This window comes from Panicum virgatum, chromosome 2K, assembly GCF_016808335.1.
Source record: "Panicum virgatum strain AP13 chromosome 2K, P.virgatum_v5, whole genome shotgun sequence".
Taxonomy (NCBI): Eukaryota; Viridiplantae; Streptophyta; class Magnoliopsida; order Poales; family Poaceae; genus Panicum; species Panicum virgatum.
In genome coordinates, this window is record NC_053137.1 from 4,241,744 (window position 1) to 4,378,507 (window position 136,764).

At 45.5% G+C, this 136,764-nt stretch overlaps 12 protein-coding genes, 2 long non-coding RNA genes and 1 pseudogene across 18 annotated transcripts in view; 8 read left to right on the forward strand and 7 right to left on the reverse strand.

Annotated features, from left to right (window-relative positions):
• The window catches only part of LOC120661941, a 4,546-nt gene extending 2,836 nt beyond the window's left edge, over positions 1-1,710 (forward strand). The window contains exon 2 of one of the 2 annotated variants that reach the window (XM_039940977.1): positions 1,292-1,710. In XM_039940977.1, coding sequence (XP_039796911.1) covers positions 1,292-1,388 — 97 coding nt within the window. In that variant the 3' untranslated portion in view covers positions 1,389-1,710. Of the gene's footprint in view, positions 1-1,285 lie in introns of both variants that reach the window. The other variant, XM_039940969.1, reaches the window with a different exon arrangement.
• A 798-nt stretch (positions 1,711-2,508) lies between these two features.
• LOC120661959 (probable glutathione S-transferase) lies at positions 2,509-3,756 on the forward strand. The gene has a single exon (XM_039940996.1). It carries the CDS (start codon positions 2,763-2,765, stop codon positions 3,456-3,458), a length of 696 nt encoding a protein of 231 aa, XP_039796930.1. The 5' UTR covers positions 2,509-2,762; the 3' UTR covers positions 3,459-3,756.
• Positions 3,757-32,222: 28,466 nt separating this feature from the next.
• On the forward strand, positions 32,223-36,168 carry LOC120694966 (annotated as a pseudogene).
• Positions 36,169-36,192: 24 nt separating this feature from the next.
• LOC120661969 (anthocyanidin 3-O-glucosyltransferase 2-like) lies at positions 36,193-38,042 on the reverse strand. Its single transcript, XM_039941005.1, has one exon. It carries the CDS (start codon positions 37,749-37,751, stop codon positions 36,291-36,293), a length of 1,461 nt encoding a protein of 486 aa, XP_039796939.1. The 5' UTR covers positions 37,752-38,042; the 3' UTR covers positions 36,193-36,290.
• A 938-nt stretch (positions 38,043-38,980) lies between these two features.
• LOC120695855 lies at positions 38,981-40,627 on the reverse strand. The gene is made up of 2 exons (XR_005683923.1): positions 39,465-40,627; positions 38,981-39,361 (listed from the first exon to the last, which is right to left on the reverse strand). It is a non-coding gene; the product is annotated as an uncharacterized LOC120695855 (long non-coding RNA).
• A 5,985-nt stretch (positions 40,628-46,612) lies between these two features.
• Positions 46,613-49,808, forward strand: LOC120661991 (peroxisomal membrane protein 13-like). 2 transcript variants are annotated; one of them, XM_039941042.1, is made up of 5 exons: positions 46,613-46,743; positions 47,711-47,950; positions 48,045-48,340; positions 48,936-49,028; positions 49,119-49,693. In XM_039941042.1, exons 1-5 carry the CDS (start codon positions 46,737-46,739, stop codon positions 49,305-49,307), a joined length of 825 nt encoding a protein of 274 aa, XP_039796976.1. In that variant the 5' UTR covers positions 46,613-46,736; the 3' UTR covers positions 49,308-49,693. The 2 variants fall into 2 exon arrangements, with proteins under 2 accessions (XP_039796976.1, XP_039796969.1); XM_039941035.1 differs by lacking the exon at positions 46,613-46,743 and having other exon boundaries at positions 47,683-47,950; positions 49,119-49,808.
• Positions 49,809-50,428: 620 nt separating this feature from the next.
• On the forward strand, positions 50,429-53,875 carry LOC120661978 (peroxisomal (S)-2-hydroxy-acid oxidase GLO5). Of its 2 annotated transcripts, none has more exons than XM_039941015.1 (10): positions 50,429-50,841; positions 50,938-51,114; positions 51,689-51,813; positions 52,104-52,150; positions 52,271-52,348; positions 52,441-52,565; positions 52,729-52,795; positions 52,888-53,020; positions 53,099-53,304; positions 53,397-53,875. In XM_039941015.1, the coding sequence occupies exons 2-10, from the start codon at positions 50,975-50,977 to the stop codon at positions 53,583-53,585; spliced, it is 1,110 nt and encodes a 369-aa protein (XP_039796949.1). In that variant the 5' UTR covers positions 50,429-50,841; positions 50,938-50,974; the 3' UTR covers positions 53,586-53,875. The 2 variants fall into 2 exon arrangements, with proteins under 2 accessions (XP_039796949.1, XP_039796957.1); XM_039941023.1 differs by having other exon boundaries at positions 50,912-51,114; positions 53,397-53,873.
• On the reverse strand, positions 53,698-57,703 carry LOC120662004 (protein TIFY 5-like). The gene is made up of 2 exons (XM_039941054.1): positions 57,048-57,703; positions 53,698-54,345 (listed from the first exon to the last, which is right to left on the reverse strand). The coding sequence occupies exons 1-2, from the start codon at positions 57,327-57,329 to the stop codon at positions 53,977-53,979; spliced, it is 651 nt and encodes a 216-aa protein (XP_039796988.1). The 5' UTR covers positions 57,330-57,703; the 3' UTR covers positions 53,698-53,976.
• A 6,884-nt stretch (positions 57,704-64,587) lies between these two features.
• On the reverse strand, positions 64,588-68,338 carry LOC120662021. Of its 2 annotated transcripts, XM_039941086.1 has the most exons (6): positions 67,697-68,338; positions 67,356-67,473; positions 67,181-67,273; positions 66,667-66,870; positions 65,821-65,900; positions 64,930-65,072 (listed from the first exon to the last, which is right to left on the reverse strand). In XM_039941086.1, coding segments are annotated over exons 1-6 (792 nt in total). In that variant the 5' UTR covers positions 67,993-68,338; the 3' UTR covers positions 64,930-65,071. The 2 variants fall into 2 exon arrangements, with proteins under 2 accessions (XP_039797011.1, XP_039797020.1); XM_039941077.1 differs by lacking the exon at positions 65,821-65,900 and having other exon boundaries at positions 64,588-65,072; positions 67,697-68,252.
• A 542-nt stretch (positions 68,339-68,880) lies between these two features.
• On the reverse strand, positions 68,881-70,990 carry LOC120662013 (F-box/kelch-repeat protein At1g30090-like). Its single transcript, XM_039941067.1, has 2 exons — positions 70,650-70,990; positions 68,881-70,521 (listed from the first exon to the last, which is right to left on the reverse strand). Exon 2 carries the CDS (start codon positions 70,400-70,402, stop codon positions 69,176-69,178), a length of 1,227 nt encoding a protein of 408 aa, XP_039797001.1. The 5' UTR covers positions 70,403-70,521; positions 70,650-70,990; the 3' UTR covers positions 68,881-69,175.
• Positions 70,991-77,315: 6,325 nt separating this feature from the next.
• Positions 77,316-78,189, forward strand: LOC120695856 (zinc finger protein 4-like). The gene has a single exon (XM_039979075.1). The coding sequence runs from the start codon at positions 77,470-77,472 to the stop codon at positions 78,031-78,033; it is 564 nt and encodes a 187-aa protein (XP_039835009.1). The 5' UTR covers positions 77,316-77,469; the 3' UTR covers positions 78,034-78,189.
• Positions 78,190-81,909: 3,720 nt separating this feature from the next.
• Positions 81,910-84,290, reverse strand: LOC120694967. Its single transcript, XM_039978303.1, has 4 exons — positions 84,274-84,290; positions 83,262-83,624; positions 82,486-82,527; positions 81,910-82,389 (listed from the first exon to the last, which is right to left on the reverse strand). The coding sequence occupies exons 1-4, from the start codon at positions 84,288-84,290 to the stop codon at positions 82,377-82,379; spliced, it is 435 nt and encodes a 144-aa protein (XP_039834237.1). The 3' UTR covers positions 81,910-82,376.
• A 195-nt stretch (positions 84,291-84,485) lies between these two features.
• LOC120694968 (zinc finger protein 4-like) lies at positions 84,486-85,091 on the forward strand. The gene has a single exon (XM_039978304.1). The coding sequence runs from the start codon at positions 84,486-84,488 to the stop codon at positions 85,089-85,091; it is 606 nt and encodes a 201-aa protein (XP_039834238.1).
• Positions 85,092-90,412: 5,321 nt separating this feature from the next.
• On the forward strand, positions 90,413-91,750 carry LOC120695857 (zinc finger protein GIS3-like). Its single transcript, XM_039979076.1, has one exon. The coding sequence runs from the start codon at positions 90,683-90,685 to the stop codon at positions 91,157-91,159; it is 477 nt and encodes a 158-aa protein (XP_039835010.1). The 5' UTR covers positions 90,413-90,682; the 3' UTR covers positions 91,160-91,750.
• Positions 91,751-96,998: 5,248 nt separating this feature from the next.
• Positions 96,999-99,293, reverse strand: LOC120662035. Its single transcript, XR_005670169.1, has 3 exons — positions 97,904-99,293; positions 97,673-97,755; positions 96,999-97,388 (listed from the first exon to the last, which is right to left on the reverse strand). It is a non-coding gene; the product is annotated as an uncharacterized LOC120662035 (long non-coding RNA).
• Between the last annotated feature and the right edge of the window lie 37,471 nt (positions 99,294-136,764).

Here is a 136,764-nt window from a genome sequence, read left to right on the forward strand (position 1 = left end):
TGCCCATTGCTTCAGTGCCTTAGCAGTTCTTGACAGCTTGATGTGCAAGTCTGAGGAAAGGATTATGCACTGTAACTGGTTGTTCCCATGCATGTTTTACCACATCATGATATCCTTGGATCTTTGACCAGAATATCTCAAACCGAAATCCTCCTTATTTATGAACTGCTGTTGCCCCAACCAGAAGTAGAGGGCTGTGGTCAGAGACAAGTGAAGACAGTGCTTGCAAGTCCGAGGCTGGTAGCATTAAGTCCCAATGTACTGAACAAAAGGCACGATTGATTCTTGTTTGAGTTGTATCATTGGTCCACGTGTACTTCCTGCCTCTCAAGTTTATCTCTTTTAGTTCTAGGTATTTCAGTGTGCTTCTAAATTCCCCCATAAGCCTCCTATTTAAGTTGTTGTTACTCTTGTCTTCATCTGTTACAATTAAATTGAAGTCTCCAATTACCAACCATTTATCTCCCACTACTGATTTGAGTTCTCTCAGTTCCCTTAGAAACTCGATCTTTTCCCCTGTCTCCCTGTGGGCCGTACACTACGGTTAGCCACCAAGATTCTGTACATTGAGTGGATGTTACACACACCGAGACTATGTGATCTCTCACTTCTGACCGACATATGTTGTAGTAATCCTCATCCACTGCTATCAGTGCACCCCCCCTGGTTCCCTGAGCTGGTAGGTATGCAAACTGTTTGCTGAATCTTACTGCTAGTATCTCAGTAATATCAGTCTCATTGATTACTGACAACTTTGTTTCTTGCAAAGCCTCTATTGTGCATCTTGTCTCCTGCACCAAATCCTTGACTACCTTAGCATCTGTACCATTTCTCATTCCCCCCCTTAGCATCTGTAAAATGGCAGTCATTGTCTTCTGTTACGTCATGGTTTTATTTACTTCATGAATTCAAGCTTCAACTAAGAACAGAGCTAGAAAATCTTTTTCCAGGTGAAACTTGAAAGACATAATGTGACCAAAAAATTAGAGTCAAAAGCACATAGACTTGGTAAAGAATACAGCAATTGGTACCCTGAGTGAAGTGTTTTGTTTCTCATTTGATCCTTTTTGGTACATGGTTATTGGAGTTTCATCTCATAGTCTCGGCTTAGAAGTTGTTGGCTAAGTCACCGACTACACATTGCAGAGTCTGGATCTTTTTTTGAGCGAAAACAATAGGAGAACCCCTATGATGCATATTATACTGAACACATTGCAGTGCCTAGCATTTCACCTTTCAATGTTTCTTTTAATTTTTTCATTGGTGGTTTATCCATTTCTGGCAGGGACAGCATGATTGAGGCCAAGAGGTCCGCGGTGGAGATGTCGTGCGAGATCGTTCTCGGCATGGGTTTTCTCACTCTCGTCGCCATGCTTCTCCTACACTGATGTGGCGGGAGTCTGATTGTGTGAGATCATTGTTGGATATTTAGATTGCTACTTTTACAACTGAGATTGTTTCCAGGGCTTTTATGACTCCATCTATAAAGCTAACCTTGTTGGATTTGGTAATATTTTTTTAATCAAATGAAGACTCTGATATAAGAGCAAGAGCTTGCAGTGCCCTTGGCAACATGTTTTGCCACAGCTCCTACTTGGTTACTTCTATTGTTCACCTGTGAGGAAACACCATTTATTTCTTTGCAATTGTCGTGAACAAATAAAATATCATAGCTTTGTTATTGTTTTGGCAAAGCAGCAAATATGGTAATTCAGCCCGTGTTTGACAGATGCTCAGACCCTGACAAGTGATTTTGGAAGCTTGCATGTTTTGCTGTAAGTTTGCAAAACGCCTTCAAATTGAGAAATGTTTGAACTTGTATCCTTCAAGTCTCAAGAGGAGTAGAGAGTCCTTCCTATGCTGTCGATGCAGGAAGGTTTGAGCGTCTCGATCGATTGTTTGCTGTTTAAGGTTGGCAGTGCTAACCATGCAAGCTACTTGTTGCTCCTGAGAGGAGCGTAAAACTGAAGGCAACGCTTCAGGGGCGCTGCGTGCTGTGCCTGTGCATCAACGGTGGGTCGGTCGGTGTGGAGGGTCCCAATGCATGAGCATGGCACTCCAACACGACTTGATGCATGATGCTCTGTTCTACACCACTTGGCATTCAACAAGTCTCGAGGCCTCATCATGCCATCTCACTCTCCTCTTTCCTTTCCTCTGTTTTCCTGCAGGTGATGCTGGGTGATGACACAGCTAACAAGAGACAAAGGAGGTGAGAGGCACCCAGTAATTTAACATAGCCACCATCCTAGCTAGCATCTCCTCCTCCCCTGTATTCGTATAGCTGCTGCGCCTTCTGCTTGGAATATCTCGGCAGTCAAATTGAGATCCATCATCCATGGATACGAGGATCGATCCTCAACAGAGCATCCATGAATATCTCGGCAGTCAGATTAAGAAGCTTACTAGTCAGTTTGATTGAAGCAGTCGTCGTTGCTGATGACTTTGCAACTCTGACAGCAACATCTCGTGTCCAAACTTTGACAGATCGTCTTTGACAGAAACAACAAGCCAACAACTAAAAGTACATGAAGATCTACTGCGTGAACGATTGCCATTCCACCACCAACTTTTCAAAGAGATGTAGCAGCCCTACGCAAGCAGTGATCGCATCACACCCAACTCGATCCACGGTCTACCCAACTTATATATAACCTATCATTGCATGCTCATCGATCAGTAACCGAGCCATCACCCACCACGCACCATCCGATTTACCAAAGCGAGTAGGCAGTAATTCGCTTGACCACCTGACGTCTGCCATGGCGACGGCGGCGGCGAGCAGCCAGGAGCACGAGGAGGCGGTGACGTGCGTGGACTTCTGGTGCAACGGGTTCGGGATGCGGGCGCGGATCGCGCTGCGGGAGAAGGGGGTCCCCTTCGCCTTCGTCGAGGAGGACCTCCGGGTCCGGCGGCGGAGCGACCTCGTGCGCCGCATGAACCCGGTCCTCCGCTCCATCCCCATCCTCATCCACGGCGGCCGCCCGGTCTGCGGCTCCCTGAACATCGTCGAGTACGTCGACGAGGTCTGGAGCGGCGGCGGCGGCCGCCGCCTGCTCCCCGCCGACCCGATCGAGCGGGCGCGCGCCAGGTTCTGGGCCGACTTCGTGGACCGGGAGGTGTACGGCGCGCAGACGAGGCTCTTCACGAGCCGCGGCGAGGCGAAGGCGGCGGCGGCGGCGGAGCTCCTGGGGCACCTCCGGCGGCTGGAGGCGGTGCTCGGGGACGGGGCCTTCTTCGGCGGCGGCGAGCTCGGGTTCCTGGACGTCGCGCTGGTGCCGTTCTCGGCCATGTTCCACGGGTACGAGCGGCACGGCGGGGTGGACATGGCGGCGGAGTGCCCCGCGCTGGTGCGGTGGGTGGCGAGGTGCGCCGAGCGGGAGAGCGTGCGCGGCGTGCTCCCCTCGGGCCACGACATGTACGAGATCCACAGGGAGTTTTACAATATTGATGAGTGAGTGAACGGACGGGGCCATAATGTACTAGTGTGACAGCTATAGCTCTGGTACTTTTAAGCAAGTTATTAGTATTCTTTTAATGAACGTTAATAATCCATCGACGTCGAGGCACATGCTCGATGATCTCGTTATCTAATACAAATGTACAACTCCAATCTCTTGTAGACACTCGTATGTCATGACCTGGCCAAGGGCACATAATAGGAGTAATAATTGGGTTGGTGTTCTGGGCTTGTAAACCTGTATGCGTTGGGCTTGGCCCATGTAATGAACCTTATATACTTTTGGTTTGGCTGTAGTAACACGGGCTTCTCACTCGAGTTCATGCCGAGCAGGTACATCACAAAATTCAACTCTGCATACTCAGTTGGTGATGTTCTGTGGTGCCTTGCTACTGATGTACATGAGGCTCAGTTCGAGGAATTGACCCCTCATGGTTCAGTGCGATTGTGTTCTGATATGGCTGGCATATGACCTTGGCCACCACCTAAGCAACACTATCACATTTTGCTTCATGAAACTATTAAGTGCAGCTTATGGCCACCTTTCAGTAATGATGATTGGGTTACTTCACAACAAAGACCACCATGGCCACCTCCTCAATTGGACAAGAACGACTTATTTACTGATAGTGTTCAGCGTAGGCCCATTCCTTGGCCAAACTTCACTAGCAGTGATACAATGGTAGTTTCTTGTTCGGTCGGTCAATCCATGGTGAAACTTCTATTTGATGATGTCAGTGGAGAAGATTTGCAATATGGCCTTCAGTTATATGGTACTTCAGTACAAGTTGATGCAATCAAAAACCTCTTGCTCTGGTTTTCTAGGAATTTCCACTATACACTCACAATTCTTCTGCATATCAGTACTGTCAGAACTGCAAAGTTACCAGTTGTGCTTGTGAAGTGGTACTTACACTGAGGGACATAATCATATATTTTTGTTGTGCCTATTGCTATTACATTTCCAGAAGTTTACTGGCCGGTACTCACCTGTAACCATGAGCAAATGCAGTGGAAGCCTCCATGGCTATTTCTAGTGTGCATTAGCATTAACGGTTGCTATTCTTCCGGTAGCTGCAACAAGGGGATACCTGGTGCGGTTAATTGGTGTTGGTGGCCAGAGGATATGAAGCCGGATATAAGTGATCCACTGTACAGAAATCTTAAGGACCAGTCAGTTGCTTCTGTTAATTTATCTCAGCACTCACTCGAATCTCGTTTTGCTATACAATTTGGAAAAATTCTTGTCACTGCTATTGAGTTGTTCATTGAGTCAGTTCATGAGGAGATTTCTCTGTTGTGAGATCAGTAGAAAGTGCTGGAAGCATTGGCGTAAGTTATGGGAAAGTGCAGCGCAAGCTAATGGGTTCAACAAGAAGCTAGCAGTTAGTTTACTTCCGTCATATCATGGTGTTATTTTAGTTGAATTGGAAACCTCCAAATGGGTTTATGAGAATTCCCATTATCCAGTTACATGGGTTATCTTCCTCGTGCAACCCATTTTTTATAAGGGAACCATGCTGCTAAATAGTGTTGGTAAATGGTGGTCACTCATACTGCTACCTTATGTGCTCGGTGAGCTACCTCGGTTGGATACAGACTGCACGTATTACAAATACAGAGAATGTGTTTGGTCCATGCTTCATTGGCCAGTGCATACATTGGTGCATTGGAATGGGGATAAAATTTCAGAGAGGGAAGTGACCACTAGTACAAAACTGCTATTTCAGTACCTAACAAGTTTGCATGGTCCTCCCACTGCGGACAATGATGGACTATTATTGATTGGCATCATAGTGGGTCAACTTCTGATCGTTTGGGATCCAGGTGGTGATCAATGCCTCCTTGATAAATGTGGATCTCTTGAATTATGGGGAGATCGGGAAATGAGGCCATCATTCATTAATCATGCAGTGGTAGTTAGTGGTGTACATTGGCTGTCTGTTGATATCAGTGGAGAGTGTTTGCAGTATCAGCTTGAGTCACATGAAACTGTACAAGTTGGTGGAATAAAATGGAAGAATACTTTACTGTCACAGTTCAATGTTGATGAGTAGCATCTGCAAAAAACGAGGAGCAGTATTTATTGTCCCTGGATGGTTTTGGTGCTAATTCATGTGCTTCTGCATCTCACGTGCTGCATGGTTGATCACTATTGGGCAGCATGCCGTGCTAGAAAGCTAGCTTTTGTTTGGGCCCTACTGGGTATTATCAAGACAAATTCTAATAGAAATGCTGTGGATTTCAAACTGGTAGAGATGGTGACAGATCCAGGAGTGCATGTGTTGAGGGGAAGACAAGCATCACTGTATTTTGTTCTACCATCTGAAGAATTGAGGCGACTTGTTGCTGTTGGTTTTAAACTGGGACTCCAACAAAATCACTTCATGGCCATCAACGAGTGGAGGCTGAGTGGCTGACAGTATGGATCATTCAGTTTTACCATCAAGCAGTGGAAAATCCCTAAGGCCTAATGCATCTAGCAATGCATTCGCAGATCCCTTCGTTGTGGACCAGTACCTCCAATTAATGAGCACCATTCCTAAAGAGGATTCAGTAACTTCTCGAAGACAGATGCTTCTTCATCTTACACTACGTGAAAACCGTAACACGATATTAGTAACAGACCTATGTGGCCCGTTAACTAAGGTAACGGATTTCATTAAAGCCTGTTACTAATGAGTCCTCTGGACCACAGTTCAGCTCTGACAACAATAATGCCGGTTACCAATAACAATACAATGGTAACGGACGTCAACAAAATCTGTTAGTACCAATGACAGTGGTAACGGACTTTAACTGATGCCCGTTACTGTGTCGGAGACCCGGACCCGAAAAAAGAATTGAATTCGCTGGAGTTGGATCTCACGTCCGCCCTTATCCTCTCCCTCTGCTCAAGTCCTTCGCCCTCGCCTCCTCCGCGTCCCACGCCGCCGAGTCCTGCCACCGTCGCCTCCTCCGCCCGCTCCGCGACGACCTCCTCCCCGCCGCGCTCGCTCCGGGGGCCTGCCTGGACCTCGTCGACCTCGACCTCCCCAATGGGATCCATCTCGGGGATGCCACGGAAGCCGAGGTGGCGCGGATCTGGGGCCCTCCCTTGGCCTGCCTCCCCGCCGGATCTGGGGAGCGGCTCAGAGTGGGAGCGACAGCTAGCTCCAGCGTGGCTCCGGCAGTAGCATGGGGGCGCGGCGGCGGGGCCAGGGCTCGCCCGCTGGCGCACGTGCAGGGGGCGGCGTGCCGCCGCCGCCGGCGCCCCGGCACGACAGGCAGCTCCGGCTCTGGCCCGGTACATCCTATCCCCTCCCCTCTCCCGTTCCCATCTGTTCTATCTCTAGTTCGCCTGTGCAAGCTGCCGGCGCCGCCGCTGCATGTGAGTGACTGTGAACCTGAGGCGGCAGGAGAGGTGGCACCCATATGGCAGCGATGCTGCAGGGTCCGCATTTCAGAGCGACGGCAGCTTGCTGATTGGGATCCGTGGGCGGCAACACCGCGGTGGGGGTGCTCGTGTACAGCGACGTCTCTGCATCTCGATCCGTCTGCTCACACAAGCACCGACACGAGCATCTATCGGCTCCTCTATCTACGACCTGTCACCATCAACCATCGAGACCATCAACCCTTCAGGTTCACCATCACTATCTCCTTCCGCATCTTAGATTTAATGAATCTGTGTTGCTGTTTTGCTTCCTTGCGCTGAATGTTTGTAATATGTAAGGCTCGATTCTCCGCTCCATTGTGCTGACGACATCAACTGCATAAGTGCATTGTTCCTATAATTTCCATTGGTGGTAGACTGACGCACAACACAATAATCCTGATTCCGAGTAAAGGAACAACCCTTTCTTTGTGTGTACGTTTATTTTTCATCCATCTATTCGAAAGCATAGATTCATTACAATTATAACTCTTATATTAAGTACTGACTACTGAGTGATTTCAACTTCGTTCTTTTCTCACTGAGCGATAACTATGGTCTTATTTACAGTTAAGGCAAAGATTGAAGGCACGATGTTATTGGAGCTCCAGAAACAACTATAGTTAAGCCACCGGTAACATGCTTCTCGCTTGTCACACTCGGTTTTAAGAACAAAACCGAATGCATAGCTATATGTATGCCAGGATCAAGTTTCATATATATAGAGACATTATAAGTGAATAATCAGTAACAGTATCACGTAAAAGCAATAATTAAAAGATTATCAGAGTTATACAGCTTATCGTGGAAACGATGGCTTCAACTTCACAGGCAATCGACTGGGGGTTGCGTACGCCTAGAACTCAGCAACATCTTCAAAATACTTCTCACACATTCTCCTTCTGAGCAGCAGTAAGCAAGGGTGAGTACACTTATGGTTGATACTCAGCAAGGTCACCAGAAATAACCTGAATGTGATTTATATCCATCTTTAAGTTTATTAATCATGTGAGGGTCCAAGCCGCTTCTGACTGTGAGCACGGCTAACCAGTTAGTTTTAACTTTGCAGAGGTTGTATACTTTCACCACATTTCGCGTAAAAGTTTCGAAGAACTTTGAACCCAACCACGCATATGTGCTGATCAGGCACAATACCACACTTTCGAGGTGTGATTGCATAGGGACGCTACGAGGCCTTTACAAAGAATCCCTATATGTATGTGTTGGTCCCTGCCGTGCGGTCCCTCAGAAGATGCAGCTTCCTTCACCCGCTCCACAACACAAACTCATAACCACCAAGCGAAATAACTCCAACACAACATATAGTTCATCTAATTATTTAGCCAAGACCAGAGCTATATAGTATTGTGGTTGTACGGTTTTCTTGGGTGGTTCTCCATGTTCCAATTAAATCATAGTACTCTTGTAAATAAAGCATAGACCGAAAGATGGTTAGGGTCACTTGCCTTTCTCCAACGAAAAGCTACTCTTACTGCTCTTCAGTTTTTGCTCACTTGGAATTCTTGATCTTCAAACTTCGAACAATGATCCTTCTACTCGGAACTATCATCGGGCAAACATACAAAACAATAAAAAAGATACATCTAAGAACAATACACCAAAACAAAGAAAGGCTTTAAAAGAACGCACTAAAGGATAGAGCTCGCTGCTATGGTTACGAGAGCTCAAGAAATGCGGAAAACGGAACTAAAACGATGATTCTATGGGATAAACGATGCTTCAGGGATCTAGTCGCGATTAACTATAGAGTTAAGAGCTAGCGGAAAAGATTTGCAAGAAACAGAAAACTGTGCTCACAGAGGATAACAACGTTGCAAGGATCACGTGAGCGCAAGAATCGATGAAAACGGAGTTAAAACGTGAAAGATATGGCTAAAATAGTGCACCAGGGACTTGTTTGTGAGAGTTTTGAACTTCCAAGGGCTAACTCTAAAGAAACGAGAGGCCTAAACATAATTAAACCTAAACTTTAGGGGCTAGCATGCAAAACTTCAGGCTAAGGACGGCGGGTTCGATTTTAGAAAAGCTCAGGGGCTAAAACGGAAAACAAAGGACTGGTTTGTAACTACTTTTCAACTGCGTAGGACGGCGGGTTGATTTTCTAAAAGCCTAGGGGCTCTTTTGCAAAATGGACAAGGGTTGATCGGTATGGGTCTGGTTTGACCCGGGCTTGGATCGTATCTGGGCCATTGGATTAGATCTGGACGACCAGGGCGATTTGGGGCGTGTTAGCGGCGGCGCTGGGCGCGGCCGGCGGCGAGCTAGGCGGCGGCGGGGTCGCCGGCGCAGGCCAAAACGGCCATCCGGGCAGGGTTTCGGCTCGAGCTTGGGTTAGGGAGCACGCGCACGATGCGGAGAACCCGATGGCGGGGTCTGCGCGACGCGCAAAGGCGGTGACGGGCGGGCGGAGCGGCACTCCGGCGAGCAAAAATCAGGCGGAGCAGAGCGAGGGAGAGGGAGAAAACAGGACAGGGAGGTGCTTTACCACTCGGCGGAGCTACAACGGCGTCCAAACGGCGAAGAAGAGCAGCGGGGCGGCGGCTCCGCGGAGCTTCGAGCGAGCCCAACAATGGCGGCGGCTGCGGCTAGGGTTTTGCGAGGGCAAGGGTGGCGGCTTCGGTTCGATAGGGTTTCCAGGGGGAGCGGCGTCGCTTAAATAGGGGCGAGGTGGGGCCACCTTGGAGTGCGCGCCAAGGCCCGGACGGCGCGGCGCGGAACCGGGGCGCGGCCGGACTCCCTGAGCTGGAGTCCGTCCGTCGCGGGGGAGACGACCCCGATAGGCGGGCCCCGCCTGTCGGTGGGCTGCGGGAGGGGAAGGCCGGGATGGGCTGGGCCGGAGGAAAGGAAAAAGTAACGTGCCGCTGATGGGGTTTTGGGCCGCAGGAAGGAAAAGGAAAAGGAGGGAGAGGGAGAAAGATTGGGCCGGCCGGGCTAAAATTTGCTGGGCTGAAAACGTTTTCCTTTTTCTTTTCTCAAAACCAAACAAACAAATTCAATTCAAATTCAAACTCAAAGATTTGAGTTCAAAATTGAACCACAAACAATAACAAATGCAAGGCAGCATGGATGCACAACAACAAAACATTTTCGCTAAATTTTATAAAAACTACCCATCATTATTTATTTTACTAAATCCTCTGTGGAGAAAATAAATGTTGGGAAATTTTTTAAAATTATAAGAAAATTGTTGTTTTAATTTTTAATTTTAATCACATCTTAAAATTCAAAAATTTCAGGGTGTGACATCGCCATTCTGAGTTCCTTCATTCAAGTTAAGTTCTTAGCATTATATCGGTTAGTAATGATAAGGGGCATCTCATTGCTGATACACATGTGTTTTTAATGAATCAACAAACAATGTTTGAATTTGGAGAAGCCAGATTAGTATGCATGTAAGGTTGAATTAACTCCTTCCATAATTTGATCTGCAAGGGGGGTACAATGGTTTTTGCTAATTTGATCTGTCATAAGTATGTGCCATGTCAATTTTCTGCATTTACAATGGGTTGTAAAAGGATCTAATTTTTTCCTCAAGGTTGGTCTGAAGGAAGTTGAAGGAGTTGGCAATAGAGCTACCACTGGATTCTAGACTTCGGCACACTCATCTTGAGGATCATTAAAGGTAATGTGCTGATGTAACTTCCTCATCTCATTTTAATTTGTTGGTGAACAGAATTTTTACATATGTAGAGCCCCTGCTTCATGTGTGACTTCTGATGTGACCAAGCATTACTGGCCCTTTGCCTGTGCTTATGTCTTTAATGGAAAGTTCTTTGTAATTCAGAAATAGAGTAGTGTTTATTAAATTCAGTTTGTAATATATTTGGTCTGCCTTAAGTTGTAATTCGGTAACATGCACTGCGAGCAATCATTTTGTAAATTTGGATATGTTCTGTAATACCCACATATTTTGTGCCATCAAGTTATTTGAAGATTATAATAGCTGCATAGGAAAGCACTTATTAAGAGTAATAGACCTAAGCATCCACCATAACAATCGTTAAGATGTTCATTCTAGGCAAGAATACTTGAGAAGTTCACATGTCCCAATGTTTTCAGAACAAGCATGTAGGAAATAATATATTATACTAGTTTGCCATTGTGCATCCCTGCTGCACAAGTAATTTGTTTCTACTGTGTTTTTCTTAGAAGTTGAAGCAATGGACTGTGTACTGTGTATGCCGAGGTATGGTTCCTGGATGCAGATGTCTAAATGAATGCAAAGGTAGATCTTGGATGTAGATGTCTAGTACTGTGTATGGATGTAATTGGATGTAACTGTGTATGGATGTAATAAAGGAATATAAGAAATTTTGGTTTCTTTTCTTTTTTGTTTTTTAATTCCACATAGGTAACGGGCATTATACCTATAAATGTTACTGGTAACGGGCGTAATCAATGCCCGTTATGGATATTTTGTTATAGGTAACGGGCATTGACTTAATGCCCGTTACCAATGACTGTTATTGGTGACGGGCAAATACCCGTTACCGATGATGGGGTCATTAGTAACCTGATAACGGTAATGGGTGCTATGCCTGTTACCAAAGGCCATCTGTGCCCGTTACAAATTTGTGATTCTCACGTAGTGCTGACAGCTCGAGGGCAAGCTGTGGCTTAAGGGAGGGGGAATGTCATGACCTGGCCAAGGGCAAATAATAGGAGTAGTAATTGGGTTGATGTTCTGGGCTTGCAAGTCTGTATGCGTTGGGCTTGGCCCATATAATGAACCTTATATACTTTTGGTTTGCTTGAGAAAAGGATCATCAATAAACAATTAACACAACCTATCCCTAAACACTATCTTCTTCCTCTGTGCCGGCGCTGCCGAGCCGATCCGCCGTGCGTGACGCCGGCGAACCCCTCCAATTACCCAAGGATCGTGACATCGTACGTGATGGTAGGAGACGCGCGCGTGACTTGACATGCATGCATGATCGATAGGTCTTCTTTGAGGGCAAAGCTAATTCTACACTCGCTCGCTAGCAGTGAAATCAACAATCGATCCCAGTTGCTCTCTTCACGTGTTCGGGCCCACAAGCAATTAATGCCGCCTCCCCGGTCCGCTTATTCCAACCGTTCCCTTTTCTAATTTCTGCATATCTCTCTCTGATCCTCCACGTGCTGAGGTGAGGATGCGGTAGCTTCTCTTTCTCTTTTTTTTTCAGTTCTTTTTTTTACCTTCTCTGTGTTGTATTTCTGAGATATTCTTTAAAAAATATTTTCGTGCAAAGTATGCTGAAAAATTATCTCGAGAATTTGTATTCTTCTTTTACAATCTGTATGACAAATTTATGTATCAAAATTGTGCGAGAATTTTTCTGATAACATTGACATGGAAGTTATGTTCAAAATTATTCTTTAGTAAGTAGACTGAAAAAAGTTATAACATTGACATGGAAGTTATGTTCAAAATTATTCTTTAGTAAGTAGACTAAAAAAAGTTATGCATGAAAATTGTAGGTGTTGTGAAATTTTTGTTCAAAAATTATCCTATAAAAAGTTGATTGGAAAAAATTATGGGTAAAAGTTATGCATATATTGGAAATTATCATCTAATAGTTACTAAAAAATATCATCTAATAGTTATATGGAAGAAGTTATACATGTGCATAAATTATAACTTTCTAAAATAGAAAGTGGTGGAGGAAGAAACTTTCCAGATAAGGAAAATCGGAGGGGTGTCCGAAAAGAGCTCTGCTAGCGCGCTCTCGCCGATTAGCACACGCCGTCTTCGAGCACTTGATCGCAGGCGTTTAGGGAAAAAAAATTTATGTGTGAAATTAGATTAGATTAAACTAGCCTATCCATCCGCTTGATCAGAATTAATATAAAAATAAACTATAGCTAATAATTATAATTATCACGTCATATTTTATCCATTAAATATTCTAACACATACTATATACATTTAATTATAACCATCCTAGAGCTGCATCTGTCGCATGAATAATTTTTGTTTGCAGGATGAAGCCATGAAGGTAGGAGAAGGGTGATTATATACGAAGATCTGGAAAGGCTGGGCACTTGGGCAGGCTCCGGAAGTCGATCACGATCAGGGTCGGACGCGAAGCCGTCCATCGAGGAAGCTAGCAAACATGTTCAAGATAGAGCGGGAGGAGCTCCTGGAGTTGCAAAACCTTGGTTTGGCCGACTACCTCAGAGTTGGAGTCAACACGCCGTACGTCTGGGTGTGAGTCGAATGCATGGAAATTAAAATCGCATAATCAAAAACTAAGGGGGTGTTTATCCGTTTGGATTTGATGTCAGGACCGTGCTGATGGAGTGACGGTCAGCCAGTTAAAGGCTCTGCGAGCTTTTTGAGCCGCATCCGCTTGATTGGTTTGCGGAGCTTGCGTGGGAAAAAGCTGGGAGGAGTTGCCAAGGGACCTCGCTCACCCCTTCGCCCGTCGAGGTCACGCCGCCCGCCGCGGGAGCCACCTCGAGCGTGCCCCCGCCGGGGACGTGCCCGTCAGGTCGCGCCGCCTATGGAGCCCGAGGAGGAGCCGGCACCTGCCGCCAAAAATCCGGGACGAGACAGGAGCCGTGGTCTGCCGCCGGTGGTGGCGCTTAGGAAGAAGGCGAGAGGAGGGGCGACGAGGAAAGAAGGAACCGAGTTCAGTTGGACTTTTTTTTTTTTGAGGGCGAGTTCAGTTGGACTTGTTGAGAACAAGTTAGCCATTTCGATCGAGAGGGTCCGGGGCAGGCAGTTTGGGCAGTTCAAATGCAAAAATAAGTAAATCTATATCTATATCTATCAATGTTTAAAATCTCCGGTTAAACCTCTTAGCTGCCAGCCTTTGTAGCAGCTAAGGAAAGCTATAACAGCTACAGCTAAGCCATTTAGCTGTTTTGGCTATCTCCGGCTATCTCCGACTCAGCACAGCTATTAGCGGCAGCTAAATTATAACATTAAACTTGAATTATCTTAGCTGCTCCTCTCACCAACAGTTATCTATAATATTTCTAAAGCGAGTAAAATTTTTATGTAAATTTTTGATTTGGTCTGTTTTATGTCATTGACAAGATAGGCCCTCAACGAGATGACCGTCCCTCTACCCAACGCGTACTCTGAGTATGATTTCAACCGGCGTCCACCGAGGTGCGAGGATCCCCCTCCCCGAGCCCATAGTCGCCTAATCCGCCTGCAACGGATGCCCTGATGCCTCCCTTTGCCCACAAAAACCCGTGTCGTTGCATGCCTAGGCGCCTAGCATCGGGCGTCGGCCACCTCTAGACCTTCGACCCTGTCATCATTGGTCTCCATCCTTGTCGTGTCCCCGTCAAAGTCAATCCCAAGCCGAGGTTAGTGACAAGGTGAGGAAGTCTCTATCATCTATCATGAACATAGCCCCGTTAGATCATTGTTTTGTGATTTTGGTGATTGCGTGACAACATAATCAACGAGACTAACAAGTTTGTGAGATCATATTTGTAGGACTTTTAGGTTCCATGAATGTAATTTGATGCGTCCAATTCACAATCGAGATGTATCCAATTCACTAGCTAACGTTACCCAAAATTTTCCAAACATGAGTTCAAGATTGAATGGAAATACTTCAGGGTTCCGGTTAACCACACTATTCTTGTTTCCATACAAACCCTAGAAGGATTGAAAACAAGTAAAAATAGAACAGACAGATAACAAAACAAAGTCCTCTCTTTCCAATTAACCACACTATTCTTGTTTCCATACAAACTCTGGAAGGATTGAAAAGAAATAAACATAGGATAGTCGGATAGAAAAGCAAGGTTCTCTCTTTCCAACTTTTCGGAAGTAATCTTCTCAGCGGACACTGTAAACCCCACATCCTCAGGACACTTCCTCATATCTCCTCGCCTCACTCCACGAATGAGCAGATTAGAAGGGGATTGCCATGCTTGATAAGAACCTTGCCTACCATGTGTCATATGGTGCCAACACAAGAAGATGCAACAACGAAAATCCTCCAAGAAGTTACACTCGCCAGATGCTTGGATTTAATCAAGCTATCACTAACAGACAGAAAATTCAAAGATTTATCGATCCAAGAAATTAGATTCACGATAGATTCCCAGCGCTACGGGTGGTTCAGGGGGACAGACACACATGTGCGTCACCACGTGCGTGTTGAACTCTCTTGTCAGCTGCTCGACCTCGACGCAAAGGTCATGGAGATCCTTTCCCGTCGAGGATGCGAAGTCGAACAATCTTCCGATCAGGGCCGGCTCTAGGGGTTAGGCCGCCGATGCGACCGCTGGGGGCCCAAGATCATATATGTACTAGTAGTATTAGTAGGTATGATAAGCCTTCAATTGAAAGTCTATTAGGCCAAACTAGCCGTGCAGCCCAGCCTATGACCATGAAGCCATACGTGAGGGTGAGGCTCTGAGGCTGCAGGGTTCCGACTTTTCGTTTCTGCCGCCGGTCGCCACGAGTGACGAGTGGCGAGAGTTGCCCCTGCCGCCGCGTGGCTGCTTCCCTACAAGCCTGCAACGATCTGTGACCCTGCCCTGCTGGAGAGTGGATACCAGAGAGGGCTAGAGGTGACGAAGCTCTGGGATCGCCACACGCTCAGGGATCGTTGCTGTCTGATTCGCTTAGCACTTGGCGACCGGGAGTGGATACCGGAGAGGGCTAGAGGAGACGAAGCTCTAGGATCGCCACACGCTTAGGGATCGTTGCTGTCTGATTCGCTTAGCACTTGGCGACCAGCAAGGCGGCAATGCGATCACAGCAAGCAACATATCAACACCCATGATCGATTAGTACTTTTCCAATATTTTTCTTATTTTTCAACACTCAACAATTATAGGGTTATAAATTTTTAATTTAATGTATTTATTTTTTATATTAGATGTTGTCTAAGAAGCATTTGTCAGGTGTTCAACTGAAAGAAGTTTCTCCAAATTAGAACGATTGAGAAATTGTTTAAGATCAACTATGTTACAAGAAAGGTTGAATGATTTAGCTATATGTAGCACTGAGAAGGATATTATGGATGACATTAATCTTGATATAGTTCTTAAAGATTTTGCATTAAGAAATGTCAGAAGACGGTTTTTTACACAGAACCGAAGCATTATATTTTTATTTGAAGTAATCATAATAGCTATTGTTAGTTTTCTGTTACACTATTAGTATGTTTTATGGTCTATACATATATTGCATAGTAGTTTTATTATTCATACTATATAACGTAATTTTGACACTAAAAGTTATTTTAACGAGCCCTTATCTTCTTGCTCCCCAGGGGCCCTTAAAGTTATATAGCCGGCCCACAAGCAACAAAATATGGTTCACAGTAAGCGGCTTGTCTGGCGATCCCCTCGTGAGCGGTTGAACGACAGAGTAGCCACTCGCGGAGGGAGAGGGACGGCCTGACGAGCCGCTTACTGCGAACCAGATTTTGTTGATGGGGCAACTGTGCGACCTCACATCTCGACTGGGAAAGACTTCCACGATCTAGCACGATTAGCATCTACCACGAACTAACCCCTACCATACTCTTTGCTTCCCTCATCCAAAATAAATAATCTACTAGCTAAAAAATTATTCTAAAATAAATCTACTTGTAACATAGCCCCTTTAACTACTAGTACATTGTATTCATGCACCACTCATCACATTAACTTGTACTCGAATAGACCCTACATGCATCTAATAATCCTCTTCAACTCGTGCATGAGCAATTAAAATATACTTTGGTCACAAGAATCAATATTGATCACAATAGGAAAGTATTAATAGAGGGTATTGATGTAATTTTCCAATATAATAATTTGTCTGAATGTAGCTACAAGTTATGTTGGAGGGACTACTTATATTATCGAATATTGATAGCTTCTAAGAAAAATATTGTGACCCTCAAACAACCCCGGAAGATATTGAAATGTAATTAACTCACACTCCAATACAAACATCTGAGCTTTTAATGTAGCAAACAACTAGTGTATCACACCAACACTCTACCCCAAAAATATCGTTACACAAAACTTCTAGCCCCTCACAAAGTAAGATATTTGTAAGATATTTTTGCTTACCAGAAAACTCCTTGGCATGGTATAGGACAACACAAAAATGATGTATAACAACCATAATGATATATTGTACGATATAAGTGAAAATTAAATGCACCAAAAGTAGGGATCAACTACATAATTATTAATTAGTTGGCATCTGAACGGATATAGTTCCTTAATCTCAGAAGTTTTGGATCAAACTCTAGATTCAGAACAGCATGACACATAATTCAGAGCTTCGAACTGCATCGTTACTTCAATGGAGACGTCTTTACATCACTGGAAAAACTGAATATTGAGAAGAAACACAAATGGCAGTGAGCCGATTGGAGGACCAAGTAGCAAAGCGGCAATGATGTGCTGGCATGTGGTGTGCTGGCGAGAGGTTAGAGACGGCCGTGCTCAGAATCAGATAAAGCTCTGCTCTAGCAAGGCAGCTATTTCTATTGGACATGGCTACAAAATGTTTTGTTTTTGTTTTCCGTTTCTCTTCTGGTTTCAAGCCCGACTCGGTCAGAATTTTCCACGAGGCGTGGAAATAAAAGGACATGCCAGAGCGTTGACGCTGCAACGCGTAATTTTGATGAGCTCCAAAGACGTCTCGACAAGTTGCGGAAAGTCCAGCACTCTTGGATGTGTCACTCTATATGTCTCTATCGGTTGGAATACTGAGTATCGTCTATTACTTCGATCACTATTATGTCTATCGCTTTGCTAGCGCCCAGACATCCGATGGAAACATCTCCCATCGGACAGTTCATGCAACTTCTAAAAATAGTGTCTGCAATATAGAATCTTATTAACATATGTCTAATGTGTGTGGTGTTCCTCTATACTCCAGCAACCTTAAAATGCCTGGGGTGAGGCCCTTATATTGCCCTTCAACTCAAAGGAGCCATTTCTACAACGGCTAGCTGAAAACAACAATGTGTCTGTTGAAATGATGCCTATGTATTGGGGGTGTCGGTTCAACCGGTCACCCTATTCAAGCCGCATATAGCATTGAACTCCATCTGACATGACACCTTTTGCTGATGTCATTGCACCAATGCTTTATTCTTAGTTGTTGGTTCATGTCCTTAAGCATTTGCTCCCGTCCCCTTGACATGCTCTCTAGACAATGCCTAGATCAATGCACCAATGCTCCATCTTGACCCATCAGTTAAACTGGTCGAGTTGTCATTTCTTGTGGATGTCCAGTATTGCACCGACGCACTCAAACTATACACCGTCTGTTTAACCGGTCGCAACAGGTCTTCTTCATGTGCAGTATCTAATGCACAAAACATTGCACTGACCTGTTTATTTTGCCGAGTGCCGGCTTAACCGGTGCCCTATTTTTTGCTGATGCTTGTCCAAGATGGTTATACTGGAGATCGACTACTACTTTCATCACTACTATGTCTATCATCCGTAGGACGACGGAGTACCTAGCTATTTGCATCTATCTAGTGCTTAGTATTAGCCTAGCTAGCTTGTTAGTTCCTACATACATATATATGTAGGTCATCTTTAATTTGTGTTGTTTATGGATCAATCACATGCATGTACATGTGGGCCATCAGATAAATCTTTCTTTATTTTATTTTATCAATTCTTAATTGGACTTATCCCTAAGTTTTCATGGTATTAATCATCGCTAGCTGCTACGGCACCTATCTAGTTCTCAATCATGGGTGGACCTAAAGGGGTCCAGGGGGATCATTCCCCCCTAGTCCCTCAAGATCAATGGATATCCCCTAAGTCTTCCCTCAATTTTTGGGAAGAAAGAATGTAGAAGAAGGGGAGAAAGAAGAGAAGGGAAGAAAGAAGAAGAGAAGAGAGATGAGTCTTCTCTCTATGTATTGGCTGGATTCGCCACTTCTAATAATTGTCTCTGTGTTTTCAATGATGACCACGGTGAGATCCTGACTTGTAAGGGCTTCTACCACAAAATTAACACGCCACACACATGGAAACGAATTTGCACGTAAGAAGACAGTGTCCAGGAAATGTATAACTAAAACTGCGGAATAAATGTATGTTGTTCCAGTCTTATGTTTTGATTTGTGTCATAACTAACCACAACATTCATAACAGTATCGTTCTCTTCACAATAATTAATTTCGAACCCATCTGTTTCAAGTCCATACCGCCAAAGTCAATAATACTCCGTCAATGCAATTGAAAACTAAAGGGAAAAATACACCATCTACTATTGAAAGGGGAGTAAAATGTATCCCCAGTCCCTGAACTTGGTAGCAGGTGTCATCCCGGTCCCCAAACTTCCAAAATTGCAAATCTGGATTCCCAAACTTGTTAATTGGTTCATGGGAGGTCCAAATCATCATTGTCCTTGTTAAACCGCTAGCGTGTCAAGCTGACTGGACAATGACGTGGACCTGACCTGTGGGGCCCACATGGCAACACATTGTGACACTATATTACATATAGGCCCTAAGATCTAAAGTTTTCTTGCACTCAGGTCCTTGAATCTCTCGTTTAACTCCCTCCTCTCCTCTGTACGCAGGGGGCCATGCCGAGCTGCTCGACCGGCGCGTGGTTCCGGCCGGTGGCAGAGCGGTGGGGGCTCGTGGCTAGCATGGCCCAAAGGAGTAGGTGAAAGCATCTAGGCCCCTAATTCGAGTTTTGGTAATTAATGACAACGGTTTGTGGATTAACGATTTCATTTGAGATAATGAGTATAGGTTGATCCACGAATGAAAGAGATTTGGTTGTGAACGTATGGAGTTTTGGAGATGATGAGCAAAGCTTGGGCTCAAGGCAAAGGTATAGAATAGGGCTTTTGCATTTTACCGGTCACAAGGCGTTTAGTGGATGAAAAGTGACCGGATTTGTTGGATAGATAGCCGTACTATCAAGAGGGGTTGTGTACTCATGCTTGACGGGTCTTTAGTTCCATTTTGCTCAAAATGTCTAGTTGCATGCATGAGGGCTAACGGCGTTTTGAAAAGATTTGAAAAAGACTAAGTTTGAGAGCTGACTGAGTAACGGCGGACAGTCCGCACCAGAGGGGCGGACAGTCCGCGCCCGTTCCAGAGAGCTTGCACAGGCTCTGGTGGGCTGGCGGACAGTCCGGCCCAGGTGGGCGGACGGTCCGCCACTGTTTTTCAATTTTGTACAGGAGAGGATGTTTCTCTGGTTTGGGGTGAAAAGTTAACTGCGGACGGTCCGCAGGCTAATCTCAAAGTTGTTCCAGAGACGATGTTAGTCTCTGGTGGTGTGGAACTCTTAACTGTGGATGGTCCGCCACTGGGGCGCGGACGGTCCGCCAGGGCTTAACGGCTAGTTCTGACATGCATTAAATGCACTCTGACTCACTGGTTTATAACGGCGGACAGTCCAGTTTTTGAAACGCGGACGGTCCGCGACTTCGCAGAAAAGAGTGTAAAGGCTAATTTTTGAAGTGGTGTCTATATATACCCAATGTCCGGCCATTGGGTGGATCTCTTGGCCGTTTGGACAACATTCTTGACACATTAGAGCTAAGGCATCCCTCTCTCACACACACTTGCTTAGAGATTGCATTCTTGAGAGTGTGAGAGCTTTCTAGTGCATTGCATCAAGAGTTTGAGCTTTGTGGCATTAGGGAAACTTCAAGCAAGCGTCATCAACTTGTTACTCTTGGGAGTTGCCGCTCCCTAGACGGCTTGGAGAAGAGGATTTCGTGGAGCACCTCCAAGGAGATTGTTGAGGAGCCCCGATTTCGGTTGTGAGAGGTGTTGTGCTCACCTCACCGGAGTGGTGAAGAGCAACTCTAATGGAATCGAGGTGTGGAGCGGTTTCTTATTCAAGCCGGCTCAAGATCAAGAGGTTTCTTGATAGAGGAGCGGTTGATTCTTAGAATCCACCTCAACGTGGATTAGGGGTGACCGGCAAGTCATCGACACCACGGGATAAACTCTTGTGTCAAGCTTGGTTACTTCTCTTGCTCACTTTAATTGTTGTTTTACTTTGAGCAATTTACTTTACTAGAGCTTGATTTGTATCTTGTCACCCTAGGTTCCAAATCCATCTAGAGATAGTAGTAGCATGACATAGGGCTTTCCTTTGTTACTAATTAAATTTCTCTAGTGTTATTGGTTTTAGATTTTAAACCGCCTATTCACCCCCCTCTAGTCGGTGTTCTTGATCCTACAAGTGGTACCAGAGCTAAGTACTCCATTAATTACGGATTTAACCATCTTGGAGTAGAACAATGACTAGTGATCATGGGATCCATGTTGGGAAGCCACCGTTCTTTGATGGGAACAATTATGATTATTGGAAGACTAAGATGTCGGCTCATCTCAAAGCCATGAGTAGAAGGCTTTGGAGAGTAGTAAGTGATGGATATGTCATTTTAGACCCAAAGAGTTTGACACCCCTAGATGAGGAAAATGAGATACTAAATGATCAAGGGGTTAATGTGCTCTTTTGTGCTCTTGATGTGACTGAATTTAATAGAGTCAAGAGTCTCACAAATGCAAATGACATATGGAAGAAGCTCATGGAAATTCATGAGGGCACATCTAGTGTGAAGGATGCCAAGTTATATTTGCTTAAGGGCAATTTTAGTGAATTTACCATGAAGAAGGATGAGAGTATAGCCGAGATGTTCAACCGGCTAAATGACATTGTGAATGACCTCAAGAGACTTGGATTTGAGGTACCGGATGGGGATTTCAACCACAAGTTTCTTAGATGTCTTCCGGAAAGATATGACACAATTGTGACCTTACTTGTAAGGTCAAATGTGAAGACCTCAACTCCCACACAAATATTGGGAGAAATTCTCACCCATGACATGTTCAAGAAATCTCAAGATGAAGCTCATGGTGGAGAAATTGATATGAAAAAGAAAAGTGTGGCATTCAAAGCTCAAGATAGTAAAAATGAAGAAGAAAGTGGATGCCAAGAAGAAGAATCGGATGAGGAGATGGCTCTCATTGTCAAGAGATTCAATAGAATAATGAGCAAGAAGAACTTTGGCAAGAGAGGTCAATCATCAAGAAAAAATCCTTTTGTGGACAAGACTTGCTTCAATTGTGGTGAAGTAGGTCATATCATTGTCAATTGTCCAAACAAGAAAAAGGACAAGAAAAATGATGAAAAGAAGAAGAAGAAGTTCATCAAGAAGAAGAAGAATGGCCAAGCTTATTTTGTTGAATGGGATTCCGATGCAAGCTCCGATGATGATGATGATGATGATGGTGACAAGCCATCCAAGGGAGTTGCCGGGATCGCCATCAAGGAGGCTCCATCACTCTTCTCTACACCACATTGTCTTATGGCAAAGGGTGGTGCAAAGGTACAACAAGATGGTGAACTTGATGAACTTTCATATGATGATCTTGTTGAAATGCTTAATGATGCCGATGAATTCATGACTAAGGAAAAGGCTAAGTTGAAGGACTCGAAGTTGAAGTTTACTTCTCTTCAAAATTTCTATGAGGAGCTAAAGACTTCTCATGAGAATCTCAAAGAAACTCATGAGAAGCTTGAGGAAGCTCACAATACCTTGCTTAATCATGAAAGAAAAGCAACATTGAGCATTGGTGTTAGTTGTGATTTAATTGATGATAAATCTTGTGGCTCTAGCTCTACTAGTTCTGTTTGCACCAAAATTGATAACCCATCTTGCAATGAATCTCTCTTTATGGAAAATAATTTGTTAAAGAAAGAGATCACTTGCTTGACTAATGATTTGAGAAAGTGCTATGATAGTAGAGCCAAGTTCAACCATTGTTGGGCAAGCCAAAAGTTCACCTTGAACAAGCAAGGGTTTGGATATATTCCTAAGAAAGGGAAGAAGGCTTTTGTGCAAACCAAAACTACTTTTGTGAAGAGTAGTGGTAAGCCATATTGTGAAAAATGCAAAAAGGTTGGTCATGTTGAGAAGAATTGCACCAACAAGAAAGTCATATCCTTTGATTCAAGTTACATGCTTATGAAAAATTCAAATGGCAATGTTAGTGCAAAATTTGTTGGGATACCTATAAATGGTGCTAAAAAGAATGACATTTTGGTGCCAAAAGTCTTGGTCACTAACATTCAAGGACCCAAGAAAGTCTGGGTACCTAAAAGAGTTACTTCCTCTTTGTAGGTGAATTACAAATCCGGAGGAAGACATTGGGTGCTTGATAGTGGATGCACTCAACACATGACCGGAGATCCAATGATGTTTTCCTCTCTAGATGAGAATGTGGGTGGCTATAGTGACATCATCTTTGGTGACAATAGCCGGGGCAAAGTCAAAGGAGTTGGTACAATTCCTATCTAAAGCGATCATTCTCTTTCAAAAGTATTGTTGGTTGACTCTCTCAAGTTTAATCTCTTAGCGGTCACTCAACTTTGTGATTGTGGATATAAGTGTAGCTTCACTAAAGATGATGTTGTAGTGACTAGCTTGGATGGAAAAGATCACATCTTTACGGGATTTAGACATGAGGATGTATATCTTGTGGATTTTGCTACTAAAGAGGCACACTTGTCCACTTGCATATTCACTCAATCATCTTTGGGTTGGTTATGGCATAGAAGGCTTGGTCATGTTGGCATGAAGCAACTCAACCGATTTTTGAAGCATGATTTAGTAGTTGGCTTGAAGAATGTAAAGTTTGATAAAGATAAGCTATGTAGTGCATGTCAAGCCGGAAAGCAAGTTGCAAATACTCATCCCACTAAGAGTGTCATGTCAACCAAGAGACCATTGGAATTATTGCATATAGATTTATTTGGTCCTACAACTTATAGAAGTATTGGTGGAAATTACTATTGTCTTGTGGTAGTGGATGATTACTCAAGATATACATGGGTTTTCTTTCTTCATGACAAGGCCGATACATATGACACATTCAAGAAATTCTTCTCAAGGGCCGAAAATGAATTTGAGCTCAAGGTGAAGAAAGTGAGGAGTGACAATGGAAGTGAGTTTAGGAATACTAGAGTTGAGGAATGGTGTGATGAGAAAGGAATCAAGCATGAATTCTCAACCAAGTACACTCCGGAACAAAATGGTCTTGTTGAGAGGAAAAATAGAACCTTGATTGATATGGCAAGATCAATGCTTTCCGAATACAATGTTTCGGATAGTTTTTGGGCCGAAGTAATCAACACGGCTTGTCATGCCTCAAATAGATTGTATTGCCATAGATTTCATAACAAGACCCCATATGAGTTGCTCATTGGAAGAAAGCCAAATATATCATATTTTAGAGTGTTTGGTTGCAAATGCTATATTTTCAAGAAGGAAACTCGGTTATCAAAGTTTCAAAACAAATGTGATGAGGGTTTTCTTCTTGGATATTCATCTTGTAGCAAGGCTTATCGGGTCTACAACAAAACACATGGCATTGTTGAAGAAGCATATGATGTTGAGTTTGATGAAACAAATGGTTCTCATAATGAACAAGAAAATCTTGATGATGTGAGAAGTGATGGTTTGAGAAATGCAATGAAAAATATGTCAATTGGTGATGTTAGACCAAGAGAAGAAGATGAAGATGAAGATGGTCCTTCTATCTCTATTAGAGTTAATCCTTCAACTTCTATCTCAAATGATCAAGCACAACAAATTGTACAAGATTCAAGTAATGATGATTCTCAAGTACAATATCAAGTTGGTTCATCTAGTGCACCTTCTTCATCAACTCAAGAACCCATTGTTCCTCAAAGAATTCATCATGTTCTTGCAAAGGATCATCCGGTGGATCAAATCATGGGTGATATTAGTAAGGGTGTCCAAACTCGATCTCGCATTGCTTCATTTTGTGAACATTATTCTTTTGTATCTTTTCTTGAACCTAACCGTGTAGATGAAGCATTGAGAGATCCGGATTGGGTGAATGCTATGCATGAAGAATTAAATAATTTCACCCGGAATCAAGTTTGGGATTTAGTTGAGAGGCCCAAGAATTATAATGTTATTGGCACTAAATGGGTTTTTAGAAACAAGCAAAATGAAGATGGAATGGTTGTGAGAAACAAGGCAAGATTGGTAGCTCAATGCTTCCCTCAAGTCGAAGGTTTGAATTTTGGTGAAACTTTTGCTCCCGTTGCTAGATTAGAAGCTATTAGAATTTTATTAGCTTATGCTTGCTCTCACAACATAAAACTTTTTCAAATGGATGTGAAAAGTGCTTTCTTGAATGGCAAGATTAGTGAACTTGTTTTTGTTGAGTAACCTCCCAGTTTTGAAGATCCCAAGAAACCAAATCATGTATACAAGCTCTCTAAAGCTCTTTATGGTCTTAAGCAAGCTCCACGAGCTTGGTATGAAAGATTGAGAGACTTTCTAATCTCTAAGGGCTTCAAAATTGATAAGGTTGACACTACTTTGTTCACTAAAGATATTGGTATAGATTTGTTTGTTTGTCAAATTTATGTTGATGATATTATCTTTGGTTCAACTAACCCAAGTTTTTGTGAGGAATTTGGTGAAATGATGTCTAGGGAATTTGAAATGTCCATGATTGGTGAATTGAGTTTCTTTCTTGGACTTCAAATCAAGTAACTCAAGGAAGGCACCTTTGTGTGTCAATCAAAATATGTGAAGGATATCTTGAAGAAATTTGGTATGGAAGATACAAAAACCAATCAAGACTCCTATGGCCACCAATGACCATCTCGACCTAGATGAGGGAGGTAACCCGGTTGACCAAAAGATTTACCGTTCTATGATTGGTAGTTTACTTTATTTGACCGCATCTAGACCCGACATCATGTTTAGTGTTTGCATGTGTGCACAATTTGAAGCCGCACCTAGAGAATGTCATTTGACCGCCGTCAAAAGGATCTTGAGATACTTGAAATATTCTCCTAATATTGGTTTGTGGTATCCCAAGGGTGCTCATTTTGATTTGGTTGGATTCTCGGATTCGGATTATGCGGGGTGCAAGGTTGATAGGAAAAGCACCTCCGGTGGTTGTCAATTTCTTGGAAGATCTCTTGTATCATGGTCATCAAAGAAGCAAAATTCCGTGGCTCTTTCAACCGCCGAAGCGGAATATATCTCGGCCGGAAGTTGTTGTGCACAATTGTTATGGATGAAGCAAACTTTTCTTGACTATGGTGTGAAATTTGATGAAATTCTCTTGTTGTGTGATAATGAAAGTGCCGTGAAGATTGCCTCTAATCCGGTTCAACATTCAAGAACCAAGCATATTGAAATCCGCCATCATTTTCTCAGAGATCATGTGAACAAGGGTGATATCAAGATTGATGGTATTGGCACGGATGATCAATTAGCCGATATATTTACCAAGCCTTTGGATGAATCTCGGTTTTGCAAGTTGAGAAATGAGTTAAATATCATTGACTTCTCAAATGTGGCTCGAAAACTAGCACATGTGGCATATGGTTCTTTCATGCACTAGTTGTTTTTTTTTCTGAATTTTTGAGGTATTTTTGAGCCATTTATGAGTTTTCATGATTTTACTCGATTTATTTTTGAATTCTTATTGAAACTTGCTCATATGAGTCTTTTGAAGGTTTTCATGCAATATTTGAGATTTTTGGATTTTTATATGAGCAATGATCCCAAATTGGAGTTGGAATTGAGAAAATTGGCAAATTTCTGGGCTGACTGAAATTTGGTACTGCGGACAGTCCGTGGGTAAGGGGCGGACAGTCCGCCGTTCATGAGAATTGTCCACCAGAGGCTCTGCAGAGAAGTTGTCAACCGCAAAAATACACTGCGGACAGTCCGCCAAAGGACTGAGGACGGTCCGCCAGAGGCTGTGCAAAATTTGCCAGAGGCAGTGTCAGTCGGGTTGCAGTGTAAAATATTCAGATGCGGACGGTCCGCCAAAGGACCGCGGACAGTCCGCGACTGGACAGAATGGTGGGGTCGGCCAGACTTGACTTATATTGGATGTCCCTCTCACTCCCCCCACCAAACCGCACACATCCTCCAAAAGGCTCTCTCTCTTTCTCTCTCAAGCACGTGGGGGAGACGACAAGGTCAAGCCTTTTTGGAGTGGTTCCCGGATGGTCCGAGAACATCCCCGGACTCTTCTCAAGATTGTGCATCATGTCATCTCGGTATTTCGATGAATCTCTAACTCTTGTTCTTGGATTTCTTTATTGGAAAGAGTTAGGGTTAGATGCTCCGATCTATTTTTGGACCATGGATTCTTGAAAATACTTGGGGGATCTTATTTCTAGTGATGAGGAGATGCTATAGTTATAATTTGGTTGGTGGATTTGAATCAAAATTCAAAATATGGGTGAATTAAAGATGAGGGCGATTTTGTGTTCCTGCGCAGAACAGATGGGTCGCGGACAGTCCGCCTGCTGGACGCGGATGGTCCGCCGCGGTAGTTCATGAACCGCGGACGGTTCGCATTCAGAAGTGCGGACGGTCCGCTAGTATCAGATTTTTCAGATCAATGCTGAATTGACTTATATCATTATGGGTTGATCCTATTGCTTTGGTAATTGTTCTTATGGTTAAATCCTGATCTCAGGCCACCCCGGAAGATCATCAAGGCCACTGCTTCTAAAATCAAGAAGGCAATGACATCCAAAAGACAAAGAGACAGTGATGACTCGGATGATGTGGACTATGCTCCAAATGTCAGTGAGATGGCTGCTGCATCTTCAGTGGGAGTATTGGTGATGAGTCTTCAGAGGAAGATACTGAGGGGGTTGATAATGATGTTACAGATTTGATGGGGCTGGATCTACCTAGTCGACAGTGGACTGCAGAAAGCTATGCAAATGCAAGAGCAGTGGATCAGTTCAGCTTGCCTCGTGACACCAACATTCTCTTCTTCAAAACCGAGGTACAAAAAGATGTTTACTTTGGTCATCTAATTAAGAAAAATGTATTCAAACATCAGACCATTGACCTAGGCTATATGAGACAACAACAAGTCATGACTGATCTAGTAGATAGATTTCAGCAAATGGGGTTAGCAAATTTTTTGCAGCATATGTGTGATTGGAATGAAACTGTGATACGCCAGTTCTATGCCACTCTAGAGATCAACATGGTTGAGGAAACATTTAGGTGGACAACTGGCAAAAGAACCTATGGTGCTACATTTGCACAGTTTGCTGAGGCAAATCAATTGGATTATAATTTCATCACTAGTGAGCAAAGTGTGAATGTTGTGTTAGAAAACTCACTAGATGAGAATGACTACCCCATGTTCTATGAGCCTGCACATCTTGGAATTGCTAGAAGCTTTGGGGGCACTCAGGGTCTGAGGCATCATCCTGCAGTGATCAATAAGATTGTTAGAGTCACATTCATGCCTAAGAGTGGCAACAAGGACAAGATTAGAGGGCACTATTGGAATGTGATATCTCATATCATGAATGAAAATAGAATAAATGTCATTGCTCTTATCATGGATCAGCTTGCAGATTTGAGGCTTAACATGGAGATGAACTTGTATTTTGCTCCATACATTATGTCCATCATCAAGGTTAAGACTAGCTTCAGAGGGTTATGTGAAAGAAAGCACACTCCTTTCAGGCCATTCAAGAATGACAATGCTTTTCTTTTGAGGCCTCTGACTCCTTTCTCTGGAGATGATATGGATGCTGAAGCACAGGGGCAAGATGATAGCGATGATGATGCTCATATGGGAGCAGCTGCAGCTCAGCATGCCATGCCACCACCGCATCCTCCAGTACAGTAGCAGTGGGCCCCTCCAGCTGGCTACTTTGACCCATACTTTGCATCCATGCAGGAGAGTATGTCCTCTCAGATTGCGGGGTTGGCTAGTCAGATGTAGAATCAAATGAACCTTAACTTTCAGAACATGCAGCAGCAGATGCTCCAGCCCATGATGGCTCAGATGCAGGGGTTTCAGGAGAGTTTACACTCAGATATAGCAGCTCTTGACTCACGTTTTGAGGATTTGCCCTCTTCTGAGCAGTTTGAGTAGCTTGAGCAGAGGCAGGAGCAGCTAGAGCAGCGATTTGATTCTTTCAGCACAGCCTTCATAGGGTTTTCAGACCACTTCTACTCGATATTTCCGGCTCCAGTGCCGCCTCCAGAGTTCTACCCGCACCAGCCGTTCTACCCACCACCACCTCCTCCACCGCCGATGGATTGACTTTCTTGGCAATTGATGCCAAAGGGGGAGAAGGAGCTTTGGAGTGCTTGGATTTAGGGGGAGCTCATGGACTTCTTATGGAGATCATTCGTTTTCGGCTTCCGCTTGCCACTCATGTTTATTTGTGTCTTTCATGAACTCTATTTAAGACTTGTGTTTGGATTTGAACATTTGGTTTGTAATGTGTGATGAACTATGTTGGTTGGTTGGTTGAGAGGTTGTGCTAACCATGCTAAAATTCATATCATATATATCTTGTATGCCTCGATTTCCACTTGTAGGGAAATCTCCGTCAAAAGTTTCAAATATATATATGTGTACTTGGTATTCATGAAAATTTATATGCACATATCAAGGGGGAGTTCTCTCTACTCATCGAACTTGGTGAATTTATTCATACAATATTCTGAAATTTTCAAGAAAATGAGTAAGTTCTTCCAAAGTTCAATTCCAAGTCCACCTTATGCCTAGTGTATAAAGTTGACTTGAACACTTCTATCACTCCAAAATTTAGTGTTGTCATCAATTACCAAAAAGGGGGAGATTGAAAGCATCTAGGCCCCTAATTCGAGTTTGGGTAATTAATGACAACGGTTTGTGCATTAACGATTTCATTTGAGATAATGAGTATAGGTTGATCCATGAATGAAAGAGATTTGGTTGTGAACGTATGGAGTTTTGGAGATGATGAGCAAAGCTCGGGCTCAAGGCAAAGGTATAAAATAGGGCTTTTGCATTTTACCGGTCACAAGGCGTTTAGTGGATGAAAAGTGACCGGATTTGTTGGATAGATAGCCGTACTATCAAGAGGGATTGTGTACTCATGCTTGACGGGTATTTAGTGCCATTTTGCTCAAAATGTCTAGTTGCATGCATGAGTACTAACGGCGTTTTGAAAAGATTTGAAAAAGACTAAGTTTGAGAGCTGACTGAGTAACGGCGGACAGTCCGCACTAGAGGGGCGGACAGTCCGCACCAGAGGGGCGGACAGTCCGCGCCCGTTCCAGAGAGCTTGCAGAGGCTCTGGTGGGCTGGCAGACAGTCCGGCCCAGGTGGGCGGACGGTCCGCCACTGTTTTTCAATTTTGTACCAGAGAGGATGTTTCCTTGGTTTGGGGTGAAAAGTTAACTGCGGACGGTCCGCTGCTGAGGCGCGGACGGTCCGCAGGCTAATCTCAAATTTGTTCCAGAGATGATGTTAGTCTCTGGTGGTGTGGAACTCTTAACTGCGGACGGTCCGCCACTGGGGCGCGGACGGTCCACCAGGGCTTAACGGCTAGTTCTGACATGCATTAAATGCACTCTGACTCACTGGTTTATAACGGCGGACAGTCCGGTTTTTGAAACGCGGACGGTCCGTGACTTCGCAGAAAAGAGTGTAACGGCTAGTTTTTGAAGGGGTGTCTATATATACCCAATGCCCGGCCATTGGGTGGATCTCTTGGCCATTTGGACAGCATTCTTAACACATTAGAGCTAAGGCATCCCTCTCTCACACACACTTGCTTAGAGATTGCATTCTTGAGAGTGTGAGAGCTTCCTAGTGCATTGCATCAAGAGTTTGAGCTTTGTGGCATTAGGGAAACTTCAAGCAAGCGTCATCAACTTGTTACTCTTGGGAGTTGCCGCTCCCTAGACGGCTTGGAGAAGAGGATTTCGTGGAGCACCTCCAAGGAGATTGTTGAGGAGCCCCGATTTCGGTTGTGAGAGGTGTTGTGCTCACCTCACCGGAGTGGTGAAGAGCAACTCTAGTGGAATCGAGGTGTGGAGCGGTTTCTTGATTCAAGCCGGCTCAAGATCAAGAGGTTCTTGATAGAGGAGCGGTTGATTCTTGGAATCCACCTCAACGTGGATTAGGGGTGACCGGCAAGTCATCGACACCACGGGATAAACTCTTGTGTCAAGCTTGGTTACTTTCCTTGCTCACTTTAATTGTTGTTTTACTTTGAGCAATTTACTTTACTAGAGCTTGATTTGTATCTTGTCACCCTAGGTTGCAAACCCATCTAGAGATAGTAGTAGCATGACATAGGGCTTTCCTTTGTTACTAATTAAATTTCTCTAGTGTTATTGGTTTTAGATTTTAAACCGCCTATTCACCCCCCCTCTAGTTGGTGTTCTTGATCCTACAGTAGGCGCGCGCGACGGCGCGGCGCAAGACCATGCGCCCGCAGTCCACGATGAGCAGCAGCATGGCGGCGGCGGTGCCATGGATGAGCGCGGAAACTCGCGAACCGTGCAAGAACGAGGAGAGGACGAGCATCAGTGCATCACTAGGTTCGATTTGAGCTGCGGGATGTGAAAAACAGTGGCCGAAGCTAGGAGTTTGATGGTGAGGTGGAGATGGAGCGGTACTGGAGGCTGACAGCCAGGGAATCCTCGATTCCCAGTGAGGACGGGGTCGGAGCTCGTGTAGGAGAGATTGGGGAGGGAGCTAGGGAGGTGAGCGAGCCTCAGGTGCGGGGGATTTGAAATCCATGAAAGAAATGGAGCGGATTCGGCCGGCAATGGTGAGCTGCTCGAGCTCTGTTAATGGTGGATGAAAGAACAAAAAGGGGGAGGGCACGGGAGAAGGAGGCGGATTCGGCGGCGCGAGGAGGCACGGCATGGGCGTGTGCGAGAGGGCAGGCGCATAGGGCCAGCAGACGGCGGCAGGTGCACGCGGACTCGGCGAGGAAGCGGCGTACGGGCGCGTGGAGGAGCTGCAGCCAGCCGGCGACCGTGAAGCGAGTGCCTAAGGCAGCAAACGTGGGTGCGACGCCGACGGCAGTATGCGCATGCCGGCCCCGTCGGGCTGCCCTAGATACGGGCAAGGCCCCGTCGGCGGGGAACGCCGCGCCGCCGCCATGCCGGCCATGGCTGTGAAAGGTGGAAGGAGCCCCACATGTCAGATCCACCTCATTGTCCAGTCAGCCTGACATAGTAGCGATTTAATAAGAGTAATAGTGATTTGGAACTCCCATGAACCAATTAACAAGTTTAGAGATCCAGATTTGCAATTTTGAGAGTTTGGAAATTGAAATGACACCCATTGACAAGTTGAAGGACCGGGGGTGCACTTTACTCATTGAAAGGTCCAGCTCCACTTCATGCGTGACGCCAACTTTCCATGGGCACACACGACACATCAGCACAGCAGCTCGGTCAGCCAATGCAGCCGTCAGCGGTGATGCCACGCCATGGCCTATAAATCTCGCTCCGGTTAGCTTAGTCGCCACCACACCACAACTCCACAAGGCACACAGCACCTGGCGCCACCAGGGACCGCCACCGCCATGGCCACCGGCGAGGTGACATGCGTCAACTTCTGGGCCAATGGGTTCGAGATGCGGTCGCGCATCGCGCTGCGGGAGCTCGGCGTTGCCTTCCACTATGTCGAGGAGGACCTCCGCATCTGAGAGCGGAGCGAGCTCGTGCGGCGGATGAACCCCGTCCACCGTTCCGTCCCCGTCCTCATCCACGACGGCCGCCCGGTCTGCGGCTCCCTCAACATCCTCGAGTACGCTGACGAGACCTGGGGTGGCGATGGGGCACGCCGCTTGCTCCCCAGCAACCCGCTTCAGAGGGCCCACGCCCGCTTCTGGGCTGACTTCGTTGACCAAAAGGTAAACTCATTTCCCTTCCCTTTTTACCTCAACTTCCTTTTGCAATTAAAAAGTTAAAAAACCATGCAAGAAAAAGGTTGAATTTTGTAACAAATTAAGCAAAATTCTTACATTTACTATGTTGTGCCTTTAGGTGTTTAGCACCCAGACAAGGTTCCTGAAGAGCAAGGGGGAGGAGAAGGCGGCGGCGAAGGAGGAGCTGCTGGACCAGCTCAGGAGCCTCGAGGAAGTGCTCGGGGAAAGGACCTTCGCCGGCAATGAGTTCGGCTTCCTAGACGCCGTCCTCATCCCGTTCTCGAGCATGTTCCCCGGGTACGAGTAGCACGACGGATTCAGCCTCGAGACGGAGTGCCCCAACCTGATGCGGTGGGTGAGGAGCTGCAAGGAGAGGGACAGCATCAGGAGCATCCTCCCCGACGAGGACGAGATGTACGAGCTGCACAAGAAGTGGTACGACATAGAGTGATCGTACATGAGTTTCTTGTTCTTCTTTTTGTATAAGATTTGGTTGTAAATTAAATATAGTGAGATTGTGTGAAGAAATAAATGTTCTCGATGGAATCATTGAACTTTGATTTTTTTTTGAGAATATCATGGAACTTTGATGGCATGGGAAGACGATGGCAGTTGCCGACATACACTCTGTTTGGAGAAATAACCAAAGGTTATTTTGAGGGCTAAAGTTTAGCCCAAGAAAATAACCTTTCAATGAATAGTCCTTGAGATGTTTGGATCCAAAGACTATTTGGATCATAAAGCACTTATCCAATCATTTGAATGCCACTTTTCCAAGAGAAAGAGTTAGAGAATCAATGGGCCCCAACTAAAATAGCCCCAAATAGCACCCTTTGGTTGGGATAGTTTTTTTGGATGAGCTATTTACAAATAGCTCAAAAATAACCCTCTTCTTTAGCTACTCTAAGGTTATTTGGGCTCAAGGGCTAAAAATAGCCTAGGAATCCAAACAAGACCATAGTATATCATTCGCAAGCCTCTTCAGCGCGGCTGCCGACGAGCTGTCGTCCTCGACGGCACTCCGACACGCCGGCTTCATCTCCGACACGCGGCGTTAGCCCGCTCGGTAGGATGGCAACCGCTAGACACATGCCATCATTCCAACCTCCCGCAAGCTCAACGGAGTCGGGGAATCAGCACCAGACACCCGTGGCATCATCCCAATCTCCAGAGAGAAGTTTGCCTTGAGAGAGGGAATATTGAAAAGAGCAAGGCAATCTTCTAGAATATTCTTCACCATGCAAGAAGGAGATATTTCTATGAATCCCTCTAGAACTAGTAATAAGTAAAATTAAAAAATTTAGAATATTTAAAAATTCTCTAAAAAGGGGATACTTCTTAATACCATGGTCCCGCTTAATTAGCCTATAAATAGAGATCCCTCCCTTGTCATGGCATTTATTCATGAGCATGGTAGATAAGAGGATGAAGTGCTAGATTGGAAAGAGCAAGAAAGAGTGGTGAGTGCTAGGCTAGCCACTAAAGAAGAGAGTGTTGTATGCTCTTGTGTAGTATTATTATGTAGCAACAAAGTTTTGTTCTTGGAAGTATTAGACTTTGGTTAAGTTAGGAACCAATACAATTGGCAAAAGATCCTGACACCCTATGTAATAATAGTTTGCATTGTCAGCTGACACATTTGGGTGAACATGCCATTAATGTTGTATTCGTGACACTATGTCCGAAATTGATCACTGGCCACCGTCCTAGTGCGCTCTTGCGAATTAGGAGACTCCCGGTCACCCATCAATCCAGCTCGGTGGTCAAAATAGTGAAACAAATGGTGGGAGGGTCAAAGACCCGTTAACAACATACAAAGGCTAAAGGCTGATACGAGAGGCTGAGATGCACAAAACAACGAAAGATGATCTCGTCCATCTATCTCAGATCGGACACCACATTGTAGACGATCACCAGAAAGGTGGCAATCGCAGCGCCGAGACACGCAGCAGTGACTGCCTTTGTCATGCCAACTATGTCCTTCACTTGGGAAGTTTGGGTCCTGCATATTCAGATTTTAATTAGAAGAGTTTACGAAAAGGGAGAAAACAACGACGGAATTTTTTATTGAACCTACTCCATCAATTTGGAAGTAGATGTGAGATCTTGCCGCACCCTGTTGAGCTGCTCACGGATGGACTGCGCATCCATCGCCCGTTCGCCACTCACCTCCTCTAGCTTGTTATATATGAAGACAGATCTCAGTCTTGTTCAGGCCAGAAGAAAACATGGAAAAAAACCTGAAGAAGACGCGTGACAACACAGGTGAGCGCGAGGGTGAGCCGGTGCAGGGGAGGTCGCAGAGGCGTACACGACGGAGCGTGACGCAGCGTGGCACGCGATGGTGCCGCCGGCATGGAGGACCCTGATCATCGCGTCGATGGGGAGCAGAGCGGCGGGACAGTGGAGGAGTGGGGAGCGGATCGGCGGGCGGGGCAGTGGAGGGAGTGGGGAGGCGGCGGACAGGGGGAGATTTGTGGCAAGTTGCTAGGATTTAGTTGTATATAATATAATTTGATATCGCCTCGGTGGGCGTGGTCGCCTCTCCGTGGACCCTTGTTCCACACATCAACTATGGAGGCCCGACGGCCAACGACTGTGGTTAGGGCTCGGTAACCCCGAGATTCGTGTGCTGGATATATTGACCCACGAGACATGAGATAGTTTTTTGTTTTTGGGATTTTCATTCAGTCATCGCGAATTACAGTAAATATCAAATTTCAACTCTCTGTATCAGAATTCTTTTTCATTTTCTGCCGAAAGAATTTACCCTATATGGTGCAATGGCCTTGTGCAAGGAAGATAAAATGGCATGCAGCCCAATTCATTCTGGCGTTGTGAGTTGGCACGATAGATTTAGCTAGTGTAGCCCGTGGTGACAAGATGACACCAACTATTTTTATAGAGCACCAACTATCATGGCACCATATGCCGGTGTCAGCGTAATGGGAACGGGATCCCTATTATCCTGGACCAAAGCGTGATTAGTGGTTTCATGGCAACTAAACCCGGGCCACGGAGGGAAGCTTGTGTCCCCCAACGGCCCAACACACCCCAGGAACCACAACGCAGCGGCTGCGAAGATCCCAGGAGGAGGGGGTTTCCTTCGCTGGAAGGAAGCCGCCCGGTAAAAAACTTTTTTCTGAACAACTATATAGTATGTTTCTAAATTATTTTCTACAATTAAAAACCATGCAAATGGTTGAAATTAGTGACAAATTAAGCAATTTTTTACGTTTTCTACGCTGTGCCTTCATGTGTTTAGCACCCAGATAAGGTTCCTGAAGAGCAGCAGCGAAGGAGGAGCTCCTTGCCCAGCTCAAGCGTCTCCAGGAGGTGCTCGGGGAAAGGACCTTCTTCGCCGGCGACGAGTTTGGCTCCCTGGACGCCGTCGTCATCCCGTTCTCGAGCATGATCCACGGATACGAGCAGCACGGCGGCTTCAGCCTCGAGACCGAGTGCCCCAACCTGATGCGGTGGGTGAGGAGGTGCAGGGAGAGGGAGAGCGTGAGGAGCGTCCTCCCCGACGAGGACGACATGTACGAGCTGCACAAGAAGTGGTACGGCGTAGAGTGATCGGACAGACAGGAGCTTCTTGTTCTTCTTCTAGTATAGATTTCAAATATGGTTGTAAATTAAATCTACGAGTATAAGATTGTGTGACGGAATCATGTTCCAAATTGAGTGAAGAAATACATGTTCTGGATGGATGGAATCATGGAACTATGATGCCGTGCCAAGGGAAGACGATGGCAGTTGCCGACATAGTAGTATATCGCTCGAGAGTCTCTTCAGCGCGGCGGCCGACGAGCCGCCGTCCTCGACGGCGCTCCGGCACGCCGCCTTCATCTCCGCGGCACGCTCCCTCGCCCTCCTCCCCTCCTCGCCGCCGCCCATCAGCGCCCGCACCGCGCGCTCCAGCTCCGCCGCCTCCACGAAGTTGCCCCTCCTCCTGTCCACCTCCATCGCCACGGCGGCGCCCGCGGCGGCTACCAGCGCGAACGCGTTCAGGTGCTGCTCCGCGTACAGCGGCCACGGCGCCATGGGCACGCCGCACCACAGGCTCTCGAGGATCGAGTTCCATCCGCAGTGCGTCACGAAGCCGCCCACGGCTGCGCGCGCCAGGATCTCCTTCTGCGGCGCCGCCGTTGGCCACACGAGGCCCCTGCCCCGGGTCCGCTCGAGGAAGCCCTCCGGGAGGAGCTCCGCGAGGTCGGCGTCCGTGGGCTGCCGCGACCCGGCCGCCGCCGGCGGGCCGCGCAGCACCCAGAGGAACCGGTGCCCGCTGCGCTCCAGCCCGCGGGCCACCTCGTGCGCCTGCGCCGCCGTGAAGAACCCGCCGCTCCCGAAGCAGAGGAACACCACGGACGCCGGCGGCTGCGCCTCCAGCCACCGCACGCAGTCGTGCGGCGGCTCGGCGGGCGGCGGGAACGAGATCACCGGGCCGACGGGGTAGAGCGCCGGCGCGGGCGCCCCGCGCGTGCACCGCCCGCCGGCGATGGCGGAGAGCGCGCCCCGCTCGAGCTCGGCGGCCGTGTTGACGATGATGCCGTCAGCGTCCGCGAACCGCCTGCCGTGGTACGCGTACCACGCGCACTCCGGCGTCGCTCGCTCCATGACCGGCGTCGGCAGGCAGAGCGGCGGCACGGGGGGCAGCCCGGGTATGTCCGCCGCGCCCTTCATCTCCTCGAACTCGCCGGCTACCTCCTCGAGCAGCGCCGGCAGGCGCAGGAAGAAGGAGAGCGCGGCGGCGTTGCAGGTGAAGTAGACGTACGCCGGCACGACGAGCTCGCGGGCCACGTCGATGAGCGGGGTGCAGAAGAGGTCGAGCACCAGCGCGGCGACCGACGGCAAGCCGGAGACGGCCGCCCGGACGTGCGGGACGTGGAGCTCCACGACCCGGGAGACGAACTCCACTGGGCCCTCGTGGTCCGTCGGGGGCTCCACGGCGGGGAGGCGGTGGAAGCGGACGTCGAGGCTGGCGGCCGCCGCCTCCTCCTCGGCGCGGCGCACGTGGCCCTCGACCTCGGACGCCTGCTGCTCCGTCGGCGGCCGCATGACGAGCACGGTGACCGACAGCGCGCGGCCGCCGCTAGCAGCGAGCAGCCGCTTGCCGGCTTCTAGCATGGGCATGAGGTGACCGGCGCCCCATACCGGCAGCAAGACGACAGTCGGGGTCGCCATTGATGATGGATCAGGATGGCTGCACAAACTCGTTCCTGGAAACAGGATTTTGCTTGCACTTCTTGGACAGTTGATGGATGATGGATCAGGATGAAGAAGGGATGAGTGGATGATGATGCGTGCTGCTCGGTACGAGCTGTCGATTTCTTGGATAATTTGGTAGTGTGTGTGTCTCGGACCGTAGCAGCTGTCCACTGACCACTGACAAGTCAGTTGAAGATGTTGGTTGGTGACCGAGCAGCGTCAACCTTCCCATATGCACCCTCTACATGAGCTACATTCTGGCCCAGATCTAAGTTCACGGCTGGGCTGCATCTTATTTCCCTGGATCCATTCCTTCTTTTCCTGCCACTCTGTCACCGTCCAGTTTTGCAATGGGTATTTCGATTTGAAAAAACGACCCAAACTTGATATTAAACAGCAATTAAAAAATAATCTGTCGTATAATTAAAGGACGAAATCCCCTTTTAAAATAGGATTTCTCATGCTGAAATATGAATGATTATTGGTGTGGCGTCCAATGGAGATGATAGAAAAAGTTGGGAGAAATCAAGCACGGTTCCATGGTTCCCTTGAAAGTGACGTGCTCGACCGGCTTATGATGCCTTTTTGGCATTTGGCTCGATCCCAATTAGCCAAGAATGCAATTCACGCCACCAGCCACCACCTCACTCTGCTAACACTCGATCCACACATGAGCACGCACGCTACATCAGCACTCCCCTGCTGCTGCCTCATGCTGACCCTGCTCGATCCAAACTACAAATTAGCCGTGGAGGATCTGAAGGAACCCGAGCCAATACGTGCAGCTTTTTTGTTGAGCCACTTGCCACACCGTCCAAGCTTATGGATTTCGCTGGTAGCCTGCTGAGAGCGTGCCGGGTCAGGGTGGACCCCATTATCATTTATTGTGCAGCAGTGAGCCGAGTGAGTGATTTCGCCGGCTCCAGCGAGCGTCTGGCCAGCCGCCCGCACACTCTCTCTCCTGCTCTCTCTCTCCCCCACATGTAGGATCCCAGCCGTCTCATCGCCGATCATTATACTTGCTCTTATGCTAGATCGCAATCAGAGTGTTTTTCATGAGAATATTCCGTTTCCTTTTTTTCTCCTTTCTTCTTTCTTTGTTTCATCTTCTTTTATATAACGACGAACACTTGTGCCGGTTGCATTTTGAAGTCGGCGTCATCAATGTCAAAAACTCTCGATTACTTGTGACCGGAGACAGTATATATGGCTAAACAGAAGCTTTTTCCAAGACACAATCGAGTTACTTAAATATCCATTACCACAAAGTTGGGGGGAAAATAGAAAACCATGGCAAACCTACGCTAATAAGCACCGATTCCTCCCGGTCCCGGCCTCTTATGACTTTTTAACAACATCAGCCTTTCCTGGTAAAATCTTCTATTTTCTGGTAGTGCTTGGCTAGAGCATTTAACATCAAGTAAAATCCAAGCTCCCCGTGCGATCCCTCGGTGAGTTCTTTAATGGTAGCCCGTTTAAAAAGTTCCACTCCAAGCCAAAAACCAACAGCGCAAGATGCTGCGAGGGCAGCTAGACGCCGCCAGCTGATCCCCTGGTTTCTTCTTGTTGCCTCCCTGGCGGCCCCTCTGTCAGGTTAAAAGGCATGGCGATTGGTGAATGAGCAAATATTTTGAGATCAATCATTCTGATAACGGGATTGATTAAACAAATCAAGCCTTAAGTTATTACCTCGCTGTTTCGTCTTTAATTCTAGCTATCTCGTCCTCTATGATTTTGACCGTCTCGTCGTCTACCGCCTTTCCTGCACTTTTTAAAGTTGCCACCAATAGATCAACCTCCTTGTCCATCTTCCTAGTACCTTGGACTACCTGGGCGTCAATGCCTTGTCTATCCTGCTGGGAGTAACAATTAGGGAAACATGGATGAGACAGCAATGCAAGAGTAAAAGCTCGAGTATGGAGTGATAATTGGGGAAACTAGAACAGTAGGCGCCCTTTGCGCTCCCTATCATGAGTTCGTGATCGTCGTCTAAATAGAAACAATCAAGGTAAATAAACTAGCAAGGTGGCCTGCGCAAATAGCGCGGGTATCTAGCTTTTCTACTAACCTTTGGTATCTTTTTAAACTTGAAAAAATAAATTTTGTTTTGTTGTTTCGAGACCAAGTAAATTCTTAGACCATCAAAGTTATATCAAGGTAAATCAAGGCTAGGGTAACCTCACAGGATAATCAAGGTCATTAAATCATCATAAAATTCAGTGATATTTATTCCTTTATTTTTTAAAACTAAAGTGATATTTTTTATAAATTCTCTTATTATTTAAAACTTATTTGTATTTATTTGTTGTGCTCAACGAAGGTCTCATCGGCACGTCTATTTTTATTAATTATTTATAGTCTTTCTAATTTCAATATCTAATCAACCTAAACATTTTTCCATAGATCAATTGATTAGTTCACATAGATCAAATTATTTATAAGCATTTTCAAAAAGAATATATTAGGATTATAATTTTTCTCATTACTAAACCATCATTCATTTAATGTAATGCCTTATGTAATGCCTATCTAAATAGCATAATACAGACTCGCAACCCTCGTGCGCAAAGCTTCTCCTGTCCATATTCTCTTCCTACCCTTTCTACTATAGCTCAGCCAGATCCCATCGCTTCAGGCCCCTTCATCTTCTCTTCCGACGTCTCGCCGGTGGAGAAGAGGGAGGTGAGCCGGTCCCTTTCTCCTAGTGTATATGTTGGTATATTATCTATGGTCTGTTGTATTCAGACAGGCATTCTGTTGCCGTGCGCCACCGCTCCCCTACAGCTGTGACCATTTCCGGTGCCAATGGTGTCCTCATCATCTTCGCCATTGTGGTGGCTGCAGGACGAAACCAAATAAAATTTCCTTCCCTCCTCCTCCTCCTCCTCCTCCTCCTTCTTCCTTTTGTTCCGCCCAGCCGCATCTCCTCACCGTTCTCTAATTTCTCGGTCCCGCATGGTTCTGCTCCGCCAGTTCCTCCTCCTTCCTCTTCTCTCTCCAATATTTAGAATTTTTTACTCCAGAGTAATAAATGCAAATAGTTTTGTTTAGACATGTAATTATAATTGAGACATGTGCTATCTATGTTTTTTCTACTATCATATTCGATGGTGTTTTTTACATGACTTAATAGAGAAATGAGTGCCTTTTATAGAATCATATCTTTTGGGTATTTACTGAAACTAACTAATTATTTTAAATATTTACTTTTGACATGAGTATTTCCTTTTTAGTTTTTATTGGCGTTACACGATTTTTGTAAGTGTTTTAGTTACAATGCGTGATAAATTATCCCTAGATTTTTACAAAAAGATTTAGGTGTGTTGTTCAATATATACCACTAAAAGTAACAATATACTTTATTTTCTTTGTCCTTCAATCACCCATTGATATAACCCCATATATGCATGCCCCCATATTAGCTTTGGTATAGCTATAACATGGTCATGAAAGATGACCCACACATGATGGTACACGTCTTTTTCTCTAGTTGAACCCTACCATTGGCTGCTATAGACTGTATGCATGTGAAACATCAAATGTTTTAGATGCTTTGTTCTAGCTCGCATCGGCACTCTATCGTGATTGCATCATCTTTTCTCTCTCCTAAATGTTTTAATCTCAGTTATCAATTAATCACAATGCTTCTCGTTGTTGCTAGTGGTGATAGTGATACTATATATACTTTTGTAATAGCAACAGTGTAGTCTGCGTAAGGTAATGCTCAACTTGGTGAATGGGTTGAGATTATGTTGTGGCTGCACCACTGTGCTATCATTACCATGCTCTATTTTTTCATACCCTTGTTATTACTATCACGCTTTTCAATTCTAGAGAGTCTTATTAGCTCACTGCTTTCTAGATTGAAATTGATTCTTAATAGTGTAATTATTTTTTATATTCTGATTGTACAATTATTCTCTATGTATATGCTGTGACTAAATTTATTTTCTAACAAAATACTATTTTTTTCTCCATGTTGGTAATTACCCAGCCATCTTGTGATCTAACCATGCTGAATTTTTTCTGTATTTCCTTTTGATCATAGTTCCACATAAGCTGCTGCTATTAAGTTGTGCTTCTCTATGGCTGCCTTACTAATGCAGTCATGCCTACAAATTTTTTCACAGTGCACATTGTCCAACTTGGCAATTATTTTCCTCCATTACGCATCCATAATGCAGTAAGCATGCTAATGTGCAGGGTAAATGACCTTTAAATCAAGCTAAGGCAATCAATAGATTTTAACCATGTTTAAGCTTTAATTCCAAAAACTATATACCCTTAGATGTGTCTCCAGGACAACGAAGGTTGTAGTTAAATCCTTTTTATTGTAGGAAGCACGTACGTGTGCTTTGAGCATCGGTTAAAATCACAACTCGACTTGACTCTCCTCTTTTCTTACAACTTTCCATCCATACAGTGGGTTCTAATAGTGCATGTGCTTAATTTTTGTTGTTTTGATTCATCAGCAAGATGAGGGGACTGAATTAAACTATTCAATCATGATAATTGAATCTTGATCACATGATTAAAAAGATTCTACGGATAGGTCATAATTTTTAGTTAACGTGGGAACCTGAAAATCCAGGTTGATCAAGACACCTATTAAGTTAGGAAAAGAAAGAATATTATTTAAATTTCAATTTTATATGTGTATTTATTAGTTGTATTTGATATAGGCTATTTGAGTAAGTATAGACCCGTTGGATTTTCAAAACATCCAATAGTATAACTCTTCTTTTTTTTGGTAATTTCTAGATCCACTCAGTGAACGTGGTGGGTTCTTATTTTTTTTAATTTTGAATGGGTTAACTTCTAATTTTTTATTTTTCTGAATCTACATTTAGTTATCTACTTATCGTATTTGGTATGGACTCTTTGATCATGTCCTAATTTTTCTTACTTTTTTAAATTTAGAATTATCTATTTACTAATTGTTGGATCAAGTCCTATTTTTTTATTTTTTAAATTCTAAATTTAGCTATCTACTAATTGTATTCAGTAAGTACACTTTGGTATTGTCCTAATCTTTTTAATTTTGAAATTAGTATTTACTGGGTTAAATCCTAATTCTCATATTTTTCTAATTTTAAATTTAGCTATATACTAATTGTATACAATGGACAATCTTTATTTTTTTCTTAATTTTTTATTTTCCAAATTATCTATTTACTAATTATGTTTGATATAGACTCTTGAGTTAGTTTAGATCGTTACATCTTCGTAAATCCAACAGTAAAAATTCCTCACTTTTTTAGATTAACATTAAAAATTTTAGACCCTCTCGACGAACGCGGTGCATTATTTTAACACTTTTTTATTTATATAATAGATAGATTATACTATTTTTTTATTTCTTTCCTAATTTATTTCTTAATCACTATACAAATTAACTACTAATTTTTTTATTTTATCTAATTGTTAGTCATATTTGATATGTACTCTTTGGTCAAATATTAAAATCTTTATATTATTATAGTTTTACATCATGTAAATAAAAAACTAATAGAGTTCATATTTCTCTTTTTTTAATACAATCGGCAGTTCTTTGTTTCAGAAGAAAAAATAATAAAGTAATTGTTTGGTGTTCCAAGTTGTTCACTACTACATTGCACAGAAAATCACATACCACAAGCAAACCTAACCTACACTGATCGAGCTTGAGGTAACAGCTAGTACTCCCGCAGATCCGACCCGATCCAACGATCCTACTTTTGGAAGATGTTAATCGGATGGAGGATGAATCTAGCATGAGGCGGGTGCTGCTGCTGCATGGGTGATGACTGATGATACGTGAGGCTGATGGAGCCATGCTGCTGCAGGTCCGGCCGCGGCCGCTGCGTAACGGCTGGCGGCCTGATGTGTTTGTCGAGCGACGGGAGATGCATGCGCGTCAAAGCAGGAGAGAAGTGGACGGCACGCTTGCTTCTGCGTGACTTTTATCTTTTGCTGCTAAGCCAAGCTGCGTCTGCATAGTATCGTATTGCATATGCGTTATATTTGGTGCGGACTCTTCGGTCACACACTAATTTTTCTTATTTTTTAATTCCAAAAGCTATTTATTAATCGTATTTGATATGGACTCTTGAGTTCTTTTACACTATTAGATCTTCATAAAATCCGATGGTGCAAATTCTTCTCTTTTTTAGATTAACGTGGGAATTTCTAAACCCTCCCGACGAATATGGTGGTTTCTTTTAATACTATTATATTAAGATAATATATATGTGAAGTTAACAGAAAAACAAATCTATGACAAAATATGTAGCATCAAAAATTTTCATTCCACAAACTTTGTCATGCATGTTTATCCCATGTACAATTACAATGACAGGAATATTTTTTCTATAGAGCAATACATACATGCTACATACTGAAAGTGATTGGGTGCTCTAACCTAACAGGGGGAGGGGGTGAATTAGACACTCTAAAATCTTAACCTATGGCTTCAACTAGTTTGTACAAAAATTTAAACTAAAACAAACTATCTAGATGTGCAACTATGGTTCTTCTAGTGTGAAACCCTCATCCCAAAAAGAGTTTTGCAACCTATAGCCAATCCTAGCAAGATACTACACTAAGAAAGTAAAGGCACACAAGTTGCAATATGAAATGCGGAAGGTGAAACAGGAGAGATGAGAGGAAGCAAACTCTCGACACGAGGATTTATCTCGTGGTTCGGATTGCCATAAAGACGCCCCTACATCCATGTTGTTGAAGCACTCATGAAGAGTATCGCTTCCCGGCAATCAAGTCTCTTCCGTGAACACAATCACGATCGCCTTGATCCCGCTTTCCTCTAAGAGAGCTTGCCCACGAAGGAGGGGTCTCCGTCCCCCGCACAATGTTGTCGACGCCGCTCCACACCAAGTCAGAGGGTCGTTGACGTGCCGGTGAGCCACCAATTCTCCAAGGGACTGGCGCACCGAGATACAAGTGTGGTTCACTCTAGAACCAAAACACAAGGCGACAACACCTTGCTCTTCCATTCACTTAGGAGCTAATCTAGCACTAACATTCACAAAGCTTGTGCTAAGGACTAAAGATTTGATCACTAAGCTCTTGGATGGCTTGGAGTTGTTCTTGGGTGTATGTGTGATATCTTGGAACTCCAGCAAGCTTCGAATGGCCGGGAGAACACACACACACACACACACACACACACACACACACACACACACACATAGGTCTCAAACTTGAACTAACCGTTGGGCATTTTTCTGCGTAGACGTCGGAACTTCCGGTGATAGGGCATCGGTTCTTCCGGTCACACTGAGCTCTGAAGTAGCCGTTGGCTTCTCTGACACAGCCGCAGCAACTCCAGGGACCATCGGGTAAACCGATGTTATGGCGTCGGTTAAACCAGTGTCACTTGATCTTCACGTAGCCATTGCTCTTGATCATTTCTTGCTTACGTTATTGCACCGACGCTAGCTCCGATGGGGCATCAGTTCTTCCAGTGCTGAAGGCTTGGCTGCTGCGCACTTGACATCGTCTCTGGACAATAGTATGTTGAATGCATAGATGTCTGTCTTTGACCCGTCGGTTAAACCGGTGCCTAAGGACTGTCTTCACTTGATCCCTTCTAGCCCCAAAACTTGCACCGATGCCTAAGCGTCGGTTTATCCGGCAACCATCGGATGCACCGATGGTGGGGCGTCGGTTTAACCGGTGTAGCTGACTCTGCATCCTTTCGTCCAATTTGTTGCGGCGATCATTTGGATCCTTGAAATATATTCTATCTCTAGATTGTAACTATGCTTTGGCACCTCGACGGAGGTTTGGACTTGTCATCTTGATGGTGGATTAGACTTAGTGTCTCGACGATGGACTGAACATTGCGTATTGACGGTAGTTTGGACATTTTGAATTATATCCATGGGACCGAAGAACTCCTACAAGCGTGTTATCACAAACTCGTTAGTCCCATTGATTATGTTGTCATTTAATCGCCAAAATCACAAATAATAGTCTAATTGGAGCCATGTTCCTTACACATACATAGGCAGGCAAACAAACGAACAACCAAACAGGTAGGCTCGCATCAAGAAAATTTAAGAAAATATTGTAATTATTGTGGGTTGGGGAGAAGAGAGAAAGATGAGTGAGGATGATTCGGACTGCAAAATAATTTTCATCGATGTACAGGGTTTATTTGTAAAGTAGGCGGCGTCACGTGACCTCATACTACATCACACATACATGCTTTTGCCGGACCAGCAAGTTACACTAGGCTTCAATAAACTCCAATATGCATGAGTCAACCTATATGTAGAACTGGTTTAACCGACTAGTTAAACCCTACAGGATGAGTAGATAAGTAGTTAGTTTTGTGATACCCCATATAAAATGCTCCATCTAGTAACCAAAACGACTAGTAATTCAGAACCGAGGGAGCGGCCGCAGAGAAGTCAAGAACTAGTTTGGCCACTGGCCATTGATCGAGTCGGTGGATGTGGATCGATCCAGGGAAGGCGCATGCAGCACGTACGTGGGAGGTGGCGGAGCCCCCCGCCGGCGGCGGCTCACCGCCACTGGTGCTGCCAGGTTCCGTAAGGGTGGCAGGCGGAGAGCCCGGCGGCGACTCATCCCGGAGCTCCGGATCCATGGCGGTGACCGGGTGGCAGGCAGGATCTCGAGGACGACGTCCGGTTTCGTGTTGGTCCCTTTGTTTTCTTTAACTCATATTTCCTTTAATTTTCTTTCTTGGCGAGGGGGCGAATAACAGAGGTGGGCGGCTGTGCCACAACACCTTGACATGTGGGCCGAACCGGCCGGCTTCACGGGCCTCTTGTTAGGTGGCGGCCCATACTCCAAGCCTTATTATCCGGAGCCCAAGCACGGACGCCCCGGCCGGTTGGTTGACTGACTCGAGCCGAGCGAGCGCGTGGAGCAGACCAGCAAAGCCCCGGCACCGGCACGGGATAGCGGAGGAGAGGAGGACCTCGCGGGCACGCCATGTCAGGTGGGTTCCTCGCTTCGCCCCTCTCCCTTCCAACCCTAGATCCCCCGATTCGCGCCCGATTCCTCGACTCGACTGCTCGATCCGGCGCGGAATCGGCCGCTCCTCGAGCGCCCGACCGAATCGTGCCGCTGGTTGCTCGATTCGGTGCCGGATTTCTGCCCCCCGAGCTGCCGGGACCCCCTCTTGACTTGCATACCGCGTGGAGAGGAGGGATTTGGGGGCAGTCGTGGGGGTTTTTTTTCCCTTGGGCTGATGAGGCTGGGTCCTGCTGGGCGAGGAGATTAGGTGCTGAGGTTGTGTGCCGCTGCCAAGCATATGTTCATCCTGAGAGGCGAGAGCTGCTGGGTAGCCGCGTTGGATTTAGCCTCCAGGCGCAGGCGGTCGCGTTGTTTGGGTCCCTGCGGAATAGGTTTTGCTCGTCGGAATTTTGGGCGGCTCCGAGCTTGTGGTCTTCCACGGCTCATGATCTGGGCATCTGGCCTTTGGGTTTCTAGTTCACTAGTCAACCATACCACTGTGTTTGTTCCACAAAGTAATAATAATGATAGTGGTGATGATGATACTATGCTTTGCGGCGATTGAATGAGGCTCCCAGCGGAGCATGCTCACCATCTCTTCTGGGAGCCCTGTGCTCTTGTGTCATGCGCGGCGGTTGGGAACGTTTTAGCTGCTATGCGCGCTTTAACTTTTCTACTAAAATTAACTGACGGTAATCTTGCTTTCCACTCTGTTACTGGTGAGCGCCATCGCGACGCTCTTTAGTTGTTAGCCGTATCATGCACGGAAGTTGGGAACATCTGAGCCGCTGTGCTCACTTTACTTTGCTGCTAAATCAACGGCTGTTGTTTCTGTAGCACCGCCGCCGATGCTCTTAAGTTATTCATCTGAATTCTGCCTGACATGACCCTTGGATTTTCTTAGCGGTTGAGATGAGTTCTGATGTTAACATGTAAAATGCACTCTACAGGTTTGCCACCAAAGCCGTGGGAGCGTTCTGGAGGTGAGGGCACGTCTGGTCCAGCGCCTTTCAAGCCTCCATCTGGCGGCAGCACCAGCGATGTCGTTGAAGCCTCTGGCACTGCTAAACCTGGAGAAAACGTCACTGCAGCGGAGAGGAATGTCTCTGCCAACAATGTTAATAGCACCGTCTCGAGGCCGATGCCACAACGGCCTTGGCAGCAAACAGGATACGGAAACACCTATGGAGGTAATCCACGTTTTCAAAGTCAGTTGTTTGGTAGTCCTCTTAGGAACACAATTTCGGTCCTGTGACCCTGGCATTTCCTTTTTGTGCTGCGCAGGATATGGTGGATCCAACATGTATAGTTCATATGGTGGATTAGGCAACACTTACGGTAGTGGTGGGCTCTATGGAAATAGCATGTACTCGAGTTACGGAGGTTATGGTGGAGGCATGTACGGCGGTGGGATGTATGGTGGAGGCATGTACGGCGGAATGGGAGGCTATGGTGGTTACGGCATGGGGGGAATGGGTGGCATGGGTGGTATGGGCATGGGTCCTTATGGTAATCAGGATCCAAATTCAATGGGCCCTCCTGCATCACCGCCAGGTTTCTGGGTGTCCTTCCTACGAGTGGTAAGATACTTTTTCCTGATGCATGCCATTAATTGTTATTCTGAATTCTTAAAATTGATCCAGTGCATGTTAAAGTTTGCAGCCATTAACAATGTAAATTAATCTGAGGTGTTGATTATAAACAATTGCAGTGCTTCCAGGGTCCCAAAGTGTCCAAAGAGTCACATTCAGCCCACTAATTATTTCCAGTCCCCTTTGTGAATCCAAAACACTCCCTTCCATGTACCCTGACATCCAGACTGTTTCTGGCTGGGCTGAACCTACTTCTGTAATTGTAGTTGCATATGGGTCCCTAAGTTATTTACACCACTACTTGTCATCTCTGTTCGCCCATGTAGTTCATTGTTGTAATATGTGTGCCTTGCGAAACATTATATTTGGCCATATTCAGTAGTATTTTTAGGGGTAATTTTTCCATCTCTGCAATATGAAATTGTAGTTAAGTTACATATCTTTCTTAGAAAGTGTTTGTTGAAGAACCACCACTTTTTTTTTTTTGAGAGAGAGAGAGAGCTTGAAGAACCATCACTTTTTTCATGCTCTAAATCACACTTAATCTGTTAAGACAGCTTTTAACTGGTTTCAATGACTGCAGATGCATGGTGTCGTCAATTTCTTTGGGCGAATCTCATTCCTTGTTGAACAGAACACTCAAGCATCCTATTTTTTCATGACAGCCATGTTGCAGGTCTGTTGTCTTACAAATTTTCTCGTCACATTTGTTTCAAATAAGTTGCCTATCTTTATACTGAAATTGCCTCAATCATCATGGTATCAGCTCTTTGATCGGTCTGGTATGCTATATGGCGAGCTTGCACGTTTTGTGCTGCGTCTGCTAGGAGTCAAAAGAAAGCCAAAGAAGGGCAGCCTTCAAGGACCGGAGGCCCCGGCGTTCGAGGGACCTAGCCAGCAGTTTATGGAGGCACCGAAAGCAGGAAACAACTGGGACAATGTCTGGGGAAACTAAGATGCCTGTGATTCATCATATAGAAACACATACAGTTTAAGGAGCAAAGCACAGGACTTGCCTGTCTTTTGGATTAGAAAGTGGAGTTCCAGTTCAGATGTCTGTTTGCGGGAATTAGGTGAAGTTGTGGAGAAATTTCTGTGTCTCTTCTGCCTTTCACAACTTCACCTTGTTGTCGTGGCCCATCACACCGGGGCAGGATTTCGCCGCAGCCGTAAGCCTGATGAAGATCAGTTGGCAGTGCGCTGATATATAGCTGTTGTGGTATGTATGTGGGCATTGGTTGTATATCTCTCTGGGTATAGTTTCCGTGAAAAGAGTACAGCAATGTATGTGTACGACGTTCTACCATCTTTCTAATTTGGCTTTGAATATGGATGTGCCGAGGGATCCTTGTGTTGTGATGGCGCCTTTTGCCAGTATCCTCGGTCGCTGAACTATGACAGTAACATGAAAAATTATGCTCGGTCACTGAACTGTGACTGTAGCATGAAAAGTGCATTTCTTCCCCGTGAATTTGGTCGATATTTGCTTAGGGCGTTGCCTCCAAACAATTCTTTGCTAAATCGTGTCCATTGCCCGCACAAAACTAGCATCAGAGGAAAAGGTGGTTGTGATTTGCAACGGTCTTGTCAAAAAAACGAAGAATTACTCGGAAAAAAGATTGTTTTTATATTATAATAACTGTCATGTGACTAAGCCCAGCAGGAGATGCATGCATCTGCCGAAGCATTTCAGACTCATCTTGGCCGTGTCTTGCCTATAGTGTACAAAAAAAACATATCCAGTGGAAACCACAGTCTTCGTGAAAATCCGTGTAAACCACGATAAAAATGTCATCTAAATTCACAAAAAAAAATCACACATGTAGATATAATGATACACAACCTTGTAAAATATTCTGTCCAAACTCGACTTCATTTGTGAGATATAAAAATAATAAATTTAAAAGATTGTGTATCATCATATCATCTACATGTGGGATTTTTTTCATGAATTTATATGACTTTTTTTGTCGTGGATTGCACGGGTTTTCACGAAAGTTTAGTTTCCACCAGATATGTTCCAAAAAAAAATAATGCACCTAAAAGCTGACAGACTGCCACGTAGGACACGTAGGAGTAGAAGCAGGCACGCCTCTGATAAACCCTGGAGCAAAAACTCTTGCGGTTGTCCTATCTTCAATTAGACGCAAAAGCATTCTGAGAACAGAGCGAAATCCTGAAAACCGGGAGCAATTTTTTGTCAGCGAGAAGAGATAAACCTGCCGAGAAATTTAGTTTCAGATTAAGGCCTCTGTTTTCCTGGGGACGGAAGGCCAGCGGCGGTGCTCAAGCGGATGAGGAAGCAGTGTCGGAGAGCCAGTGAGCCACCCTCTCTCTCTGCAATTACACGGAAATTATTCTGATTGTTATGTCAGTACAAGCAGAAGCTCCAAGAGTGAGTACATCTTCTCTTATATTACTCTCTTCCTCACCACATCCTCCATTTCTTGCTCCCACTGGTGTCTGGTCTCGCCACAGCCTGCTGCAAGGTAAGAGAGCAGCTCCATCACCGTCCTCCATTGATGAATCGCTTCTCTGAATTCTGAATTCTCGGCTCAGTTCCCGCTCGGTTCCGTGTCGCGCAGCGGAAGAAGGGTTGGGGCTCGCGAGATCTCTGCGGAGATGGGGGAGATCACCAATGTCATGGAGTACCAGGCCATCGCCAAGCAGAAGCTCCCCAAGATGGCGTACGACTACTACGCGTCGGGCGCCGAGGACGAGTGGACGCTGCAGGAGAACAGGGAGGCCTTCTCCAGGATCCTGTAAGAGCTCCATCTCCTTCACTGTCTTTGTGTTGTTTCAGCTTGTGAATTGCGATCCTGTGCTTTGGTACATCTAGGCCAGTTCTAGGGGAAAAAGAAATATGAAGAGGAAAGGCCACAAGTTCTGATCATCGATCAGGCTCCACTAATAATTAAATTTCTGCAAAGAAAAATCTGACATATCTATTTTGGGGGTAAAATTATACATGAGAAGGCTCCTTCTCATATTGTTATCTTTGTACGAAACACCAAATTGTGTTTCAGGGATTTACAACCTCACTGTTTCACTCATCAACTACATCCAGTTCATCCTAAAGCAACAAAAGCTAAGGAAAATGACAGCCTCAAGCTAAATGTCCTTTTTCAGTCAATTCTCATGCTATCTGTTGTTTGGAATTTTACGTTATTGATTTGGAATAGGTTGTTTAACAAGTGCTCACTTATACGCTGTTTCAAACATGGATTGTTCCAAATTCCCATGGGAATTGTACTGTCTGTCGTGCTTCCGGCATTCAAATATTTCGCTGCAGAGCTGCACCATTACGAATCTGTTATAAACTGTCTTTTCGGCCAGATTCCGCCCACGCATACTGATCGATGTGTCCAAGATTGATATGACCACAACTGTGTTGGGATTCAAGATCTCGATGCCCATCATGATCGCTCCTACTGCCATGCAGAAGATGGCTCACCCAGATGGTATGTCACAGTAATACTTCAGTTAGTTTTGGTTGATTCAACTATATGCTCCACAGTCCACACAACAGCAAATTAAAACATGTTTTGTAAATGATAAGCTTAACTTTCTAAACAGCATGTAAATGATTGCTTGACCGTACTACTTCATTTTGTTTTGGTTGATCCTGCTAAATGCTCCACACAACAGCATAGCACGTTTAGTACCAGAAAAGCTTCACTTTTCAATCAACCTGTACATGAATGCCTCTCATCCTGCATTTTTTGAGCTAAAATTGGCATCCTGCTTTCAGGTGAGTACGCGACTGCACGCGCCGCATCCGCAGCAAACACTATAATGGTCTGTGAGATGTTCCCGTGGCTTACAATAGAACTTTCACTATAAACTGAACAAACAAAGTCATTAACTTATGAATTATGATACTGATGAAACGTGCCGTCGTGGCCTGTCCTTTTTCAGACACTGTCATCCTGGGCTACATCAAGCGTCGAGGAAGTTGCATCAACTGGACCAGGGATCCGCTTCTTCCAGCTATATGTGAGTACACTGACACTGCACCGATACTAGCATAAGGATCTTCCTTCACCAGAGTGACCACTGAACTTGCGAATGGCCATGAATCTTTGTAGGTCTACAAGGACAGGAAGGTGGTGGAGCAGCTTGTGAGGAGAGCTGAAAGGGCTGGGTTCAAGGCCATCGCGCTCACCGTCGACACTCCTCGCCTTGGCCGCAGGGAAGCTGACATCAAGAACAGGTGAGATGGATCTACAAAGTATTCACATTGAAACAGCTGCTGCACAGGGCTGATGTGCTGAAACATCAGAAAGATATACGCTGATGGAGGAACAAAGTGAAAATATTCATTTGTCAGAGTTCTTTTCAGACAAGTAGGCTGATTGTGGCTGCTGTTACTGCAGATTTGTTCTGCCGCCCAATCTGACGCTCAAGAACTTCGAGGGCCTGGACCTCGGCAAGATGGACCAGGTGAACTGAGCTCATGTTTCAGTCTACACCTTGCAAACAGTTTCAGTATGACCAGTCTCTCATGGAATTTTTGTGTTCTGACTTCTGAGCAGGCTGCTGATTCAGGGCTGGCTTCCTATGTGGCCGGCCAAATCGACCGCACCCTGAGCTGGAAGGACGTCAAGTGGCTGCAGACCATCACCACGCTGCCGATCCTCGTCAAGGGAGTGATCACCGCAGAAGACAGTAGGCGCTCTCTCATCAGTCATCTCTGCACATTGCAGACAGAAATTGGTCGAAGCTAACTGAGATTGGCATTTGCAGCGAGGCTGGCGGTGGAGAACGGCGCGGCGGGGATCATCGTGTCCAACCACGGCGCGCGGCAGCTGGACTACGTCCCGGCGACCATCAGCGCGCTGGAGGAGGTCATCAAGGCGGCGCGCGGGCAGCTCCCCGTGTTCCTCGACGGCGGCGTCCGCCGCGGCACCGACGTCTTCAAGGCGCTCGCCCTGGGCGCCGCCGGCGTCTTCGTAAGTACCCCGATCCGATCCACATATAGATTAGTCTCTTCTCCATTGTTCGGAGTTCCGCCGCTGATCGGCGGACGCCGCCGTCGCTGCAGGTCGGGAGGCCGGTGGTGTTCGCGCTGGCGGCGGCGGGCGAGGCCGGGGTGTCCAACGTGATGAAGATGCTGCGGGACGAGTTCGAGCTCACCATGGCGCTCAGCGGCTGCACCTGCCTCGCCGACATCACCCGCAACCACATCGTCACCGAGTCCGACAGGCTCCGCGTCATGCCGTCGCGCTTGTGAACAGCCCGCACCTGCTGCATACTGCGCCGCCCTCGCGAGGTTCGCCGTCGTTCGTCCTCACCGCCGGCGCCGGCCGCAACCGGGATCATGAATGCTCGCTCGCTCGATGATACACTATAATTTTGGACTGCATATATGTTTGTGTTTCAAGAAGTGATAGATCTCTGTACCGTAAAATCTTTACAGATTACATGCATGCATGGTCACTGTATTTGATCACAAAATATATTCGTTCTGTTCCATATCATCATGTATTAATATTCATGTACTGTGAAACTCTGATTGATGCATGCCGCCTCTCGTGTCAAAAGAAAAATATAATAAAAAAAGAGAGCCATTTATCTAGCTAGCTAGCAGACTACGGCAAGGGGCAAGCCCAGTTACTGGTCAGTCAGTGTCTCATCGCCTGAGCATGCCAGCCGGCGGCGTACGGCGGCGCGACGGCGGCGGCCGTCCTCGCCTTGCGCTTCTGCAGGAACCGCTGCAGCGAGCGCTTCATGGACAGCTCCGAGGCCGCCTGGTCGATCACCGGCGCGGCGGCTACGGCGGCGAAGCCCTGCCGGGAGGAAGAACCCGCGGCCGGCGACGCCGCCACCGCCGCCGGTCTCACGTGGGCGTCGCGCTCGCGCGCGCACCGCGCCACGGCGCCGCCGCCGCTGTCCTGCAGCTGGCGGTCGCGTTGGTGGCGGCACTGCTGCCGGTGGGGGCCTGCCGCCGCCATGATCATCTCCTCGTTCGCCATCGAGATGATCGCCCTCGCCTGCGCCAAATTAATAAACAGTAAAACGTATCAGTAATTAGCAGTGGTAACCGGTAACAACACGCGTTTAACTGCGCATTAGAGATCTGAGATCACTTTATGCATGTAACAAACCGGAGTTGATCGAGACGTGCGTGCTGCTGCAGAAACTGAACGTGCTTATACGCGTAGCTAGCTGAAGACTCGATCGTCAGAGTAAAAAAAAACGCTGCTTTTAATTTTTTTTCCCGTGTTGGTTCTGTGCGAGTTCGTCGGCAGTGGCGTTGGTTGCGTGTGTGTGGAGATGGAGACGACGACGACGAGAAGGACGACAAATTTGGGAGGCCAAGTCTAAGACGGCGAGGCATTTACAGGAGGTGTGCTGTTCATCACACAGCTCGCTCAGCGTGCTGAATTGACGTGCGTGTAGGTCAACTGCGCATCAATACCAGCTGACGATGCTTCTTCTCTGTCCCCCCGATCTGGTGCAGCACGTGCGGAATTGTCTGGATCGTGAGAAATTTCAACCTTATGGAAGATTCGGGCCTAGCCATGACCGAGACCTAGCTCGGAGTCAAATCAACCTGTACTATTTCGTTTTAATCGAACTCACACGTGTCCTTCAAACACTGGTTTTGCGAGATTTTTAAGCCGATCACCTTTGAACATGCATGTAGATTTTTTTTATGTATGTCTTGATTATTTGAAGTGTTGGAAAGCAATCTATCTATTATCTTATTATTTGACCAACAAATGAAGCCTCCATGTTCATTCTCAAGGTCTAGAAATTTTCATGTTAATCAGAGAAAAATAGAAAAATAAAATTACCCACCACTACCATTACGATAAAAATTAACCTAAAATACCACCATGTCTAATTAAAAATCACCCACCAATGCCATATGAAAAATTAAATATAAAATATCATTTAGTTATGTATCAGTTACAAATATATACTATTAATAAAAACTAAAGCTAACAATAATCAATCAAAATAAAATGAAAATAAGAATAATTATCTGCATAATATTATTAAAACTCAACAAATCAAATTGTTATTATAGGTAGATCATAGTTGAATTGTTTTAATCAATAATAAGACATAATTTACGATAATGACAGGATGACGTATGGTAAAAAAAATAGTATAACCTTTCAGTAAAGATACAACGACATGCAAATTTTTAAATTTTCAATTCTAACCGCGTAAATGCGCGGGCTATACGCCTAGTTTCTTTGTACGAGGACCACAACTACTGAGTGAAAATCGGCTTGTACTTAACGAAACCAAAATAGGACTTCGAAATACTAACCTACTTATGTACTATAGTATATAGCAAAAGAAATGGATGTAATAAACTCTAATAATTTCCTGTCAGCACTGTACATCATGCCTGTACTATATCTATATATATGACCATGTGTGCCAATCTCATTCCAGCTGGTTGTTGCCTTGCTCAATATATACCAAACCAAAGTGTACGGCCTTTTATTTGCAGGAACTAGCACATGGTCTTTGAATTGAACGCCTCCTAGGCTCCTACTGTCCTACATTTTAGTGGTTGAACCCCCCCCCCCCCCCCCCCCCAATCCTGGTTCTACAGGTGACCGGTCGTTGGGGAACTCACAGTCAATTCGACTGCTCAGGGACACCGAGCCAATTCACGTGTGCGGGGTCCACAACCTCATTATCTTCTCCATCTCCATTTCTTTTTTTTTCTCCGTCTCCTTCCCTCCCCTTCCTCTTTCATCTCCTTCCTCCTCTCGTTCCTCTTTCCTCAGATGCGCTATGGCAGGCAGCGGAGGCGGCGTGTTCCCTGCAGCGGCGGCTGCGGAGAGCTCCCCTAGAGGAGCAGCGGCCACCCTCCTCTGAGCGAGCTCCACGACGGCGGCAGCGCGCTCGCTGTGGGGAGCGACGGCGACCCCCTAAGGTAGGTGGAGCGGCGCTTTGTTTTTTCTTTTTTTATGTAAAACTTTTTTATTTTTGCGGCAAAAAATTTTTACAAAACATTTTGCAAAATCTTTTTCGTATTTTTTTGCTACAAAAGTTTCACTGAACATTTTTTTACAAAACTTTTTTCATATTGGATGCAAAAATTTTTTCTTCGAAATTTTTCAATTTTATTAAAATTTTCTCTTTCAAATTTTTTCTTATCAAAGTTTTTTCGGCTCACCAAACATTTTTTTTGAAAAGTTTCTTCAAAAATTTTTTGCTCAGAAATGATAAATATTTCCTGAAAAGAGAATGAATTGGGTGGGTGCACACATACCAAAAAAAGGGAAATACTGTAGTTGTCGAAAATTGACCACGGATGGAAACTCACGGACGACTGTAAATTAGAATCCCCCGTTGAAATCTCGCCTCTCCTTACACTCCGCACATCGCCGGTGAGGTGCGCCGGGGCGAAGGGATGAATAACATGGGAGAAAAGGGTAGAGCGAGGCTCTCTAATTGCAAGTGGTGAATGGGATATCAACTTGTGTTGTTTCAACTTGCAAGCATGTGCAAGTTTTTTTAGATGGATTAAAAAAACATATGTTGGCCTTTAATTACATCTCCTAAGATAAGATGCATTTGGAACGTATAGGTAGCTCCTAATAGATAGGAACAATAATCATGCCACGCGTGGTGCATGTGTGTATCAACTATCAAGTAGGATGAACTGATGATCGAAACACACACACGCATGGAACAAATCATGTCATCACGGTGAGTTAATTACCTGGACCTCGGTGACGTCGACGGCGCACACCCGGCCGTCGTAGAAGATGGTCATGCTCCTCCTCCTCGCCGCCGCCGCCGCCTGACGTTCCTCCTCCGCCGCCGCCACCACCACCGGCGGAGCGCCGCTACTGTCCCCCGTCCTCAGGCGCAGGCTGAGCTCGACGCCGCTGCTCCCGTCGCTCTCCTCAGCGCCATCTTCTCCTCCCCCGCCGCTAGCACGACGCCACCGCGCCGTCATCACTCCGCCGGCGGCGACATCATGATCCCTCCTCCCCTCCATTACTACCCGGCTAGCTAACCCTCGCTCTCGACTCGAGCCGCCCCGCCGCCGCTTCTCCTCAATTCGACCGTCTTCTTCTTCCTCCTCTGGCGGCCGTGGCGGCCTGGTGGTCCGTGTATATGTACCCCCCTCCCCGTCGACCTCTCGCCTCCAGCAAAAATGTGTGCGCGCGGCGGCGTGGTCGATTCGATCAGGCTGGTCTCGCCGCGCGCGCACGTGGACAATGCGCGCGGCGCGAGTCGTGGGAGGGGTGCGCGGTGGTGGAGAAACAAGTGAGAAGCTAGCGGCGGAGGCGGAGGCTACTCGATCTGGCTGGCCGACTACGACTGCTAGTGCGGTGCGGTGCGGCGCCTTTTGGTCCGTTCCCTCCTCGCCAGCTAGCTTTATTTGCCCGTTTCAACGTGCTTCCAACTGCTGGATTCGCTTGCAGCCTATACTAGCTCCATTGGTCTAAACCACACACACCAATCAAAATCAAAGACTTGACCCCTACCTCCTAATGATCAAACTAAAACGTGCCTCTCTCTCTCTCTCTCTCTCTCTCTCGATTTTTTCTTCGTTGTCGGCATGCATAAGCATGTGTTTTTGCCACCCTTTTCCAGTAGAGATGACTGGACTGTGGCGTGCTGCTGCCTTCTTGAAAGTGAGCTATCTTATTCATTTGACATTTAAACCTGCAATATTTATAATCTTGAAAGTGAGCTAGATCTAGTTTAGCAGCTCTCAAGATCGAGAGACAGTTAGGCTTCAAAAAAAAAAGATTGAGAGACAGTTACGAAAAGAAATTAACCAGATCGGTTAAAAAAAAGAAATTAACCAGCTAGGAAATCCTGACAATACGATTCGAAATATTTTTTTCGTGTGCTCTTTTGCGAACGACCATAATTAGGTTGTTGTTTCTCTTCATGCGTGATTTCTTCTCAAGTAGTGATGGAGGGTTTTCTAGTCTACTAGCATGAATTCCTCCATGGTCGATCATAACAAATAATAATGTAACCTAGAGAATCCCTAACCAACAATTCTAAAGGAAAATAAAATGATGGCCACTTATAACAAATATCTCCCTCGAGAAATACCTCGATTCGAAAAAAGAACTTTTATTTGGCAATTTAAGAAAAGCCTAAAGAAGGGCAATAACAATTGGCCGTTTACAAAAATCACTAGAGAAACTTTTTTTTTTTTTGCTCTGTGCCTGCATTACTAGAAAACTGGGCATTGGTCGGTGGGCACTAGTGCCGGCCATAGTTAAAAGTTAAAACCAGTACTAAATGGCCTCCAGGGGCTTTAGTACCGGGTTATACCACCACCCAGTACTAAATGTCATCATTTAGTACCGGTTGGTGTTATGGATCAGTACGAAATGGCGTCGTACTAGTACTGATTGATAACATCGCCCGGTAATAAATTGTGGACTTAGTACCAGGTGATGTTACTAACCGATACTAAATGGTCCTCTATGGATTACTCCAAAATGCAAGCATCTCTCACCAAGTCATAAGTGATATGTAGGTCAGATGGTAAAGAAGGCTCACACGAGATTGGATTTAGTACTAAATGGCTTGCAATGAGCTTACTGAGCCTCCCTCTGTATCTGCAGCAGTGCTGCCTTCCCTTTCTTTTTCTTTTTTGAAACAAAGTATATTACTCACATACATGTGCACTCACCTTTGTTAGAGCATCTCCAAGAGTTTGCCATATTTTACTTGGCATATCTTGTGTTTTGCCAACTTTTAAAAAGATATGCCAAGTAAAAAAAGAACTTATCTCCAACAGTTTGGTATAATTCACTTGCCAAATCCAGATCTAACTTACATCAGGAACCCTGAGAGAGAAACAAAATTATATTTATGCCCTTCCACCTCTTGAAAACTTAAATCAGGAACCTTTCTCTGTTATTTATTTCTTTTTTCACCCTCCCACCTGACTAGAAACCACGATGACAACCGCGGGCCGCGCACGTATATTTACGCGCTGGAGGCTGGTTTTTCCCAAGTTGCCAAAAAATTGCCAAGTCTTTTGCCAAACTGTTGGAGGAGTATTTTTAACGTTTTTGCCAAAAATCAAAGATGGCAACTCGATTTGTCAAACTCTTGGAGATGCTCTTACCTTGTATTCGCTCAGACACGTACGCATCCTATATTTCCCGTTAAAATGGTATCGGTCAAAGTGGACATATTTTCCTGTACCCTGCATCTTAGACGGAGAGGCGCGGTTGAAATGATATTCTATCATGCGTGCATGAAATAAATAAATAAATAAAGTTGAGGGCACGTGGCATGGTTTGGAAAAGGAACTTGAAATCTTGCACCGATAGATCGTGCATGTGCACCAAACAAATTATAATTATATATATAGTGGAGCACACAGACTCATCATGACATCATGTATGTAGTGGGGCCGTAAACTACGAAATGGAAACAAGAGTGTAACAATGTTGCTCTACGTGCACACGTACGGATGCAGATGTCACGTGCCGTACGTGTACCCGTGCATCATCACCCGTTACGATAACAGGAGGATGGCTCGTTTTTCAAAGGACTACACAAATCAGCACCGGTCACCGGCCATACCCAATCGAATAGACTGAGTCGGTACCAGACACCTGTCAGTACGTGTCCCCTGGAGCCTCCTGAGATGGATTTTTCTCAAATTTTGTCGGTACGAGAAGAAGCATGTGTGTGCTTATTTCAGCTTGGGCAAAATCACCTAATCGTTCCAATGCAAGTTCCTATACCAATTTTATTCCAAGTTCCAATTTTTATGCTCTTTTGCAGTCGTCTTAAGCTTTGAACGGCTTCAGTTTTGTAGGGCTACGGTTTGCAATTTTCTATATTTTTCTAACCTTCTTTCTTCTAATAAAAAAGTACGGCAATTGTCTTAAGATTTTTGCTTGCTCATTCGTACTACTTTAGGTAATTAGTATATTATTAGCACTTGTCAAAAAGCGGCAATTGTTTCCTTGACATGATCTCTTTATAGTCCTTTCAACCGCCAACTTGCCCAGGGTGAATCAAGGAAAGAGAGAGGAGCCAACTTGTCCAGCGTGAATCAAGGAAAGAGAGAAAAAACAAAAAGGGTAGGCATGTGTCTTTCCGGATTAGATCACGATGAAACAGCACAAAAGAAGGTTAATTCAGTCAGACTTCGCAACCCGTGTGGAAACCTAAGCATTGTATCTACAGGAACTATAAATTCTCTTAATCAAGAAAATGGATTTGTGGGCGTGGGTTGGCGGGGCTAATCTAGCCTCTGACCTTACATTAGTAGCTTCACAAAGGCCATGAGAAAAGAAGAGAATGACCGGCTAACATAACAAACACACACAGAGATTGATAGTTTGGAAAACTTGCAAACATTTTGAAACGGTCCCACTTTTTTGGATCGTCCGTGCTCTAGTGCTTTAATATACCCACGCCCTTGTTAGAGTCGCGGGCGTGGGTCGGCACGAACTGGGGCTAATCTTGCATCTGACTTGTTGTAAAATGTATTGACACATTCTGATGGGCCACTTCAGGGCCGGATGAAATGAAAATTCAAGTGGGGGATTCTCTCCCCTCCCGGTGACCTAAAAAAAAAGTTTTACAAAGGACGGCGAATATATTGAAATGGTCCTACTTTTTGTTTGGTTGTTTGTGCTACATTGCTTTAATAGACCCACGTGCTAGCTTGTATATATATGCTTCAAATATTATTTGAATGCTCTAGAAACGAACTTTAATTGACATTTGCTAGAAGCTTAATCTTGCAGTTTCCTACCAATAATCTATAATTATCGCTATAGATTGCGTTATTAATTTCTCACTCATAAAACCATGCAATATGATGACTGGAATAATTGAGATCTTTTTGGGTTTTGTTGCCTTAGGACGAGACATGTGCGGTTCATGAATGCAAATCCTCATTTCAACGTGGGGAATTATATATCATTGAATAAATCCCAAGTCATAACAAAAAAAATTAGAGAGTAAAATCCTAAGAAATTTTTTGAAGTACGTTCGTACGAATACTGCAGATCTCAATTTTTTATTTGTTTTCTGTACTACTTTATTATTTAGTACGTGTCAGAAAGCTGCAATCGTTTTCTTTACAGAATATAAAATTTCCTTAATTCATTCTACAGCGAGGTGGCGTCGTCCATGCATAGCGAATCCAGAGAGAAGAATGAAGGTAAGCACACATGTATCTTTTGTGAATTCGCACGTTGGCCAATGTCTAGTAGTTGGGTCAAGAAACAGCTCAGAAAGATAATCGTAATACATGTACTTGAACGAAAAGATATTCACCGGTGAGAGTTCAAGGCTGTGATTTTTTCTCTATAGCTAAAAAAATTACTTGAAAGAAAATCATTTTCGAAGTACGTCTCCAGTCCCTGTTGTAGTTAAGCAGTACAAGGGTGCCATCAACAGTATTTCATTTTGAAGTACCTACAAATTCGTTTTGAATTTCCTTAATCTAAAAAACAGACTCGTTTTGAAAAATACTTTTTTCCCAATCTATTTTTTAGACTACTCGCAAAAAAAAATCTAACTTCTAGCGGGGGGGGGGGGGGGGGGGTAGTCTACACACTTCCCATGCAACTTGACGGAAAGAAACTGATGCAAACATGCCGTATCTCATGGATATATGCATGGAATAAAGAAACAATCTAACAATTTGTATTTGTAAACGTGTGTAGGAGTTATGCCCTTGGTGTGCAGGAGGCCACCCCCTTATCTTCTTATATATATCTATAAAAAGTTGAAACAATTGAAATTCTTTCTTATCAAAATTAGGTCCACCGCACCCCTCACAGAGACCCCACCTGTCATGCCAAAAAGTTTGACGAAAGGGAGGGGAAGATTGATTTCGTCAATATTTTTCATCAAAATCCTAATACTTTTTACACTAGCAATTTTATATACCCAGCTGCTGAAGCCACATTCTCCTAGCTTCTCCAGCTTCACCACTGTGCTACACTGTGCTAGTTCATTTCTCCACCTTGGCTCCCGTGTTGGCTTCACGCTACAAGGATCAATAGTACCGCACAGTACTGCTGCAGTGATGCGTCCGCAGCAGATGAAGCTGAAGCCGTAGAAGCGGTGCCAAACAGGCTCTAAATACGTGCTTGTGGCACATACATCTCTACTAATAATTGAAAAAAGAATACAACTTTTCTAAAGGCTGCAAGAAAACAAGGGAAGATTGGGGCTGGAATGGAATAAAGGAACGGAGAAAACGAGCGGGCATTTTGAGAATTTACAGTTTTACTCCCTTCCTAGTTTCTTTTTTAATGTTTTGACAAGGCGCTTTGCGACATTTTCCACGAGAACCCAACAACTTTATAAGGCTTTCCTAAAAAAAAGGTACACCACTTTTTCCCCAAAAGGCCGGAAGAGTTGTGTGCATCATAATCATAACAATTTAAACCAACCTATATATGTTGAAAAAAGGCACATCATTTCCCCCCCCCCCTCTGTTTATAGCGCATTAAGGTACTTCTAATTCTGCAAACTGTAAGAATGTTAAACAAATGATTCTCGGATCCCATTTCTCATTTCTGGAAGGAGAGCTAGCACTGCATCTGCATGACGTGACTTCGACGGAAAGGAAATCGAGTCGTATCCCATGGGGATGGGCATGGCTGCACTGCACGCCACTACTCATGTCGCCGCTCCTCCATCCCAGCACGTGCAAAACGAGGCACAGACATGGGGGCACGTGTTAGTTACCCTACTCGCCAACTTGTGGGGCCCGTGTCGGAGCACGCCGCACGCAAGCACGCAGGTTCATTAACGTGCTAATTCCGTGGTTTTGCTGAGATTAAATCCGAAGTTCCGAACGCGCAAAAAAAATCCATGTGAATCCTTCTGAACAAGAAAATCAGTGGGCAAAGTCTCACAACTCTCACGTTCAGAAGATTCAGAACGAAACCTCGGAGGATGAACGTTACAGCCAGCCCGGGCAGCCAGCATCATCGTCGTATCCCCATGGATGAGCACATGTCGGAAGCTAGGCAGCACATGTGAACGAAACGTACTAATGTAATTGGAATATAGGTCCTATTTGAATTCATGAGTTAGAGTTAGAATGGGTTAGATGGGAGTCATCTAACCCAAAAATTTCTAAACAGGGTGGGTTAGATGCATGGGTTAGATTGGGTTGTTAGATGCATCTAACCCACCCAAAAAACTATCCAATCCAAGGAGTGCTTATTTGGGTTAGATTGGAGTGGGCCCCATTTTTTCCCTTCTTTCTCTCCCCTCTTCGGATCATTCTGCGGCAGCCTCACCCGTCCGTGCGCGCCGCCAGCGCTCCCCCTTGACGCCCCTCCCCGCGCCCCCTCCCTTCTCGCCGTCTGCCCCTCACGGGCGGTGGTGCTTGCCGTCGCCGAGCCGCCGGCAGAGGCCTGCAGCAACGCCTGCCTCCGAGCCCAATCCCGATCTAGGGGCGCGGCGTCGCCCCTCCGCGCCCCCCTCTCCGCTCCTCCGAGCGCCGGCGGTCCTCGGGCGCCGCCCGCCGCGCGCCATGGCGAGGAGGGGGGTAGCGCGAGAAGGGGCGCCGCCTCGGGGACCGGCGGTGGCCCGCACGCGGCGCACCGCAGTGAGCCCGGGTCGGCAGGGTCTGCCTCCGGCGCCGGCAACGAGGCCCCACGTCGCGCCAGCTCCAGGCGTCCGCCCCCCGCGTTGGCCGTCCGCCCGTCCAAGTGTTGCTCCTCCGAGCGCCGGCGGGCTGTCCAAGCGGCACTCTTCCGAGCGCCGGCCTACAAGCGTCGCGGCCTCCAAGTCCGCCACTACAAAAACTTGCCACAACAGATCCGGTTGCAAAGAAAGTTTAAAGGAGGCAAATAATTGAAAATGTACCTTTAATCTAACTCTAACTCTTTCATCCAAACACCACTTGGGTTAGAGTTAGTTTAAAGTTAGTCTAGAGCTAGAAACTAACTCTAACTTCTAACCAAGTTAGAGTATCCAAACAGGGGCATAGTTATACAATGGAAAAGGAATGAGGTGATGCAATCTTCAAAAAAGAAAATATAGACAGAGAGAAAGGAGATGCAGAGCTTCTCCAAGTACAGAAGTTTGACCAATAATTCAAGATAGCAGTCATGAGTGTCTTGCCTGGCCGGCTGCTAAGAATCCGGCACTTTATATAAAGCTGGAAGTGATCAGGCACATGTACCTTTTGAAATTATAGACTAAACACATGTAACTGCTGGCACATTCCATAGGGATGCAAGAAACAAGGCTGAAAAAATAAGTCAAAAACGAGATGCTTGCACTGGTGTGATGAAAATGTTTCTTTTCAGGAAAACATGTCACAAGTAATCTTCTCTTCGTTAATAGTGAATAGTGAACATGAAAGGGACTATGTCAATTATCACGCGCTCGCAACTTGCGGTGTCCGCAAACGCATCAATCAAATCAAATGGTGATGACTAATTATACAGGGGGAGCATCGGACCGTATTGCAATGAACACAAAATGGAATCTCTTTGTAGTGTCGTCATGACCATGGCCATTGAGCATCCCTCCAAACGCACCACCTCCTCGTGAGGTTCTCGTTGCCCTTGTTATCTAGATGGTCTGAGATTTCACTCTTCTCGTCGGTGCTGCTGCTTCTTTGGTTGTTTGCCTTCTGTTCTCGGAGGAAGCTGCAAGAGGAACGGAGCTCGAGATCACGCTTCAGTGCTTCATCCCTGTAATTCAGGTTCAAATACCTGGGATGGTCCAGGAATTTGACGTTCTTCAGCCAAAGTCTGAGGGCCTGGACAATAGCAGCAGAGCAAAAATAAGAATAACCAGAAAACAGCACTCAATAATGAGATGAATGTAGCAGCAGCTCATATGCAAAGTAATGAACTTTATGCAGGAATCAATTCCAAGTACAACCGAGATGCTGATGATGACGTGTCAGCCATCACAGGTTGCAATTGCCATGGTCATCAGTTATCACTTATCAGTTGGTGACCATATATCAGCATATGAAATGCCATGTATTCACTTCGATTTTTCTACTACATGGATATGAAACCTCATCTACTTCTTGAAAAATTAATACTATAATACCAGAAGAGAGATCTTCTGAACGATTAGAAGTTCATAGGATTGTATTGTCTGATTCAAGTAGATGTGCCATCTCCTAAACTATAAACCTTTGTCGAAGCAAAAGAGAAACCTGACTTCGATGCAAATAGCTTGCACAAATTGAGTCTAATGGATTGTATGTGCATAAGCTTATATCAGGATTCATGATGATTTTGTATTGCCACTGGAACCTTAAAAGCATAAGTACATTGTGGCCATGTCTTTCTCAATAATGGGGTCTGCAAGAGGAGGGACTAAAGTACATGTAGAGCTTGAAATTACCAATGAAAAATATGGTTTATTTTCTTATTAGAAGCTAAAATTTGCATTTTTACAAGAATACTTTTGAGGAAACAAAGCTTGAAGGGAGCGAGTAGATTCATATGCAACAAAAAGGAATATTTGGATCATGGTTTTCAAGTATGTACTAGCAGGAATTCTCTTGGGAGGTGGTTGCTAAGATCCTCAAGGATCTGCTGAAGAGCTCTGAAGTAAATGTTACAGGCTTCTGCAACCAAAAAGGAAGTTTTTGTTATCTTCTTCAGGGCACGTTTATTTTAGGTATGGTAGCATTTTTCAGATTTATAAGCTCTGCAAGGTGCCACGCCTCTGCCTGGGATATGAATGCTATCACCAGAAATGGACTGAAAACACCACGCAAGGGAATAATAAACTAATAAATTATGTTGGAGTGCTATCATGATATGGTATTCAGTCTTCCTAACTTCCATTTCCTTCAGCGTGTTCGTGGGACGTTACATAACTGGTACAAGGATTGTGTCTTTGAGCTGTAATATGCTGTGCCATCCTATTCTCTTCTTTTCTGGTAGGTATGGCCCCCCTAATGAAGCATTGTTACTCTATTTCATAATTCAAAATTGCTCCAGTTGCCATTGTCTATCTTAAAAAGTTTGTATAAACCCACCGATATTGATCCGACTCTCAGTGATTAGAACATGAATACAATGGAGCCTATAGAATAAATCCTAGAAACTTTCGCAATATCTGCAACTCAAGGCTTACTGTAGACCAAATATAAACTCAACGAATAATCACTATTATGCGCTTGTATGTTCATTCAACCACCATGACAGATTATTCATAGACCAATATACAGGAAAGAAGGATAGAAAAGAATACCCACCAAGTTTGTCTCATATTTTACATCTATTGTAGCCTTTTCAATAGAGTTATCAGGTACTGTTATTGTTCAATGCGAAAATACAACCATAAACATAACCACAGAAAGGGTATAGAATACATATGATTCTTACCTCCCAGTATATCCAGGCAGCAACTTTATGCGGCATCAGCCAGAAGAAAGTTGCCAGCCTCAAGGAATTACTTGTCTGTCCAACTAATTTGGCATGCAAAGCTGCTGTGAAATAGTTCCCAAGTGTTGGATGCTGAACTGATATGACAACATATAGGCTATCCCCAGGGGCATCAGCACGAATACTCCAGTTGCCAAGCATATCCTACAACTCATCCCAACAAAAAGAAACCCACTAAAAATATGCAACAGAGGTGAACATAGTTATCATAAATTAACTAGACGACACGAACCAGTGAGTGTCAGAATCGGAAACATTGATTATACAACTGCACAAAAGAATGGAATGAGCTCCCTCCAGCAATTTAATTGAGCTAAGCAAAGTTTCTGACATCAATTATATCAGTTTTGCCATAAAAAGTTTTTTTTTCGAAATAACATAAAAAGGTTCAATACACCACATTGTCTGAAATCTGAAAAAACAAGGTAACATTATTTTTCACAAGAGGTCATACCATAAAGGGGCTGACATGCAAGGGCTTTGCGACAAGATCAGAATCCGGTTGGAAGGTAAACATCACCCTCTCGCCCCAGGGAGTGTTTGTGACCTGACACAAATATCGAGAGATTATGACAGTGCAAATAATTTATCATAACCCAATCAAGATGAATCATAGACACTGATTTCACCTCAGCAATGCACATCCTGAGCTCCCCATCTTGTCCCTGGCCCGCAGAATCGTAGCAGTAGTAAATGCTTAGCGGGTTCTGCGCGTACCCCACGCTCTTGGGTATAGTCAGGAGACGCCTTAACCAAGGATAGAACAATGCGAATCAGCGGGCAAACATTTCACAAGGAAAGTTTCTTCTACATGAAACCGCACTGCCTTTCGCAATCTTATACTAACAAATTGGAGTTTTTACAGCTCCACAATTGCTCCCCTTCGATTTTAGAGCACTAATTGCGCGATTTTTACTAGAAAATGAGCGAAATTTGCACTCAGTAGCAGCAGTAGGGAGGAGGGACTCACACGGGGCCGGAGGTGGAGACGATGCGGCGCGCGTCGTCGGCGGAGAGGTGGTCTGGGAGCGGCAGGCGGTCGAGGTCGACGAGCGCGTAGCGCACGGGGTACTCGAAGGCGTGCGCCGCCGGGCGCCGGCGCGAGTGCCGGACGCGGCCCTCGTACAGCCGCGCGGCGCCGTCGGCGCACCCACCGCCGGAGTCGTGGCGGTGCTGGAAGAGGAGGCGGAGGAAGAGGAGGAGGGATTGGAAAGCGGAGGTGACGAGGGTAGCGGCCAAGGAGGCGAGCAGGTAGAGCGCCTCCATGGCTGCTGCTCCGATTCCTGAAACTGGCCTTTGCTATGACAGAGATTCACTTTGGTGACTGGTACCTTTCTATTTTTCTATTTTTGCGTTCAGAAAAATCTTCTTTTTTGTATAACAGAAAGAACAATCTACTACGTGGTTACCATTACTTTTCTCAAAATTTCTTAACAGCATGAACCAAATTACCGATTGGTAAATCATTGCAGTGGAAGTGGTAATAGTTCTCTTTTTGGTAGGTGGTAGCTAATCCGTCAAGACATCCTGTCTGACTTGATGCTCGCCACAGACCACAAGAGGCCATTGCATTAGAGTTTTGTACTGTTTCTGGTTCTTGGATGGCTACACTCCACGTCTCCAACTGCATCTGTGGTCACGCCACTCATGTGGATAACAGGATAAGAACCCTGTTTCAAATGGAAAAGAAATAGCAAAAGCATGATAACCGAATCTCAGCTCCCCTTTTGACCCCTGGAGAAGTAGCACAATCGACCTTTATGCGGTTAAAAGGCATCAAAATAGAAATAGATACCCAAAGAAAAATCTGCAGTTGCAAAGCTTTTCAAAAATCGTTGCCATGTGTGATGAAGCGATGCGAGGTACAGATACAGAACTAAAGCATTATACTTGCAGAGTTCAGGAGGGCAGAATGCTAGCTATGTACTTAAGCAGTAGTGTCACGATATAGCAGCATCAGTGCACAACGATGGCAGAATTACAGAAACGTGTAAAATGAAGGAATCAACTACTTTTAGCTCTGAATTCTGATCACAAATCAGCTTAAGATTTCCATCTGGTGCAGAAGCCTGGTTACAAGCACAGTTACGCTATCTGCTTGTCGACAAGGCAAGCAGCATTTGGGAGAGTGCATTCAGCAACAATTCTAACGAATGTAAAGACCAAAGAACCAAATAGAATTTCCTGTTCAAGAACTGACAAGCATATACTTACAACAGGGTCTCAGTTTGTCTCTCTGTTCAGGAGAAACTCGATTTATTTCTTTACGGGTACAAGAGCTCCAGATCATAGAGATCTGACTGGAAAAGAGCCTACTATACAGAACACAACAGTTGTACAGCTCAAAGGGGCAGTTTAAACAGTTGATCAGATCAGTCATAGTACCGGAGAAGGTTGATCAGCTGGGGTACTTTTGCATATGAATCACCACGGCGGGCTCGAAGATAAATTAAGCATGCAGAATCTGGCTGCTTGATGGTGTCAGATCACTGAATTCCTTAGGAACATCCACATCTTGCCAACAAATGGAGTAGCTTGCACTCCTGCTACCAGAATTGGCACCAGCAGCAGGTTGCTTCTCAACATGCCCAATCGCTACATGGAGACCTCGGCCAACGACAACAATCTTGCTGTCCAGACAACTGACGGAGAAGGGCTTCATAATCCGCTCAGGCATCGGAGGGCCACTGACCGATTCCCATGAATCAGTCTGAGGATCATAGATTTTAATCTTCATCCTCTCATACTCTGAAATGACAAACAGATGCCCATCGATGACCACACTCTGCCCCGTCCAACCTTCGCGCATTCCAACCGGCATCGCCTCCCACCGGTCGAACTTCGGATCATAAACCTGCCCTCTCGGCGACGAGAAGAACGGCCACGCGCAACCTTCAGTGACATACAGCCTACCACTGATGACAGCAGAGTCCGAGGAGGCCATGTTGATGCCCATACTAGCAATGGGCTGCCAAACGCACTTGTCTGGATCAAGAACCTCGGCGGAATTGAGCTCAAACTGGTTGGTGCTGTAGCCTCCGGCGACATAGACCCGGCCATCGATGACGCCGCCGGCGAAGAAGGAGCGAGCGGCGAGCATCCTCGTCATGACGGTCCACCTGTTCCTGTAGATGTCATACTTGAGCACGAGGTGCAGCGGGCAGTCCATGTCGGAGACGAGGCCGCCGCAGACGAGGAGCGTGCCGTCGCTGGGGATGGCCACACAGCCGAACCCCCGCGGGCACGCGCGGTCCCGGCACGGCATGGCGGGGATGGCGTGCCAGGTGAGGTGGCCGAGGTCGAGCACCTTCCACTGGATCTTCCCCGTGCAGCGGTGGAAGGCGAGGGTGAAGAGCCAGGGGGCGCGGAGGCCCAGCGCCCGCCGCTGCGCGAAGAAGCGCGCCTTGTCGGCGAGGAGGTGGCGCCAGCGGCGGCACACGAGGCGGCAGGCCGCGTGCGCCTCGACGGGGAGGCGGAGGAGGCAGCCGAGCGCGGCGTCGTCGGGGAGCCCCGGGATGAGCGGCGTCTCCCAGGCCGGCAGCTGCTGCTGCTGGGGGCCCTCCGGGGGCGCGGGGACGGCGGCGGTGGCGAGGCGGAACTTGGGCGTGAGCGCCATCTGCGCGTCGCCGAGCTTGCGGACGGGGGCCTGGTCCGAGGACACCCGGACGCGGCGCATGCTCCGCCTGCTGCTTCGGCAGCGAGGCTCGTCGCTGCTGCTTGCTGGGGGCAAAAAAAAATCCCCAATTCCTCGACCTACGATCGCCGGAGGAAGGAGAAGGATCGACGGCAGCCCACCTGGTACAGGCAGCCAGAAATCAACCGCCGCAGGGCAGAAGAATGGGGGCGATTCGGCGCTATCCAGACCCTAATCCCTTTCGCATCCACCGCCAATCTCACGAGACGAGGAGGGGCGACGAACTGACCTTGTTCTTCGTTGGGGTTGGGGCCGGCGCCTTCTCGAAGCCGAAGCGACGGCGAAGAGAGGGGGGGAAAGCACCTTCACCTCCCCGGCCCCGCCATTGATTGGCGCGACTGGCAGCTGACGCTCTCGTTCCAACAGCCACCGGCAGCGACACCAAACCCAAACCAGCAGCAGCCAGAGAGAGGAAGAGAAGGAGAATGGGGAAGGGAAGGAGAAGTGGAGAACTAGAAGGGTGAGGTCAGTCAAAGCTGCCAATTAATGCCACCACCACCACCACACGGTAGTGGGTAGGAGTAGCAGCTCGAAGTCGAACGCAAGGCTCCCTCGCGATTTCTTTTCATTTTCTTTCCTTTTTTTTTATCAAGATCAAGAAAAACAGCTCGTTCTTGTTCGGTGGGCGGGCCCCACCGCGAGCGGCGCGCGCGCGACCGAGGCAGAAACACGTCACCTCTCTGCAGAACTCCCTCCGTCTAACAAAATACAATATTCTTCCAAAAAGTCAAATAATTTTAAATTTAACTAAAATTTGTACAAAATAATATTAGATCAGTTATATGATATATTTTGATACTAAATTTATTTGAAAATATAAATGTTAGTAGCTTTTTTATATAGATTTGATCGAACTTGAATTTATTTGACTTCCATAAAAGTAAGAGCAGTGGCGGAGCGAGGGGGCTGGCAGGGCCCATGGCCCCCTAGCCCCTATGTTTGTTGTAAGTCTACTATAATATATATATATAATATGATGATTATATAAATATAAAAATTAAAGAATACAATAATCTAGTGCAGACATATAAAATTGATTTTTATTTATTACTTGTGTCAATATATTTTAACTATATATTTCACAGAGTATGATCTTTGAGTAATCATTATCATTTTTAGTCTTTTAGCTGATATAATTTGTTTATACCTAACCTTTTAGATATCATGGATAGTTAATAAATATATTCTTATGTCAACTTAACTCTGATTTCTAAATATCCAAATATTTAACCCTAGTTTACTTTCGCCGCCCGCTACTCCCGCATCGACGCCCCAAGACCTTGCCACCCGACGCTCAACACGTGGCCCCACCATAACTCTATCTCGCAACGTCCCCTTACTTTGTTAGGAATATAGCACCCATGTAGCGCTCCCTCACTCCTAGCCTCTTTTTCTATGACCATCACTTAATAATATCAACACTTAAGATTGGCTCTACACGATAAGAGTTTGCACCAAAATTATTTTTCGAGCAGGCAAGGGATCGGTATCTCACCCACCTACGAGCCTATTGTCCTAAAAAAAAATCTATTGTCGCACTACGAGCGTGTTCATTTTATCTTATCACTTGGCCCCCTATCATTGAATCCTGGCTCCGCCACTAAGTAAGAGTTGCATTGACGGAGCATGTACTAGAAAATCGTTTGAAACCAGTTAGGTACGCGCGTTGTCTGTAGGAGGAGGTTGGGTTGGTGACCTAATCACGGGTTAGCACGGCCCAGCTCGCTGATCGCGACGGGAATGGACCGAGTTCTCGCGGCAGCTTGCGCCACCAAACTCGAACTGCTTGCCGCCGTCTCTCTTAACGAACACTTCCATTTTTATTTATACGTCATATTGGATTTATTTTAAATTAAAGTTAGCTGACTCCAACTAAGCATATAGAAAAATATAGCAACAGTTATACTACCCAATAGATGCACTATCAATATATATTTTATAGTAAATTTAATAACAATAGATTTAGTACTGAAAATGTTATTATTATTCTTTGTAAATTATATTAAAGTTGGTTAATTTGATTTAGGACAAACATAATATGATAGGTAAATAGAAACAGGAGGAGTAACAACAATAGAGGGCAACGTATCAGGTCCTACAAAGAAATTCTTCTTAAATGCTCGTGTTTTTAATTAATGAAAAGCTAGTTCAGTTTTGAGAAAACAGAAAAGAGAGGTACAAAACTGTTGTGTTTGGCCGTCACAGCTTTGCTCCATTCTTTTCGTTAAATTTTTTCTTCAGATTCAGTCACCTGTCGAGTCCGCGTGACTTGGGCAACTCACGCTAAAGAGTAGTGAAGACTTGCCGTTTCATCACAAAAGAAAGGGAAAAAAAAACAAAGCTCAGTTATTTTTCCCTGCCGAAAAGATAAGGACGATAAAAGATGGGCCGGCCCAATAAAGATGAGCGGTGGTAAGGGCGTCTTTTTTGTTTTTATATTTCTTAAAATCATTTTTTACAGAAATATATTTTCGGTTTTATAATTTACAGTTTTGTACCCCTACCGCCCGGCTGCCGGGCGGCAGGGTGGCGGGGCGGTAGGCCAGGCAAAAATTTATTTTCTTTTTAGTTTCCAAAACAGTGAACTTCTAAATTCAATTAAAAATTATAGAAAAATCAAAAAAATACAAACTAAATTTTGTTAGGTTTATTAAATCAAGATCTATAGAGAAAAAATACTCATGCATGTGAAATGTCAATTTTGCCCCTGCTAAAATTTTAGGTTGTGTTTAATCTAGTTTATTTTGTATCTATTGTTCTGTCTGTCTAAAAATTCAGAAAATTTTGTGTTAGCCTACTATTTTCATGTGTATTCCACTGGAAAATTTTCAGGTGCATAGCCTAGGTGCATATTTGTGGATCTATTATTCCACTGCTAAATGATAGAAATCCAACAATAATAGATCCACAAACATGCACATAGGCTATGCACCTGAAAATTTTCAAGTGGAATACACATGCAAAAATTAGGCTACCACAAAAATTTCAGGATTGTTAGACAAACAGATCAATAGATACAAAATAAACTAGATTAAACACAACCTCAAATTTTAGCAGGGGCAAAATTGACATTTCACATGCATAAGTATTTTTTCTTTGTAGATCCTGATTTAAGAAACCTAAAAAAATTTAGTTTGCATTTTTTTATTTTTCTATAATTTTTAATTAAATTTAGAAGTTTACTGTTTTGGAAACAAAAAAGAAAATAAATTTTTGACTGGCCTACCGCCCCGCCACTTGGCGGCAGGGTACCTGCCGCCCGGCAGAGGGGCGGCAGGCTCCCCCAGGGGCCAAAATGCGATTAAAAATAAATTTTATTTACATTCAGGTCCCTACCGCCCGGCAGGAGGGCGGCAGGGGGCCTGCCGCCCCCCAACCGGGCGGTAGGGGTACAAAACTGTAAATTATGAAACCGAAAATATATTTATGTAAAAAATAATTTTAAAAAATATAAAAATAAAAAAACGCGTGGTAAGGGAACGAGCTTGGCTGAACAATGTGGGTGGGTGGGTCAGGAAGAGAGCTGGGCCGAGTTTCTGCAGCCTGTAACAACGTTGGAGGGCCCAAAACGAATCCGAAAAAGAAACAAATAGCGGGGGTGGGGGCGTGGTCCGATGGAAGAATCCCTGTGCAGCAGATGCTGCATGGCGTTTTGAGGTTGAGGCCGACGGCGACCGGATCGGAGTGGGAGATTCATCGGTGAGGCTGGAGTGGCTCAAGTCAATTTTTTAAAGCTCTCCTCTAACCTTCTTCGATAAATTTGAGGAACAAAAACGAGGGAAGAGGAGGATAGAAAAAGAAAAAAAACAAGGGACTGATCTGTTGATTCTGGATCACAAGGGTTCTACACTGGATCGTGTTCTAGTGTACAAATCGGGTACTGGGGTACAAGTTCTAGATAGAGATTAGCAAGTAGTTCGTGTCCTCACTACAGATCAAAATGAGAGAGGGAGATAGTCAGATCGTTAGCTGGAGGCGGTGCAGTGGACGAGCTGGTGCCGACAGGCGCCATGGCATCAATGGAGGCGAGGATAACGTCTAGGAAGTCGGGGTCGGCGAGGTCACGGTCCGGTGACGGCGGCGTACGGCGCGGGTAGCGGTACCCCTCCGGCTTCCACCGACACTGTTCAGGGACGGAGGTCGTCGTGGTGGCGGCGCGAGGTCCTGGCGGTGCTTCCCGTCGGCCAAGCGCTGCCCTAGATCAGTAGGGACTATGGGGAGGGGTTGTGGCGGCGAACCTTGGGTATCGTGCCCGGCACCCTCCCTGTCGTGGTGTGGCAAATCACAGCCGGGTGGCGGAATGCACCCGCCTAAACCCAGAGGGTGAGTACTCGGGGGTTAGCTAGGACTAGTTCGATCTCTTGGAAGAACACGATGAACACAGCCAGTTTAGAGTGGTTCGGGCCGCCGGAGCGTAATACCCTATGTCCACTGTTTGCTGTATTGCCTGAGCCTGGGTGAGCTTGGAAAAATCCCCTTGTGTGCGGCGAGCGCCTCCTTTTTATATCTCAAGGGAGGTGCGTACATGGCCGTTTGGTGGGACCCACATGTCATGCACTGGTCTTCTTCCTTCCCCCTCCGTGAGCCTCTGCACCCGGGGCACCAGCTGCCCGCCGCCGTCGCGGGCTTGGCCGCGCCCTGCCCGCCGTCGAGCTCCGCCCGAGCCGGCCGCACTCCGCCCGCCGTCGAGCTCCGTGTGCGCCGCCGTCCTCTGAGCTCCGCTCGCGCCCGCGGAAGAAGCTCCTGCTCCACCGGAGCTCCAACGCGCCCGTGCCGCACTCCGCCCGCGCCTCCGAGCTCCACGCGCGCCGGCCGCGCCTCCACCGCACCGCCCAGGGTCCACCTCGCGTCGCTCGAAGCTTCGCCGCCGCCCCTCCGCCCGCCCCGCCAGGCCCCTGCGCCGCGGCGGTCGTCCCGGCCGCGCAGCCCCTCCGCCTGCCCCGCCCGGCCCCTGCGCCGCGACGGTCGTCCCAACCGCGGCGCCACCGCTCGGCTGCCCCACCTGCCGCGCGCCGCTTGCCCCGGCCGCACTTCTCGCCGATTCAATCGCACAGGAGCCCGCATCTTGTTGCTGGACGGGAGAGGGAAGGAAGCAGAGAGAGGGAGGGGCGCGTGACGGAAGTTGAACGCCGTCGAAGTGGGATGAACTGGTTCGGTTGTTTTTGTCGAACCAACTCATCCCGAATCTTAAAGGAATATTCCTCTTTCGGGTTCTCCAACCAAACACTGCAAAAAACGGAATGGAGCGGCTCCGTCCTGATTGATTCCTCCAACCAAACGCATCCTAAGAGACTATGTAAAAGTTTCTGCATAGATAAATTTTTAAAAAACTTCAAAAACTACCCAACGGAGTCGCTATAGCCCCCCGCACGGTATCCCGCTCGGAAAAAGGAGGACATCCCTCGTCATCTTTCGCGACCAACATCGCCTCGCTATCGCCCCCCGCCCCTCGCACTCCCTGCCTCCCGCCTCCCGCGAGTCCCTCCCACCGACGGAAGGCTCCACGGCGGAAGGCGAGCTGGGGCGGAGGGTGAGCTCACGGCGGCGGGCGGCGCAGGCTCCACGGCGTAGAGCGAGCTCCGGGCGAAGGGCGAGCTCCGGGCGGTGGAGATGCGGTGGAGGGTCGGCGCAGGGCGAGCTCCCAGCGGCGGAGGGCGAGCTCCCGACGGCGGGCGAGCTCCGGGCGGCGGAGGGCAGTGGAAGGGGCGAGCTCCGGGCGGCGGAGGGCGAGCTCCCAGCGGCGGTAGAGGGCGAGCGTGCTGCTGGTGCCATGGATGGGGAGTAGGACGAGGGGAGAAGAAGATGTCGTGGGACCTAGGTGTCAGTGAGTTGAGGAGAGTAGAGAGAGGAGAGAGTAGATATGAAGCGAGAGATTTAGCTAGTCTGTTGGATGAAGAAGAGATATAGAGAGCGAATTCTAGCTAAATGATTAGCTAAATAAAAATTTGGCTAGTATGATTTAGAAAATCTCTTGGAGATGCTCTTGTACTCTGATTGGATAGCCAATTAATATGGACCTCCAATAATCTAGCTAGAATGGGCTTCCACAATTTTCGGCTCAACAGCTGAATTAGAATTTATCACACCAAACCCACCAGATGCCATGTGGAAAAAGAAAGCTCAACATATCGAACATGATTTTTATGAATTTTGGTAACAAGATTTTTTTTAAGAAAATACGTTATTGTTGAAGAACCGAAGCCCACCAAGTGTGAATATATATCACAATCAGTATGAAGCGAAGGCGGATCCATTCCAAACGTGCCATTTGATAACCAAGTGCCAAACTTCCTTCGCATAGCTGTGATTTAAGCACAGATGCAATGCAGTCTCAAAATCTTGATCACACAAGCTGCAGACCGGATTATAGGGCCAATTCCTAATCAGAAGTTTGTCGATCGGCAGTCAGGATCTTGGACCGTAGGAGTAGTAGTGTGAAAAATTTGTGTTCCCCTTCAGCATGAGCCTTCCACAGCGTTCTCCCATAAAAAATGATGCTTTAGTAACAATAATGGATGAAAAAGAAAGAGAATACTTATATCGTTGGTTTTCATATACGTGAAAAAGGATGCGATGCTTTTAAAGAGTCGCTATATATACCAATAGTACAAACTGATGATGATTGATGAAGTCAGCAACGATACAACAGTAGTACATCAATGAGGCAACACACCAGCAGTCTTTGTTTAAAAGTTCATGGCATTTTCAGAAAGCTCGCTCGCAACATATTTTTCTCGAAATAAAAAAAAAACTGCAGCAGCCTTTTGAGCCTAGTTCAACAATTTCTCAAAATCATTGAAGATTTTAGTAGTGGCAATCTCCAACAACGGAGCTGTCTTCTCGTGACTGGTGAGTCATGATGCCACACCGTCCTTCCCTTCCTATAAATAGTAGACTGGCTCATCGATCCATCCACAGCTCTCCTCCTCCACTTGTGTTGGTACCAGCTAGATCTGATGTTGCTACCAAATATAGCAATTGATCCAGAGCTTGCTTTATCTGTAGATCGATCGAATAATCGTCGATAGGACCTGCAGATATATGTGTACATGGAGTCCTCCAAACGTGCTCCACCTTCTCCGGATGCACGCGGCGGCGGCGGCGCCGGCGCACGGCTGTTCCCGTGCCTGTTCTGCAGCAAGACGTTCCTCAAGTCGCAGGCGCTGGGCGGGCACCAGAACGCGCACAAGAAGGAGCGCGTCGCCGGCAGCGATTGGAACGATGCCTGCGGCACCTCCTCCTACGCCGCCGCGGTGGAGCTGGACGCGCTCGCGGCCGCGGCCGCCGGCGGCGCGCTTCCCGCCGCGTCGACGCTCGTGGCGGGCGCCCATGGCCAGCGCTGCGGCGGGGCCATGGCTGGTGAGGCGTCGCACAGCGACGCCGCGGCGCTGCGCCCGGAGCTGGAGAGGTCGCGGTGGACCACCGGCCACGTGCTGGCCTTGCACGGCGGCAGCAAGGACGGGTTGATGGGCGACGACGGGCTCAACTGGAGCAGTGGCACGCAGCAGCAGGCCGTCGCCGCGGCGCCGAAGATGGAGACCATGTCGGCGGCTGCGGCCTCCGGTGGTGGCAGCGAGGAGCCCGACCTCGAGCTGAGGCTCCGGCCAGCTTGACGACGACTATGAGCTAGCTAGCTAGCGTTCTTTGTGTGGCGTGCCTAATACCGCTCAGTCATCCTCTTAGTATTATGGTTGCTACCGTCCTCGATACTGTATACAATAATGGATTTCTTCACGCAAAAGAGCAAGAAAGTACATACCCTTGTTTGACTTTTCTCGTAACAAAATGCGGCAAATAAAGATAGCTCTTGCCGTCCAATTAATATAAAAAAGGAGTAGAATCATGAAGAAGAGAGTTGCTAGACTAAACGTGATCATTTACCAGAAATGCCACGTCATACTCCACAGCGGATCCACGATTTGTGTTTTGGGAGGTTTTTTCTTCCTTCTTTCTCTTATTTTCCGTCCTCCTTCCCTTCCATGGAGTTCTTGGGGTGTGGGTGTGGGTGGGTTGGGGGGAGAGGGGTCCTGAGCCGCTACCCCCCACGCTAGATCCGTCCCTACGGGCACCGATCACATCCGCAAAGCTCTTACTAATAATCACAGCTCCAAGTAGATGCCAGTAAATATTGTTGAAGTAGTAGAACTTGACGTTTCGTTAGGTCCCGGCTCCACACGCCATGCACAAGATTTGGTTTTGCATGGTCTAAAATAGGACTAGAATAAAATTAGTCGAATTTGTGATAATAGGCTAAATATGAATTAATATAGATCTAGTCAAGGCTAATGGATCCTAGATGTTAATTAGCTAATATCTATGCAATTAGCTTAGCAGTTAGTCTACAATTACTTCTAATTAGTTTGTAATAAATTTAAAAACTAAAAATTAATTCTAGGATTCAAATGGGTCCTAAGTGGCGCTGACTCTTCCGATCGAGCCTCTCGAAGAGGCTAGGTAGCTTGACAAGAAGACCTGTTTGTTGCATTGGTGATGATTTTTCCATGATTCCTAGACTAGATTATTGGGGATCGGACAAAGCTCAGCACGTCCACTTCCAGCACGGATGGTGTCACGTGGGCTCGCACAGCGTGATAGCAGCTGCTGTTGGATTATTCCTGATGACGCTACTGTATACGTAATTTGGATGATGATCGATATGCATGCTCTTGTGCACTAAATGTTAAGTATTCCCTCCATTTTAAATTTAGATCATTTTGATATATATATATATATATATATATATATATATATATATATATATATATATATATATATATATATATATATAGAGAGAGAGAGAGAGAGAGAGAGAGAGAGAGAGAGAGAGAGAGAGAGAGAGAGAGAGAGAGAGAGAGAGTCTCCTATAAACCACCGTGGCTTACTGAATTCGGCCGCGAGATTTGTCGATCTTCCATCATCTGAGGGAGGGATCGATCCTCGCTAGCTGTTCTGGAACTGTGGTGGCGATTGCATTGCGAGCCCCCATGGGGGTTCAGGTGGTGTTGTCTGCTGCTATGGCATGCGGTCCTAATTAATTAACCAAAAATGTGTGAACCACATTGTCTGGCTTGGACGACGCCACTCGACTCGATCCCCTGGCCTGGCCTGTATACAGTTGCATGCGAACATATACACTGGTGCTTCTTGGCTGCTAGCTAGTTAGTGCAGTTTGCATGTGTGCAAAGGTAGTGGCCCGGCATGCGTGGCATCATCTCTTCTCGGAGCAAATCAAGCTACAGAGAGTCGAGATGCCGCTTGTGTGATGGGCACCCTTCATGCGTTTAGTTTTGGGGTTGAAGACAGGCAAGGATCGATCTATATTTTTCAGTGTACGACTTTTAAGAAAGATTTGCTTGTTGGTACGCGCACCAAAGGTTATCAGTGATGAAATGATGGGTGCACCGTACCTGTGTGTTTGATTCACTACTTATGAGATCAATTATATTTAGGCACTGTTTAGTTCTTTACATGTAAACGCAAAAAAATCGTAAACACATTAAAGTGAAAAGGAATCTTGCTAATTTGAAGTACTAAATGAAGTCTATTTACAAAACTTTTTGCATGGATGGGCTGTAAATCGCGATACGATTCTAATGAGTCTACTTAATCCATGATTTGCAACAGTGATGCTACAGTAAACATCCGTAATTATTAATTAACCATGGATTAATTAGCATCATTAGATTCGTCTCGCGATTTACAACCCATCTATGCAAAAATTTTTGCAAATAGACTTCATTTAGTACTTCAAATGACCAAGATTGCTTTGCAAAATTATTTTGCAAAATGAACTAAACAGGCCCTTAGTAACGAGTCTGTTTTTGACCTTCCCACTGGCAGAAATATGTATGACATGGCCCTCAAACATTAAAACTGAATATATGAAGGACGAATCTATGACGCTGTCGTCTAGTGATTCGTCTAGTGGTTCAGGACAGGACATCTCTCTTTCAAGGAGGCTATATATATGACGCTGTCGTCTTGTGATTCGTCTAGTGGTTCGTTCAGGACAGGACATCTCTCTTTCGAGGAGGCATCGGGGATTCGACTAGGGGTAGGGAGTATTATAAAACGAGGTTAATTATCGGATGGTAAAAGGTGGTCTCATTCCATTTATTTGTGCCATCATATTTCCGATTGTTTCTCATACCAAATAATATGCTTCTATTACACAAACAGGGCATCTCCGGTCCCATGGATCAACATATATAGTTTCACAAGTGCCAGAACTCATGAGAAACAAAGCACCATCTAATATGAGCATTTTATTAGAGCCACATGATAAGGAAAAATCATTGTAGAGATCAACATTATATTATAACTAGGCCCTTTGTACAAAGGCATTCATAGGCACCTATGTTTATATATATGTTCATCAGCCTTAAAATTTGCCTGTCCACTCTTTCATATACAGGCATTCATAGGTTTCATAGGCGTGACCGTGTGAGTGCTGCATGCCGTGGTGTTGTACGTGTCTGAGAGCCACTCTTTTTTTTAATTAAAAAAAGCTCATGTTAGTGTAGAGAATGGAAGATTTTGGTTCCTTGCTCCTAAATTTTGGAACAATAACATCTACTTTGCACATCTTATTCTAGAATATTTTTATAATGTTTGGGGGAGGCGTTGGGAGGTATTTCATATGTATATAATTTCTGGGCCCAATTGAGAGTAGGCATTGGAAGGCGTCAATAAGGAGGTGTCGGGATGCGTTAGTTGTGTCTATGGTCGGTGGGCTCATAGGTGCCGTAACGCCTCCCAACGCTTTCCAATACCTCCAAAGTTTAGAATATTAGAAATTCCATGGCAATTCCTTTTTTTAGTTATTTTTTTACTCAAGGGTAAAAGGGTAAATTCACAATTTTAATATAGTGAGATGAATATTTATTTAAAAAAAGAAAAAGGTGATCATTCTTATTAGAGTTTCCTGATCGGCGATTTGATTCGATCTGCGGCGTGCAGCTAGCGTGCGGCCGCCCGGCGATGCCGATGCGCGCGCGCGCACCCCACCCCGTTGAGACGCCGCATCTCGCTCGCGGGGCAATGCGTGGCGCCGGCGATCGCATCGTATCTGCCGCGCGCGGCAGCAGCTGTGCTCTTGCTCGCTGGTGACGGGGACGGACGGCGACCCGAGCGTGGTGGCCGCACTACTGCGCTCTCGTATTCGCTGCACTGGTCCGGCGACTTCAAGTGATCGATGAAGCAACGCCATGCCCACGCGCATCGATCTGCCGTGAGCGGAGCCAATGAACTTGGCATGCATCTCGAACTCTGTATAATGCGTCGCACTACAGACCTGAACAATGATAGAGACGTATCCTTTTTTCACTGCGTGGTGTGCCGCGCGATATACTCAACATGATAATGTCGATACTCGATCAAAGATGTAAAGTTCTGAATTTCTGAATGCTGGAGTATTCAGGGAATAGTTTCTTTAAGGAACCAGGGATTATAATTGAATTTAGAACTTGAAGAAAGAAAGAAAAGAAAAGGAACGAATAATGCAGGATGAACTATTGAACTGCACGCACCAAGTTCACATCAGAGAGACTCGACTTGGATGATCTTAGCAAGTTCCTCAAGTTCAGAACTTATATTAAGAGGTCAGAGAGCATCAATTGATTCATCCGTTGGCACCCTTGATCGTAAAGCTGCCCTGATGCTGTATTGCTATTTGCTGGGTCCAACAAACACCTTTGGTAGCCGAATTAATACTGCCAGTATGCAGTACAGTACCATACTAAGCACTGATAAGTGAATACCCTTCGGACTCACTTAGATAACTAGTCCTAGACTCCAAAATTACATCATGTGAAAAAAATAATTAGAACATCTGAATGACAGAAATGATAACAAGTACTGCATGCTCCTTAGGAGAGCAGTCTACAGTATTAGAACATCTGAACTGAATAAGTAGTAATCTTGGGTGGTATTTCTGCTCTCTTCTCTTAGCTTATTATCATCCTTTCAGCCTACAAAACAAAAATTTGGATGAAGTATACCATTACTAAGGTAGAAATAACAGCAGTTTATGTTTTTGAGAAATATTATCACCACAATCTATTCACCTTCCTAACAATTTCATTGTACTCAGGACCCGGCATTCCCTCCTACATCAATAAAAAAACAGACATTAGTATGCCACGACCAAATAGTTGCATCATCCTACAAGATTTCTTATGCGTAACAGGTTATTTGCCTACAAGCAATCATCAGTTAAAAAAATGACCAACCCCAGTTAGCAACTCCACAAAGAGCGACATCACAGCAAGGCAAAACTTTACTAACTGAGTGCAGCATCAATCCGTACAAATTGACTAATCGTATAGAAGTACTGCTAATTGTATCTAGAAGTCTTTTTCTTCTATCTTATATGATATTTTTAGACCAACATATGAGAGGAGAAGCCTAATTAACTAAATTTTGAAACGATAATAAACTTGAAAATGGGGAAGAACAGCAACTCTTATTCTATTATTCATTCCTCTTGTTTTCTTTTCATGAAAATGCATCTGCCTACTACAACTCTAGGAAACCAAACAGAAGAAGTTATCCAAGTTGGTCGGCCGCAACGATCAACCCAAACTAATTAAAATACCAGGCTTCACAATCTCGTCTCTAGTATTCGAATCGGAGTAGACAGCTGTGTATTTCTCTAGTCCCTATTAGGTACTTCTTCTCACTAGTGCACAATAATACATCTACAAGTATTCATGTACCAGAAAAAAATATATTAACTACATGTCTAAATTTTTGCTAATTTTTTCACAAATCCATAAGTAATCACAAATTGCAATGACATAGTTTCAAGGAATATGAATAAATTTTTCAATCTCTTGCTCACCTTGGTTCAATAGCAGGCTGGCTGGTTGCTTCTTGGCTCTTGCTCGTTGCTCGTTGGGCGTGCGCCCCTGCCCCTTGGGCGGTCTGCAGCCTGCGAAGAGCGCGGCGGCGCCCTTGCGGACTGTGCGGGGAGGGGGGTGACGAGCCCCTGGAGCGACGAGCGCAGGCGGCCGGCGGCGAACCACAAGGCGGCGGCGGGCAGACGGGCAGGGGTAACCAACGTGGAGGCGGCGTGGTGGAGGAGGCCGTCGGGAGCGCGGAGGGAGCCGATGTCTGGAGGCGGCTAGCGGGAGCCAGGCGAGGGCGGCGGCAGCGGCGGGCGAGAAAGAGGGCGAGGGTGCTCCTGCTCACGTGGAGGTAGTGCCTACTCCCTCCATACTAGTATTAGATGATGTTTTGGACAGCGACATGGTCTTCAAAGCAAAACTTTGACTGTTTATTTTTATAAAAATATTTGCTGAAAAGTGATATATTTATATTTTTATGAAAGTATTTTTTAAGAAAAATCTATTCACATAATTTTTAATTTTTTAAACTCAATAACTTAAAAGTTATTCATGATTTATATTCTCAATATTTGACTCAAATCTTGTCCTAAACATCATCTAATACCAGTATGGAGGGAGTATTTAGGATGTGCAATGACCATAATTTCCTTGGAACAATAAAATCAACAAAAAACTATTTTGTTTAGGCGTTGGGAGGTATTAGAAAGTATTAGGAAGTATTTCCAAGCATGGTAAAAGATCTCCTTATTCTATTATTTGAGATCGATAAACCGGAAGAAATTCTAATAATTAAAGACTTCAATTTGTCCTTGATGAAGAGTCCCTATGACTACGATCAAACAGATGATTTGTTGTCTCGTATGCACGTCCCCATATGTAGCTCGTTTGTGCGTGGAAACATGCCCACCTGAACCGTTGGACTATCCTTCCAACTTCTAGTGTTCCACACGCATGCTCTGGATCGATTGAACCCTACCCAAATATATACTGTTCCAAACAATAAACCTGTCAAAATATCGCATGATGTGGTTCTCCTACTATCCACGTCAGATTTGATGGTATTATTGTGGCTGCAATTCGCAAGATTATGTATAAATAATAAAGAACCTGTTGATCAGGACGCATATATATCCAGGTCGATCGATCTCAGATTGTGTACTCAAGCAAGTTAGAACATTGTTCAATTACACATTTTCTTTTCTCAAAGGCCTTTGTGCATGGAGTGCTCGTCGTCACCTAGCGCTCCACCACGGCCGGCGGCGGCGAACCTGTCCCTGTCGTTGGCACCACCGGCGACCGGCAGCAGCAACGCCGCCGGCGGCAAGAACGTGCGCCTGTACCCCTGCCTATTCTGCGACAGGACGTTCCTCAAGTCGCAGGCGCTCGGCGGCCACCAGAACGCGCACAAGGAGGAGCGAAGCGCCAGCTGGAACCCCGACGTCTACGGCGACGGCGACGGCGGCGACGACGCCGACGCGGGGCGCTTTTGGTTCGTCGGGAGCGCCGGCGGCGGCGTTGCCACCATGTCCATTCCCACGCTGTCCCACGGTGGCCACGATGAGAATGATGGCACAGGCGAAGACACAAGCTTTCGGGCGCAAATGCGACGGCGCCGCCGCGCCGTGCTTTTTGCGCCGGTGAGCATCCGGCGAAAGATGAGCACGGGGGATGAGGGCACCCCCGCTGGCTGCGATGGCACGGTCGACATGCTCAACTGGCTCAGGGCATCCGTGGCGCCTGCCAGCCCGGGCAGTGGTGCGGCCGCCGCCATGGCAGCCTCAGCTGGCGCCGGCGAGGATCTCGACCTTGAGCTTAGACTCTAGAGGGCTGCATGGTCTATGTCACCGAACTGGGCAGCCACGCACACGGTGCCGTTCAGGTATAGTTGTCACTTGTCACCGCACATGCTATGCTATGTACCTAGCTGAAGCTAGCTATAGCCTCGGTTGCAAGTCTTTTATTTTATGAGATGTTGCAGTTTTTTCGCTGTAGTATATTTTAAGAAACTTTAAATAAAGTCCCTGCAGGTTTAATACGAAAGAGAGTACGTGTTTTTCCTGATTCTCGTTCAGTTATTATATTTGTTTAAGATAAGTGAGAGTATTTACAGGAGAATTAATTTACACGCGAAAGGCAGGAGAATTTAAGACAAGTGCTGTTCCGTCCCTCCATGCAACTTTCAACAAGGCAACAAGGAATATAAAGAGAACGGTAGGTAGTGCCATTTGCCAGAGGAGGATGGCATGGCAGGGCTGTGGCTGTGGCCTTGGCTGTGGCTGTGGCTGTGGCCATCATCGTAGCCCTGGGAAATTTCAACCGATTGCACGATGTTGTTGGTCTGCTGTTGTCGGCATGCCATACAGGGGAGTTCCTGTTGCTGGTTGGCGCGGTGGCATTGGAGGTGGCACCTCCTTCTCTTGTTGGCCCCTGCTACTTTCCTAGGTTGCTGGCGCATGCTAACCCCTGCTGCTGGCAACCTGCTTGATCAGATTTGTCTATGTGTTGATCAAAATGCCTGATTGATTGACCACTGCATGATGTATGACCTCATTGACCGCCCTCCTGGAAGTTTTGGGCATTGGTTGCTTCAGCCAATTCATCCAATGGAGTTCTTTTTTTTTAGATTAAGGAAAATCCAGCCTTGACTTCTCACACTTGAGAAGCTACAGCCAAACAAGACAAAGTGGCAGTGCGTAGACTGCTTACATGAGCTAAAGCTCCCGCTTCTTAAGCAACATGTTCAGAATATAACTCTCTTCCAATAAAGAAGAGCAAAACACCTAATAGATAACTCTACTTCTGAAGTTCCAACCTAGCCTGGCGAATAGCTCCAGAACCCTGCCTTCCATCAGGCGGCAATTCCTCTTCATGGGCATGCACAATGCAAACGTGGTTGTGGGCAAGGGCACGGTTGACCCAGTTCTTAATTAACTAAGCTACCGTGGGCATGCCCAACGTGCCCCCGTTCAGGAGGAGAATAGGGTAACGATGAGGGCGATGACGAGGATGGAGATCCTGATCTGATGGAATTTTCATAATTTCATTGTGGACAATTATATGCTTAAGCCGTCAACGTGCACTCCGCACTACTATGAACCTTTTTAAAGATGGGTTAAAACATTATTTGTAGGAATGCTCCTATTTTTCGCAGCTAAAGGTAGAGCATTTGGAGAAGTAAGTCCTCACTTGTCCTTACAAACGTTTTTTTTTGCTTGACATCAGTGTCCAAAGAAGTATCGCCGTTGACATGTGGAGCAACACACTTTCTTCCACCATTCCTTTTCCTTTTTTCCCAATGGTGGAACCATGCTCATCATCTCCACAATTACCGAAAGTGAAATTACCCTGATTAATGGGGATGAGGACAAGTGCTCACAATATGCAGAATTATTCAACTGTCAGATTGGTGGATTTCCTATTAAATATCTGGGTGACCTGTTAGTCCTGGGAGGCTCCATGTCAAGGACTGGTTGCCGTTGGTGGAGAAAAATGAAAAAAAAGCTTAAAATCTGGAAGGGTAGCTCCTTATCCATAGCTGGCAGAACAACTTTAATCAGTGCCAGTCTGTCCAATGCGTCTATCTACCATATGTCCCTATACTTTTTACCTAAAACTATTGTCGCCACCTTGGACAAGCAAAGAAGGAAGTTCTTCTGGCAAAGAGGGGGGGGGGGGGACTAAAAAGAAATACCATATGGTAGCATGGAAAACAATCTGCAAAAGCAAAATTAAAGGAGGTCTGGGTATCAAGGACATTTCCAAGTGGTGGTGGAAGTTAGACACAGAAAATGGGCTTTGGGAAGAACTTGTGGAAAAGAAGTATCTGAAAGGCAATCCCATTAGTGTGGTGAAACATAGACTTGATGATTCTCCTATTTGGATAGACCTACTGAAAATCAGAGAGGTCTACTTGAGGGGTAGAGTCATTCAAGTTGCTAATGGGAAAAAAACTTTGTTTTGGAAGGATGTCTAGTTGCAGGATAAATCCCTCTGTTTGCTTCACCCAGTGCTATATGATTGGTGTCAGGACAAAAACATCACAGTCCACAGTGTTCTGCATAAAAACGGGAGACTGTCTTTTGACAGGTGGTCACCTTGAAACGAACATGGCACCATTTATGTCATTTCGAGTGATTTTGGTGATCGAATGACAACACAACACTTGGACTAATATAATTGTTAAGATGATCATTCTTAGGCTTTTAGGTTCAAGTGATGACAAAGAGAAAGAAAAGATAGGCGTAGCAAGGCCCGAAGGGCCGCCCCTACGGGGGTTCCGCTACCCGGTTAGCGGACGGGGGTCGAGGGGGAGCCGCCCCTCGCGGGTCTCAGGGCAGCGCGAAAGTGTGCCCGGGGGTTCCGCTACCCGGTTACCCTGAAAGCTCTTCAGTCAGTAGCACCGGAAGAACCGACGCCAAGGGCATCGGTGCATCCGATGGTAGTCGGAAGAACCGACGCTATGGAATTCTGGTGCAGAAGGGAATCGAAGCCAAGTCAGCCTATAGGCACCGGTTGAACCGACGGTCCAAGAAAGGGCATCGGTGCATTGGGCGTACTGTGTATCAGAGACGATGTTAAGTGCCCAGGAGAAGTTTCTTCAGCACCGGTTCAACCGACAGTGCATCGGAGTATTGCGTCGGAGCATTGACATCAGCAGAAGAGAAGAAGGCTGTGAGTGACCGGTTTAACCGACGGGCAAGCATTGGTTCAACCGGTGGTCACTGTAGCAGCAGTCAGAAGTTCAACGACTACTTCGTGTCTTAGAGTGACCGGATGAACCGACGCTACCCCTGCCAGAGGCATCGGTTCTTCCGGTGATACGCAGATTTTCTGCTGACCGTTGGAGCAACGGCTACAAGACTTGGTGGCCTATATATATGCCTCACCCCGGCCATTTGAAGTTTGCTGGAGTTGCTGGACATCCCACACACACCCAAGAACATCTCCAAGCCATACAAAAGCATTAATATCATATCCTTAGCCCTTAGCACACTTTGAGAGTGTTGTGTAAAGGATTAGCTCTTAGTGAGTGAGATTACAAGGCCTTGAGCCTGTGCTGTGATTCTCTAGTGAACCAAAACAAGAGCTTGGTGCGCCGGCACCTTGGAGCGTGAAGCTCGCCGGCAACGTCATCGACCCTCCGACTTGGTGTGGGGCGGCGACGACATCCTTGTACGGGGGACCTGGAGACCCCCATCCTTTGTGGAGAAGCTCCTTAGTGGAACCCGGGGCCAAGGTGACTGTGATTGTGTTCACGGAAGAGACTTGGTGGCCGAGTAGCAATACTCTTAGTGAGTGCTACAACAACGTGGATGTAGGTGTGCCTTTGTGGCTAACCGAACCACGGGATAAACACCCTCGTCAAGAGTTTGCTATCTGCTATCCCGCTCTTTAAGCTTCCGCATTTCTTACTAGCAATTTGTGTGCCTTTACTTTCATAGAATAGTTTCTTGGTAGGAAAGGCTATAGGTTGCTAAACTCTTTTGGGATAGGGTTTTCACACTAGAACAACCTAGTTGCACATCTAGATAGCCTGTTTTAGTTTAAGTTTTGTGCAAACTAGTTGGAGCCATAGGTCTAAGTTTTTATTAGTGCCTAATTCACCCCCTCCCCTTCTTAGGCTAGAGCACCCGATCACTTTCACACCTCCAATACTTTTCGAGGAGTGGATGGAGATTATTAATGCTACCTTCTCCTTTAATTTTAAGCAACAAGCGGATGAAATAAGCTGGAAGTGGGGGAATAAAAAAAATCTTCACCACTAAAAGTACTTATGAACACTTGACCTGTCAAGCTAGAGTTCACTTTGATCACATTTGGAAAGCAAAGATCTCATATAATATAAAATTAAGATCTTCACTTAGTTACTGGAGAAAGGTGCTATCTTAACTAAAAGACTTGATAGAGAGATCGAGGCAAACAGTACGAAAAGGACAGATGAATAACGTCGTTGTACGATACAAAGTTGGCATATATGCACACAACATACAAGCTAAGGCACTTTCAGTGACAGATTTCTTCAAGCGCATCAAGAGCGTTGATACTATCCATTGTTACTATAGTTACTAGATCATATCCTACTAAAGCTAATCCTTCTCGCCCTACGAGCTGAAATGCCCCTTATCTCTTTTCTTTCTCTTAGTGCATCCTCTTGATTGTATAAATTCCTCTGTGCTGGCACGCACATCCGAAAAGTATTGCCAGGTGCTGGTGCTGCTATTCCAATTTGATTTCACTTATGGCAATCTCAACTGAGTGTTTATAGGTAGTGTCCATGTTGTCGTATTATTAAGACACCACCTTTTACAACTAGTACACTCTACAATCCATGATGCCTTGAGTGGATCGATTTCTATTAAACTTACTCTCTTTTTTCCACCTATCATATTTGTTTCCCTAACTTTTATTATAAAGTACAGTAAGACACCACCTCATTCCTAATACACAGATGTTGTAAATAACCACCGGTGACTGAAATGTTTGCTGCGTGTGTACACATGTTGTTGATCATACATCATGCCACTATGGCCCGTTTAGTTCCCAAAATTTTTCATGTGCTACAGTAACTTCGAATGTTTGACCACTAATTAGGAGTATTAAATGTGAATAACTAACAAAACCCATTTCATAACCCCGGCGAGGCGAATTTTTTAAGCCTAATTGGACCATAATTAAACAATGTCGTGCTACAGTAAACAATCTCTAATGACAGATTAATTAGTTTAATAGATTCGTCTCGTAATTTTCCGTCCATCCGTGTAATTAATTTTATAATTAGTCTATGTTTAATACTTCTAATTAGTGTTAAAAAATGTCCAAAAATTTTTGCCCAAATTTTTTTGGAAATAGACTTGCTATATTTATTTAGGCTGCTGGCCAGCAGTGGCTCCGATCGAAACGACCGCCCTGTTGATGATGCCATGGCGTTTTCAGGCGGACGGCGACAGAACAGACCACTAGCGAGCGCTGAACCACAGCCCTAGTGGCACCAGAAATAGCACAGGAATCGAATCGACCGGGTGAACAAATTAAAATTATAGTGGCGATGAATCGAGGAAGACGACAACGACGATGGTTGATGCCCACCCCATGCGTTAAAGCGACAGGCAACAGGGTTCGATCACACCACACCTGCGGTGTCGGTTTCCGGCGAGTCTTGCGCGGCGGACTAATCGCAAAGCAAGCAAGGCGCCGGCGAGCCATCTCCTTCGCTTTTCCGTCCCCGCCACGGTCGTTATCATCTAGCTCGCGGCTGCTGCTGCGGTGCCGGTTTGCTTGAAGACGAAAGCTCACTGGCACAGCGTCATTCCCCTCTTCTGCTGCTCCAATTGGAGTAGTACTAGCCAGTGCATCGTGCTAGCCAGATCTGATTTTCCATCCAAGTATAGCGAATCCACGGTTTCCAATTAGCAGGATGGAGTCCTCTCGCGGTGGTGCACCTTGTTCTATTGACACAAGCGGCGGCGGCGGCCTCGTCAACGGCAGTGGCGGCGGCGCGCGGCTGTTCCCGTGCCTGTTCTGCAGCAAGACGTTCCTCAAGTCGCAGGCGCTGGGCGGGCACCAGAACGCGCACAAGAAGGAGCGTGTCGCCGGCAGCGGCGCCTCCTCCTACGCCGCCGCGCTCGAGCTCGACGCGGCGCTCGCGGCCGCCGGCAGCGCGCTTCCGGCCACGGCGTCGATGTTGTTCGTGTCAGGCGCCCCGCACTGCGCCGGGGCCGTCGCAATTGGCGCCGGGGCTGGGGAAGCGTCCTACAAGGGCCGCCGCGGCCCCGGCGCTGAGCTTGGAGCTGGAGAGTTGTATCGGCGGCCACGCGAGGCCAGCGGCCCTGCGCCTGCATGGCGGCGCCGGCCTGATCGACGAGACACTGAACTGGGCAAGGGGCACGCATAGGCGTCCGCCGCGGCCCCCAAGGCGACGACGGACACCCCCGCTGCCGGCGTGGAGCCCGACCTCGAGCTGAGGCTGTAGCTAACTCGGCGACGATCCACGAGCGCGTGCGTCGTCGTAGGTGCTGCTGCATACTCAATCGCCCGTTCCACCACCATCCTGTAAATTGTACGGCTGCTCACCGTTGTCAGTCAGTCCTGTTCGGCTTGCATTGCTTGCTTAATTTGTCTGCTGTTGCATCAGGACATGAGTGAGGTTCATGGTCACCTTAATTACCAAGTTACCAGATGGACATATAGATATATATGGTGATACAACTGTATACTATTGCTATATATGCTGATATTGGCGGCATATCTCAACATGGCAGCTTAATTAGTTTGTGTGTGTAAGTGTATGCTGTAATATTCCATGCTTCAGTGTTAAAATAAGCCCTCGGGCGAGAGGCTGTAAGGAACATGGCTCTATTAGGCCATAGTTTATGATTTTGGTGATTGAGTGACAATATAGTCATTGGGACTAATATGTGTATCAAGAATGAATATTTGTAAGGTTTTATAGGTTCCCAAGATGCAACAACATGAAAACCTCCAATGCTGGGACAATGAGAGGAATGAATTGGAAATATCCCATATATCCTTAAATGATCAAATATGGGTTATATTTCTAGAGAATATTATATATCATTTCACAAGTTTTCCACAGAGTCCAAGATCATCAAAATCGGAATTTCGAGTAAAAAGTTATGATCAAAAGATGAAGAAGCTGCTTGTGTGAGTGACTGGTTGAACCGACACATTTAACCGATACCCAAAATGTGATCTAGTGATGTATTTCTGGATAATCTTGTAGATCATTTCACAAGCTTTCTATAGAGTCCAAGATCAACAAAATTGGAGTTCCGAGTAAAAACTTATGACGAAAAGATGAAGAAGCTGCTAGTTTAAGCAACCGATTGAACCGATGCTAGCGTAGGTTGAACCGACGCATTTAACCGGTAACCAAAATTTGATCAAATGTGATGGACTTTTGGAGAATCTTACAAGCTTTCCATGGAGTACAAGATCATCGAAATCAGAGTTCAGAATAGAGAGTTATGATCAAAATACAAAGCACCATGAAGCTAATTCATGTGTGTGACCGATTAAACTAGCGCTATATACAAGAGAGGCGTCGGTGCATTAGTAGTGGCATCGTCCAGAGAGCATGTCAAGCTGCTCCAGTCGATCGTTTCAACCGACGCCTATGACCGATTTAACCGACGCTATGTGCAGTTTTGACATAACAGCTAGTAACGGCTATATGGCGCCCTCTAGCCTATATAAGGGCCCCACCCCATATTCTCTAGAAATGAAAAATCAAATAAAGTTCTTAGAGAATGACTTAAATTTGACTATGTTTGCACAAATTTTTTAAATAAGACGAGTGGTCAAATTTGAAGTTAAAAAAATTAAATGAATTATAATTTGAAATGGAGGGAGTACTATAGAAGAATGGCATGCGCGAAACGTGGCACAGCCACAAAAGGGTTAAATTTAAGCAGCAGTGATCAGTGGCGGGCTACATGTGTACGTGGTTGAGTAGACAACACTACTACAGAATAGGCCTTTGTTCCAAGCCATTTGTCCCGGCTGCCTTTGGGCCCGGGACAAAAGGTGGCTTTTGTCCCGGGTCCAACGGCTAGCCGGGCCAGCGGGGGGATATGGGCCTTTTGTCCCGGTTGGAGGCACCAACCGGGACAAAAATGGAGCCTTTTGTCCCGGTTGGTGCCTCCAACCGGAACAAAAGGCTGCGCGGACCTTTTGTCCCGGTTGGTGCCTCCAACCGGGACTAAATGGTACATTTAATCCCGGTTGGAGTTTCCAACCGGGACAAAAGGCCTTTCACGCGTTATTTATTTTCACCGCACCGCTTCTCTCTGTCAGCTCTATCTCTTTCTTCTCTCCCTCGACATCTCCTCCCAGTGAAGTTTTCTCCCCTCCCACCTGAGCTCCCTTCGATCCGTCCCTCCCGGCGCGGGCGGGGCCCGGCGAGCCGCCGCGCGGGCGCGGGCAGGGGTCGGCCAGCCGCTGCGCGGCCGCGGGCCGCCGCGCGAGGCCAGGCGCGGGCCACCGTGCATGCGGGACGACGAGCCGCCGCACGACGCCAGGCGCGTGCGGGCAGCCGCCGCTGCCGCCCAGACCGGCACGGGCAGGGACCAGACTGGCGTGGGCAGGGACTCGACCGGCATGGGCAGGGACCAGACCAACGTGCCGCCGCCGCAGCCAAGTGCAAGTGGGCGGGGACAAGCGCAAGGACGTGCTGCTGCCGCAGCCAAGTGCAGGTGGGCGGGGACAAGCGCAAGGACGGCGACGAACGCATGCTTTGTTGTTGATTTTGTTCGTTTAATTTGTGGATCTTTGTGATGTGAATCAATCAATTTTAGATCTTGTGTTTTCTTACTTGTGTGTTGTATGAAATACTGATGTATGATGTGTTATGAATTAGATCTTGATTTTGAGATTGTGTTATGAATCAGATCTTGATTTTGATATTGCAGTTTTGGATAAATCTTTGGATTTGGAGAACCAGCTTGCAAACGCGAAAGCAGGAGCTGGGGATCTTTTTTTTTATTCGTGAAAAATGGCATTTGTCCCGGTTGAATAGCTGCCGGGACAAAAGAATATCTATATTTGTCCCGGATGGACAATCCCGGGTGAAAAACCGGGATAAAAGATAGTTGGTAACCGGGATAAAATAGCGATTCTGTAGTAGTGCAAGGCTCCCCTTACGATTGAATGCGACACGAAAAATAGAGGTGCTTGCTAGATAGCTAAGCTGAGATCTGCTTTGATTAATGTGAGAATATGAGATGGCTTTGTGAGATATATAGGCCATACTTATAACGAGTTTATTCTCACTAGTAATAAATTGTACGTGCGACATGCACATAGTTTTTGAAAAATCTATGAAAAGATCTTGTATATTCATAATGGACCACACCTAGTAATAATGATTTTCTTATTCAAACAACGTAAATAGCAAAGTCACATAGTTAACATGTTATTAAAATAAAGTGTAAATTAAGTATCCTAAGTGCACTTTAAATGCCCACCTTTTAAATAGGACCTTGCAAAATCTTTCATGCCATTTTCATATGTTTTGTTTTGACCCATGAGCCCACCTGAAATAATATTAAGATGCCGTAATAAGACATATGACCATGAAACCATAACAAAAAAACTACAGCTTGACACTAATACATTTAATCTCCTAAACTTCTACATAATAGTAATTTAATTCAAATTTAATACTCAACTTGACGATAAAAAAAATTCTCTGACTGTACTCTGGAGGCTCCATATAAAAGTAACACAGGTTTTTCCATGTACAACGAATACAACAGCTTCTATCTACTCAGAAATATCTATCTACATCTAGGAGAAACAACTTTGATCTAAAAAAATTAGGGTCATGTTGGACTGCGAAGAGACTATTAGGGCTATGACCCATTACCACCCCTAGGTATGGATAGGGTGGGCGGGTACACAGTGGGTCGTGGTGAAAAAATAGGGATTTTTTGGCAGAAATATGTCCCAACTCGTTATTTCTATGCATGGGTCTATCCTTTCTCCCACCTCCTCGATGTTGACAAATGGGTCCAACATGAGGGGTAAAAAGAACCTGATTTAGGTGAGAAACACTTTCAAAAGTTTTTGTTCTTTATGGTATAGATTAATTAAGAAGAGTACAATGTGAACATTTTTAATAATTTGCCAAAGAGTTAACGAATAGAGAGGTGAAATGAGTTTAACCATCAGATGAATTCCTATGTATACTGTACTAAGATAGCTTATGTACATCTTGCATGTAGTTTAGAAAATAATAAAAAATGAAACAATGATTATATGAAACTATTTCAGCTACTAACTAAATGTTCTTTTGCTTATGTGACATTTTTGGAAACATAAATAAATATAAATATGAAATCTCTTGTTGAGAATGATCTTAGAGTAGTCCCAGCCCTCCATCTTAGCTGGGTTAATTTGTATATCATTAAATATGTTGTCATGTAAGAAAAAACTGAGGTAGCAAGAAAGTTAATGAGGTGAGAGAGAAAAAAATAATTTGTTTCTCATGAGCAAAACAATATCTATGTAATAAGCAGAAGGAGACTCTTTCATGATCAATGTAATCTCTCTTTTCATGTAACTAGCCCCACCATAACCTTTCCCACAAATTTGAGTAACAATAATCGAGTGATGGCTAATAAGTAAAGACTGGATTGCTGCCTTAAGCCTCAACAAAAAAGTGGTACCAGCTACATGAACAACAACAAGCTAAGGAATCTTTTATACACCCTTTCAAGCTTATCAACATAACACAAGCAAAGAACCAATTATTCTTTTTATGTGATACATCACTAGATTCGTCAGCTAAAATTATTGCATAGTGATCATCTAGTATCCAAATTAAATAAAGTATCGGATATCCGTTGGATATCAACAACTTTTTATTCGTATCCTATATTCAAGTGAACTATTTGAATCTGTATCCAATATTTAAAAAATTATTCCGATATCCAAATAACTATCCAATCCCTTCGGTTGGACGGCCTGTAAGAGCATCTCCAAGAGTTTGCCATATTTTACTTAGCATATCTTATGTTTTGCCAACTTCTAAAAAAATATGCCAAGTAAAAAAAGAGTTTATCTCCAACAGTTTGGCATAATTCACTTGCCAAATCCAGATCTAACTTACATCAGGAACCCTGAGAGAGAAACAAAATTATATTTATGCCCTTCCACCTCTTGAAAACTTAAATCAGGAACCCTTCTCTGTTATTTATTTCTTTTTTCACCCTCCCATCTGACTAGAAACCACGATGCCAACCGCGCGCCGCGCGCGTATATTTACGCGCTGGAGGCTGGTTTTTCCCAAGTTGCAAAAAATTGATAAGTCTTTTGCCAAACTGTTGGAGGAGTATTTTTAATATTTTTGCCAAAAATCAAAGATGGCAACTTGATTTGCCAAACTGCTGGAGATGCTCTAAGAAAATATGTATACTATTTGCATTGCATGCTATAAGCCACTGCTAGCTAAGGTAGGTAGGTTGAGAAACACTAAACCGCGGTGATGGACAGAACATGGATCAGAAGTCTGTAATAACCTAAGGCCCCGTTTAGTTCGCGAAAAGTTACTGTAGCATATTTCGTTGCTACTTGACAAATAATGTCTAATTATGAACTAATTAGGCTTAAAAGATTTATCTTATGCTAATTAGTTAGATTGTGTAATTAGTTATTTTTTAACTGTATTTAATGCTCTATGCATGTGTCCAAAGATTCGATGTGATGGGTACCATAGAATTTTTTTTGAGAACTACTGGTTTTAAAGTAGGACTTGGCTAAATTACAGCTGGCTATAATTTAACCTTCCGCTACGACCAGCCTATTTTGGGAACAACATGACCTGCTTTTTCCCTTTTTGGCAAAAAAGACTGTCATTTTTCTCTAAGGCGGGTCCACTGCTACGTGAAACATGCACTACAGCACAATAAAAACAAAATAGATGATATCAGCGCATGCAAAATCAATCCCAGGTTTAAAAAAACTATAATTTACAACCGAGCATCAAAATTAAAATCCAATCACACCATTGCGGTGCCCCTAACTAAAAGATAAAAAAGACCTCACTTCAATATGTTTCGATGATATTTTTCTCGTAGTGTTCCAAAAGTACTTTTGTTAAAAATTGAAAGCATATCATAATAAGCTTCAAGGTAGTTTAGAATAAATGTACAAGCAAATAAAATAAATTGATTTGAAGCAAATTAGAATAAATATACAAGCAAATAAAACGGAATTATGCACTTCTTGGTAGAATTCTGCACGACACACATAGCAAATAAATACAGAAAATAAATCTGCAGACCTCATTTTTACTCTCCCATAAGCAAAGCTTTGAAAAACAGCAAGCAAATTAGAACATATATAAACGTATTTCACCTATCTAAATTCTAAGCATTAACAAAGTTTCAAAACTACTACCATGCATGTGATTGCCTGCTTGCCTCCATAGTTGTACTGACCAAACAAAAAGATTAGAGCTACTACAACTACTACGATGCTATTCAGGAATAAAAAATTGAGGTTGAGCTACAACTACACTGCTGGTAATGACAATATGATGAACTTTCATGCCACCAAACACCAAGATGAAGAGCATGTATTGTGCCGATTCGATGAGAAATCTTGCAGATAGAAAAAAGGCACATCAGGTTTCAGGTCCTAAACATTGTTTTGTATGACTGAAACGAATAACAAGTGCAGATAGTGTTAGGAGTAAAAATATCAGCAAGGCTGAATACCACTGGTAACAAAACATTGCTAGTTCTATATAACCTAATTTATGATCATATTTCTGCTAATACAGAAACACATTATTGCCTAAATTTCTAGCCATATTATTACCTAATGCACAACCATATTATTGCCTAACATAATTGCAATGAATGTACTTGCTCTCACCACATACTTATTTACTTGAGCTGGTTCACATGCATATCATGTCTTCTTCATGCATTGTACTTGATCTCCCCTGCAGGATAACTTGGGAACCTGCAATGTAAGAATAGAAAAAATAAAGAGAAATTAGAGAAGAAAGAATGTTGTAAAAATTGCCCAACGACTTGCACTGTTTTTCCTTAACCTTGCGATAAAATTGCTTGATGGTAGTACATTTATTTGCCTGTTCTTACTTTCTAACCTGAGTGAAACCAGAGCATTTTGCTTATGTCCACTTGTAGTTGTTGATCGAGCGGTAGCTGCAACTACTGAATTGATCTGCCTGCACAATAGAGCTAATCCAGACGAGCAAATCAAGCAGCTGATAATGCACCGTTTAACCAACTTACTAATTAGCCAATTCACAAGAGGCAAGCTCTGAACAAAAAGCACATAACTGTTGCGGCTGTGGCTAGAGTTATTAGCTGATACGGAAACATAGAGCTGCTAGTTACTGGAACAATACAACTACAGCATGATGGCCTAACAAAGCAATAGATGATTAAATTAACAGTGCAAGGAAAAAATCTACAGGCCACACATGGGGTTAAACAAAAAATTGGACAACTTCTAGGCAAGACCGCAAGATAACTCGAGTAACAGATCACTGTGGCAATGGAATAAATAATAGCCCATGCAGTTAAGTACCTCAATATGTCTGAACAAACCTGAAAAGCTGAGTTGATTCAAAATCTACTGTTGTTGGATGAGCTGCAAAAATAAGTTAAGTAATACCTGCACTTGTCCCTGCTGATTACCCGCATGAGTTGCTAATAATCGAGTAAAAGAAAGCTGATGCGCATAGCAGTGAAAATTTAGTTGCATGGATTGGGTTGCCTAATGTTCCTTGTTTATTTGCCTAATGGAGAACATTAATTTGTCGATAATAAACAACGTTATTGCCTAAAATACGAACGCATAAAAACAAACTCAATGAAAAAGATCACATAAGCACCCCGCATTGGATGATGGAGGGCGCCCTTGTTGCTGCTTCTAGCCCCTTGGCACTGTAACAAGTCATCCAAAAATGGACTGCACAAAGGCCAATAGGGCTAACTGCTATGTGTTATGTGCTGAAAGTGCCCTTGCGCTATAGGTTTGGAAGGCAATAGTAACTACTGTGTGTCAACTACTGCATAAACAGCAAAAAACTATCATTATGCTACAACTAAAAATCAGTAAAATGGATCATGCTGTCATTAGAATACTAAAATCAGTAAAAGCTGCTGTCAGTAAAAATGGGATCATTGCTATCAGTGCATACAGGAAAAAAACAGCAAATACTACCATCTTATCTTAGCAAGAGATAATTGCACCAAAAAGAATCAATGTTACCCTAAAAAGAGACATGTGAATACTTTAAGGAACTAGAACAGGAAGATTTTGAATTTTTCCGCAAGATTAAACTTGATGCTGAACAGAAGGTTGAGAGCCTCTTTCCCTGGTAAAATTGCCTAATGATACCTTACATTTTGCCTAATGAAATATAGAAATTTGCCAATATAAAACCATGTTATTGCCTAGGGAGATTTTAGTACTGAGTGGGAACCAAGAGTGCTTAAAAAAGCATGAATGCTGCATTTATATAACTATTTTATTCACAAACAGATTCATACAACTAAAAAAGTGATGAAAAAGGAACACATATAAGGTGTACTTAACGAGAGACTGACTGGTGCTTAAAGATGAGGTGTTCGTTATGGTACAGATTTGTAGAAGAGAAAAACTACTGCATGGAGAATATACCACCTCCCCCATCACAACCAGAAAAAAAATCCTACTACCCACTAATTCCGAACTAGCATAGAGCTCAGCCATTTCTATTTGAGCTATGTGTAAAAACTACTAACAGTAAACTATCATCAGTAAACTGGTAGCATAGAGCTAGAATCAGTCATCAGTTATAACCCTTCTAAGGCTAGATTCTACCAATCAGTAAACTGCAAACATTCATAAAAAGCAGGAGCATCACTCAAAGACAAGATAAAGGAAAGAAAACATAGTGAACAACTAGTTTTTCTGTCCAGTTTATCATACCGGGAGTGGATCGGAGGTACGTTGTAAGGCTTCAATGGGCCGGATGGTATTATCATTGCATTTCAGCTCCGGGGTCCGGTGAACCAAGTTGTTGACGATGTTGGCGGCCGCTTGCCAAACAAGTTCCCAACTCAGGGAGATCCTATTGCAAGTGGTATTTGTTTAGATTCAGGTCAAAGGGGTCACATAATACATTGATCCGAGGAACAAGAATATGAAATGCAAACTGAAAAATGCAAACCTGTGATAGGCGAAGAAAACAAATGAGATACTGTGTATGCACCTGAGTTGTTACTTCGTGTGGAGCGTGGTGAGCATGATGTAGCGGATCCTGAGGAAGCCATGGCTGATGGTCACAGAAGTAGGCTATGAGCGTGTCGCCTTGCTCAGTGCCAGCGAGGATGCCGGCCAGGTCCATGTGGACGACGTGGGAAGCGGTGCAGGAACTTGGCCTCAACGCTCATCAGGCGCCCGTCGTTGTCGGGCGGCAGGAAGCGCGGCAGGTAGCCGATGGCGTCGTGCTATTGGCCTCGGGCGACTAGGTTCCTCAAGCGCACCACGGAGGTGGCGGTGCCCATCTCGCCGGCCATCCTACAAGTGCTGGATCGGCGATCGACAACGAACCTGTTAGTAGATTGCAATGATGTAATGGCAACTGCACATCCACCGATCCAAAACTAACTAATGACATGTAAGGAGTGCCCTTCGGAGTACTAAAGGACCCCTCGTTGGAAGATGAAAGTTTGAACTAGCACTGTCAAGTTTAGACAGATTCAACAAACAGTGCATCATGAAAATTGGCAACCAAGCTTTGACAAGCTTACCAAATCTACCGCAGGTTCTGGAGACTAAATCCCCAAATCCAGCAGGCAATGTAACCATGGAAGGGTGGCAACTGTCAATGGAGGAAAACGAAGAAGTAACAAGCAGCAAATCGGAATCAACCCACCTCGGGAGATCGCAACGCGCCGGCTGCCAGCGCCACTTGGTGTAAGACGCGTCGGGGCAGCCATTCTCGGAGTAGCAGGAGCCGACGTTGAGGAAGGGGCAGTCCCTGGAGTCGTAGAGCGGGTCACCGCCGTCAGGCCGCACCCACTCCCTGTCGAACAGGTCGCACTCGTCCTCATTGCCCGCCGCCGCTACCTTCCTTCTCGTTTGAGCCGCCGCGGCCGCGATGGAGACCACGCCGGCCCAGAGCCTCCAGGGCGCGGCCGCCAATGCGTTGGCCGAGCAGCGGAGTGAGACGGTGCAGAGCAACGGCCACCATGGCGACCCTCGCCAGGCCGGCCCTCTCGAGCGGGCCCTTGGACGCCCACCGCGCTAGGCGCTTGACTGGCAAGCCCAGCACACGGAATCCCACGGCGGGGAGGGGGACGCACGCACCTGGTGCTTCGAGTCCTGGTCTTGCCCTCTTCACCCGTCCCCATCGCACCGCGCAGGCACCACCTCCACCACCTATTCAAGGTCGCCACACCTTGTCCTGATCCGCGCTTCCACACCTCGCCCCCTGATAGCCACCAGCCGACGGGGAAGCCCCCTAGAGCCGGGATGCGTAGATCCGCACCCAGGGACGACGGATCCGGCCCCCCGCAACCACGGCTGGTGGTGCTATGGCCGCAGCCCGGCAAGCCAACGCGCGGCTAGGGGGTGGGGGTGGGGCGGCGAAGCCGACCACGACTCGGGAGCGCGCGGATCAGGCGGGGGAGGAGCGTCCGGCGACCTGACGAAGACCGTCACCACGACCGGCGACGAGCTAGAATCCATGGCGACCTAGGGTTTGTGGGGTAGAGTGGGAGGTAGAGAGGTAGGGGAGAGATGGGAAGAGAGAGGGGAGGAGGGGGTGGCTGGCCGGCGGCGGCCCGCTGCGGCGGCGGCGGGCCGCGGCGGCCGGAGCTGGACGAGAAATGGGGGCGGCAGGAGGATGGAGGGGCGAGTGGAAAATTTAGAGAGAGGGGGAGTCGAAATCAACCGACAGAAGGGTGGAGAGGAGCAGCAGAAATGAATCGGCACGATGCCGGATGTGCGCCCTCTAATTAATGATGGTCGACGGATCGAGCCGGCCGTTTCGTTAAACAAAATTACGGCCGGCTGGAAAAAAGTTATTACCTTTAAAGTATACTGCTGGCTAGGTAACATGCATGCGTTGACTGCAACAGAGAGCTAGAGAGAGAGACTCTGAGAGAGCAGCAGCAGCAGCAAAGGCATAATTGGTGCCAACGCAATGCAGCAAAGGTGCTCATCAAAAGATGACAGGCCGTGCGTGTATGTGGCCCGTGGGCAGGGAGGACGACGACGCAGCGACGCGCCGAACGGCCGAAGCATGTGATAGATATGCTACTGCTGCGCACAAACGTCCATGGCCACGGTAATGCGCGGGCCTACACGCTTTATTAATTATATTTGCATGTCTCGGCAGTGTACGGAAGAGGATTCTGGTGTCTTTTATCTGGTTATTATTATTTTAACATTATATAAAGACCCGTGTTACCTGTACGTTTCCAGCTTGTTAAGGGCCCACAATCATTCGAAATAAAAAATAAAGGAGAGAAGATGTTGCAACTGTACGATGAAGCCACAAGGTTCAAAATAATCAGTTGATAACGTATACCAGTTTTGTGTACATATTTTTTTAAATACAGTACAGACGCAGACGCTTGTAAACATGCACGCATACTTATTACTCTATGAATTAATAGAGGCACGCCACCTTACCTCTATGAGCACTGAGCTAGCAGATCTTTAATACTTTCTTACCACTATTTTTCTACTGCAAGGCATTTAGTATGTATGGCACAAGAATCAGGCTATATTTGCAACTTTATTTCGGGACAAATCTAACCTCTAACCAATTTTGAATAATGTTCCCCGATCAATTAATATTCTAAAGGTCAAGACGACGCTTTCAGTAGATTTGACTGCAGGCAACGCTCTCAGCAGAGTGCTAGTAGCTAGCTATAGCTTATGGCATAATTAAAACTTAGTGGTTGTCTTGCCATGGCCAACAAATAATTAAACGGGTTTGTAAAGAGGAGACAGGATCAGCAAGCTGCTGTACCACAAGATCAAGTGACATGCCAGAAATAATGTGGTCTCATTTCAATTGGAAAATTCTTGCATAGTTCATGGAAGTGAAGGGCACGCACACCGCGCACGTCCACTAACAACAAACCTGCTGGGTTTCTGCAGATCCCCCAGAGACCACCCGGAGGCAGATCAGATCAGACCCACCCACCCAACCGAATCTCGGACACCCGGGGTTGATGGGGTAAATGGCATATAACAGCGTACAGCGTGGGTTCTAGGGGGCACGTGTTGCGTTTCTGGGATTGGAGCTCGACCTTAGCTTCACGCCTTGTTTAGATGCAGTGAGTAAAAATTTTGAGAAGAAATCTTTGCAGTGGGTAAATTGTTACAGTGGGTAAATTGTTACAGTGGGTAAATTGTCATTAGATGATAAATTATTAAGACTAATTAATTCGTCATTAGCACATGTTTTCTGTAGCTTTACTGTAACAATTTATCATCTAATCATGACCTAATTTGGTTCATTTACGAGCAAACTATACAATTAGTTTTTTATCTTTTCTATATTTAATACTTAATACATGTGCTGCAAGATAGTTTTGAAATTTTGAATTTTGCAGCTAAACAAGGCCTGAGAGTGAGAGTTGAGGGCTGAGGCTCTACAATAATGACCCAATTGTTCAATCATCCACCAGTTTGTGTATTTATAGGGGGCTTCATGCTGAGCTACACACCCAAGGGACCATGCACGTGGACACTAATATAGCTAGCGTTGATGCGAGGACAGCGATGCTGAACTGTATGCTAAGGCAACTGATGAAGAGGTGTCCGCTTCAAAAAAAAAAAACCTGCTTCAAAATCTGATGAAGAGGTGTTTTTCGCAGTGGTTGGACAGCTCAAACTGTTGATAAAAAATGTTTTGTGATTCTGAATCAATATGTACAAACATCCACGAGTGGGTACACATATATACATGTTAATAGTCATGTTACTTTTTATATTATGTATTATTACGCACTGAAATGGCTTGCCAAGCAATAGTAGGCCCAGATCGTGCGATCAATGATTTTAGCCATGAAATCATTTTCGCTCTACCTAGAAAATTAATAGGATTGGGCACGACGCTGGAAAGGAATTCGACTTCCTTCCGCGGCGGCCTCGTTTTGGTCGGTAGTTGCCTTTATTTTGATTAGGCCTCTTCCAACATGGCCATCTCAGCTAGCTCACAAGAGTCCAACTCATCATTTTGCTTACGTGGAAGGAAGAGAAAGTGAGGATGCACTATCTCTTCTTCAAGAGCTAGCTCATAGAGAAAAAGTGGACAGCAGCCCACTTTATTAATGAAAGAGATGCTGCGGAACCCAATATGCTATAAAATAAATCAATGGAAGGTAACTTTTTGCTATCTCTTACATGAGATGGGTAATCTTAGGACTTGTTTGTGATGTGACCCTAGACCAGGCAGCGATCCTGGCCCCAGGCCGACGAAATGGACCGCCTGGATGCACTGCCTGGCACAGGCAGGTTTCCCATGGCGCTATCCAAACATGCTCTTAGAGGAGGGGCAGCGTATGTTGAGGAAAAAATCTAAGCGCCTGGACACATCACGTAGGAGCTCCAGAGTCACATGTAGTCCAGCGTTTAGTTCAAGCTGTGGAGCTCTATCCAATAAAAAAAGTCATCCCTATCTCTTTCCTCTATCTCCTGCCGTTTCCTTAGCAACGGGTGCAAAATAGAGCGGTGGTGCTAGGGTGGTGCTGCGGAGCGCCCCCTCCTCCAGCGTGTGGCAGCAGGGAATCTTTCTCTAACAGCCCTTAGCAGCCCCTCAAAACCACACGCTGGAGCTGCTCTTAGTCCATCCCAACCCAAGACACTAGTCATAGTCCACATCATATTGTATCCTAGGTGCCAGCTCATTTAATTCTATGGACAATATCCTAGTCATTGGGTTGGGGACGGCCTTAGAGCTAGTGTACCAGCCAAACCATTGGAGACCAAGTTACTCATCAACATCAAGGTCGCCTATATATATGGACTCGGCTATATTATGGTCGTCCGTAATTTAGACCGGTCGTACGGTCACCCTGTTTATAGAATAGTGCAAAAAAGCAGCACATTTGTCCCCAGTCCTACCCACACAAAAAAAAGCTCGCGGGGCCAGGCGGACTCACCACCACTCATCCAGTCCCCACTTCCTTCCTGCAGGAACTTGCAGTACACTGCAATACGAATAAAAAATTGCCTAAGGATTTGAATTATTCTACCTTGTTAATTGCACATATTATTGCCATGTTTGTCGGTACCCTGTAGCAGGGATACCCACTCCTACTGCAGCAAGGCATGACTCGTGTAGTCATCCATAACTACGCCCTAAGGGGCGGAGCAGCCGGGCCCCACGGGTCAGGCTCTTACCTCACCGGGCCAACGGCCCCGAACCCGCTCCCCGCTTTGGGACGGGTCCGGTGACGCCACGTGTCCCTGAGGAGGGGAAGCTCCGCGCCAACAACCGAGGGCCCGGACCCCCCATAGGGGTCCGGGACCTCCTCGCGTCCGTCCGGACCTCCCACGCGAGTAGAACTAATATACCGCCGGGCGGGGTCCGGGGGCGCCACGTGTCCCACAGGCGCAGGCGCGGGCGCGAGTCTTTCACTGGATGACTCGCCCACCCATCGCATTCAATGCGGGTGGTTGAGGTGTGCTCTGCCGCCGCGGCACCACTACCGGAAACCGCGAGTTCGCCGTGTGCCTCAATGTTTGCCGTGTGCTTTTCCTCGGGCACACGGTGAACAAAACTTTTGCCGTGCGCCAAGAACTAAACACACGGTGAACAGAAAGCACACGGCGAATCAAGACTTCACCGTGTGCACCAGGCCCGACACACGGCGAATCAAGACTTCGCCGTGTGCCCATCAGACAGTCCACGACGAAATGGGCTCCACGTTAACGGCCGTTCACTGCAGCTCAACGCCGTCAGCATTCGCCGTGTGCCCACAGCCCAGCACACGGCGAACCTTCATCTTTGTCGTGTGCCTTGGGGCAGCACACAGCGAAGTCATGGCCCCATTAACCGATCCCAATGGCCGCGGACGTCGTCGCCTTTGCCGTGTGCTGGAGTTAGGCACACGGCAAACATAAGGGTTTGCCGTGTGCTGCTTCTAGGCACACGGCAAAGAAGAATGTTCGCCGTGTGCTGAGCCTTTTGCACACGGCAAAATAAAAGGAACCGGTCGAATCCTCTAAGCAAGGCCATGAATACAAATATTATGGATAATCGTTTACAAATTATATGAAATCGAAACGTGAAATAAAAATTATGAAAATTGTCATGAACTCATGTCATCATATATCGAGTCTCTAGTAAAAATTTGGTTGGATTATTCACTTGTTTCACAAACGCTGCTTATAAACTGCTGTTTCTCCGCAAAAGATCCATATACCTTGAAAGGTTTTAGTTACGTGTGTATGTGTAACGATTTGTAAGTAATAATTTGGATTCTAAACTATTTCTATGAGTAACACACCACATAATAGTAGTTCATGTGCAATCATGATATTTTTCTGAATTTGTTTGCCCTTTTTTGATTTTTTAGTACTATTAGAATTAAAGTGGAAATATTCAAATTGAGATATACATGCATAAAAAAATACAAAATTTTGAAATAAGCACTTCATATGATATGTTTATTTAATTTAATAATACTTTGCAATGTATATTTCGTTAAATTTAGTGAAACATGTTTGGAAAACAAAATGTGGACAAAATAAATTAGGTTTGCCGTGTGCCATAACCTAGGCACACGGCAAATCGCTGATATTGCGTGTAATTTCTATTTTTGTAAAAGAATCATTTGAAATTTAAAATTTAAAAAATGTTCGCCGTGTGCCCTGTATATGGCACACGGCGAAATAGTGTCTTCGCCGTGTGCCCAGGTCGTGTGTCCTAGTTCTGACACACGGCGAACAATTGGCCATGTGTCCTGCATCTGGCACACGGTGAACTTTGCAACACTTAGCCGTTAGCTCTGGTCCATCACTCTCTCGCTCTCTCACTCTCTCTCACTCTCTCACGCCGGCCCGCCCCGTCTCGACGCCGCGCCGCCCCGGCTCCTGCCCCACCCCGATGCCGGCCCGCCCAGTCCCGACGCCGCGCCGGACGCCCCGCACCCCGCCGCCGCCCCTGCACGCTGGCCCGGCTCCTACCCCGCCCCGTCCCGACACCGCGCCGGACGCCCCGTGCTCCGCTGCCGCCCCTGCGCGCCGGCCCCCGCCCTGCCCCGCCGCCGCTGCCCTGGGCGCCGGCCCGGCCGCACCGCCGCTGCCGCTACGTGGCGCACCCGCCGCCGCCGTCCCCGCAGCCGGCCCGCCGCCCCTGCGCAGCGGCGTGGCCCCGCCCCGGGTGCCGCCCCCTGCTCCTGCCCCGCCCCGCCGCCGCCCCTGCGCACCGCCCTGGCTCCTGCCCCACCCCGGCGCCGGCCCGCCCCGTCCCGACGCCGTGCTGGACGCCGCGCGCCCCGCCGCCGCCCCTGCGCGCCGGCCCGGCCCCGCCCCGCTGCCGCTGCGTGGCGCACCAGCCGCCGCCGTTCCGCAGCTGGCCCGCCGCCCCTGCGCAGCGGCGCAGCTCCGCCCGCCCCAGCTCTCCCTCCCCGGCACCGCCCCTCCGCCGGGGCCCTGCCCCGGCGCGGCCCAGGCCCGGTGCGGCCCCGACGGCCTCGCCCTGCCTTGCCCCGGCGCCGCCCAGGCCCAATGCCCCCCCGCGCCGCCCCACCCTGCCGGCGCCCCGGCTCCATCACGGCCCTGCCCCATGGCGTCTTGCAGGAGAAGAAGAAGGTCGCTCGCCGTTGAGCTTCTAGGTGAGGACTTGAACAAAAATTTTACATCCTGTATTTTGGTAGTGCTTTTAATTAGTTTGTTGGTAGGTAGTTGTATGTCACTAGTTTAGATAGAAAACTCGAATGCCTGGTAGGTAGTTGTATCTCACTTTGCCGCTCTCGCCACCGCTGGAGAGTATTTTGGATAGAAAATTGTATTGCTTGTGATGATATATGCTATATATATATATATTGACCTTGAGCTTGAGCATGAGTGTTAGTCGAAGTGTGTTATTTCTGTTCTATGGATATGCTTATCATGGTTGTCATGAAACCATGTGACACATCCATGCCCAAGCAACAACTCGGGTGCGATGATGTTAAGATTGGGCTGGATGTGTCTCATGGTTTAATGGCGGTCATGAATTTATTATAGGTTTCTTATGCTTCAAGTTCAAGGTCAAATGAAAGGGAACATATCTGAGGCATTTTTGTTGGTTGTCGACCACTGTGCTGTTTTATCTTTGCAGAATTTCAAACTGAAATGTTCAATTATTGATACTATGTAGTTGTTTTTTGTTTGTAGGAGAGGTTGTGGCACCGTTCTTGACTCGTCACTTTGCAGGACAGTTAGGTGAGTCATCACAGACTTTCATTTACTTATCTTGTTTGTGCTTCACGTAACCTAGGCGTCTCCCGTTCGAAAGAGATATGGTTCGAAATATGCAGCTCTTTGCATATATGGAACCGTATGTGTTTCGAATTGTCCCCGTTTTTGGGATAGTCCGAGGATGTGTTGATGTGGTTAGTTTCCATGCTCTACTACTATTCGAGATAGAGTATCGGTATCATCTCTCTGTTGTTCTCTGGATACACAATCTCTCTGTTGGGACGTGTATTTGGAGAACAGCGGGGAGGTGTTGCCGAAATTCTATCTCGGATAGTAGTAGAGTATGGAAACTAACCACGGCTACACATCTTCGGATGGGATTAGGACCTATCTTCACCTATTAGAGCATGCTAGACATCGTGTAGTTGGTATTGATTTTTAAATCACTTCCTCACATGGTAAAGGATCGATGACCGTGATTGGATGTACAAGGGTTTGCACAGCGAGCAAGAGTATGTTGAGTTTGCTCTAAAGGTCAATGACTTCTTGAAAAAGGCATTTGATAGAGGACAGAGTAGAATGCCGTGTCCATGTAGCAAGTGTGAAAATAGAATACATCAATCACAACTCAGAATGGGTAAACACATTATCAGAAATGGGTTTGTGGAAAACTATATCCGGTGGATCTGCCATGGTGAAGCCTATCGTGCGAGAGAAGAGGTCGTCAGACAACGCATCGATGATTATGATGCTGAAGCCGGTTGCGCAGACATGTTAGCAGACTTTCATGAAGCACACTTCCAAGAAGTACCTAGAGAGGAACCGCCAGAGCCTACCGCAAAGCAGTATTACGACATGTTGTCTGCGGCACAGAAACCACTTCACAGGCATACCAATGTTTCTCAATTCGATGCTATTGCACGCGTACTGGCCCTAAAGTCTGAGTGTGGCATTAGTCGGGATGGCTTTGACAAAATGTTGACGGTTTTTGGTAGTCTGCTTCCGGAAGGACACATTCTTCCAAAGAGCATGTACGAGGCATAAAGACTTCTTCGTAGTCTTAAGATGCCGTATGAGAAGATACATGCTTGTCCGAAGGGATGCATGTTGTTTAGAAAAAAACATGTAGACGCAAACTACTGTACAAAATGTAAATCAACTCGGTGGCTGGAGGTAGACTCTGGTGACGGTCAAAAGAAACAGCTCAAAATCCCCGTGAAAATCGTACGGTACCTTCCATTCATACCGAGAATCCAACGTCTGTTCATGACCGAGGAGTCAGCACAACAGATGCGATGGCACAAAAATGGCAAATGCTACCATCCTGAGATGATGATACATCCATCCGATGGTGAAGTATGGAAACATTTTGACAGGCGTAACACAATGGAAGCGGGGGAGGCTCGAAATGTACGTGTTGCGTTGGCAACAAATGGATTCAATCCTTACGGAATGATGGCTGCCCCGTACAGTTGTTGGCCCGTGTTTGTTACCCCCCTCAACCTCCCCCCTGGAGTTATCTTTCAACGGCAGAACATATTCTTGTCGTTGATAATTCCTGGATATCCAGGGGATAATATGAGTGTGTATATAGAACCTCTTATTGATGATTTACTTAATGCTTGGGAGGAAGGTGTATGGACATATGACCGAGCTACAAAGACAAATTTCAAAATGCGAGTGTGGTACATGTACTCACTGCATGAATTGCCAGCATATGCGATATTCTGCGGCTGGTGTGTGCACGGGAAGTTCCCTTGCCCAGTATGCAAGGCAGCTATGAGGTTCATCTGGATGGCGAAGGGTGGCAAGTATTCTTCATTCGACAAGCATCGACAATTCCTCCCTATTGACCATCCATTCCGACATGACATCAAGAACTTTTCGAAAGGTGTCGTGGTTGATGACCCTCCACCGCAGATGATGTCATGTGCCGCGGTCCGAGAGTGGTTACAGTCGTTGAGGGTTAAAGAAGGCGGTGGTTTTGTGGGTTATGGCGAAGAACATGCCTGGACTCAGATGTCGGGCCTGTGGAGGATCCCCTACATGGATGATCTTATTCTTCCTCATAACATTGATATGATGCACTCGGAAAAGAATATCGCTGAGGCACTATAGGGTACAATCATGGACATTCTTGATAAAACAAAGGACAATGTTAAGGCCCGAGTGGATCAAGCTAGTTTATGCGATAGACCAAAACTGAATATTCTGCCACCCAAAGATGTTAAGAAATGGAAAAAGCCTCCAGCTGAATTCGTCCTGAAGAAGCACCAAAGGAAAGAAGTACTAGAATGGTTTCAAACTTTAATGTTTCCCGATGGGTATGCAGCAAATCTAAGGAGAGGGGTGAATTTATCTACTATGCGAATCAATGGGCTGAAGAGTCATGACTGCCACATATGGATTGAGCGGCTTCTTCCGGTGATGGTTCGAGGATATCTCCCTGACCATGTCTGGCAAGTGCTGGCAGAGTTAAGCAATTTCTTCCACCAGCTATGTGCTAAGGAGTTGTCTCGGACTATGGTTGAACAAATGGAAAAATTGGCCCCTGTGTTGCTTTGTAAGTTGGACAAAATCTTTCCACCCGGCTTCTTCAATCCGATGCAGCATATGATTTTGCTCCTCCCATATGAGGCACGGATGGGGGGGCCTATTCATGGCCGTTGGTGCTACTCAATTGAGAGACAACAAAAGATCCTTCGAACCAAATGTAAAAATAAATGCAAAATAGAAGCATCCATTGCAGAAGCATACATTCTGGATGAGGTCTCCAACTATACAAGAAAATACTATGGTGAAACCCTTCCAAACGTGCATAATCCACCCACTCGTTACAATGAAGGCGAAAATGAAACGAACCTCAGCCTCTTCAAAGGGCAACTTGGAAGTGCAAGTGGTGCGACTCCTAAGGCCTTGGTCAATGAAGAGTTGCGCACTATCATGATGTATGTGTTGACGAACCTAGTGGAAGTCGAGCCGTACATACAGTAAGTTCTCAACAAACTATTTTCTCGAGTATTAACTATTCTGTATCCAACCCCCTTTACCTCTCATTTATATATGGAATTTACTCAACAATTCTGGCATCGCCGAAGAGTTCCAACCCCGCAGGAACTTGACGCCCTTCTTAAGTCGGGTGCGGGACAAAGAGCCCCCGATTTCATTTCTTGGTTCAAGCACAAGGTATAACAAACCATCATGCTTGTTAGACATTTGAAGTTCCTTTTCCGTGCGAATAGTATGACAAACCATCATGCTTCTACCTGCAGGCCCAAAATGATGCGTCTATGTGTCCCGAGTTGAGATAGGTTGCCAATGGTTGTGCCTATAGGGTCTTATCATACTCCGGATATGATGTAAATGGATATCGCTTTCAAACAAAAAGCCACGAGCAGAGTCGGCCCAATCGAAGAACAACAAATTCCGGAGTTTGTACGACAGGCCTTGATGGGGTCGAGTATTATGGCATAATTGAAGAAATCTATGAACTCACATTTCATGGTTGTAAACCTCTTAAGCCTGTCATATTCAAATGCCATTGGTTTGATCCGAACGAAGTGCGACGGACCCCTCATATCGGCCTAGTCGAAATTTGCCAGTCATTAGTGTATCTAGGAGACGATGTCTATATTGTGGCTCAACAAACCAGGCAAGTTTATTATCTCTCATATCCGTGCAAAACCGACGATCGCCTTATGGGTTGGGATGTTGTGTACAAGGTATCACCACACGGTAAAGTACCTATTCCAAATAATGAGAATTACAACATAGACCCAAACACATATGACGGGGAGTTCTTTCAAGAAGATGGGCTTGAAGGGCATTTTGAGATAGACTTAACCGGAGTGATCGAAATGGAAGTACACGATGATGAAATGGTTGATAACGAGGATGCTGGTGAGAAGGTTCGTAATGCGAAGGACCTAGAATTACTTGAGCGATTACAATTAGGCGATGATAATGAGGATGAAATTCCACCTTTAGAGCATGGGCTTGAACTTCTCGACTTGCATGCTAGTGATGATGAGACATATGATCTAGCTAATCCCGATGAAGATGATTATTTCTAATACATGTATGATCCGTAATAATTGATTTATTTTCTTTAATTATGTTACTTTTTAATTATGTCGCATTTATTTTCTTTCTCTTTATAAGATCGTTTTGTATATATGTGCTGATTGGTTTACTATTTTTAATTACAGGTGATTGAAGAAAGATGCCGGGCGGTGGACTTCAACAATCGGTCGCCTCACTGTACAGAAGAATGATGCCACACTCGGATGCTGGTGAGGGCTCCGATAGGGGTTCCGAGTTGGGGCGAGGCAAGGGTCGAGGGAAGGGTGGACCCAAGAGGGGTGGAGGGAAGGGTGGAGGCAGGAGGCGTCGAGAGCCTTCGCCTGTACCGCCGTCTGAGGAGGAGGAGGAGGAGGAGGATCCTGCCCAGGACCAGGAGCAGGAGCGGGAGGAGGAGGAGTCACTATTGGAGAACGGCTTATTAGTGCCGGTCACAGGACATATTAGTGCCGGTCCCTGTGGCCGGCACTAAATGGCCGGCACTAACGTGATAGACGTTAGTGCCGGCTACTCTGACTGGCACTAACGTGCGTATGTTAGTGCCAGTCCGTAATACCAGCCGGCACTAACGTGCCCGACCCCGCCCGAGTCCTGACAGCAAGGTTAGTGCCGGCTGATATAACTAGCCGGCACTAAATGTTTTTTCTTCTTTATGTTTCTTTTCTTTTCGTTTTTATACGTATGGCTATGCGTATTTCTACCGTATGTGACTACATAGTCGCACTCTTTGCATTGCACAGTATTATTAGAACAGCATATTACACTAATATATATATATATATATATATATATATATATATATATATATATATATATATATATATATATATATATATATATATATATATATATATATATATATATATATATATATATTTGTCATGTATGGAACACTTAGGAGTTCAAAAGTACATGAGATATTACAAATTATTTTGCACATCAACTATAGTAACGTATCAACTTCCTCGTCGTCGGATCTTCTTGGGCGACGCTTATACGGAGATCTCCATGAAATTCGCCCTTAGGATTTATGACTTCATCGAGTAGAAATCCGCATATAGCTTCTTGAATTGCCCTGATCCGAGCGATTTCAATGAGTTCTTCTTTCATCCACCAACGCTGTCACATTTTTCGATAAAAACATGAGAATAAAAAATAATGAATTAAAATAATGAGCAGATGTGATTGTGCTCACGTACATTGAATGCCTCCACTGTCATTTGCCATTTTTCACTTGCAAAAGAGTTGATCCACTCGCATACGTAGTATCCACATAAGTTGTTTCCTTGGCCCTGTCTCCAACACTATGGACAAATGTGGGTTACGATATAGAATTTTTCTGATGTTTATTGCGAATGACATTAGTAGCGAGAGTATATTCATATCGGAAAATCAGTCACCCAATGAAGAGGCTCGATTTCACCTTGGAAATGTCTGTTATCAGTGGTGGACATATGATGGTTTGCCATTATATTAACTTTGATTATTTTTCATTCTTCCGAAAGGATTATTTATCACCATGCTTCTCATCCATGGAGCAAAAACAAAATACTTATTTGGATGGTAAGATTCCTTTATCGTTCCTTGGTCAGATATGTAACCAGTTCTGATTGTATTATTTTGTACCTGATAAGCATGCTAAATGGTAAGAGACTTCAAAATGCCTTATTTGCCCATGTCATTCAGTCATTGTTAGTTTTACTTGAACACATGTTAGATGTTCATCGAGAATGACATCTAAGAATGCCGCTAAAATGTTAGATGTTCAATATTATTCCAGTCCCATTATTGTTACTGCTAGTACCAGTGCTTGTAAAAAATGCCGCTAAAATGGTGCTTATTAGTAACAAGAACGAAACAGGCTGAATGAAATTTATAAAACCAGAGGATTCTATGATGCCTCGCAGAAAATACCTTAGGATGGCATCAAGTTGCCTATAACGCAAGAGAGGTTGCTCCAATGTTTATAAACTTTTTAGGGTAAGCATTGGCGACAACGTTAAATTGGTGTATGTCTATTTTTCACTAGGCTTAACATAACAAAATACCCAAGTTCGGACAAACTTCCCTAAAAAGTAATTTAATCCTTTTAGAATAAAAGTTGCTTTTAGCATACCAGACTCTTTTCACCACCCCAATAAAGAAAAGCCTACCTTTCTTTAACAAAAGATGAGATATTTTGTGCATAGAGTGGACATATAGGTTTGTCAAAATATTAGGTGAATACAATATGAATATCTAATAAATAAAAAATTAAGGTACAATCAAAGGTGTCTTTGGATGTTCGGCAATCCTTTCTCTTGCCTACCTAATATAACCTAGAAACTGGATGTGGTTGGCCTGTATTTGCATGCTTGTTCTTGTTATAACGAGCAAGCAATTGATAACATGAGGTTCCCCATGCGGGCAGGACGAGGAAAGCTCATCAAGGAAGGTTATGTTAGTGAATCTAAGTAAACAAACAAAAAACAATCTAGAGCTGGCTCAAATTATGAAATCCTTGGTATCAAATATGTTCTATGATACGATAGGTATAGAAGATGAGTAGTAGTCCATGTGCTGACTTAGGCCTATTTTGACTCGATGCCAAATGAAAAAAAGAGTAAGACTCATGAAACATATTTTTCTAAATTTATTATAGGAATAAAAAAATGCTATGTTCATTCAATGTTACACGACTTATTGCTTCTTGATAGCAAAACATATGTGATGAATTCATCAAGGTCAAGATCTATCATCCTACGATCTTGGAGGTTCTTGGTCAACCAAAAAGTAATTAACCACTTCTGAAATCAAGTGCATCCAGTTCTGTTATAAGATGTAAACATGATCTTGATGGCACCTTAGATGTACACTCGATCCATGTTATTCACGAAACTAATAGCAGGTATATATACATGTTAATTACTCGATCAAATGTGCATCTTGCAAATGGCAAGTGCGAAAACTTGTATTTTGAGTGAGAACTGAGAAGGGTGTATATATATATAAGCAGTCACCAAAATTTTGTGAACAGTGAATATATATGAGACAGTTCACATAAGAAGTCCCGATGCCTTCCATGCCTGTAGCTACATCTAGAAAAACATTGTTTGAACTACAACAAATACCATTGTTTCATAAGAAGCAGTGCTTTGTTTTGATGCATTTCAGAAACGGCGGAGCTCGAATTGCAGCAAGAATGCACTGGTCAATGTTTCATAAGAGAATGACATCTAAGAATGTCATTGGACACTCAATATAATGGGTAATAAAAATCATGTATGTGAAGGTTTCCATGAAAAGGTCAGACTATTTGGCACTGAGGTTGGGCTTTGTCACAGTGAGAACTAGGCAAGGTTACACACCTTGTCGGCGGAGGCAGGGGCGGCGTGGTCGGGGCCGGGGCGGCGTGGGGGCAGCCGGGCGAGGACGCCGAGGTGCGCGGCGGCGCGGGCCGGGCAAGGACGCCGAGGTGCGCGGCTGCGCGGGCTGGGCCGGCGAGGACAACGACGAGGTGTGGGGGCGGCCGGCTTGGGGACGACGAGGAGGGACGGCGGGCTGGGGACGACCTCAAGGGCGGCCACGGTCGAGCGCCGGCCGGGGACCCACGCACGGCCGGGGAAGAACGCGGCGGCGCACGCGGGCGAGCGAGCAGGGGCGGCAAGAAGAAGTCGGGGCGGCGGGGCGACGTTGATCTGAATTGGGCGGCGAAGGGGGTAATTTGTTGGGGGGTGGCTCGGTTAGTGCCGGCAGGTAGTTCTAGCCGGCACTAACGTTCTCACGTTAGTGCCGGCTAGAACTACCAGCCGGCACTAACGTGTCCCATCTGGCGGGAATTGTAAATTCGCCACGCCAGTTCCCATTTACAATAAATTTTTAATATTCATAAATTTATTCATAATAGGCTTAATAATTAAAATAATAAAACAAAAATTTATATCTTAATTTTTTAGCTACACAATAATTATATCTACACAATAATAATAGCAATTGAAGTAAATTAACAAATATGCTACTATTATCAATTATGTGTAGCTTATAGGGTTTATATGTTAGTATGCTTCTATTATTAGTAATAAATCGAAAAAATTTCAGATTGATCCATGCAAAAATATTCAAAAGTCTTTTCAGTAATAGCCTATACAATGATGTAATCAATTCGCAAATTACTTGATTATTTGTTTGTAATTTAATGTTTCAACACTCCTAGTAATGCAAAATTAGTGAAAGTAAATAATATTTATACCATGCAAAAATATAATATTATCTGAAGATGATATTGTGTCCTAATTGGACGAATAGTATCGAGAATTGAGACAAATACGACGCGGTGCGTTACATTACATCATTTAATGAGAAAATACAATATATAATTTATATAAAAATACTACTCATCAACATTATCTACTGGAACATTGATAATCTTCCTTTTGATGAAAGTGCCTTGGACATGATCACGGCGTAAGTAAGGCGTGTCCTCTTTGGATAAGAGGATGCTGGGGTCAACGTCAACTGAGAATGGAGGAAGGTCATCAATCTGGTCATAATCTTCCGAATTGTCCGAAATATTCTCAACTCCAACAACTTTTCTTTTACCTGGAAGAACTATGTGCCGTTTCGGCTCATTTCCAGCCTTGTCTGCTTGAGACGTCTAATCCGACTTTTTCTTCGGTTTGCTCGACATGTCCTTCACATAGAACACTTGTGTCACATCCTTGTCTAGAACGAATGGTTCATCTTTATATCCAATCTTTTTAAAATCGACTATGGTCATCCCATACCGGTCCTTCGTTACGCCTCCTCCAGCCACCCATTCGCAACGAAATAGAGGGACAACTATGGGTCCATATTCAAGTTCCCATTAGGGGTGGGCATTTAAAACCCGAAAAAACCAAACCGAACCGAACCGAACCGAATAGACCGAAATGTCGGTCTATTCGGGTTCTCGGGTTCGGGTTCGGTCCACACTTATGATTTAATTCAGGGTACGGGTTAGGGTTCGGTTCCTAGCCTCCAAAACCCGAATAGACCGAATAACCCGAAATTCATTCAAACTCTTGGTATGCCATGATATCTTATGTGATTTTTGAACTTATTAGCTAATAGTTGTTATCTCATCTTAATATTTGTATGTCTATTTCATTATGCTATTTTTTTCATAGTTACTTATCGCTATTACTCGTACTTCTATTTAACTATTCATTGCATATATTTTGATGGAAGATGAGAGTGTGTTTATTATTCGGTTAATTCGGTGGACCGAATAGACAGAACCGAAATATTCGGTCTATTCGGGTTCGGTTCCTAATTTTGTTTTTAAAATTTCGGTTCTCATTTTTTGAAATCCGAAATTCGCAAAACCCGAATAGACCGAACCGAAATACCCGAATAGATCGAATGCCCACCCCTAGTTCCCATATCTCCTCTATGACACCATAGTAGTTGTTCTTTTCTCCATTACTATTTACTATACACATACGGACACCACTGTTTTGGTTGGTGCTTTTTTTTATCTTGAGCTCTTGTGTAAAATGTATACCCATTGATTTCGTACCCTTGGTATTGCTAGACGGTTATTGATGGTCCCCTGGCCAGCCATTGAAGTTCTTGATCAACTGTGTTGTTGCCCAATAATTTTCGTCTGAACCAGCCGTCAAAAGTTTTTATATGTTGGCGTGTAATCCAAGCAAAATTCTTCTGTGGATTTTCGGACCGTATAATATTCATGTGCTCATCAATATAGGGAGCCACCTTGGATGAATTCTGAAGAACCGTGAAGTTTGCTTGGCTGAATTCACTACAAGAGATGTTCATATTACATTTCTTTCCTAGTGTGCCTTTTCCCTTTAGTCGCCCCTCATGGTGTGACACGGGGAGCCCAATCGGATTGAGATCAGGAAGATAGTCAACGCAAAACTCAATGACCTCCTCTGTTCCATAGCCCTTAGCAATGCATCCTTCTGGGCGAGAACGTTTGCGCACGTACTTCTTCAATACGACCATGAACCTCTCGAAAGGGAACATATTGTGTAGAAAAACAGGACCCAGGATAGTTATTTCTGTCACAATATGAACTAGAAGGTGTGTCATAATATTGAAGAAGGAAGGTGGGAAGACCATCTCGAAGCTGACAAGACATTCGACAATGTCTTTCTGCAGCTTTATTAGATTATTTGGATTAATTGGTTTTTCAAAATTTCATTCATGAACGCACAAAGCTTTACAACTGTCAATCTCACATTTTCCGGTAGAACACCCCTCAGTATAACCGGAAGTAATTGTGTCATCAGGACGTGGCAGTCATGTGACTTCAAGTTTTGGATTTTCTTCTCTTTCACATTTATTATGCCCTGTATATTTGAGGAGTACCCAGACGGGACCTTGATACTGTTCAAGCAATCGAACATACTTTCCTTCTCCTCTTTGCTCAGATTATAGCTGGCAGGTTTTAAATAGTGGTATCCTTTGTCTATTTTCTCGGGTTGCAAGCCTTGTCGTCCAGCTAGCTGTTGCATGTCGCGCCTTGCTTCCAATGTATCTTTTGACTTACCATACACTCCCAGGAAGCCTAGTAGGTTCATGCAAAGATTCTTCGACAGATGCATCACATCAATTGCGTTGCGAACCTGTAAGACTTGCCAATAAGGTAGGTTCCACAATATAGACTTCTTCTTCCACATTGGAACATGTCCCTGGTCATCCTTGGGAACAGGTTGGCTACCGGGACCCTTTCCAAATACTACCTTCACATCCTTGATCATCGAGAACACACGCTTTCCATTACGGAATAGAGGCTTAGGACGAGTTTCGGGCTCTCCTTTGAAATGCTTCCCTTCGGTTCTTAGGGGGTGATCGGTAGGAAGAAATTGACGATGGCCCATGTATACGCACTTCTTATAGTGTTTCAAATAAATGCTATCGGTCTCATCATAACAGTGGGTGCAGGCCATGTATCCCATGTTCGACTTTCCCGAAAGTTTTGCAAGTGCAGGCCAATCATTGATGCATACAAAAAGCAAAGCTCGGAGGTTGAAGGACTCCTGTTTATACTCATCCCACACACGTACACCTTCTTCTTTCCAGAGTAGTAATAGATCATCCATCAAGGGTTGCAGGAACACATCAATGTCTTTGCCAGGTTCTTTTGGCCCTTCTATAAGCACCGGCATCATGATGAACTTACGCTTCAGGCACAACCAAGGAGGAAGGTTGAATATACATAGGGTCACAGGCCATGTACTATGAGCGCTGCCAAACTCACCGTACGGATTCATTCCATCCGCACTTAGAGCAAATCTTATATTCCTTGGGTCCTTGTCAAATTGAGGATACTCTCAGTTAAGATTTCTCCACTGGGACCCATCTGCTGGGTGTCTGATCATGTGATCCTCCTTACGGTCTTCTTTGTGCCACCACATCAACTTAGCGTTATCCTTGTTTTTGAAAAAGCGCTTCAGACGTGGTATTATAGGGAAGTACCACACCAACTTTGCGGGAACTCTCTTCTTTACCGGCTGCCCATCAACATCACCTGGATCATCTCGCCTAATCTTATACCGCAATGTGCTGCAAACAGGACAAGCTTCCAAGTTCTCGTATTCGCCGCGATACAGGATGCAGTCGTTAGGACATGCGTGAATCTTCTGCACGTCCAATCCAAGAGGGCAAACCATCTTTTTAGCTTCGTATGTTGTTGACAGCAGTTCATTACCCTCAGGAAGCATGTTCTTTACAATCTTTAATAGCTCACCAAATCCCTTATCGGTGACACCATTAGTTGCCTTCCATTTCAGCATCTCCAGCGTGGTACCCAACTTCTTTTGCTCCGGTTTGCAACTAGGGAACAACGGCCTTTTGTGATCCTCCAACATCTTCTCGAACTTTAATGCCTCCTTCACAGTCTCACTGTCTTTCTGTGCATCGAGTAACGCCTGACCTAGCTCATCAGGTGGCTCCTCTTGTGCAACATTTGCTTCACCCTCGTCCATTGGTTCATCTTTAAAGCCACCTGCTTCAGGAACCCATGCCCAATCTGGAAGGTTGTTATCATCATCGGCATTTTCTTCATTATCTTCCATCATAACTCCAACTTCGCCGTGCTTGGTCCAAAGGGTATAGTTACTCATGAATCCATTCAAGGCCAGGTGATTCCATAGAGTATCTCTTTTCCGGAATTCCTTTTTATTTCCGCAAATACTGCATGGACAACACATTAAACCCTTTGGCGACCTATTTGCCATTGCCGCCTTGAGAAAAGAATCTAAACCCTGAATCCACGCCGAGGTGCTCCGGCTGCCGTGCATCCATTGCCGGTCCATCTGTAATTAATTACCGTATAAAAACAAAAATCAATTCTACATATATCAAAACAAGTTACTATGAAGTAATTCGAAAACAAATTGTAAATGTGTCATACGCCACCTATCTAGTAAGCCTAAAGTAAATAGCAAAATAAATTGACACAATAACATATACACATGTCACCATGAAAATAATTCGAAAAAATCATTCTAAATATGTGATAGTCAAACTATATAGTAAACTTTCTCTAAAAAACAACAAATAATTCTACCTTGCTCAAATTAATGAACAAATTGATAAATCATGTTCATTTTCCCTCATCCTTAAAATCCTTAAAATTTTGCATAATAACATATAGACATGTCCCAATGAAATAATTCAAAAAAAATAATCTAAATGTGTCATACTCAAACTATCTAGTAATCCTTCTCTAAAACACAACAAATCAATTCTATTTTGTTCAAATTAATGAACAAATTGAAAAATTATGCTCATTGTTCCTCAACCTTAAAATCACTATTTTCTTTATCTAGAAAGCATGAAACGAAAGAATAAACACTGTGAAAGAAGAGTGGAAGAAGCTGCTAACCTTTAATGCACTTGGATGGGCTAAATCCTCACAAATTTTTGGAGAAAATGGGCAGCACCTCCCCTCTAACACGCCATGGGAGAGAGGAGAAGCTCGGCCAAATGGATGGGTTGGGCTGGGGAAGAAGGGAGGGGGCAGTATATACGGGGCAACTTAGTGCCGGCCAGTGAATTCAGCCGGCACAAACTGTAGATAGTTAGTGCCGGCTGGACCCTTAAGCCGGCACTAACCTGCACCGTGCCAAGTTAGTGCCGGCTGGAGGGTCCAGCCGGCACTAAATTGGCTGCTGACCGTTAGGGGGGAGGCTGTTGACCGTTGGGGGTGACACTTTAGTGCCGGCTGGGGAGTCTAGCCGGTACTAACGTGACTGTGGTGTACTGTAGATGCACGTTAGTGCCGGCTCCCTTGTGACCGGCACTAACGTGCTGGTACCGATAAGCGTTTCTCCAACAGTGAGTGGCAGGCGGACGCACAGGAGGAGGAGGGGGAGTCGTCTGAGAAGGAGGACACGGCCGAGGATACCTCTACGCCGGCTGTCTGGTTGCGAGGTCCCTCGCGACTCCCAGATAGGCCGATACCTATTGCCTTGTGCCCACTGATTCAACCGTGCGGGGATATGTAAGTAATTTGACATGTTATTACTACCTTTTCATTTCCTAACTCGAAAATCAAGGTACAAACTAATATTTTCTCTTAATCACTTTTGCAGGAGTTGGACTGTCCTTAGTGGCGGTGCTCACAAATGCAAGGTCAACGACATCCTGGGTCTTTTGTGCAGGGAGCACTTCCCAGGCCTGATCCACTATCAAGGACGGTACGAGCCGGGCTGGACGTGGGACCACTACATCGCCATCAACAACGATCAGTTGGATCGGAGCGGTAGAGCCTTTGAGAACAAGGCGGAGCGGGTAAAGGGCGAGCTCTGGGTAAGTTTTTCCCGGCAAAAAATGGTGAATACATCACATTTATTGAACATTTTGTTAATGATGACATGATCCATCGTCTTTATATGCAGGATTTTTATAGGTGTGATGAGGGATACGAGGAGCGGGCGGCGATTGTGGCTCACAATCGATGCGTTAAACTCGTGAAGGACATGCATTATGAGGCGCAAGTCCAGTGCGTCATCAACTATTGTGCACATTTCCTAAAGCAGAAGATCGGGAAGACTGAGGCGAGGGATTTGAAGCTGACCCGAGAGCAATATTTACAGGTAAGTTCAAATTTATTGTAAGATGAAAAATATCATTAAATGTCTCTCCTCTTACATGTCATGCATTTGATCACGTGTAGGTTACTGCGTGGTGGTGTCGTAATGACACCGTGTGCTGGGAGCGCATAGTGGACAAGTGGTTCGACCCCGAGTAGCAGGCTTTGCACGACGCTGGCCGGCAGCGGCGATTGTTGATGCCAGGTCCAGCGCACCATCAAGGCAGCCTCAACAACGACGAGTCCAGGGCTAGATGGGTACACAGTACACAGTCTCATTTCTCTAATCTAACATTCAATTCAGTATAATTTGTAATCAACTTCTTCCTTTTTCGCAGTCGTCCTCACATGAAGGCCAGGAGTGCAACCCGTTCGTGTGATGGGCTCTGGCCCGCAAGGGAAAGGCGACATCCAACGTCACCTACAACCCTGACGACCCGCCCTCGGCGTACAGCAATCCGTCCGTCCACAGTCATATCCAGGCGTACACAGAGATGGGAAGACAGGTCCATGGGCCAGACTGGGATCCGAGCTCCCAGCCCTTTGATGGAGAAGTCATTATGAGGGTGGGAGGAGGCAAGAAACATGGGCGCTACTACATTGACGATGGCCTTGTAGACACGGCCAGCACTCCCACCCTCTCCCAGATTCGAGCGAGGAGCACGGCCAATAGCCCGGCCATACGCCCATGGCTGTCCGCATCACAGCTCCAAGTGCAGGAACTTCAGGTTATTTCTTATTTATTCATAGTTCATTCGTTTTGTACATATATTTGCTTTGCATTGTAACATTGTCATGAACTATTGTAGCACCGAATGCAAGCGCAACAAGCGGCGTACGAGGCGGCACTGGCCGAAGAGAGGAGGATACGACAAGAGAACGAGCAGAAGAAGGCGGCTGAGATGGCCCAGATGTACAACTACATTCAAAGTCTCTCTGTCCAAATGGGTAATCCCATCCCAGCTATGCAATTCCCTGTGGCTCCTCCTCCTCCTCCTCCTCCTCCTCCGGTGAGTATCTTGAAAACCCTTTAGTTTTTTTTTAAAGTATTAGATACTTAGAGAACTTTAGACTTAGAAATTGTGACTTACATTACTCACTTAACGATTTAGGGGACCTACATCTGATCCTTTAGTGCTCTATTTATTGGCAAAATAAGTAAGCGAAATGGAAAGCGTTTGCAATAGCGCTAGTGTGTCTAAATTTCAATTTGGAGTTTTCATTTGGATATCCGAGTTCGTAGAAAATTTAAAGTAGGTTCCATTTTGAAAAAAGTTACTGGCCAAACTATCCCAAATTACATATAGAAATGTTGAAATTGATTTGTAAATAAAGTCATTGGCGAAGGTTTCTTCATAGAAGAGGTTCATGGATTCGTTTGCGGTAATTTGGTCGATCTAGTTATGCAAATCAAATTCGAAACTGAAGTTTCAAGCTCAAATTACAAGATGCATTATCATAGGAATTCGAAATCAGGTATTTCAATGAAATTTTGAACTTTTGTTCTGTCTGTCCCAATGCATTTCAGTAAACGAGTGTAGCATATCTCCTCTCATGAATTATAACTTGAGAACTTGGTTTTTGTCTCACCTGCAATTTACTGTCTTACTTTTTTTTGCAGAATCTATCGGCGGCATCAAATGTGCCAGAATTGTCGCCGGGCATCTCACCGACGCTCCCACAGCAGTTGATCCCGCCTCAGTTCGGCGGCGCCCCACTGTTCGACGACCCACCACAGCCATAAACTTGTTTATTTCAATATTTATGGACTTGTGAACTTCTGGTTATTTTGTGAACTTGCTGGACTTTGCATTGGACTTCTGTATGTGTTTGATGTTATTTGTGGCTAGTTGTGATATATATATTGTGATATATAATGTCTGTGACGTTTGTTATGATATGTAATGCCTGTGATATATATGTTGTGATATGGGGTCCTTTTTACGTGAAAAACCAAAAAAATAGGATTTGTTTGGTCACTTTGCCGTGTGCCAGGGACTAGGCACACGACAAAGTGACCATTTGGCCAGCCCGGAACACCAAGTTTGCCGTGTGCCTAGACCGGGCACACAGCGAACTGACCATAGTTCGCCGTGTGCCAAAGCCAGGGGCACACGGCGAACCTAAATACTTTGCCGTGTGCCAAAGCCATGGGCACACGGCAAAGTGGGAAATTTCGCCGTGTGCCTGCTTCCTGGCACACAGCAAAATCCTCCGTCACACCGTTAGGCCAGCGGCGTCACGACGTCTGGCCTTTTTTTTTTGCCGTGTGCCCTTGGATACACACGGCGAATGTGTTTGCCATGTGTGCGACAGATGGCACACGGCAAACTAGGCCTCTGCCGTGCCTAGCGCTGCCGTCGGGGGTTCGCCGTCGGCCACTGACGGCGAAGTCTTCGCCGTGTGCGTACTAGGCTTCGTCGTGTGCTTGTGGCACACGGCGAATTAAAGAATTCCGGTAGTGCACGCGGGGTAGCTTTTGTCAAGCCTCACTGTAGACCGCATATTACCGAGGTACACAGTGCAGCCGCATGCGCCGCATCTGCTCAGAGCCCATCTGCCGCATTAAATGGATACGATGGCACAACACCTTTTCATCATACCGCCTACGCCGCAAGCTACACGGCCCGTTCAGCTATGCGACAGGCTACGCCGCAAGCTACGCCCTGGCGCCGTTTCGACAAGACAGGGCATGGCTATGCCGGATGGAAGATTCCCACGGGCAAAGCAAGGAAATCCAGGAATGAGATCTCCATCACCTGCAACGCCATAATGTCTGTACAATATATTATTTTATACTACATCATTGGGTCCACCTGTCGGGGACTCAACGGCCATGTACACGCCTCCCTTGAGATATAAAAGAGAGGCGCTCGCTGCACACTCTAGACTCTGGAAGGCCAAGGGAAGCCAGACACAACACAAGCTCGGATTCACTCCGAACAACCCTGTTCTCAACCTCTTGAGAGCACAAGCAATACAACACACAGTGGACATAGGGTATTACATTCCGGCGGCCCGAACCACTCTAAACCTGTTGTGTGCATCGTGTTCTTCCACTGAAATTGGCCCCGCGCCTCTGCTCTTGGCCCCGCGCCCGAGTTTCGCTGCTGCTCCGTGGACCCCCGCCGCGCTGGCCGCACGCCGAGGCCCCCCCGGCTGTCCCTCTCCATCGCATGTTGACCAGGGCCTGCGCCCTGCCGCGTAGCCGAGCCGGACTCGAGTCCGAGTCCGGCCGGGGCACGCCTCCCCGTGCCCTAGGCCCGCACGCCGAGACCGCCTTTGCGCCTCTATTTAAGGCGCCGGCCCTCGCCCCTGGAACCCCAACCCTCGCAGCGCCGCACTAGCCCTTGCGCTAACCCTAGCCTCCGCCCGCGCCATCGCCGCCGTGCGGGAGCTTGTGCTGAGCCGCTCCCGAACTCCGCCTCAAGGTGAGGACCTTCGCTGGCCGCTTTTCCCCTTCCCTTCACGCTCCTGCGCGCGCACCCGCGCTCACCGACTCTGCTCTGCCGCCGCTCGCCGCAGAGCCACCTCACCGCCGCCGATCCACTCGTGTAGAGGCCGCAATTGGTTTCCCCGCGTTGCGCGCAAACTTCCCGTGTGAAATCCGTGTCAAATCGAGGCCGGAGTCACGAATACGCGTTACTCCGGCGACTCGCCGCCGCCCGACGCCGCACTCTGCATGATGCCGACGCCAGCGCCGCCGTCGACCGCCCCCTTTCGACCCTGGCCATCGGATTCGGATCCAACGGATCGGATCCGATCTAATCCAGAGCCGCACGATCGCCATCCAACGGCCCAGATCCGATCCAAGCCCGGGTCAAACCAGACCCATACCGGTCAACCCCTGGCCTTTTTGCAAAAGAGACCCTAGGTTTTATGAGAATCAACCCGCGGTCCAAGATAGTTCAAAAGTATTTACAAACCAGTCCTTTATTTTCCGTTTTAGCCCCTGAGCTTTTTTGAAATAGAACCCGCCGTCCTTGTGTTGTAGTTTAGCTTTTTAGCCCCTGCGATTAAGGTTTAATTATGTTTTAGCCCCTGGTTTCTTTAGATCTAACCCCTGGAAGCTCTATTTCTTTACAAATAAGTCCCAAGAACCTTGTTTTAGCCATAACTTCTTCATTTTAACTCCGTTTTCATCGATTCTTGCGTTCACGTGATCCTTGCAGCATGTGCGATAGCTTTATGACCTTGTTATCCTCTGTGAGCACAATTTTCTGTATCTTACAAATCTTTTCCATTAGTCCTTAACCCTATGGCTAATCGCGACTAAATCCTTAACTCACCGTTTAACTCATAGAATCGCCGTTTTAGCTCCGTTTTTCGCGTTTCTTGTGCTCTCATAACCGTAGCAGTGAGCCCTATCCTTTAGTACATTCTTTTAAAGCCTTTCTTTGTTTTGGTGTATTATTCTTAGTTGTATCTTTTGTTTGTTGCTTTGTATGTTTGCCCGAAGATTGTTCCGAGTAGAAGAATCGTTGTTCGAAGATTGAAGATCAAGTTTTCCAAGTGAGCAAAAGCTGAAGAGCAGTGAGAGTACCTTTTTCATTGGAGAAAGGCAAGTGACCCTAACCATCTTTCTGTCTATGCTTATTTACAAGAGTATTATGATGATTTAATTGGAACATGGAGAACCACCCAAGAAAACAGTACAACCACAATACTATATGGCTCTGGTCTTGGCTAAGTAACTAGATGATCTATATGTCGTGCTGGGGCGGTGATTGGTGGATTTTTCGGGTTATCGTGCTTTGAGGAGCGGGTGAAGGAAGCTTCGTCTTCTGAGGCACCGCAGAAAAAGAGACCAGTGCGTACATATAGTGATTCTTTGGAAAGGCCTCGTAGCGTCCCTATGCAATCACGCCTCGGAAGTGTGGTATTGTGCCTAGCTAGCACATTGCGTGGTTGGGTTCAAAGTTCTTCGGAACTTTTACGCGAATTGTGGTGAAAGTGTACAACCTCTGCAGAGTTAAAACTAACCGGTTAGCCGTGCTCACGGTCAAGAGCGGCTTGGACCCTCACATGATTAATAAACTTAAAGATGGATATAAATCACATTCTGGTTATTTCTTGTGGCCTTGCTGAGTACCAACCATAAGTGTACTCACCCTTGCTTACTGCTGCTCAGAAGGAGAAGGTTTATGAAGTTTTCTGAAGATGTTGCTGAGTTCTAGGCATACGCAACCCCCAGTCGATTACCTGTGAAGTTTGGAGTCTCCGTTTCCAGGATAAGCTGTATAACTCTGATAATTTTCTATTTGTTGTAATTCTCTTTTACGTGATACTGTTACTGATTATTCACTTATGATGTCTCTATATGTATGAAACTTTATCCTGGCATACATATAGTTATGCATTCGGTTTTGTCCTTAAAACCGGGTGTGACAGGACCTCCTCCTCATCCTGAGCCACGACGGGGTTGCCCACAGCGTCCACGGCCGACACCGCCACGAAGAGGTCGGTGATGGGCCGCTTCTTCAGTGTCCGCTCATTCCCCAGCACATTGTCCTCGTCCTCGTCGACCTCCGCCACGCTGGGTCGCCCACTCGCCTTGAGCCACTGGTCCTCCACGGGGGCCGCTGCTCGCGGGAGGACGCTGGGCTGCTCCCTCGCCAGGAGAGGAAGAGGGAAATGGTAGGGAAGGTGGGGGAGAGGAGTGGAAGGGAGGGGAGGTGCCAGGGAGTAGATAAGGATGAAGAGGGAGGAGAGAGCAGCACAGAGAGATAAGGCCGCGCATGAGCGCTTCCGTGCGGCTGGACGTTACTAAGTCATTACCGTAGATGAATCTTGGATACTAGTCTATTAACCCGTGCTCCCGCACGGGCTAGTTCGAGATATCTAATAATTATCTACCTCACACTCTCTCTAATCAATTAAATATTCTAATCTAGTATTATAAAGATACATATTTATTATTATATAATTGTAATAATTGTGATAGATTTAGTTACTAATATTTTTTCTCACTTTGCATCACACCTTCATATATGTTTGATATGTATTTAATTGAACACTTTGTTTGAGCCACGTAAACAACATGAAAATTGGTATTCTTATCTCTTCTCTTATATATGAATATATGGTGAGTTGGTGACACACACATTATGATTAGTATTTTTATATAAGTAATAACATAAATAATATATTAATAATATTAGAAATAGTAATTTAGAATTCTATATTGAAGCGCTTTAATATTTTATTATAATAATATAATTTTGATTAAGATTTGGGGTTTATTTTAACTTTTATTATGGTGTCATTGGATAAATATATATAAATTTAGGGGTTTATTTGATATTATTTTATAATGGCATAAGTGGGTAATTTACATGAAGATTAGAGGCCACTTCAAGTTATTTTTTATAATGGCACAGAGGTGGGTATTTTGGATACATATTTAGAGGATTATTTTAGTCTATTTTCATAATGACAAAGGTAAATAATTTATTAAAAAAGATAACAGACTAAATGGCTATTATGATTAGAGTTGCCGAATTGATGACTAGATATTTCTATTTTTTGGAAGAATTTGTAGTATTTCTCTATTTTGTTGGACTGTTCAGGTAGGATCTTACGTGGCTTCACCTGAATATTTTTAAAAAAATCTACAATTAGTAATTAGTAATAGTAAGATTGGGGTCACGTCTGCTGCTAGATCTGGACCGCAATCCAAGCAAATCTCCATAGCAGAGAGGACCTCTCTTGTCGTATTATTCGACCGTACGGAAAGCATTTCGTCCTCACAGCAGCCAGAGTAGTATCTGATTGCTTAATTATTTGACCCTTCTGCTAGATATGTGCATCCAAGCCAACCTCGTACAGTACGACGCTATTCATATCTCCTTTTCGATCAATACTGTTGTTAGCCTCTTGTGGAGCTAGTGCCTAGTAGCCCAGGGCTTCTGAAATGTTTTGTACCAAAAAACGTAGGGTAGTTGTTCTTATAACTTTTTTTAACCTTATGCCGCCGGATACTAATCTTTTGAGGAAAAAAAAAGGTTGGTCTTGCAGATATATACTCCATTTTCGATCTGTCCTATGTCAAACAATGTTAAATTTGATCAAGTTTTTCGTATGTCAAACAATAATGATTAAAATGTTTTCCTTTCTCTGGAACAGGAAATATGTGCAACATAGCATACGAGCTTCCACTGAAGCGGGAACAGTGAGCTACGTACAGTATAGTAACTGTGCCATCGGCAATTAAACTAATGCACAGCGGGAATATAACACATACTTTTATTTGGAACAAATTAATTTCCATTCATTCGATCACCTGAACATTACAACCATGCATACTTAGCTTACTTGGTGGTGCTACTATAGCTACGTAGTGGTGCCGTGCTAGTTATTACGATCGACTAACAAATTATCCGTCCAAAAAAAAAGACTAACAAATTATCACCTAATTAAAAAGGATATGCATGAATTTTTTTTTGAGGGGTCAACGGGGAGGGGGGGAGGATTCCCCACCTGATTTTTCATTTCTCACTGTGGCCCTGAATGACCAGATAGAGTAGAGTTATTACAAATGGGTTTTACATTGCCAAAGAAAAGAGGAAACACCAATGATCGCCTAAGCGTCGCTCAGTACATGGCAGGCGGCAGCTCCATGATTTGGCTTCCCATCTGCACGCGTGCAGGGTCTGATGTAACGACATGGTCTCCTGGCGGAAGATGAGTCCATTCCTGCGTTTCCATAATTGCCAGCAGCAAAGGATGATGAAGGTGTCATAGTGGCCACCTTCCACGTGTGGGGGGCGAGGAAGCTGTTGGATGTGTCTGGCTTCAAGGTCAGTAGGAACTGTTAAATTTCTAGGATCACACAGTGCACGGATCGAGTAGGATTTCTTTCTCTTTTCTTGATCTGAGTACAAAAGGAGTCGCAGATCTAGAACATAAAGTACACAGGAAGGGAGAAGTAGAGACCATCACCACCGGTGGAGCTTGAAGTGGCCATCTCTGGTTCGTTGATGGAGATCCGCTTAAGGGCGGCGACGAGCGGTGCAGAGGAGTCGTGGGCGTAGCGCCGGAGTCGAGGATGGTGGCAGCGACGTCGATGGATCAGCGTCAACGGCGGCGGCGGTGAGTCTTTCCGCTGCTCCAGCGCCCCCTCCAGATCGGCTAGGGTTTAGGGAATGTGGGTGAGGGTGCTGGCGGCGCGGTGAACCTCATACCGAGTGCCTGGCCCTTCACCCCCTTTTATATGGCACTGTACAGCGGGGGCCCACCAACCATTAAGGGTTGGACGCCCCCGATCAGGGCGCGGATTAAGGGCCTAATAGGCCGTTGGGCCCATTAGGAAGGAGATCAATCCAACATTCTCCCCCTTGATCTCACTTTGTACTTTATACTTTAACTTGAAACCTTTTTTCTTTAATTGTTCCCTCACAGATTAATGAATAGAGCATGTTTTATCGTCACGGTCCAAGACCGATAGACTCAACAGCTACCATACACATCACTGTTTTGAAACAAATTCTTTATCTTTTGGGCCCTTTTATTCTCCAGAAATCACAGGGTTTTCCTTAAACCCATGCCGGCTATGTGTTCCATGAACACATTGGGTGATAAGCCTTTAGTGAGCGGATCCGCAAGCATTTTCTTTGTGCTTATATGCTCGAGTGTAATAGAGTGATTCTGGATTTTCTCCTTCACAACATAAAACTTTATGTCAATGTGTTTGGCAGCACCACTTGACTTATTGTTGTGAGCATAAAACACTGCTGGTTCATTGTCGCAGTACATTCTGAGTGGTCTTTGAATGCTGTCTACCACTCTTAAACTAGGTATAAATTTCTTTAACCATTCAACCTGCCCCGATGCCTCATAACATGCCACAAATTCAGTGTACATCGTCGATGATGCAGTGACGCTTTGTTTGGAGCTTTTCCACGATATAGCTCCCCCTGCAAGTGTGAACACATAACCAGACGTGGACTTTCGGTCATCGATGTCCCCCGCAAAATCCACATCTGAGTACCCTTCTATCTCTAGGGAATCGGATTTTCTGTATGTTAGCATGAGGCCTTTTGTGTCTTGCACATAACGTAAAGCTTTCTTTACCATGATCCAGTGTGCCTGTCCTGGATTACTTTGATATCTGCCAAGTATCCCGGTAACAAATGCTAAGTCAGGGCGTGTACAAACTTGAGCATACTGTAGGATTCCGACAGCTGAAGCATATGGAACCGCTTTCATTTGATCGATCTCAAACTGGTTCCTGGGACATTGAAATTTCCCAAATCTATCGCCCTTGATTATTGGAGCAGGTGAAGGCTTGCACATATGCATACTGTACTTCTTTAGAACCTTTTCTAAGTATGCCTTTTGTGATAGTCCTAATACCCCCTTTGTTCTATCTCGGTGAATTTCAATTCCCAAAACAAATCGCTCTTTCAAAGTTTGAGGACAAGAATTTCTTTGTCTCCAGTAGCAGACCAACATCGCTACTAGCAAGTAGAATGTCATCCACATACAGGATCATGAAAATAAATTTTTCACTTCTGAACTTTGCATAAATGCAATTATCCTCCTCATTTTCTTTAAATCCAAATTTCCTTATGGTTTCATCAAACTTTAAATACCACTGCCTAGAGGCTTGCTTTAATCCGTAAATGGATTTCTTTAAGCGACATCCCATATGTTCTTTTCCTTTCACGACAAAACCTTTCGGTTGAGCCATGTAAACATTTTCATACAGATCTCCGTTAAGGAACGCCGTCTTTACATCCATCTGATGTAATTCTAAGTCATAATGTGCCACCAATGCCATTATAATCCTGAAGGAATCTTTACACGAAACCGGAGAAAAGGTTTCGTTATAGTCTATCCCTTCCCTTTGTGTAAAGCCTTTTGCCACGAGTCGTGCTTTGAACTTTTCTACATTCCCTTTGGAGTCATGTTTTATCTTGTAGACCCATTTGCAGCCTATTGTTTTGGCTTCTTTAGGAATTTCCTCTAAGTCCCAAACACCATTGGAACTCATTGATTTCATCTAATCCTTCATAGCTTCCAGCCATTTAGATGAGTGAATACTTTTCATGGCTTCTTCATATGAAGTGGGATCACCCTCCATATAGACTTCTTCTGTATTATAAACCTCGTAGTCACTAGAAATAGCCGACCTTCTTTCTCTTTATGACCTTCTAAGGGCCACTGCTTGTGGCACATTTTGTGCCTCAACTTCTGGCACATTTTCCATAGGGGGTTGTAGCTCCTCCTCCTCATGTCCAACCGCGGGTTCAGGCAGTTCCTGGATGACAGGTTCCAAACCTTCGCTCACTGTTGGTATGGGTGGAGTTGCGACAGGTGTTGTCACTGTAATATCTGGAATAGTTGGCGCAGCAGCAACCGAAGAAGGTACTGGCGTCACTATTTCAGGAACTTTTGGTGCAGCATCAACAGGTAGTGAGAAAAATAGCTCTTGAATCCTAGGAGTAGGCACATACACCCGCTTCTCCTCAAGGTCAATTTCTCTAGGTATCATGCTCCCCCTGATCATTTCATTTTCTAGAAAGACAGCATGTCTCATTTCTACGAACTTTGTATGTCTGTCTGGACAGTAGAAACAAAAACCTTTCGACTTTTCAGGATAACCGATAAAATGGCAGCCTACAGTTTTGGGATCCAATTTTCCAATACTTGGATTAAAAACTTTAGCCTCAGCTGGGCTCCACCAGACCCGAAGGTGAGTCAGTGAGGGTTCTCTTCCTGTCCACAGCTCATACGGTGTTTTGGGCACCGATTTGCTTGGCACTCTGTTGAGAATATAGATGGCGGTTTTTAACGCCTCCATCCACAGACTCAATGGCAGTGTAGAATAACTCATCATACTGCGCACCATATCCATCAGTGTACGGTTGCGCCTTTCAGCTACTCCATTTTGCTGAGACTCGCCTAGTGTGGAATATTGGGCAACTATACCATTTTCCTGTAAAAATCTCACAAAAGGTCCAGGAACTTGTCCATAAGGGGTATGTCGACCGTAGTACTCCCCTCCACGGTCTGACCTTACTATTTTAATTCTCTTGTCAAGCTGATTTTCAACCTCAGCTTTGAATATTTTAAATTTATCCAATACCTCAGATCTTTCTTTAATTGGATAAATGTAACCATAGCGGGAGTAATCGTCTATGAATGTTATGAACGAATCATAGTCATCCACACTTTTCACAGGAAACGGGCCACATATATCAGTGTGGATTATTTCTAATGTTCCTGCACTTCGTTTGGCAACCTTTTTAATTTGCTTTACAAATTTTCCTTTAATGCATTCAACGCATTGTTCAAGATCAGAAAACTCTAGCTGAGGAAGAATTTCACTCTTTACTAATCTTTTAATTCTCCCCCTCGAAATATGGCCTAAACGACAGTGCCATAATTTCGATGAAGTATCTTGAGTTCTCTTTCTTTTCTTTGTTTCTTTCTCTGACAAGGATTCATTCACATTCACATCACATACAGAATGCACTTTATCATGCATAGATAGTAAATAAAGATCATTGTAAAGGAAAGCATCACCAATACAATTATTATCAAACCATAGTTCACATTTGCCATTCGCAAAATGACAACCAAAACCATCTATTTTTAAGCGTGATACATTGATCAAGTTTCTTTGAAGCGAAGGGACAAATAAAACATCTTTTAATATAAGCATGAAACCATTAACTAGCTCGAGGGAGACATCGCCAACAGCTTCCACATCTGCTTGTACTCCGTTCGCGACTTTAATGTGTCTTTCACTTCTTTGCGTAGTACTTGTCGAACAGAATCCCTGTAAAGAATTTGCAACATGCACAGTTGCAATAGAATCAATCCACCAAGTAGATTTAGAAAAACTGTATATACAGGGATTCATTAACAAATGAAATTACATTCTCACCATTCTTTGCCATTATCATCTTTAAGTAGCCAGGACAATCTGCTTTACGATGCCCCTTGTCATGGCAGTGGAAGAACTCATCTTGAACTAGAGGGCGCTGTAGCTGATACTTCTGTGGCATAGGGGCTTTGTCTTTGGCTTTAGAAGAAGAAGCAGCATGGAAAGGCCTTTTCTTGTTATTATGCACAAAATTGACAGACCCATCATTCTGTTTCTTGAGTCTATCTTCCTCTTGCGCACACATGCCAATTGCCTTTTCTATATTCCACTTCTCTGGCTGTGAGTTATAGTTTACAACGAACGTTGCAAACTCTTTTGGCAGAGAGGCAAAAACCAGGTGCACCATAAACTCTTCCTTGAGATCCAAGTTCATTGGTTTGAGCTTGGAGTTCAAGACACACATCCCCATAATATGATCTCTTATAGTACCGGCATTGCCATAGTACCTCTTTGTGACCAATTGCTCTATGATCTGTGTGGCATAAGTCTTTGAAGAACCAGTAAACTAGTTCTTTATCTTTTCAAGGTACTCTGCAGCTGAATCACACTCTCCAATTGAACCCAAAATGTTAGGATCAATTGTGTTCTTTATCACTACCACACATTTCTTGTTGGCATTATTCCACTTTATCTTTTGGAGATCATAAGTCATCTTTAAAGGAGCATAGTCCCTTTCCTTTTCCTGCCACTCAGCATCAGTGTCAGATTCCCCTCTCACCGGAGCCGGTGGCTCAGTGGGCTTTGGAGTGGTGATCATCTCATCCACCTCTCCACAGACGAAAGCAAGATCAACCATCTTGATCCATTCGCCATAGTTGTCTCCGTTTAGAGTTGGGATGTGATTGATGAATCCCATCAAGTTCATCCCCGCTGAAAATTTCAAAAAATAGTGAGAACATAATAACAACAATTGCATGTAATAATTCTAACGTTGGTCAAAAATAGAACATACAACTGTTTATGCAATTAAATCTATATCACCGTTGGGCAGAAATAGAAATAAATGCACAAGAACTATGAAATTACAGTATTATAATTAACAACATTGGTCAGAAAATTAACAATACCATCATCCTAAAAATAACCTTTTAACCATGCTTTTAAAATTTAATTGTCTCGTTGGTTCGAATTAAAGTAAAAAAGCAACTATATAAACTTAGCAGCGGAAACATGTAGGAATTTCTATTTCCAGAAGCAAAACTATAAACTTTTATCTCTAAACAATAAACACGTTGGTGCAAAATTGAATAGAGATCAAACTATAATCAAAACCATTCAAACAAACTATTGAAATTGCTTCTGGAAAAAAGAAAAAACAATAAAATGGAACACTCATCAGGCGGCCCAGAAGCAAAATACAGCCCGCGGCCTGCTCGGCCGCCTCCTCTTGGGCCCAAGGTCCGACAGCCAACGGCCAGGCCGCCGAATTGGCGTGCCGCGGCATCCGCTCCCCCGCCTGCATGGGCTGCCTGCTGGCCCAGGAGGCAAGACGCTATCTCGGCCGCCAATCTTGATCGGACGGTCGTCCACGCGTTTCGCCGGATCAAAACTCGTCGACGACGCGGCGTCCCCCAAACCCTAGGTCATTTGCTCCTCCCCTTTCTCTCTCCACTGCACAGCGGCGACGGCCACTGGCCATGGTGGCCGGGCGGGACGGCGCCGCCGCGGCTTGCTCGCCGGCGCGCGCGCTCACCAGAGGGTGAGCGCGCCGCCGTCGAGCCGGCCGTGGACGGAGCCATGCTCTCGAGCCCCGCGCGCGCGACCCCAGCGTCTCGGAGCGGCGAGCAGGCGGCTCCTCTGTACCGTGAAGTCCGGCGAGCAACGGCGCAAGCACGTCGCGCGCACCGGCGGCGGCAGTGGCGCGTAGACCAGGTAGTTCCCGCGCCCTTTCATCTCTAGGGTTAGGGTTAGATCCTTTCTGTTCGATTCGAAATCGATTCGCTTTTCTTTGACTTTTGTTTCGATTCGCACTCGAATCTTTCTTTCCCGACCTCGATCTACACGTGTGTAGGCGACTGATACCATTGTTAAATTTCTAGGATCACACAGTGGACGGATACGAGTAGGATTTCTTTCTCTTTTCTTGATCTGAGTACAAAAGGAGTCCTAGATCTAGAACATAGAGTACACAGGAAGGGAGAAGTAGAGACCATCACCACCGGTGGAGCTTGGAGCGGCCATCTCTGGTTCGTTGATGGAGATCCGCTCAAGCGCGGCGACGAGCGGTGCAGAGGAGTCGTGGGCGTAGCGCCGGAGTCGAGGACGTGGGCAGCGACGTCGATGGGTCAGCGTCGACGGCGGCGGCGGTGAGTCGACTCGGCTAGGGTTTAGGGAATGTGGGTGAGGGTGCTGGCGGCGCGGTGAACCTCGTACCGAGTGCCTGGCCCCTCACCCCCTTTTATATGGCGGTGTACAGCAGGGGCCCACCAACCATTAAGGGTTGGACGCCCCTGATCAGGGCGTGGATTAAGGGCCTAATAGGCCGTTGGGCCCACTAGGTAGGAGATCAATCCAACAGGAACATTGAAGC

Bases quoted from the DNA above. Each gene is read 5' to 3' on its own strand.
- LOC120662004 (XM_039941054.1), bottom strand. From the start codon at position 57,329: ATGGAGGGGAGGAGGGATCATGATGTCGCCGCCGGCGGAGTGATGACG. The intron at 54,346-57,047 runs GTAATTAACTCA...AATTTGGCGCAG, and splicing joins TCGACGTCACCGAGGTCCAG to GCGAGGGCGATCATCTCGAT.
- LOC120661969 (XM_039941005.1), bottom strand. From the start codon at position 37,751: ATGGCGACCCCGACTGTCGTCTTGCTGCCGGTATGGGGCGCCGGTCAC.
- LOC120662013 (XM_039941067.1), bottom strand. From the start codon at position 70,402: ATGCGCCGCGTCCGGGTGTCCTCGGACCAGGCCCCCGTCCGCAAGCTC.
- LOC120662021 (XM_039941077.1), bottom strand. From the start codon at position 67,992: ATGGAGGCGCTCTACCTGCTCGCCTCCTTGGCCGCTACCCTCGTCACC. The intron at 66,871-67,180 runs GTATGACCTCTT...GATGAGTTGTAG, and splicing joins TGCATGTCAGCCCCTTTATG to GATATGCTTGGCAACTGGAG. The intron at 65,073-66,666 runs GTAAGAATCATA...GCTATTGTCCAG, and splicing joins CTGCCTGGATATACTGGGAG to GCCCTCAGACTTTGGCTGAA.
- LOC120694967 (XM_039978303.1), bottom strand. The intron at 82,528-83,261 runs GTGAGCAAGAGA...TTATTGATGTAG, and splicing joins CAGCCTGCTATTGAACCAAG to GAGGGAATGCCGGGTCCTGA.
- LOC120695856 (XM_039979075.1), top strand. From the start codon at position 77,470: ATGGAGTCCTCCAAACGTGCTCCACCTTCTCCGGATGCACGCGGCGGC.
- LOC120661959 (XM_039940996.1), top strand. From the start codon at position 2,763: ATGGCGACGGCGGCGGCGAGCAGCCAGGAGCACGAGGAGGCGGTGACG.
- LOC120694968 (XM_039978304.1), top strand. From the start codon at position 84,486: ATGGAGTGCTCGTCGTCACCTAGCGCTCCACCACGGCCGGCGGCGGCG.
- LOC120661991 (XM_039941035.1), top strand. From the start codon at position 47,683: ATGTTAACATGTAAAATGCACTCTACAGGTTTGCCACCAAAGCCGTGG. The intron at 47,951-48,044 runs GTAATCCACGTT...TGTGCTGCGCAG, and splicing joins ATACGGAAACACCTATGGAG to GATATGGTGGATCCAACATG. The intron at 48,341-48,935 runs GTAAGATACTTT...CAATGACTGCAG, and splicing joins GGGTGTCCTTCCTACGAGTG to ATGCATGGTGTCGTCAATTT.
- LOC120695857 (XM_039979076.1), top strand. From the start codon at position 90,683: ATGGAGTCCTCTCGCGGTGGTGCACCTTGTTCTATTGACACAAGCGGC.
- LOC120661978 (XM_039941015.1), top strand. From the start codon at position 50,975: ATGGGGGAGATCACCAATGTCATGGAGTACCAGGCCATCGCCAAGCAG. The intron at 52,349-52,440 runs GTGAGTACACTG...GAATCTTTGTAG, and splicing joins TCCGCTTCTTCCAGCTATAT to GTCTACAAGGACAGGAAGGT. The intron at 53,021-53,098 runs GTAGGCGCTCTC...TGGCATTTGCAG, and splicing joins AGTGATCACCGCAGAAGACA to CGAGGCTGGCGGTGGAGAAC.